Source organism: Sorghum bicolor, chromosome 6 (genome assembly GCF_000003195.3).
Source record: "Sorghum bicolor cultivar BTx623 chromosome 6, Sorghum_bicolor_NCBIv3, whole genome shotgun sequence".
NCBI classification, from domain to species: domain Eukaryota; kingdom Viridiplantae; phylum Streptophyta; class Magnoliopsida; order Poales; family Poaceae; genus Sorghum; species Sorghum bicolor.
In genome coordinates, this window is record NC_012875.2 from 52,419,362 (window position 1) to 52,560,624 (window position 141,263).

The window sequence follows — 141,263 nt, forward strand, 5'->3', positions numbered from 1 at the left end:
GAGGTGAGCCCTCGCGCGACCAAACGAGGAGCTAGCTGCCTTAAGTTTAAGAGCTAGGAGCTGCCGATCCAGGCTGTCCGTGGAGACTCCTGGGCCACCATCTGGTTTGCGAGTCCCTTTCAGGTACAAGGCCGCCGTGCAACAACGGTAGGAGCGATCGAGGCTCAGTGGGTGGCTAGACAAGGTTAATTAAATTAAATCTCTGTAGCCTGTTGTACCCTGTAGGGACTCTGGCATTACCTTTAACTTTTCCCCCGACGCTCTGCAGTTACTGGGAGCTCAAACTATTTTCCTTCTCTGCAGGCAATGCGTGTTCCATCAGTAAGAACACAACAGGAGTACAGGACGGTGTACGTGCTGGGTTGGGTGTGATTGCACTGTACTGGTTGCTTTCGGCTCTGAGTAACGTAACGGGATTTGTGCTGATTGCTCTTCACTGGACACTTTAGAAACCGAAGTGCACGCATCATGCAGAGTTTCAGATTTTCAGAAGCATAGTGATTCATCCATTCACACAAATTCTTCACCTGCGGGTTCCCTCTCTTTCAAGTATCGATCCGCAAGCAATTAATGTACATTGTTAGTACTGTTTAACAAAGAAGATACTGTGACAACAAACTAGAAATGCGACCACACCTACGTAAGTAGATCTCGACCGGCGCACCTGTACTGAAAGGTGCGGTTTTGTCTACGAAATCTGTACGTATACGCATGCATGGCTGGATGATAACTATCCCTCCCTCGTACCGAACCGATACTCGCCGCGTGTACGTACGAAATCACTGTCCACATCATCATCATCATCACAAACTGGCCCCACACACTGACCTGTAAAGATGGCTCATTTTTTTTCCTTCCCTTCCATGGGGCCTTCGCTGTCAGCTCAGGTTCACCGTTCAGTTTTAACACGCACGATCAGGAGAGAGCACGCTATATATAGCGGCGCATCGTCACTGGAGCTCTCTCACTGCACTCCACGCTGCTCAGGTCGGGAAACACAGCACAGAGCGCGGGGCAACACCGCAGCAACAGGGAGGAACGAAAGCTTCTGCGCCGATCGACCGAGAAGACAAGAGGGAGCCGGCCAGCCACCAGAAGGAGAACGAGTTCGGGAGGAGGGAGCGGACGGATGGCAATGGCTCTGCTCCCGCTACTGCTCTCGCTCCTCATCGTCTCCTGCGCCGCGCAGTCGCCGGCCTCCTCGCCGTCCGCGTCCAAGGCTCCTCCGGTCGTCAGCGCCTCGGCGCCGCGGGCCTTTCTCGCGCCACCGACAAAGGCGGTCTCGGCACCGCAGGCCTCTGTAGCACCACCGACAACGGCGGTCTCGGCGCCGCAGGCCTCGGTCGCGGCACCGACAACGGCGGCCGCGGCACCGCAGGCCTCTGTAGCACCACCGACAACGGCGGTCTCGGCGCCGCAGGCCTCGGTCGCGGCACCGACAACGGCGGCCGCGGCGCCGCAGGCCTCTGCACAGCCGCCAACAACAACAGTTGCCGCGTCACCGACACAAGCAGCCTCCGCGCCTCAGGTCTCCGCCGTGGCGCCGACAACTGCAGCCTCCGCGCCGCAGGTCTCTGCCGCGGCGCCACAGGCCTCCGCCGCACCTCCTACCTTCGCCGCCGCGCCGCAGACCACAGCCGCCTCCCCACTGCTGGCTGCCACGTTGCCTCCTGCTTCCTCCCCGCCACTAGCTGCTACGGCACCTGTCTCTGCCACCCCTCCAGCCACGCTACCTCCCGTCTCATCGCCTACCGTCGCCGTCGCCGCGCCAGCCCCGACGACTCCGGCTCCGGTCGCCGCCCCGCCCCTGGCAATGTCACCAGCGGCGCTTCCTCCGGCCACGTTCCCTCCAGCAACGGCTCCGACGCCATTTCTCGCTGCCCCGATCCTGCCTCCCACCGCGCCACCGGTGGCTGCACCCGCGCCGGCCCCCGTGTCTCCGGCTCCGGCTCCAAGCGTCGCCCCGACCCCGTCGCCGACAGAAGCCCCGACGCCGTCGCCCACCGAGGCCCCAACCCCGTCGCCCACGCTGGCGCCGGAGCTGGCGCCTACGCTCGCGCCGTTCAGCTCGGTGTCGGTGAGCCCGTCGCTGGCGCCTGGCCCCGCGCTCGCTGCGGAGGAGGAGTCGGCCGCGCCGAGCTCGCGCACCGGCGTCGCCGCCGCCGCTCTGGTGTCGTCCTTGGTGGCCGCCGGGCTCATCGTCGTCTTGTTTTAAGTAGAGCTGAGTTTACCGTTGTACGTCCGTACCGTTCCTCGCACGTTCTTGTCCTCCTGTTGTTGTTTTACATTCTTGCTGTACAACACATTGATAATTTATTTCTTTCTATTCATGTATGGATGACGGACTGCCTGCCTGCTGCTTTGTGCTATCTTTTGCATTGCGGGGAAGAAGCCTTTGCGTTGCATGAACATACTCTCATGCGTGAGCGTGACACGCATCAGTCTTTGTGCCTTGTCGCTAGTAAAAAAAAAACGCGTCTCATGCTGCGGCTTTGTAGGCTTTGCTGTCACGTAAACGGACGTGAAGAAGCCTAATATAGGTCTTGTACTTCAAAAAAATTTACAAAACTTAATAAAATTTTTCATCACATCGAATTTTATAATACGAACATTAAATATAGATAAGAAAAAATAACTAATTGTATTAACTGTAATTTGTGAAACAAATTTTTTAAACTTAGTTTATAATTAGATAGTATTTACTAAATAGAAACGTTGCAACTAAACAAAGCCATATAGGTAGATGCAGGCGAAGACGAATAAGAAGTTTCCGTGACCAGCTGTAAGTGTAACAGTACGGCACTGACGATGGTAGATCCGGGTGCTCTCTTGCCGACAGTTTTTAGGAGTCAAGACAGGAACTTGTAGCGGTACCGACAGAAGTGACAGGAAACGCGACGCACGTACTACAACGCAGCCGTGCATGCGCCAAATCGCAGAAGCATGTGAGACTCTCGGCACCACGAGGGACGAGGATCCGTAGGGACACTGCTGCCGCGTCGTCCACCGGGTGGGTGGCCAGGGGCCAGGCGCGGGCCGTGGCCGCTGCTCCCAAAAGGTGACGAAACGGAGCGAGCCCAATGATACATCCTCAAATCATTCATCCACCACCCACCGTTTTGTTCGCGTTTGACATTTGTTAGCCTGACTGACACACCGTGCAGGTGCAGCGCGTGACGGGTAAGCACTCCATGCTCCACTACGCCACCGAGAGAGAAAAAGAAAAAAGCCACTAATTCGCCGAGGGAACCGTCAGCATGACACGGCGAAGGCATGGCGTCGGTTGAGGGAGGAGGCAGAGAGAGAGAGAGAGTGGGGAAACAGAGCAATGAGGTGGTAGGCTGCCAGTGCACCATCATCTTCTTACTGGCACCGCGTGGTCGAGCTCGCTCGATCGCTGCTGGCGGTCGCAGGTAGTGCACTCGAGATCGACTTGCCCTGTGAATCCTACTGTGGTGGCTCTGTCGCGAGCGCGTGGGGCGGGGGCGCCGCGGCGAAACATGCGCCGGTCGCGCGGTCGGTCGTGTGTTGCTTGGCGCTGGCATGGTTGTGAGAGGGCATCGTCGTATCGAATGTGTATGAACCATATGAGCAGCTGCCAGCTGGGACTGGTGAGCGACGGATCCACCACGTACCGGCATGTACTGTACCGTCTCTGTACGTGTGATCGTTGGGAGATGGACCCCGAGTCACCTGCTGCCGATGACGAGGCGTACGGGGGTACTAGCGCTTCGTGTCTCGTCTGCCATGCTCGGCGGCCCCGGTCCCCGGTCCTGTTGCCGCCGTGTGCGCGGTTTGGCGTTTTACACGGTTGGTTGCCGATGCGGCCACCGGCCAGCAGCCTGCTCCTCCCAAGTGGTCATGCGGTTCATCTACGTGAACTACATACGTCCGCCGTTCGTCCGGGCGCTGACTGAAGTTCAAGGAAGTAGTAGGGATGAACCGCCAAATATTCAAAATTGAGGGTTTAGGTAATTTTGCCTACAATAAGTCTTAACTCTTAAAGCTTAATAAAAATCAAAGTCAAAACACCTCTTCCTCAACAATCTTCATACAATCAGAGCCGCTGCTAATACGAGCAGCCAGGTCACCAGCAAGGGGCCTACCGTAGCTCGGTGGGACCCGCCGAGCACGAGGTAGGGGATGCCCGCGTCGTCGTCGGTGGTAGGAGGCCCAAGGGTGGCCCCGGAGCCCGTCTGCGGCGGCGACTGCGGCGGGGCGCCCGCCGGAGCTCCTCCTCCCGCCGCCGGCTGGTTGACCAGCACGTGCAGCTTCATCCCGCCCAGGCAGTGCAGCTGGTTGCCGCAGATGAAGTACCGGTCGCCGGCCGCCGCCAGCGGCACCGTCGTGTTGCCGTCGTTCTGGGACAGGACCGCGTCCGCGGCGCTGCAGTTGTTGTACCCGGCCTCGTCGACTTCGTCCAGCGTGTGGTAGCTGGAGTACTGAAACACTGCATCATATCATATCAAGGGGAACCAACGCACTTGTAAGCAAATTAACGTGTGATCTTGTGTGTTGCATTACATATAACCAGTCAAACACGTATGGATTTATGCGTCTTGCAGCACGACCCCCGACCAGGGACGTCGTCTGCTTTTGTTCCCGGTCGATCGAACGGTGAAACAAAACCTGAACCGCGACACGTTTGGCTCTTGTGTACACGAGACAGAGCAGGGGTATGATGATGATGATGTTGCCAGCCAAGGTTCGTACGTACCTAGAACGTCGCCGACGTAGAAGGTTTTGCCGCCGGCCCACGACGGCAAGTCGGCGCTGGGATCCCACCCGGCGCTGTTGCCGACGTTGTAGGAGACCGCCTCGGCTCTCGGTGCCACGCCGGCGACGAGGAGCAGGGCGCACAACAGAGCCAGAGCGACGCGAGCTTGAGCCATGGTATGGTCTCTGTGCAGTGCAGGGATCCAAAGGTTATCCATGCGTGCCAAAAAAAGCCGGGATATATACGAGAACGGCAGTTCTTGGTGAAGATTGGTTACCTAATCAGCTAATTTTTTCAAGCGCGTTAACCAGCAGCTGCTGTGCTCGGATGCTTCATGGTTGCACGCGAGCGAAGCGGCACAAGTCAACGGCTGGCAGGGCTCCAATTGGGAAGGTGAAGCGGTCTTCTACTCGTCGTTTTTTTTTACGATGGTTTTGATGATTTGAATAGGTGATGCCGGTGAGGAAACTGGGTGTGTTTGTTGAGGTTTGGTGGTGCATTCTTGCGTGCCGTTGGGTACTAGGTATTGGCGGTTAAGCAGCCTTGCTCCCCCTCCAAACCTTTTGTGTGGAGAGGTGATGTCATTCTCATGTCATTTTGTGTTCGGTGTTCCTCGCGTGAGCACAAAGTCTCCTTCGTGCTTGTGCTCGATTGAGATTGGCTGTGAATCCAATCCGGGTTGGATCGAGCTCGGTAAAATCTTTGTTTGAGCAGCAGCGGCATGTGTAAAGAACAGAGTCTGCTTATTGTTTTCTACTCTCTGTTTTAAATTGAAATATTTTATTTTTTAATAATAATTTACGTATACATATTGTATATCTAAGTGTATATTAAAAAAAATATACTCTCTCCGTTCTAAGTTATAAGATATTTCAAGAATTTTAGAGTGTTAGTTTAGTCAAAATTATATGATAAAATAATAATATTTATTATACCAACTAAGTATTATTAGATTCTTTATGAAGTTTTATTCTCATCAGTACAAGAGACAACAGAACTGTATCACGAGTAGCCAAAAAAATCATAACAAAAATACAGATACACAAACCCAGCACTCTTTGGACGTACTACAGTATTAGCCTACTATGGTAGTAGTGGGGTAGTAGAGCATAAAGCGGATCACACATGTGCAGGTCGGAGCCCCGGGGGACGCAACGCAACGCAACGCAACGCAAGCAGAGAGAACGCACGAAACCAAATAGGAAATTCATGTCGTCAAAAAAATAAAAAAAAGAGAGGAAATTCATGAAACCGCACTGCCTTTTCCCTAGCGGATCCTGAATTCAGCCCATCATCATGAGGGCAGCGAGGCCCACGGCCGCGAACAGCAGGCCCGTCGCGAGGCGAGCCCCTGTGCCAGTGCCAGCCGCGCTCGAGTCCGAGTCCGACTCGCCCGCAGCCGCAGCGTCGTCCGTCGCCGCCGCGCCACCAGACGCCGGCGTCGTGTTCGTCGCCCGCATGGCGGGACCCGACGTCGTCGCGGCGCTGCCGCTGCTAGTGCCGCCGGAGACGGTGATGGCGAGCTTCATCCCCGAGGCGCAGTGGCCCGGGGCGCCGCAGATGAAGTAGCGGGTGCCGGCCTTGGTGAGCGGCACGGTGGTGCTCTGGCCGTCCCGGTGCGACCGCAGCGGGTTGCTCGCCGAGCACGCGCTGTGGTCCGCCTCGCTCACCTCCAGCACCGAGTGCGACGAGCTGTACTGGAACGCTGCAATGCGAAATCCGGCCAAGCCGCGCGTGGTTACTAGTGCTCGTTTCGTTCATGCGCCGGCCACGTACTGCCTACTGACATTACGAGAGAACATATATGCTGCATTGACAGTATTGGCGATCGACTACTGTATGAATCTGATGGCGAGCTTTATTTGGCACGTACAGATCGTGTCGCCGATGGCGAACGGCTTGCCCTTGGCCCAGGCAGTGTAGTCCACTCCGGGTTTCCACCCGGACGAGTCGCCGACGGTGTAGTCTTTCGCGGACGCCGGCACGACGGCGGCGGCGGCGACGAGGAGGACGATGGCCATCAGAAGCATGCCGCGCAGAGAGCCGGCCATTTCTCCTAGCGCGCGAGATCGATGCTGGCGGAGTATCGAAGCAGAGACGACGCCAAAGATTGTAGGAGAGAGTGAGGTGAGTCAGGAAAGGCGTTCGAGAAAAAAGGTGAGTCGGGAAAGTGATCAATGGACAAGGCTGTTTAGGCGTTGAGAACGGTTCTCTTATATATATAGGCCAATCGGTGATCATCAGGCGTTGTTTAATTTTTTTTTTGTCTCCGTGAGATATATGGATATTTCGTTGGTTATTAGGCCTTGTTTACATGTCTTTAAAAATCCAAAAGTTTATAAATTTTTTCATTATATTAAATTTTTAGACGCATGCTGCTACAATAACTAGATCCAAAAAAACTTTCAAATAAAAGTACAAACAAAAGTGCTACGGTATCTAAATTCAAAATTTTTAAAAATGTAAATAAGATCTTAATACGGTAGTAGTGGTGGTGGCGGAGGGTGGCCGAATTTCGTTAATTACGTACCGGCATGTCGTGTCACTTTAGTCTTCGCACAGATGCGTACGACGAAGGTATTTAGTGGCTTCCTTTGCCCCAGGGAAAAGAGAAGAAATAAGAGCCTGGAAATGATTAATGTATACACCTAATACAAAGGTGCACCACCGTATAAGTACTTATTAGTAGTAAATAGACGATGATGGCTGAACAAAGCCAATAATTTGTCTACTACCGAGTTATTATTTTTTTGGTAGAGCATCGCCATTGAATGAGTTGCTTTGCTTATTGCACAGAGAACATGGACAGCAACCTGGAACCATTACCGTGGGCATTGCAACGGTCAGGGAATGGAAAATTCACGGAAAATAGTTTTTTTTCTCTTGAATGAATATATAGTTACATGCGATGCAGTTTTTTTTGCCCTTAAGGGCATATGCTCCCACTCTCTCCACCACTGAATTCGAATTTAGAAGTGTGCAAACACACATTTCAAAGCAGATTCACATTGAGATGTGTGTTTGCACACTTCTCAATGTAAATCCAGTGGTAGAGAGAGTGGGAGCATATGCTCTTGAGGGCAAAAATAACTTTTCCTAGTTATATGCGATAAAAGGGCGATTCTTGCACCAGCACTACAACTGTTACATTTTTGCTGTGCAATTGTGCATTTGGTTAGAACGAGTTGGATGAAATTTGTCACCATTTGACATCCGTTACGTGGGACCTGCATGTCATCCTCTCTCACCTGCATGACCTTTCTAGTGCCCAAGGACCAAAGCTATAGTACCAGACTCAGGTTTGCCATCCGATTGAACAAACGTGGCAGTTCGTGTGTGTGACCATGCAAAAATATTCACCTTAACAAATGGAAAGTTAATGCAATAGCTGAGCCGAAGCACTCCGCTCTCTCGAGAGGCCCCTCATCATGCAGCTCGCTACTACCAGATGGACATCCTAGGCCACACCATGACAAAATTCGCAACAAGATTTCAACGAAGTCAAGGATCTACAGACTAAACTCCTCTATCTGAGTGGTCTCATATAGACAACGCATCGCTTTCCTTTTGCGATGATAATACTTGACGATGCAACAAAAACAATAGCCATTCCAGCAAACTGAAAAGCATAGTGCAACAAGCCCAAGACCATCCAGAAAATGCAACAAATAAAAAATAGTGCTGCAGGCGTACAAGTAGTATGCAATACACATGCAACTGAAATGATCTCGCGCCAGGCAAAGTAGATATCCCTAGCTATATTCAAATCAACAAGCAAGCAACTCCATCGTCCACCGAAACAAATCAAATCATAAAGTACAGAGGAACTCCTTATTAAAAAAGTGTAGAGAGAAAGATGATGGATGCTATGAAATCAGATCGGACCCTCCAAACATGATTTTTTTTTCAAGTAATCCACCATGCTCCGACTCTATAAAAGATGGCCAGGGCGCTAATTTACAGGTGGTGTAGTCTCTTCTGAGATATTGGATAAAACTTGCAGGTGTAAGGAAGGAGATAACTGCTTAGGTTAATAGCTCCTATTTCCTACTAACACCGTACCATTGCGTTTTGGATGTGTTGACAGTTAAAATTAGCTTGATTGAATTTTGTTGTGTGAGCGTCGAATGATCCGGACCTAGACTGCAGTCACCGAACTATGTGCCGCTAAGAATATTGTGAAAGGCCAAGGAAAAAGGTTCATGCATGGCCATTTTTTAAGAACATCATTTTTTAGGTAAGGAATAAAGTTCCAGCCTCTATATCATCCATAAATGGTACATAGCTGAGGTGAGTCAATACAAACCGGAGCCACTAGGGTCAAAATATTACATCCAAGAGTTTTTTGACAAAAACTGGAGGGGTTTGCACCCCTACAGAACTTTATTGACTGAAACACAAAAGTACAAGAAAAGCGGTAGAACAAAGAGGAAGAGTGTTGATGTTTTCTTATTTTAGATAATTTTTAGCTTAGAACCATTTCCACCAGGAGGCTAGGCTTTCAGCATAAAGCGGATGTAACGCTCTAGAGTCCAAACGGGTCAGATGTAGTCTGCATGATGAGTGAACTATATATCACCACTAAGTCATTTATCCTTTTATTCTCGCTTCACGCAAAAGAGTTAACCCAGGATGGTGCCCTGTACTTTAGAAATCTTATATATTGATGTAACCCACCTCTAACAACTAAGGTAGGATTAAACTCACATAACCCCACATTAATATACACATGGCTCGCTATGGGTCAAATCTAACTGAGACGGTGTCATACTATATTTGTCCTATTTATTTGTGGAAGTAGGGATAATCTTGTCACCACACCATACGGGGAACAAAGTTGTAAGGCCCTAATTGCTTCAAAGCTTCCACACCATTGATTGTGTTCATTACAAACTTTTTTCACGAGTTGCATCTCGTATAACTGAGTTTGTTTGCTTATCTGAAAAGTCATGACTGAAAGTACTATTTGTTAATTTATTATAAGAAAAAAACACTACTAAATGACTGACAAATTCGATAAATAAGCTTAACGAACAAGACCAGTACATTGCTAACGAACGGTTCACAAAGGAACTTCTGGATCACTGTGAAAAAAGTCACAGCTTCATAGTGGTCCGAGTCCCATCTTCACAGGCCTATATTTTTTTTTTGAAGTACAGCCACAGCACTCTTCACTGAAGAAGTGACGACGCATCATGCAACTATAGAACAGCAGCAGCAAGGCACTTCGAAATTACATGTAGTTCGGCACTGTCACGCTGATCAAGAGCTGGGCACCACCAGCAGGCATCACGACCACGAGCCCCTCGTCGGCACTCGATGAGATGGAGTAGGACACGTGCACGGGCTTGCTCCCCTCCAGCGCCAGGTCCTCGAGACCGGCCTCGCTCCACTGCGCGACCCTCGCCGCGAGTCCGTGTCCATGCCCATGGCAGGCCTCGCGATCACCGTAACCCACCGTGCCGCAGCAGGTCTGGACGTGCAGCCCTTTCGAGCTGTCGCGGGCCATGACCGTGAACCGCGGGGGCTGCTTGGCGCCGCCGAGCCTCTTGCTGGCCATGCCGACGCAGGCCGCGGCGAGCGCGCGGTGGTCGGAGGTCGTGTCGGGAGCCCCGAAGAGCACGGTCGTCGTCGTCGTCGTGCTGTCGTCGGCAGCGGTGGTCGCAATGCCCAGCGTGGAAGTGCCGGACTTGACGCGCTTGGCGGCGCCTGGGCTCTGGATGTAGTGCGTGTACTGGATCACCGGGTGGGCGACGTGCTTGCTTTGCGCTTGCATCTCCGCGTTCTTGCGAGCCCACGACTTGAGGAAGCCGATGAGGGACAGCGGGTCGGCGAGCAGCAGGCTGCAGCTGACGCCGACGGCGTAGCCGCCGTCCGAGAATCGTGTCAGCTGCAAAAGAATTAAAACAGGAAATATATTGTTACATCTAGTTGCGACTTCACTGACTTGTGAGTAGTTATTACTTGTGACCGATGACTGTGCCTGCATGAACAACGGGGCGCAGATGTCGGGCTCGTGCACGTCCACGTCGGTCCACAGCGCCAGCGCGGCCTCCTTCCGTTCCCGGTCGACGCCCCTGGCCTCCAGGAACTCCGCCATGGTGGCCTCCACCGAGGCCTGGACCAGCCGCACGCCGGTGTCCCTGAGCTTCACCTCCCAGAGGCGCCCGTCGTCGTCGTCGTCGTTGCCGCCGTCGCCACGGCGGCGCAGCCGCCCTGCCATCTCCGGGTGGTCGACCAGCGCCGCGCAGAGCGACTCCTTCACCCACGCCGCACGCTCCCTCGCCGCGGCCTCCGCCTCTGCGCCCGCGCCGCGGTAGTAGAGCACGGCGCGGAAGCGGCGCTGCAGCTCCGCGGCGGTGAGCGGCGGCCCGGACACCGCGATGGGCAGTGACTTCCCCGCCCCGGCCATGCGCATCGGGACGGCGGTCTGGAGGGACTCGACGTGGATAAGCATTGGCGCCGTTGCGGCCATTTTGGCGTGCTCCTAGCTGCCTCTGGCCGGCAGAAAGAATAGGAAGTTCTTGGCCGGAACTACAAGTATATGGTGCGTATTGGAGCCCTGGAACAGGCTCACTTTTATATACGGAGTACGTGCCAATACAATTCCCAATGCTTTTTTTTTTTGCGGGCATGCAATTTTCTTTCAAATTTGTAAAATTTCTTGGATGGATACTTCAGTACCGATTATTGTAGATAGTTGGTGTGGCTAATTCAGTGTAGATTTTGTTAGGCGCTTCATATCACTATCACTTGGGAGTTGGTAGAAAATGTAAAAGGTTCAGACACGTTCTTGCTTGTTTGGACGATGTAGCTGGGTTTTGGCTAGCTACTCTTGGCAAATTGATGGTTTATTATTAATGCCGAGGCGGTTCAGGTCACACATATGGTACGTGCTTATTTCTAGAAGTTAGTTGCAGAATTTGTTTGCCTACTTTGAGCTTTTCATGACAAAGTGCTTGCTCTTGAGACGGACATCCTTCCATTCAAAAAGGGCAAAACAAGGCAGCAAACAGGGCTACCAATCACAGAAGCAGCGAGCCTATGAAAGTGTATGAGCTAGTATGAAGTAATGAATCACGAGATAATAAATCTCAAGTAAAGTGTAAAGATAGGCTAACAGCACATAAAATTTAGAAACAGTCTCAAAAGGTCTCTTTTTCACTGGAAGCGTTAGAGAAAAATCTGACATCACAATTCACAAGAGCATTTGTAGTGCAGAATTGGAGAGAGCAAACATTATTACAGGCCGATGCCTTCCTTGCTTTGCAGAGATTGCAGAATTGTAAAAGGTGTTCTAGTGCTATGCACTATGCAGATGTGCAGCTAAACTAATCCAATGCCCAAAGCCAAAAGATTACCCACGAACTGTATTACTCTTCACTTGCTGAATCGGTTGGTGTGCTGCAGAGAAACAGAACATGGACTGTTGTCAGAATCAATGAAGTTGTCACATATAATCAATAGAACAAAACGAATTCCAAACATGTCTCAAACGTCTCCTGAACTTCTCATGCTCATCATGTCTAAACAGAGAGTATATGATGGGCGTATATACAGTTCTGAATCCTTGAGTAAAAAAATAGCCATTCTTAATGGAAACATAAACAGAAGCAAGCAGCCAAAGGAAAGATATCTAGTGAACCATTAGAGGCAGCAATTTTTTCAAGTGACCGGTAAATACTACCAACCGAGGTAACCTTCAGGTTCAAGTTTATACTACAGGACTAACAGGAGGAATAAATGTGCAAAAGAACAAGCAAGCTCTATTGTAATTTGGGGTCAGTAAGAATATGTATGTAGAACAATCTGATATACTAGCAACATGAAGGAAATAAAGATCAACATAGGCAAGCCTTGATTAAACATGCTGGTAGTCACAGTTCGTCGACTCTGCTCAACTATACCATTGTCCACTACTTCAGTGTTTGCAGTTTGCAAAACCATGAAATGACACATGTATTGTCTACTACTTCAGTGTTTACACAATGAAGATGACCACAACAACAACAACAACAACAACAACAATTCTGTGATACTGTGGAAGAAATAACTGTGCCAAAGAATACGACAGATTGCGCTCTGATCTGAGCAATAAGTACATGCAGGGTGATCTGATATAGTGGTCTGATGAATAGAAAGAAATGACGACCAATAAACCCAATTGTTTCTAGAAAGAAAAGATACAAGAGGCCAACACTCCATGTGACAACGCTTCTAGTCGAAAGTCATTAGAACAATATCAAATTGTGTGTGCACTGGATTGTACTAGCAAGTGACTGGATAAAGACAGGCAGAAATAATCAGATCAGGGCCTCAGGGGCGACCAGAGTGTGTGTGTGTGTGTGTGTGTGTGTGTGTGTGTGTGTGTTATGGTTCATTATCCTCATTCCCCAATAGTGTACAGCAATTTTCACCATATAAAATTCAGTATAACTATTAAGTTTGTCCCCACCCCCACCCAAATGGATCTGGAAGGAAATGAAGCACAATGAACAGTAATGTCTATGCTTCTAAAACTCTTCCATTTCACATGTTGCTAACCACTAACAATCGAGTAGTTAAGCTCAATTACCGCCAACTGCAACATTTATATTCACTGATTCGAAGTTTTACAGTAACTTAGTATAGGTAGACCAAATAACCATGTCATGGTGCACAGAAATACATAGCAATCTACAGAGTTCCCCTCCCCATTTTCTCCAATCTCCACGGCTCGTCCACAAATTGAAGATACCACACCAATGCGAAAGGAAACAGCTAGGAACACATTACCACTACAAATGACGGATCAACAACACAGGGCTCTAGTGACAATCCACAAATGAATCCAACTATCGAGCAAACGGAGACCCACAACAGTAATTAAACATACAGAGCATTGAGCAGGATCACAGACCTTACTGCCCTCCTACACCTCGTCCTCCCAGTCATCATCGCTGTCGAAATCACCAAATGCAGCCTCCTCACTGCAACAAAAATTCAGATAAAACAGATTGCAATGCAACATCACCAACAACGCTAGAACCCCTCGATCATGAACACAAACCAGCACAAATCGAAAGCAAGTGGTGCGCGCTCACCATTGCTGCATGTAGTCCGCGCTGCTGCTCCCGACGAGGCGGAGGGTGCGCTTCCCCTCGTTCTTCCTGTACCCGGACATCGCAAGCGAAGCACCACAGATCAAAACCATCAAAACCACCAAAATAATCCCCACAAAATTCACCGTCGCGCGTGCGTTTCAATTTCCAACCAACACGAGGAAACAAGGAGAGCAGAGCAACGAGAGAGGAACCTGTGGCGTGTGCGGCGGCCAACGAGGGGGCGGCGGTCGAAGGGGGACTTGAAGCGGGTGTAGCGGAGTTCATCGTCGTAGTAGTAGTCGTAGTCCACCGCCTTGTCCATCTTCGCGAGGTAGCGCTTGACGTTCTTCACAGCGTAGCCGCCTCCCCCTCTCGCCTCGGACCAGGGGATCCCGCGCGGGTGGAAACCCTGGGCGACCTCCAGGAAACGGGGGCTCCCGTACCCCCCTGTAGCAGCGATTGCAGGCAACAAACTGAAATGCGTGAGTAACAAATCAACCAAGCAAAATCCACGAGAAATCAAACGAAACAGTCAAACCAAATCCCCGATAAAGGAGCAAAAAAACCAAATCCGCGAGTCCGCGAGAAACGAAACAACCAAATCGAAACGAAAGCACATTATGATGATCGGAGACGATCGAGCAGCCGGCAGCGTACTTACATCTATAGTACAGCACCATGGGTGAGGGGAGGAGCGGACTAGGTGCGGAAAACCTAGCCTTCAGATGCTGGCAAGCCGAAGGCCGAGACGATGGGTGCGGAATTGGTCGGCGAGGTGGAATGGAACGGGATGCAAGGCGGCGGAGGGGGAGGGGGTTTTATAGCAGGCGCAGTGCTCTGTTCTGTGTGTGTGTTTGCGGATGCAGGGGGCAGGAGGAGGTGACGTGGCCTGTACGGAGCAAGAAGACACGGGCTCTCTTGGGGCGTTCTTTCTTCTGAAACAAGACAGAGGAATACGCGGGAACTTAAGTTGGCAAATATTTTGTTGGCTACAAAATTTAGGCCTTGTTTACTTGTTTAGTGCATGAATTTTTTAGGTGTGTAGCACTTTTCGTTTATATTTAGCAATTATTGTCCAACTATGGGCTAATTAGACTTAAAGATTCGTCTCATAAATTACAAGTAAATTATGCAATTAGTTATTTTTTATTTATATTTAATGTTCCATGCATTCATCTAAATATTCGATGTGATGAAGAATTTTGGATTTTTTTAGAACTAAAGGCCTTAACAAGATTCTATTGAGCAGTATGTCATCGAGTAAAAATGTATGGCAAGATTAATTAGTCATAGAACATTGTAATCGTGAAGCAAATGGTGTAGCCCATGAATTAGCTAGAGTTGCGCTTCAGGAGAAGCTCACATGTAATTGGGTCGATGAACCCCCTAGGTTTCTGCTAGGAGCTTTGGCGAACGATGTAACTGTCTTGCAAAATCAATAAAGTGCGCCAAATGGCTTTCTCAAAAAAAAAAAACTGTAGCTCTAAAATTTCTAACCATATCTTTTTTATGTTTTTTTGCACCAGTATTGCTAGCATCCAAACGTCCGATCTGAACGCTAGCGTCAAAGATGCCAAGCCATTGTACAAATATTGCCCCCACCTGCCCCTCACGGAGAAAGAAAAAAAGAGAAAAGAGTAGATATACTCCACCTGCCCCCACACAAAGATGAAAGAAACTGCCTCCGCTCTCCACACGTACGAGATCCGCCCGCCCCCAACCTCATCGTCCCCAGCACCTCCACCCTGCCGCAAGCTCACTCCCACAACCCACCCCAGCCCCCTCCCTCGCTTGGCGCTGCAACAATAGGATGAAACGACTGAAACAACATGAACATGTTATTGCAACAACACTGAACAAACTATTACGACAAATAAGTTAAACCAGTTGAAACACCATGAACATGTTATGCAATAACACCGAACAAAGTGCTTCAACAAATAAGTTGAACCAGTTGAAACACCACGAACATGTTATTGCAACAACACCGAACAAACTGCTGTAACAACATGGAACACCTCCTGCAACACATCTCAAAGAAGCGATACTACTACAACATTGGGATAAAGAAGTTAAAACTGTAAGAAACATATTATTGCAACAACAAAAGAACTACTACGTAGCCCCGGGATAAGGGAAAGTAGGGAGGCACATGGGTTGGGGGCGCCGTCGGAGGTGTAGATTGAGCCGCCTCCATGGATGGGATGGAGGATGGGCCGCCATCGCCTATTGGGTGGAGGAGACCACCACGCTACTAGATTTGCATCGTGCTCCATGGATCCACCATGGGAAGACCAATACTCCATGGATCCACCACGGGAAGGCCACCATGGCCGATGTTGAGGTGAGGGACGACGCGCTAGAGTGGAGGACACACACCAGACTCAAGATAGGTAGAGGACGCCGCCTCCATTGAGGAGGGAGATGGGAGGAAGGCACCACACTGAGTTGAGGTCAGATTTTCAAGAGAGAGAGAGAGGAGTAAATGAGAGAGCAAACGGAGGTGGAGTAGGCAAGGAGAGCTATGCGGTGAATTTTTTGAGATGAGTGGATGGGGAGAACCATATGCTGTCGACGAAAGCTGATCGGCAGTCTACCTTGGGGTATACCCACGGTAGTAGTTTATCAGTAGACGGTGCGCAAACTACGAACTCGATGGTGACGCAAGACACGGACAAGCTTTTTATCCAGGTTCGGCCGCCGAGTTGGCGTAATACCTACGTCCTGCGTCTGGTTGTATTGATTTGTGTTGAGAGAATCGTATGTCCTAGGGGGATCCCTTGCCTCTCCTTATATAGTCTGAAGGGCAGGGTTACAGATCTGGAAACTAATCCTAGTCGGTTACAATTGTCATAGATAGTTCGATATCAATTCCTATTCTAACCGACTAGAATCCTGCTTGATCTCCACATCTTGCTTCCTTGCGCGAAACTCCAGGCTGTCGGATCAAGCCTTGAACTCGTCTCGTAATGGGCCAAGCCTCCTGGCCCAAGTCTAGCCGTAAGGGTATAGGGGTCTATCCCCCCACAGCTAGTCCCCGAGCACCATGTATTGTGATGTAACACGCCGTCTTGAGCTTCTTCGATCAGTGAGGCTTGACGTCTTCAATAAGCAGGAAAGTCGTCCAAACAGTTGCAACAGTATTTTGACCAACTCAAAAAACAGTTGATCAACATTGACATCGAAGAAGCAGGTTGTTTGAAGAATGCATGGTGCTCTAAATTAAAAAAAATTTCTTTCCTGGTGAAGTGTGCCCACTTTACTTTTCTGAAAAGTATAGCTTTTCAAAAAGCAAGCACATTCACCGCAAGGTGAAGTGTGCCCACTTAGTCCCCGAGCCTGGTAGTAGGTGACGTGGGCACGTGGTGCCAGGGTCAAAAGAAAAGTCCTCAAAGAAATTCTGAAACTGAGATGCATCGTCAGATGCATCGTACCGATGTAGTCCCCGAGCTTGCTGGAAGGCGAAGTATGAGCCTTGTAGCAAGGTCTAAAAAATTGAATTTACCAGTCCGTCTGCAATTGAATAGACTAATCGACCAGTCCCCGGGTGTATAATAGTATGACGACCAGTCCCCAAGCACCAAGTGCGCTCCTTAGAATTCTGCGTTGCTATACTGTACGACCAGTCCCCGAGCATCGAGTGCTCGGTGGTCGGTGCAGTCTTTGAAGTTCCGAGCTGATAGACTGGGCGACCAGTCCCCGAGCGTCAAGTGCTTGGTGGTCGGTACAGTCCCCGAATTCTCAAATTGGTGGGCCGGTCGACCAGTCCCCGAGCGTATAGTGCTCGGTGGTCGGTACAGTCCCCGAGCACGGCGTAGGGACCGGTGGACAAGTCCCCGAGCGTGGTTGGGAACGTAAACGTGCTCGGTGGTCGGCACAGTCTTCGAGCACAGCATAGAGAGTAGTCGACAAGTCCCCGAGCGTGGTTGGGAACGTAAACGTGCTCGGTGGTCGGAGCAGTCCCCGGGCACAGCGTAGGGAATAGTCGACGAGTCTCCGAGCGTAGCTTGTCGACTGGGCCAAACTCCTAAAAAATAAATATAAAGAATTGGTAGTACATGATGTATAAATAACCTTTAGATAGAAAATCAGTGCTAAGATAAGTTTTAGATTTTTTGTTATAAAATTAGCACGAGTAGTTAATTCATCCTAGAGCTTGTACCAGCTCTGGTCTAGCCAACAATCAGCATGAGGTGCGGAACCTAGACACGCGTAGGATTGTCAGCCACGTCAGAGAGCTATTGCCGACCACCCGGAACGCAGAGGGCGGATCTCGTGCACGTGTAGGGAGGAGTCGGAGACAGTATCGGCTCTGGAAAGCTCGTGTAGGAGAAAAAACTAGTCGGCTAAAAAAGTTGTTTTGAAGAATAATAAAAAATATTATGCCAAAAATAAATAAGATATTAGAAGTGTACTTATCTTTGGATGAAAGTCTAGTTAGTGACGACAAAATTGTCCGGCCTTCGAGCTTTTCGACTTGTCATGGCGGTGGTCGCTGTTGTCGTAGCGTCGTTCTTCGCGGCGATTATTATTGCGACTGGTGGTCAGAGCAAGTAGGCCAAACAATTTGGTCGATGGCCCGAGCAGGTCGGTGTTGTCGATCTGCCTCCCTTTGTAGCAGGGAAGCGGGTGACGCGTTGTCGGCGTGGTCGGAGACGTTGCTGGAGTAGTCGGAGTCGTAGCCAGCGTGGTTGAAGCCGCCGCCGACGTCGATGAAGAAGTGGTTGGCGCAGATCGGATCTACACCTCCTCCGTGGTCATGGCGGTGAAGTTGTTGAGGCTGACGGTGAACGTGAAGTCGCCCGCCATGGCCGCGAAGTCGGGGATGATGGCCATCTTGTTCGTCGGGAGAGCTGTACGCACACCCCCTACCTGGCGCGCCACTGTCGACGAAAGCTGGTCGGCAGTCTACCTTGGGGTATACCCACGGTAGTAGTTTATCGGTAGACGGTGCGCAAACTACGAACTCGATGGTGACGCAAGACTCGGACAAGCTTTTTATCCAGGTTCGGCCGCCGAGTTGGCGTAATACCTACGTCCTGCGTCTGGTTGTATTGATTTGTGTTGAGAGAATCGTATATCCTAGGGGGTCCCTTGCCTCTCCTTATATAGTCTGAAGGGCAGGGTTACAGATCTGGAAACTAATCCTAGTCGGTTACAATTGTCATAGATAGTTCGATATCAATTCCTATTCTAACCGACTAGAATCCTGCTTGAGATCTCCACATCTTGCTTCCTTGCGCGAAACTCCAGGCTGTCGGATCAAGCCTTGAACTCGTCTCGTAATGGGCCAAGCCTCCTGACCCAAGTCTAGCCGTAAGGGTATAGAGGTCTATCCCCCACATATGCGGACGGAGATAAGTGGATGAGGAGAGCCGCAAGCAGACGGGAGCGGCAGGAGGCCGGGCGCCACGTCCAAAAACGGCCGAACGTCAGAGTCAAAGCAAGAGTCAAACTGTCAAAGCATTACCGAATAAATATCAAGTAAGGCGTACAGATAGGCTAACAACACACGAAATTGAGAAAGTCTCCAAAAGGTCTCTTTTTTCACTGGAAGCGTTAGAGAAAAATCTGACATCACGAAAGCATTTGCAGTGCAGAATTGGAGTGAGAAAAAATTATTACAGGCCAATGCCTTCCTTGCTTTGCAGAGATTTCAGAATTGTAAAAGGTAGTGCCATGCACTATGCAGACGTGCAACTACACTAATCCAACGCCCAGAGCCACAAGATTACCACGAACTGTATTACTCTTCACTTGCTGATTCGGTTGGTGTGCTGCAAAGAAACAGAGCACGTATTGTTGTCAGAATCATTGAAGTTGTCACGCCCACGTATAATCAATAGAACAAAGCCAATTCGAACTCAAACATCTACTGAACTTCTGATGCTCATCATGCCTAAATTAGATTAGATAGATCTAACAGATAGGAGTGGTCAATGGCAAAGGATTCAGAATTCTTTCACAGCCAACACATAGTGGAACCGTATAAGGAATTAAAACAGCCACCTCAATGGGTTAAAGATAGATGTGTATTAGGAACTAAAAAATAGCTATTCTTAATGGAAAGACAAAACAGAAGCATTCAACCAGAGGAAAGATATCTAGTGAACCATTAGAGGCAGTAGTTTTTTCATGTGATTAGGTAACCTTCAGGTTCTAGTTTATACTAGAGGACTAACAGGAGGAATAAATGTGCAAAAGAACAAACAAGCTCTGATGTATTTCGGGTCAGTAAGAATATGTATGCAGAACCATTGATATGATAGCATTATAGCAACATGAAGGAAATAAAGGTCTACAGAGGCAAAGACTTCATTTAACATGTTGGTAGTCACAGTTCGTCAACTCTGCTATGCTATATCAGCAGTGTTTGCAGTTTGCACGACCATGCAATGACACCTCCACGGCTCCACAGCCTAAGTTGTACACACACACACACAGAAATTTTCCGCAAAAAAGTTACAAATGAAGATAGCCAAAACAACAATTCTGTAATGCAGTGGAAGAAATAACCGTGCAAACAATTAGGGCAAAATGCAGTCTGATCTGAGCAAAAGTACATTGCAGGGTGATCTAATATAGTGGTATGATGAATAGAAAGGAAATGAGGACCAATACACCCATTTGTTTCTAGAAAGAACAGATACAAGAGGCCCGAGACTCCATGTCACACTGCTTCAAGTCATAAGTCGTCAGACCAATATCAAATTGTGTCAAACTCGAAAATTAATGTTCACTATTTCTATTTTTCGCACTAATTTAGCAGTCAGAGACCAAGTAACCATTATGTGCTGCACAAGAATACATAGTGATCTCAATTCGATACACTTATATGTTAGATTTGTCTGGGTATTGTCTCCAGTTCAAATTTCAAACTACCACTGAGATGCAAATGCAAAACTGTAAACACATTCTTGCTCTGATGACTGATCAAACACAAATCTGCAGTTACAGTTAAAAAATTAGACCTAACTGCTGCCAAAAGTGTATTTCCGTATTCATAGCGGAAAAAAGTCAGAAAAAAAAATCCATAAAGACCCAAAATAAACTAGACTCAAAATATGACAAATTGGTCGTCATTATTGTCTATCTCGAAGTTTGGCACTAGTATAGCATACAGACCCAAAAGCCATAATGTGTTGGACAAAAGCAATTGGCGATATGCAAATGTCCCCTGTTCAATTTCCCCATGGATCATGCACAATACAAACAACCACACAGATGGAGCAAAACTTGTAACACACTGTTACTACTGATCAAACAAGACAAAGTTGTTGAGAGAGGAAAAAAACAAGTAAAACACTCAAGGCTAAGATCAAGTTCACAACCTTATGGCCCTCGTACACGTCGTCCTCCCAGTCATTGAAATCGCCAAATACAGCCTCTTCACTGCAATGGATGGGCCGTAACATACAGCAACATGAACAACAAAAGCTAAAATCACACGATCGTCGACACAAAACCGAAACGAGCAAATCTAAGTGACGCACCATTGTCGCATGTAGTCCGGGCTGCTGCTGCCGACGAGGCGGAGGGTGCGCTTTCCCGCGTTCTTCCTGCACGCCGACGGCGCAAACACCACGAATCAAAACCATCCAAATTAGTACCAAATAAATCCCCCAAACTTTATCGCCAAGCGGGCGCTACAAAACCAACAAGCAGGAGCGCAAAGCATCCAACACAACACACCCGGGGTGCGGACGGCGGCCGATGAGGGGGCGGCGGTCGAAGGGCGACTTGAAGCGGACGTAGCGGAGGTCGTCGTCGTCGTAGAAGTCGTAATCCACCGCCCTGTCCATCTTGGCGAGATACTTCTTCACCTTCTTCACGGCGACACCAGCTCCACCCCTCGCCTCCGACTTGGGGATTCCGCGCGGGTGGAGGCCCTGCACGACCTCGAAGAACCCAGCGCTCCCGTATCCATCTGCAAACCCCCGCCCGCACACCGATCAGGGCAAGGTACAAAATCCGGAGGAACGAGCAACCAAACTAAACTAAAAAGAAAATTTCCTAAAAGGAAAACCAGATCAAAAGCACATTGGGATGATCAGAGGCGCTTATGTAGTGCAGCGTACATCTCTCGTACGAGGCCATGGGGGAAGGGGAAGTGGCCGGCTTGGTGCGGAAACCTAGCAGTCGACGCGCGCGAGGTGGGGTGGTTGCGGAAGTGGTCGGCGAGGAAAGAAGCCGCGAGGCGATCCGTTGCAAGACGGTGTTGCGGTGTTTTCTGACACTGGTGTGGAGGCGGAGGGGTTTTTAGCAGAGTCTTTTGTGGGGAATTCTTTCTTCCCAGAGAAGACAAGAGACAAGACACAGCCAAATGCGTCGGAAGCCGAACGGTTTGGGGCTTTGTGGGCTCAAATAGCCTCTGGGTAAAGGAAGGAAATGGGTAAAAACAGATACAGCTGTACAGTAGATCCCATGGGCCTAAATCGGCATGGGTTGGCCCAAATCGGGTCATGTTCAAAGCAACGCACGCGGCTGCCCTGCCTCTGCATAGGACGCATCCGCCACTTCTTCCGCATTTCCTCAAACACTTCGCGCGCCGCCGCCGCCGCCGCCACTCTCCGGCGTCGTCTACTCGGCTCCGTCCCCCCGCCAGGAAGCAGACCACCACCCCAATCCCTCTCGTCCTTCAGAGATGCAGAAGGTTCGTCTCAAATGGGTGAAGAACCGGGGCCTGGACCACCTGATCGAGCGCACCACCTCCATCCGCGCGTCCTGCCTGCTGCTCGACCACCTCTCGCGCCTCCCCGGCTCCTCCCCCGTGCCGGCGCGCTCCCTCGCTCGCCTCCAGAAGCCGCTTGGCCTCACGGTGCCTGTGCTTCGCTTCCTTCGCCGCCATCCCACGCTCTTCTCCGAGCAACCGCACCCTCGGTTCCCCACGCTGCCCTCCTTCTCCCTCACGTCCGCGTCACACACCCTCCTGGCCCGCCTCGCCGATGCCTCTGCGCACGACGCGCACCTCCGCCTCGCGCGCCTCCTCCTCCTCACCCGCTCCAGGTCGCTCCCGCTCGCCTCCGTGCTCCCGCTCCGCTTCGACCTCGGCCTGCCGTTCAACTTCGCCGCCGCGTTTCCGGCCTCCCACCCCGGTGTCTTCGCCGTCGCCAACAACCGCATCTCCCTACGGTCCGCCTCCGGCCTACCCGAAGACATCGCCGTCTCCTCCCTCCAACGCCGTCACGCCGCGGCAATCGACTCCGCGACCTACCGCGCGCTGTCCCGGCCGCCGTCCTCTTCGAGCGCTCCGCTCGCGTTCCCGATGCGATTCCCGCGGGGGTACGGCGGGATGAAGAAGGTCAAGGCCTGGATGGATGAGTTCCACCGCCTTCCCTACATCTCGCCGTACGACGACGCGTCAGGGGTCGACCCTGAGAGCGACATTTACGAGAAGAGGAACATCGGCTTGCTACATGAGCTGCTCGGGCTAACGGTGCACAAGATGGTGCGGAGGAACGCCATCCGGCTTCTTCGGGAGGAGCTGGGCCTGCCACACAGGTTCACTAGGCTGTTCACGCGGTACCCTGGGGTGTTCTACCTGTCGTTGAAGTGCAAGACAACGACTGTGGTGCTTCGTGAGGGGTACGAGAGAGGGAAGCTCGTGGAGCACCATCCCCTGGCTGCTGTGAGGGACAAGGTGCATTATGTGATGCGCACTGGAGTGCTGTACCGCGGAAAGGGTTTGTCCAAGCTTGTTCTGGATGAGGATGGCACTGAGGAAGAGGGTGCACTGAATGAGGAGGAATTTGAAGGGGAGGGAATGGACGAGGATGCTGATGTTGAGTGCTTCGGAATGGAGATTGTGGATGACGATGGGCCTGTTGGTGATGTGGATGATGAAGGTGATAGTGATGGCTGACATGGATTGACGATTCTTGCCTTCTTGATTTATGTTTTGCAATTGTGTCTTCAGTCATGAGTTACAGTGACTGTGGGTTTGATTCAACTTATTAGTGGCTCCAAATGAGAAGTTCAGCAAGTTATTGTAGATTGTATCATGCTCTGTTAATACTTTGATATATGCTACATTCATCTGCTTAAGAAGTAGCAAGCTAAATTTAATATGTAGCTCTTGGTTGGAGAGTTAGAGCATTGTTTATGGTTCTGTATATAGCATGGGGGCCCAATACTTCTATATATCAATTTTTATGAAATTTGAGGTACACACAAAATCGAATGGGAAATATCTCAGCCTTTTTTTATTAGCTAAAGTGCAGTCTCTTATAATAAGGTAATTTTCATTGCCAATTGTCTTGCTACCATTCTAGAGATTGCATTTGTTTCATAAGTTTATGCTTTACAGGATTTTTCTGATATTCCATAGGATAAAACCTTTAATTCTGTAGATGACTCTTAGTTGCCATCTAGTGCTTGAGTTACCTTCACCTTTAATCATTTATTGGGGTGTTCAGCCAGAAATAGCTGAATCCAAAATATAAGGAAGTGTAATTCTGACCTGTATCATCAAAAGATTCTCATATCACTGTACCCCTGGCTTATGGGGCTTATGTGTTGGAGTTTTTGGGAGATGCTTAACCTTCGTTACAAAGACACCATGTATCTAGGTAAATAGAAGTCTTCATGTTATTTTTCTAGCTTCACCCCTGTTTATTTAAGCATGCCGCCACAGCTTGTTCACTTCAGTGTTTAAATCAAGTCAAGCACACATTTTGGCGTTAGATGTTCTCTCCAAGGTGACAAATCGGTTGGTGAAAAGTTGGGGCAAGATTGGAGATAAACTGCTCTTTTAACTTCTAGATGTCATTTGGGAAAAAGATATTTGGATCATTTCAGGTAATTGAAAAGGCCTCACTGTCCTAACCTCTATATAGGCTCTGAGCCTCTCACAGTCTCACCAATGATGGTCATGGGTGTGGTAATTCGCAAAATTGCTGACCATTGGTCCTCACATCATTCCAGCTAACTATCATGTTGTTGACTCAGGAACCCTTGCAATCCTCATAGCGATTTTTGGAAGACAGTGGAATCAAATTTGTGATGTGCACATATTGAATTTCGTGTTCTACGGTTCTCTGATTTCATTTGTGCCCTTTCTGATTTTAAATTGCGCCGGTCACGTTCTTTTAGTAACATTAAGTATGAAATACCAACAGTTTTACTCTACGTTCGACCTAATGTTGGATGCCAGCCTCTTTTGAAAAATCCTGGAAAGTGTCTCACTGTTCAGACTTCCAAGTCACTTGCATGTGCAGCTAGAAAACCATGTGAATATGCTCTTGTGCCTCAAATCAATGCAGTTGATTTTGTTCTGCAAGCCTGTAATAGACTTAACTTTACAAACTGCAATATGTGTGATTAACCAGGAAAAACAGCTTATCAGCACCTTTTCTTCATTAAACCAAAATCTGTTGGTACTCTGTTTTAATGCATGTGTATACTTGTATATGCCTTTCTTGAGTTCATACATTTTGAAAAAAAAGCACAGACAGGGGCGGAGGGAGGGGTCAAAACCTCCCTATGCTAGGTTTACCCCTCTTACATGATATCATTCTGTTGAACCTAGTGCGGCTGTCCATGATTTATGGTATTATTTATCTTAGCAATCCATTTGTAATATACAATTTACTACTTATTTGAACCACGGTGCACAGGTGGTGATTGGTGAAGTTCATTTGATTATTAGCTGGTGCACCAGGATTTTAAACAGCAGCTACTTTTCACAAAGAACCTTCTCTATGAAGTTTCATTGTTTGTGCTACTGCTTGTCTCCTAAGATGACAGGTTATGTGGTTTGCATACCGTCTTATTCCTTCTTTTGCTCATATTTACTTATGCAGACCAACTATGTTGCAGGATTCGTTTCTGGAGGGATTACAGATTACTATCATGGTAGAAGTAGCAGCACACACCATCTTTGAGGTATTGGTTTTGCATTTAGCTAGTGATATTAAATTCATGATAGGTGCCAGTAGCCTCTCCATTTATTTCATTTTCTTTTTAGAGTTATTGGTCCCTGAGATTCGTGTGTAATTTGTTCTAGATTTATTTTGCTGCTTTCATTACTTAATTACTGACTCTGTATTCTCCAACATGCCAAATGCCATGTTTTTTATGCCCCTTATAAAACTGAAATCTCACCTTTTTCTGCAGAAAACTCTAGCCAGCCTAGTATATCAGATAAACAAGTCATTCACTAAGTTTCCTTTTGTGTGTGTTTATGTGTGATGTGTGAAGCTGCACGGCAGATCTAGAGGTTGCAACTCCTGCCTACCGGGCAAGAGCACTAGAGCAGCCATGATGAACTGTGAAGCAAATAAGGCACATTCAGGCTAAAGTTTCTCTTGGCATGTCATGGTAGCTGCGAAGGCCGCAGCTGAACCCCCTATAGCCTCACGTTCCCACAGCCTTTTTATCAGGCTAAAGTAGCTTGGCATCATAGGAGAGATGAGATGGGATGCATGCCCCAGAAGACCAGAATTGGACCCTGCGCTTTCCTGGATTCCAATGCCCAGATGGATGGAGGGCCAGGGAAGAGGGAACAACCGGAAAAGGAGGAAGCCAATTTGTTACTCGGGTAGACATACTCTATGCCAATTTGCCACGAACTTTGTCAAAAAGAATCAGCCACTGAGGGGGCCACTGGTTGTTGCTTGAGTAGGGGTAATCCCAATGCCTCATTCTAGCTTAACTAGTGGGGACAGCTGATATTAGAATGCAAAGCTAATCATTACATCATGCCTCCTCCCTGATGATGATCCTTGCCTTTTGCGCCCAGCCTTTTTCTACTGTTTCACAGCATGCATCATATTGCCTAGGGCAGAGAACATATTGGGATAGAATGAAATTATGCCGAAATGAAATATTCAGCAGTATATATATCATGAAACTCTGACCTAAACTAGTGAAGTGACTAATAAAGCTAAACCATAGTCCAGAATATGTTTATATGATCAGTTATGGATCCAGAATGATTGCTCCTCTTCTTTTTATTCGTGCATAAAAATTGTTGGGAGGGCCCTCCCAGCCCCCACGCAAGATCTACCCTGAATATGATATGATACTATTTAGCAAAAATTTCAACCATAGTTTATATTTCCGAAGCTGTACCTGAACATAGCAAATTTTTAAGCCTGCTGGCATGAACTTCGAAGGATAGAGGCATAGATCAATCTCCAATCTGATGCATTACACTGACAAAAAAAAATTCCAGCTCTGCTTTCCTGTATAGTCACATGAAAACCAGGAGCTATCATTCGCACCACGTCTGATCATGAAACTGAAGGTGCAGGTGTGCAGGGGGTGCTTGGAAACTGCCACTGGAAATCTGATTGCAGAATTGGGCAGTGTGGAGGCATGACTGCATGAGAATCCTATACGAGCATGATACCTGCTAATTGCATGCACACACAGTGGGTTGTTACCCAGGATTTCAGGTCAGTGATTTGTTTCTGGTCGTCTTGGATGTTTCTCCCTTCTTTTTCCTGCCCGTTCTTGTTTTTGACTTGTCTCCGCCGGCAGTATGTCAGATCTAGTTCAAATCAGGGCACTCGTCACCTCAGCTTACCTCTAAATGCAGTCCCAATTATATTTATGATTCTGTACTGTAAGTGGCTGCAGACTCGGCATCTCATGTCATTGTGGATGAGCTAGTGGGTTTATTGCCGTCACCTGGCTGGATTATTTGGCTTATCACAGGGGTCTGGAAGCAGTTTTCGTTGGTCCACTGACAAAAAATAGATTTCTGCAAATTGGAGCTGGCTGTTTTCTCTGCAAACAACTTGATTACGACTTTTTTGGTGGAGATGAAGGTCGGATTATTAATAATCACTTTGGTGTTTGGCACGGCTATGGCTTTGCTAAAACGGCTCCGGCTTCTTTACTTTTTATTTAAAAACGGGTTTTTCAGAAAAACATTTGGCAGGGCTCATAAGGAATCGGAGCCGAAAAGAAGCTTTGTCAAACAGGCCATTAGAAGCAACAAGTGGATTCAGTTGACGAGTTATCATGCCACTTTTCATGTGCTTTAACAGATAATCGTTTCATAATCTTGGTTAAATAAACTCTCGACTTTTCGTGGTGGTTGTTTAATTCTATCGCATTGCTCCACTCCATCCACTGTCTGTCTGTCCATCATCTCAGTCGTTACCTGATTCTCTCGAATTACTTTTGTGAAGGGGCAAGTAATACAGCGACACATGAGAGGGGTGGGTGATGGATCAAAAGGAATCCTGCGGGGAAGCCTAATTGTTGCGGTCAACAGACAAAACCCGTCTCAAAAGCAGGACGGGTACGGTGCCATATCATCATCATATGGTCCTGCAGAGGGAGGGGATGGGGTCATTAGTCTGTCTCCAATAGGAGACCCATTTGGGAACCCAAACCCAAAATAGGTTTCCAATACAATACCTATAGCCTCTAACAGAGTACCTATACAGAAGACCTATTTTGGGTATCAGGAGAGCCATAACCCAAATTTGGGTATTCTCTCTCCTCGACACCCATTTGCAGAGAGTGTTGTCTTTTAGGTCTTGTTGTTGGAGAAGACTAAAAATAGGTATGAAACCTTTTACCTGTAGCGCTACCCAAAGGACAAATGGATCTTGTATTTTGGGTGAGCATTTTGGAGATAGTCTTAGGGAGGGGCACGGGAGAAGAAAAGGATGGCAAAAGGAGTAGGACAGGACGGCCTACGCCGGGTGAGTTGACGACTTGTCTTGTTGTCGTCCTTCCTCCTCGCAACGCAACCACTAGTCCTGCGCCTGGGCATCACGGGCGCACCTTATCGTATCCAAAGCCACCTATGTGCCGTAGATCCTTTGATTATACTCTGCTAATTGCGATCGCTAAAAAGATGCCGAGGAGCATCATGCGCACTTGGTACCGCCGGCACATCCCAAACAGACGCCACTGGTTTTCACTTTTCAGGATGTGACATGTGCTATACGGTTTTCATTCTGAAGCTGTAGATACATCCATAGGAGTGTACATATGAAACCACCCTATAATTCTGCAGTAGAAGATCGTGAAAAAAAAATGCATTTGGAACCTATAGTTAATTATCTGGGGATTGAATTATCGCTCCATTTTGCTCTGCAGTCTGCCTAATAGCCTAATAATAAAGATTCAGGGACCTTTTGCTCGCTAAAGTTGCACGATAACCATAACCATGATTAAAGTGCGGGCAGGCGATTAGGCGTTATAAACGGCACCCATCACTCGGGTGTGGTCTGGTCAGGGGCACGCTCGTTTCTTTGTGTGATTGGGACATTGGGTCGCAGCGCGGCAGCGCCAACGCCAACGCCCCCAAGAACAAGAAGTGATGTTGACAGATGGGTCCCCTGTAGCCCGAAAGGGTTGCAGCGTGGTCCAGAGCCCCGGGCCCAAACGTCTTCCAATGGTCCTAATTAATTCTCTTTCGGTGAGAATTAACTTTAACTAGGTAGTGTACTCTGCTATGAGACAATTAAATTTATAGAAAAATACATAAATCACATAATAAAATAATAATACTGTAAAATTAAATATTATTATTAAAGTAATATTTAATCTAAAAAGTAAAATGTGTAAAACTAACACAGTCACATTGAACAATATAATATCATAGAAATTTTAATTGCAACATGTGCTATACAGTTACTAAAAAAATGAATCCTTGAACATGATGAGATTATCATCCCACCATCAGTGTCGTTTCACTCTTGTTGACATCGGTTGTCTTAGCTTGTCTACATGCTACACGAGAAGCTAAGCGATGCAGAGACTGTCGACCTCAGAGAGCAATGGCCAATAGGCCAACGGATGCACAGGTCAACACTATGTCCATTCAACTTCTATTTCCCCTAACAGGTTTTGTATTTTAAAAAGTATTTTTAGAGGAATTATTATCTCACAATGTTATGTAATTGGACCTTGGAGACAATAGTATGATCCCTAACATATAATGCACCTCCAACGCATAACTCAAAGCATCCAAGATACATTGAACTAGATGAATTTCCTACGTGTTTTGTTGCTAAAACAGAGATGTCAACGGGAAATTCCCCGTCGGGGAGTGCTTCCCCGTCCCTGTGGGGAAGAAACTTCCCCCATCCCCGTCTCCGCGAAATGTCACGGGGGAGATCTTCTCCCCATCCCCATCCCCGTGGGGTTCCCCGTATCCGCGTTAGTGAACCCCGACGGGGACAACTTTCGCCCCGTTTAAATCCCCATGGGGGCAAAAATCTATACCATCCCCGTCCTCTAATAGATGAATTCCCCGCGGGGAATCGGGGAACGGGGCCCCGTTGACATCCCTATGCTAGAATCTAAAAGATCACTCTGGTTCCACTTGATTCTTCGATGGTTGTCCAGCCCATTCATCATTTTTCTAGCTTCACGTATGGTATATAAAGGGGCTTCTTTACAGTCATAAATTTAGGTGGAATGGTTTGATGATCACTCATCAACCTTGACGCTATGGGAGGAAGTTCACGATCTTACGAGGCGATTTCCATCCATTGTTGCTTGGGGACAACCAACTTTTCGAGTGAGGGGCAATGTCAAGGCCACAAAGGAGAGGACAAGAAGGATCAAGAGTATCATTACACATTTGGCAACAAAGCAAATGACATCAATCAAGGTGGGGTAATATTGACAGCTAAGCCGTAATTGTGTGAGTTAGTGGTGAGTTAACAAGTGTTATGGTAAGAATTGGCCTGATATATAACATTTGAGGTCATTGTGTCTTGTAACGAAGAATTGAAACTCTAAAATTTGAAAGAAATCTATCTCTATTCTTCGTCCCCAATTTTGCTTCTTTTCCTAAATCTCCAATTCTCAAGCTATCTATCTAATATGTTGCGAAACCATAAGGCCAGTCTCAATGGGAGTTTCATGTGAGTTTTATTTGCATTAAATAGGTTGCCACATAGGCTGTTTTGATGACATGACAGTGTATTTAAGAAGAGAGAGAAGAAATAGGTTTCATCTAGATGAAACTCTCTTGGCACGATTACCAACTCTCTATGAGTTTTGGAATTAAATGCTTATGAAACTATAAAATGAAACTCTCCATTGAGAGTGGGTGTTTCATTCAAGTTTCATTTTATTTCATATGACACGACAGTCTTGAAAACAATACCATGAAACTCTTCACTGAGATTGGCCTAACAAGAGCCTAGGAAGCCTATAGACGTCGGTCGAGGTTTAGAATTAGTCTTCTAAGGAATTTAATTATAAATACATGGAATCAATAGAAGATAATAGAGCCAATGTAGATTTAAAAAATTATCTTATTTTAGTTATATATATATCGATTATATAGGTATTAATCTGTCAAAAAATATTAAAAAGAAAAAAGAAATAGAATTTGCTAAAAAAAAGAAAAGAGAAAAAGAATGGTATGTGTTTTCAAAAAAAAAGAATGGTATGCGCTTTTATTTAGGGGCCCGGTAACCCACGCACCGCCGCATAGTCTTCTGCTCGGCAGCGCCGAGATCTTCTGCTCCTTCCCCACTCCCAGGCTCGGCTGCGGCGTCGGCGGCTCCCCCTCCCGCCTCTCGCCACTCGCCTCCGTCCTCCGCGCACCTGCCGGCGACCCTGTGTACGCACCTCCCTCTTCCCTCCCGCCTCTGCTGTACCGTGGGAGCCCGGCCTGCTGCCCAGTGTGGCCGGGCCTTGGCTCCGCCGGTGCTTGGTGGCGCCCAGAATTAGCGTGGAAGCAGGTTCGATTCTTGGAACTCTTTGGATTGAAGGGAAAGTTTGGTTTTCTTCGTCTCTTTACTCCTCGTCCTTTAAAATAGACAATGAAATCCTTGCGGTTCTTGTAGGGTGGAGTGCTGTCTGGGCAGAAATCTGCTCACCGGGTGCCAGGAAACAGGCGGTTGGAGATAATTGTTTGGGGGATTCGTCAAGAAAAGACCCAGTAGGTGGTTGCGCACTTGTTATGCTGAGACTGAATGGAGGCTGTAGACAAGATTGCTGAGCCCAAAGACCCTTTCGTGCTCACTTCTCAGAAGGTTCAGAGCTTAGAGCCACCGATACCGATAAAGGCGTCATGGAAAGGGAAGTACTCCCAGGAGCAAGAAGAGAAGGATCTGCCAGCTGATGGCGAAGAGAGCTTCCGGAGCCTGGATTCCTCTGATGAAGGTGGCCGGAGCTCCTTCTCTGGAGCTAGTCACCCTCCAGAGCCAATTGATATGGATATCATGAAGACGGTCTATGTCGCAATCGACGAGGAGAAGTCTGAGCCACCGGTTTGTTTAGTGCGAGGAGTCTCGGTGAAGGGGCCTTTCATAGATGACCTCTCGATCCGTGTTGCAGGCACAAAGGCAAATCTGTTGGTAGGCGCAGGCGGTGCTGAAGGCATGGCTGAAGAGAGGAAGGTATCTGCTTCTGCAGTGGCATCAGTCGCCACAGCACGCTCATCTCAGGCTACCTCTTTGCCTCAGGACTCAGAGGAGAAGGAGTGCGTCTGGGACGCTTCACTCCCTCCCAGTGGCAATGTTAGCCCTCACAGTAGCATTGACAGCATGGGTGTGGTCACTGCCATGAGCACCCTCCACAGCTGTGCGAGCACATATAAAAGTGAAGCCATAGCTGGTGAAGCAATGCTCAATGTGGAGAGGAACTGTGAGAGTGTAAAGGGTGTTCGAGGTGACTTACTAGAAAGTGCAAAAACTAGCATGAGTCGAGCAAGTGATAGCAGTGGTGTTAGCGATGACAGCAGCTGGAGCCACATCACTGGAGGTGCCAGCAAGCCTCACAAGGGGAATGATCCTAGATGGAAGGCAATTCATGCTGTACGGACTCGTGATAGTGTTCTTGGAATGAGCCATTTTAGACTACTAAAGCGTCTTGGTTGTGGTGACATTGGCAGTGTTTACCTCTCAGAATTAAGTGGAACTCGGTGCTACTTTGCAATGAAGGTAATGGACAAGGCATCCTTGGCAAGTAGGAAGAAGTTAAATAGGGCTCAAACTGAAAGGGAGATTCTACAGCTTCTCGACCACCCATTCCTCCCAACGTTGTATACACATTTTGAAACCGACAGGTTCTCTTGTTTGGTGATGGAATTCTGTCCGGGTGGTGATCTGCATACTTTGCGACAGAGACAACCTGGAAAGCATTTCTCTGAGTATGCTGCAAGGTAATCTATATTGAACACTACTATTCTTCAGAGAAATGTAATTTGTTTGGAGTAGAGTAGATGATTTCTCAAGTTGTATTCCATATGACTGAATGCCTATTATCATATTATATTCACATTCACCTGCGGAAAGAAAATTCTATTCACATTTGGGGATATTGTTAATTTAATTTACTACTAGTTTAATTGACAAGGTGATCTAATGTTACTATCATAGTTTATTGGGCTTTTTATGGAGAATCTAAGCATCAGTTTTATTGGCCTTTTTGTGAAGAATCTAACTTTGTTCAGATATGATCTCTACAAATTCCCGAATAGAGTCTAATAGCTTTTATGAGTGATGTGTCGGAACAAAGTGCATGTGGTTAGGTATCCTAAAATGTTTCCTGCATTAGTGGAGTAAAATTTATACAGCAGGGCCCATGTGATGAGTAGCATGAAGTAAGAGAGATATTAGGCCATGATAGATTGTAGCTTTGTTTCATAATTCAACAGTAGTTAGGCAAGCAGTAACATGGATTGCCCTGATTCTGTGCAGGTTTTATGCCGCTGAAGTACTTCTAGCTCTGGAGTATCTACACATGTTGGGAGTCGTCTACAGAGATCTGAAACCAGAAAATGTTCTTGTGCGCGATGATGGGCACATAATGCTTTCAGATTTTGACCTCTCGCTGAGATGTGCAGTCTCACCTACACTCATCAGAACATCAGCTTTTGATTCTGATCCCAGAAGAGCAGGTGGTTCTTTCTGTGTACAGCCTGCTTGCATGGAACCTACTTCAGCTTGTATTCAGCCTGCGTGCTTCCTGCCCAAATTCTTCGGTCAGAAGAGCAAGAAGAAGACTAGAAAGGCAAGGTCTGAGCTGGGACAGAATGCTGGCACCCTGCCTGAGCTTGTTGCCGAGCCAACATCAGCCCGATCGATGTCATTCGTCGGGACTCATGAATACTTAGCCCCTGAAATCATCAAGGGTGAAGGGCATGGAAGCGCCGTCGACTGGTGGACCTTCGGCATCTTCCTCCACGAGCTGCTGTACGGCAAAACCCCATTCAAGGGGTCAGGGAACCGCGCCACTCTGTTCAACGTGGTCGGTCAGCAACTGAAATTTCCAGAGTCGCCGTCCACGAGCTACTCAAGCAGAGATCTCATCAGGGGGCTCCTGGTCAAGGAACCGCAGAGCCGCCTCGGCGTGAAGCGGGGAGCGACGGAGATCAAGCAGCACCCCTTCTTTGAGGGCGTGAACTGGGCTCTCATCCGGTGCAGCACCCCTCCCGAGGTCCCCAGGCCCGTCGAGGCCGAGCTGCCTGTGAAGTACGGCGTGGCGGAGGCGATCGGGAGCAACAGCAAGAGGATAGCCGGAGCAGACGTGAAGTCCGGCGGGAAATACCTCGACTTCGAGTTCTTTTAGAGTATATAGTGCCCAGTGGCAGCCTATTGTTTGCATACTGTCCGTGTATGTGGCCAGTTTGATGTTGTGTGATTCGATGTGGTGCTTTGGTGTCTCACCGTCGATGCAAAATTCTCAGATCTGAATCGACCAAAAATTAGATAGATCTGTCATCTGTTTGCCACTTGCCTGCTTTGGCGCATTTCGAGTTGTAGCAGACCTGAAAGCAGTGAGTGTGGCAAAAAAATTCTCATGATCAAACAGATGAGAAGGCGCTTTCCTACTTGTTGCAATGCACCCGTTGCCTTGGACCCTTGATGAGTCCGGGACCGTGGGTGGCCCAGGACCGACCGGCGCTGTGCGATGCGCCCGCTTCGCGTGAGCTCGCCGCCGCGACACGCTTGCTCTTGCCTTGCCCGTGTTCCATGGCTGTGTGCAGGACCAGACGACGTTTGGTGCTGTGGGAAGGAGCGGTGCGGCGTGACCGGCCGAGCTGTGCTGTTGGCGTCGCGACCAGTTGCTGTCTCGCCCACCGATGGCATTGATAGCCGATCACGCGAGATGTCATTGTCATCCACCACGGGCGGAATGCCGTTGTGCAGGCGCAGGGCAATTTAGGGTGGATTGCCGCCGGCGACAGTAACTTCGTTACCTAAACAAGTCTCTATTCTAAATCTAGAGATTTGATGTAAAAAAATCAACTTCAACCCACCTCTTACTTGGCCTCCCATTTTCCATGCCCTTCCAAATTATAGTTTTAGCCCCTCACATCTAGAACCCCTATCCAGTGGGTCCCACCCACATTTCTCTCCCCACCTATAAATCAAGACAAGAATGGTTCCACCCACATTCCTCTTCCCACTCATAGATCAAGACAAGAATTATAAATGGTGGAGTTGATGGAGGATTTGTCAATGACAGATGGGCCCCATATGAAATAAGGACTTGGTTTGTTTTTTTCATTGGAGTTGGATCTTAATTTGGGCCATTACTTTTTTTATCATAGCCTGTAAATAAAAATTTAAGGGTTTAATTTAGAGACTTGGCTGAAGTGAAAACAGACTCCACGCCATGGAAGAATCATCGGGTGCTGCCGGCGCGTGAGAATCACGTGTCGGGTCTGTTGAGGAAGAACGTCTCTATAATTCCGTATGAATCGGATCGGACGCTATCATTTGAAATTCATAGCGTGGCGAAATTCGCAACATTCATTCATCAGTAACAAAAAAAATCGTGTTTTTCTAAATACTACATACATAATACAATAACCGAAAGTCTGAGTTGTCATTTGCGCACATTTCGAGGGACTAAAGACAAAGTGCATTTGGAAATTGAAACAAACAAACTAGCAACCGAAGCGTACAGAGGGCCAAAGCCCAAAGCCAAATACGCCCGATTCGCCGCATCGCAGAAACATAGGACGCAACCTCGCAAAATCGCCGCCGCCAGCACCTACTCCTCCACCGGACGCCGATAGCTCCGCCTTCCCTTCCTCCGGCGCGCCAGTCGCCATGGTGAAGCGGTGGCTCCCCCTCGAGGCCAATCCCGACGTCATGAACCAGGTACACCCATCCCCTCGTCTGTGTTCCGAGTTCTGTACTTCAAGGCTCGTTCCGACTCGGCCCCTTGGTTGGTCTTCTTCGCTCACGGCGCCCTTTCCTGCACGATCGGTGTAGTTCATGTGGGGACTGGGGGTCCCCGAGGACGTGGGGTTCTGCGATGTGTACGGCCTCGATGACGAGTTGCTCGCCATGGTGCCCCAGCCGGTGCTCGCAGTCATACTTCTCTACCCTCAGGTGATTCTCGATTCATGGCTGGCGCCCTACATTCATTCATTGGTTTGGTCGTTGCTTGAACCGCTTTGTGGATGAGCTCACATTTTACCGCGTTTTGTTGGGCAGGACCGGATCAAGGAATCCCAAGCTTCAGCTACCTCGTCGGTGGAGACCAAGGTGAGACTGAAGTCGGGTTGCTTGCTAGTATTGTTCCAAAGCAGTCTGTTCCATTGAATAGATATACATTGTTACTTCTCATTGTAGATGCAGCGAAACTGATGCAGTAGTTTTTCAAACTTATAGATTGGATTGGAAATTGTTTGTCTAATTTTGCTAATTTTGTTTGTTGGTGAACATTGCTGCATTAGATCTAGCAAACCCTTAGTTATTTTTCAAAGTCACGTTATGAATAGGCTACTTACATTATTCTTCGAATATAAGCTCTTGAGGTTTGGTTTTATAGAGCCCACTGTCTGTTTCTTCTAGTAAACATGCTAATTTTATCTTCAAGTGATGGTTGATTCCTATCAAATGATAACTTGAAGTATTTATACATATAGTGTACGTCTCACTAGTGATGCTTTATTAGCACATAAATCAAATGTCTCAGTTATGTTGTTAATTTGTATCTTTTCATCAAGATGTAAAGCTCAATTCAATTTCATATAGCATTGAATTAAATCAAAGGTTGTTACTGGACTTATTGCTACTTTAACTGTCAAGAGTATATAGGTGTATCCTTCTTTACTCATTAGTCCTGAAACTAAATTATGCAGGAGCCCAGCAAGAATGTATATTTCACAAAACAAACTGTTGGGAACGCCTGTGGCACAGTTGGTATTATTCATGCACTGGGGAATGCTACTTCCAGAATCAAGCTAGGTACTTTCTTTTTTTTTTCTCAGTACTTTTGAACTCTTAGGCCTTGTTCAGTTGGCAAAAATTTTGGTTTTTGGCTACTGTAGCACTTTCGTTTTTATTTGACAAACATTGTCTAATCATAGAGTAGTTAGGCTCAAAAGATTCATCTCACAAATTACAGGTAAACTGTGCAATTAGTTTTTATTTTTGTTTATATTTAATGCTCCATGCATGCGACCAAAGATTCGATGTGACGGGGAATCTTGAAATTTTTTACGAACGAAACTTTTCATCTACAGTATTTTGATGCCTTTTGATTAAACTGAAAACATATGCTAATATTAATTACTCTAGGCAATCCACACTACTCTATTTCCAGTCTGCCTGCGAAAGACATAGCAAGTTTCAGCCCATTTTGTCACCAACAGTAATTTTCATTATCTAAAAACCAAAAAATAATCTGCATGATCCTCTGAGAATTTCATATGGTTCCCTAAAAAAATTAGCCTAGCTATCTTCCACTTGTGAAATCTTATTAACCTTTTTTCTTTGCAGCTGAGGGGTCATATTTCGATAGATTTTATAAACGAACTGCTGACATGGATCCTAGCCAGGTTAGTGATCGATGTTGCAATTCAAATGCTTTCATATTGTTGGCTTCCTTCATATGCTGAACTAACTTATTAAGTGGGTGATATTTTCAGCGTGCTACATTTCTTGAGGAGGACGAGGAAATGGAGAATGCTCATTCCATTACCGCTACTGCTGGTGACACAGAGGTTATTATATTTATGGATGTTATTCTTTTGATGAAATGTATGCAGGTTATTCTTTTTTTTTTTGTCAGTGCTTCACAGAATCAAAGTGATCTGCAGTTACCAGTATCTGAGAACTGACTTCTAATACTTGTTTACTCATCTAGAAAAGAACAGTTTGCTGACCAGCTAGAGTTACAGGTTCCTAGCAAGTTTGAAATCTGTCTGCTAGTAGTATATGCCCCTTTACTCTTGCCATTGCATTTTGTCTGCCTGAGTATTTGAGATTTGTGTTGGAATTTTTTGCTCACGTGTCATTGTAAGTGAGAACTGGACATCTCAATTCACAATATCAGTTGTAACAGTTGTTATTAAAGAACTGAATCAAGTCAATTAGTTGAAACTATGGTCTGGGCTTATCTTATCTTTGATTACTATCAGACACTGATGGATCCTATTTTACTATGCAGGCCAAGGATGGAGTAATTGAACATTACATTTGTTTCTCTTGCGTCGATGGTATGTAACATACGATCGTCTACTAAGACACCATAGTTGGATTTTGCTGCAAATCCTCGACAATTAGTCTATCATCATCTTCTCATAACTCTTTACATTTTTTTCCAGGAGAACTTTATGAGCTTGATGGGGGGACATCACAGCCAATACCCCATGGGCCTTCCACTCCTGATACCTTGTTGCAGGTAAATTGATGCACCCATGTTATTTCTTATTCATCTGAGTTTTAGGATTATGATATGGAAAGAATTCATGTTTGCAAATTTATACCTTATATAAGCGTGGGGACTGAGAATTTTGCTTCATTGGTGGAGGGTGCCACCCACCTGGTAAACGCAAGAGAGCTACTGACATATAGTTGGAAAAGGTTTTTTTTAGCTTGTGGCATTAACTTAAGATTTTTGGTCATGACACCGCGAGCTCCTTGTTTTTGGTATAAGGAAATGCGGATGATGCTTATGGTTTTGAACATCTTTGTGTGCAGGATGCTGCAAAAGTTATAAAAGCAAGACTTTCCATGTATTCCCAGTCAAACAACTTCAATGTCATGGCTCTTTCAGGCAAAGTGATATAGCATTATAGCACTTTCAGTCATAGGCAGTTGAGAACCCCATTTGCTTTGCAGCAGCCTCGGAGTCCAACATTGCAGTATGTAGTATCATTTTCTTGCCTTCGTTTTAGTATTTGGACAGCTAAAACAAAATAAATAAAAGTAGGTACAGAAGTGTTCCCGTTGTGTCACTTATCCTTTGGAGAAGCGCTAAGTTCGACCAGCAGCTAAGGTGGTATGCCTATCCATGAACCCATGTCCATGGTTCGTTCTGCGCCCAGATCGACGAGGTGCGGTCTGCGTTCTGGCTAGAAAGAGTGTCCGTGTGTCTGGCTAATTCGGCACTCCGCAGTTGCTTGTGTCGCGATCTCATGTCGAATGCATGGTTCGCTAGTGTTAACGCGGCACTGCCACTGCGCTAATTGGCTTAGCCCAGGCGCCTAAAGCGGCGAGGCATGCTAACAATCTCATGCCGTTTGCGATAACGAAATTTCACAGATGGACGAGACGGTAGCAAGTTCGAAACACACACAAGAGCATGCTGAACACAATGCTGAAGGTTTACGAATTTCGGAATCACTGAGCCTAGCCTAGACGTGTTCAGTGTTCCCACAGAGTAACAGCGAGGTACTCTCTGGCTGAAAAACGTCGGACTAGTCCATTCGGGATGAATCGAGTCTCCAAACCAATCCAAACGTCGGACGAGTCCAGATGCCCGTGATGAGGCCGTTCGTTTGCTTTGGATGCATCCTCTTGCGAGTCGAGATGCATCCAAATTCCCAATCAGGCAGTCGTCGTGGTCGTCCGGTCCGACCTCTGCAAAGCCTGCGCCACTGGTTGTCTGGTTCACCGCTCACGCCTCACCGGCACGGCGTGAGATCGTCAGCGACTTGTCAGTTATCACTCAGGGTCGTCGCTCCTGTCCCAAGATAATAACATTTCAATTCCCGGAAAATTAGTTTTCCCCTCTGCACGATTTGTCGTTTGGGTTGGTCTGTCTGCAAGCCTGCTTGCATCCGGACACGTCGATCACAAGAGGATCCGCCTGCAATGACTATGATTCTGGTGGCTCAAGTAGTCAAGTCCCCAATCAATGAGTATACGTCAGTTTACTGTAATTTTGTTGCGCTAGGCAGGATAGTTCACTAGTTCAGCTCTAGGTTATACAAAAAGGATCGGATCCCCATTTCTTACAGAGCAAAGTCACCTAGCTACAACTTTGAACTTTCCAAGGTCTCAACCAGCAAACTGCCAGTGTCCAAAACAGTTCATGGTACTATCTATGGCCGTCGCATGTGAGCAAAAAGACATCATACATCAGGGGACATCATATATCAGGCCCCGGTGTGCTTTTCAACTAGCCAAAAGGGCAGCGTATATTGCTACTTCGGAGGAAATGTCCTTGCTGATACTTTCTTTGAGTTCCAGGTCATAAATTCAAGATGATGATAGGGAGCTGGAGCTAGGTTCAGCGGCGACCTCAATCTAAGAAGTTAGCTGCAAAAGAAAATCATATTTAGTAAAGGATCTCATTATTGTTAGTGTTGTATTCAGGAACAGGTTAAAACAATCCAGACTTTTTCGAAGACATTTTCTGCATCGGTTCTTCAGTCAACAATACCTGTGTATCCACCAAAAGTTTGTTTGAAAATAATATTATGCCTCCCTATGCTCTGATCATCATTGACTCGTCAAGGAGGACCAGAAAACAAATTCTTTTATTAGAACCTTCACATGTTCTGTTCATGTGTGCTCTAATTGCCAATCCTTAATTACATATATGCTAAATTAAGCAATGTGCAACTGCAATTAAGATAATAAGTTACATTAGATGATTTTGACTTCACTTTTTTTATTTATTCCAGAAAATTCCTAAAGCAGCTAGTAGTCCTGTGGGTACTAATTGAAGTTTATTTTGCGTCAATTCTCTGTCTCCTAGACATCCAAGAAAGGCAATAAAACATTGTATCATTGTCCAAATATGTACTCAAATTATGGTTATCATCTACCATTGTAATATTAAGAGAGAAGGTATCCATATAAAAGTGATAAAATGACTAGCAGCCTTTGTGTTTAACAACATCAAAGTATCGCAATTGCAGAGGCATTTGGAACAAACTGGTAGTGTAGACACTGATGAAGATCTTAACAATGTACCTGTGCATGCACTAAGTGTGGTTTAAAATGTGTGTTGACGATGAATGGTCATTTTCTTCAGCAATGTCATACAGGCAATGTTCTCAACAGCTGAATAGCACTATTCCATTGTGGGCCTTCTGCAAGAACAATCCGCTTCAACAGGGGCACTGCTCCAGCAGCAATTATTGCTGGGTGATTCTCTGGATCCATGCTCAGATTATACAAGATAGCTAAGGTAGCTTCGAGTGCATCTCCATCCCCCTCTTCAAGCATTTTGACCAGTGGAAATATGCCTCCACCATCAGCCAATGCTCTTGTATATTCCAGCACACCACCAGATATTATCTTATTGAGCTCTATTACAGCACTTCTCTTATTTTCAAGAGAATGTGAGGTCATCATTTGCTCAACTAGCCGTGGAATAGTCTGATAGATAATTATCTCCATATCTATATTACTGACACCATGATCTCCTGATAAGCCAGCTCTGGATTCTAGCTTAATGAGGCATGCTGCAAGACAATCCTTTGACTGAAGGGGGAAACTTGACTTGAGCATTCTTCTTAGCAGAGAAGTGATTTTTTCACTGTTTATGCTGCGGATGAAAAGATCAAAGTTCAATAATTTCGTGAGTAACCTCACAGCTGCAGACACAGCCTCACTGAGTTCTTCGATGACTGCACTAGGAGTTTCATCAAAGTTTTCAGAGTCACTTCTGGTCCCTATTATGAAGAGAAACATAAAGAAATTTTAGAGATGAAGATTATATCAATATAGCAGCATTTCAAGGCTTCTGAGATGGAAAACTAGCAGAAAATGACAGCAAATTGTGATATCTCAGAATGCTACTAAATCATAATATTTTGTTGAAGGAAATTCCACAAAAACTGATTCATTAGCACCATTCTTGGCTAACACTATACATGACAAGCATATTTGCATCATTATTTGTAATGTCATGTTATATTGTTACCTATAATACAACCTTATAAGCACCAAAAGGCACCATCATTCCAGGAAAATTTATGCAGGGATGACAACGATATAGAATTGACTGAAAGATCTTACTAAATTATGGCAGTGAAACAAAGAACTATGGAACAGAAAATATATTTCCATTAGGGTAGAAATGATATAGCTACCAAAATTCAGAACTTGATTAACGTTAAAAGTTGATGTGCATGGATAAAAAATGAACCTAATGTAATATGGTTGATATGAAAACAAAGTTTATGTTCATTATTCCATTTTTTGCTACAGACCAATAGACCCCAACAAATCTTGATGTTTTCTGGTTGATCAATTACTTTTTTGGCGATTAATACATTATTAATAGGCTATTTTTACACTTCAAACAAATACATTAATTTAATACTCTAACATACTCAACATCTTAACGATATGTATAGTAATTCATGTCAAGTCAGGGCACTACTATAAAGCTTTTTAGTGCATAAAAACTCTTGTCGAAGGTTACTACCATAACTATTTTCTGATATACATAAATGATACAAGGAAAAGAAATAATGTAGACATTTGTAGATCCAACAAAAAAGTCAACTAAAAATTTACCATGAATAACCCCTATTTCAAGAATAGCTTCGATTACTGAACCAGTGCAAGCAGCAGTCATTGCCGTGGCATGTTGCTCTGAAGCTGCTACATGGTCTAGTACACAACAGACTCTTGCTTGCAACCTTGGCGATGCTTCCTTCAGAACTTTCGTTAAGCATGAGATAGCATCAAAATCGAAGATCAACTCGCTACAAACATTGAAAGAATCACATCACTACAATATTCCAACAGACACTACACCTCATGAATGATAAAGTGTCAGGCTTGTGTGCCCAAAAGAGAAGCAAGAAGCCAAAGATGATAGTGCAGAACCATGGACCACATAAGTTGTGTCTAAGGATCTGTGCGCCCCAAAGAGGGATGTTGCCAAAACTGTAGTATGTAGAACCACAGCGTAGTAGATATGTTCGCCAGCAATCATACTCTCATTGATAAGTGCAGTGACAGAGAGCAGCAGTAGAAGAGAAATTGGTGTTACCATGTTAGCGAAAGACGTGGTTGTGGCGGCATATTCAAATGCTAGTAAGGAACAGAGGTGACAGATCAATGTGGCTAAGAAACAAAAATAAGATAGGATTTTTTTTGGGGGGTGGGGGGTGGGGGGAGTAATAAAACATTGGCCACGACACTACTAAGGTATTGGTAAATAAAAGAGCAAACCCATTTACAACTCCGGCGTAAAAGATAACAGTGCAAGATAACTGGTGGAAACACAAACAAAATCAAGAGGGACGTCAACATGCTATCCACATGTGCTAGCAGCTTGTTAAGGAGACACCGCAAATTTTAACTTTTAGAATGCAATCAAATTGGTCAATGTGCAAGTGGCTGGCACTCTCAAGTGATGGCAAGCATGCAAGCCTACCATGCTCATGGCAGTGTTAACAAGGCAGGGACTAGGGCGAATCTAGATCCAGAGTAATCACTGCTGAATGGTTGATGTCATGGTGCCCATGGATGAGAAGGGAAGAGAAAGACTAGAGGTCAATGGTAATGTGGCAAAGCATGTTGATTTGGCATGTTTCTTGCCACCGTGGGCATGTTTAAAGACAGTCAACGGCCAGCAGTGCATAAAAAAGCCCATGAAAACACCATCAGAGGGCTCTTTGATATGGTTTTGAGAGTTAAGAGTGTAAATTTGACAGTTAATAGTTAAGGGTGAATCTAGATTTTGGGTTCGGCAATAGTTGATATGGGTAAAATGGATTACTCCTTCTGGAAAATACTGACTCTAAAGAGGATTAGGTGATCCACTGATAAGTGTGAGATTAAAACTCAACTCACAAAATTTGTACTCCCACTGTTCCAAATTATAAGTCGCTTTGACTTTTTTGGTACATCCATTTTGCTATGCATCTAGATAAATTATATGTCTAGATACATAGCAAAATGGATGAACCAAAAAGTCAAAGCGACTTATAATTTGGAACAGATGAAAATAAGTTATTTCATTGAACTGGTTGGTCCCTATAAGCAGCTTGTTATGAAATAAATTCATGCTTTTCCCACTACTGAAAATAACTTATTCACCACTGGAAAGTGCTTCCTTTATCCCTAAAACTCATGTCCCTACATAATTGTTATTTTAGAAAGAAAAATATTCATATATTAAGTGTCTCTATAATCACATATATATCTATATCTATACCATATATTAATTGTGAGTGTTTTGAAGGGCTAAAGACAAAATAGTTTTATTAAATAATTAACTAGTTTGACATCTGTCTCGACACTTGAGATTAATTGAAGTATTACAGACACTAACATAGAAGGATGATACAGTAAGTCAGTAACTGAAGACCCAATTGGTAATATGCATGCATAAAACTTAAACATTACTAATAGATTGTGCAAGGTCTCACGCATTTATATAAACAATATAAAGTGAATAAACAGTCAGACATTTAATGTGGTATAATCTTATACCATTTTGTCATATGTGTGCATAAAGCTAAAACAACACTTTGTCATGTTATAAGGGAATGAGAACTCAAGATTTCCCATGAAACTATTGAGTAAATAAAGTCACATGTGTAGCCACAAGGCCCAAACTAACCTGGCCATCTCTTGGTTAACAGATGTCTCGGGAATTGCATTGTTTCCACTATCCTTATCACCTTCAGTATCCGGCTGACAAATCGAGAGCATTAGAGTACAGCGTTTCAACATAAAACAAATGAAAACCAGTGATGTGCAAAATAAGCCAGACTCACTGCAGCAACCATGCAAATCCCCATGTCAAACATTCCAGAAAGTATATAAATTATCTGCACAGAAACTGCTAAGTTAGAACCCTAGCCATGACAATGTTATTCTTACGTGTAAAAAGGTCATGTTGAAGGCCAATACCTTCTCTAGTAGTTCTACTGGGGTATCTCGATCCTTGACTATATTTACAAACAATTCTAATCCACCTTCTGTTTTGATATTCCGACAGACTGTGGCACTACAAAGGATTGTGAAGAAAGAAATAGTCAAACGAGGAGGAACATATGATAGTAAAAAATGAATCCAGGCATCCAGCAACAAACAGAAGAACATACTAAATATGGTCGAGTAGCGCCCCAATATATATTATATGATATTAAAGCAATTCATGGCTTATCAAATAGAGAACACTTCAACAGTATCCACATCTTGAACAGTTCATGCACAATGCACAATTACTTGTTAGTCTAGAGCCAACATTACAGACAACTAGAGTACTAGATTTCATTATCTGTATCTTCTGCTAGCCTAAACAAGGAGTAGCGCAAGTGCATTTGAATAAATCTGATATGGTGGACTATTGATAAAAAAAAATGGACTGAATAGGTGCGCGCGCGCACACACACACACAAAAAGGTTCTCAATATGTTCCAAAACATGAAGTGCTTTTCTTCTCAAATATGCAGGTGAGCTGCATACCTTTTATTAAAGTAGAAGAAAGACTGTACAGAACCGGTCACTTGCGCAATTGCTTTAGTCATAGTAACATATGCGCCCACATAGGAAAATAAACTACTCAACCAAGGAAAAAAGAAACAAACTGGGTAAAAAAAACAATGTTCTATAGCCAAACAAATAGATACACCTAGACATAAATGTAGGTCCATGGTGCATGTTTTAAAAGGAGATACATCAATACATTGTGAAACCTTTGTTTAAAACAGCAACACTTAAACGGCGCAGCAGCACCTCACCTAGCACCTAGGCATTTTTCTACCTAGAATATTTTTATGGTTGTTTTATATATATGAAAGTGGGAGAATTAGAGATGGAAAAAGATGAATTATGGTCATAGAGATCATGGGTTTATTAATATGCCAAATTCCTCTATTTAACATGACATTACTCTAGGCATCAAGAAAAAAATATGATCTCCTAGAAACGCCTTACTGTGTTATAAGTAGGGATGAAAACAGATCGGATACGAACGGATATCACCGATATCATATTTGTTTTCATATTTCTGGTCGGATTCGGTTTCGAATACGGATAATGTCAATCATGTCGGATAAGATACAATTAGATGTCGACATCATAAATATACGATTTAAGTATTCGGATACGGATACAGTATCGAATATTGAATATTCGGACTCGGATACGGACAAATTTAAACTCCTCTAAACGAATTCGGTCTCGAATACGGTCGGAAAATATCCGTACCGTTTTCATCCCTAGTTATAAGTGACAGCACCCAAACAGAGTTAACTACCTGCAAAGTGATATTAAGTTTTGTTCTAAACAACATTAAGTGGTATGATCGCCTTGATTAAAGACTTTGAATAAGGAAAGATAAAGTACCTGACACTTAATTTTTCCAACGCATAAGCACCAGCTTCTCTAACATGTACATCTTTGTGCTTGAGCAACTGAAGTAGAGGTTTAACAGCCCCAGCTTCCTTGAATGAGGTACGCATATGTTCATTTATTGATGCATCACCCAATGCTCTAGCAGCCTTTTTTATTGCAGAGACATCTTCCAGTCCAAGGATTAAAACTAACCGTGCAACACCATCGACCCATGGCAAAATGGTATACATGTCATTCTTTTCAGATCCAGATTCCTCTTTTCCTTGATCATCCAACTCAATAGCTCCAACACGCGCAAGGAATTGCTGATTAGAACGTCCTATCATAGCATTAATTTTAGCCTCATCTGGTTTTGTATCATTCTCATTGATACTCAAGCCAAGGAGCAGTTCAGTAGCACCGTATTTTGAGGGACGAGAACTCCGCTGAATCTCAGAGCCATCAGGAAAAGAGGGCCATGAATGAGGGAGAGGTTTAAAAGCTTTATATGCAGCTGAGCCAACCAAAGGAACCCGGACTAGACCCTCCTCTATTATAAGGCTGTAGTAACGATCATCACCAGCCAGCTGTATTAGTGAACTTTTAGCTTCCTTTCTAATAATCTTATAGTCATCTTCTTTCGTTTGCAAAAGATGAACCTAAAAAAAACAACCCAGATTATTAGATTATTATTTGGAACAAATTTCAGGAAATATATAATGACAAGTGGCAAAAGCACTTTGCATTCCAACAAAATATTAGCATGACATAAGATTTAAGCATATATCAAATATAGACCTATATATTGAGACTTTGCTAAAGTTTCTGAGTAACAGGTCACCAAAAGTTTAAAAGCATCTCATAGTATTGCAATTGCAATGGCTTTTAGGACCTCATTTGAGGAAAAAAAAAAGTTAAATGATGCATGTACCAAGTGTATATCCTTAGCATGGCTAATACAACATTTCATGTTTTCAACATTTAAGCAATGCGTATAAGTGTGCGATTATTTGCACCGGTATCTTGTTACATTGAAATTACCAATTTTGGGATGACGCCTGCTTCAACCAAAGCTCCATGATTAGAGGGACTCAAAGCTAAATTTGATATGATACCACCAGCAGCCTCTTTGACTTTTATGTCTTCTTCATCTAGGTAGCTAACAATCTTCATTAGGACATCGCTCCTCAGAATCTTGTACCTCCAATTTTCATCAATAGAAAAGTTCCAAATGGTACACAAACACTGCTCTAGAATCTGCAAGAGGAAAACATCATGTTTGCAATTTCATGATGCATTAGGTAATTCAACATTGTTTTTATATGTATCCTGGTTATCAACCATTACCACGCATGCCAAACATGGTAATAGCCAGTTATATCACTTTACAGCCAACCTGGAATGGAGAAAAAGATCTTGGAGTGGTAGTGATTAAATTTGCAGGTACCTCAGGGGTTATTGTAGATTTACAGAGAAGACTAATGATTTCTTCCATTGCTCCACTCTCACCAGCCACCTTCCTATATATGTGAACTGATGTAATGTTACGCAGAAGACCTGCAGCTGCTTCACAGGCAGGAATGGACTCTGATTTCAGGAGGCTAATGATGAGAACAATGCAGCCAGGGAATTGCATTATCTCATCGACGCTCTTCCTTCCACCAAGGGAGTACTGATAGAGCGTGCAAACAGCATGTTCCCTATCACGTGAGTCATTGTCCAAGCCAAGCAATCGAACGAAGAGACCAAGATATGCAGACCCAGAATTTGTGACGCCAGCAGAGTAATCGACATCCTAACAAAATCAACCGATGTATTGAGACGATAGCAACTCTGAAAGAAATTGCACTTCAAGAAAGTCCATTCTGAATTTCAAAAGTTCAAAGCAACTGAAGTGAGCTATAAATAGTGTGGTACAAACATTATCTTTTAGTAGAAAGCGAAACGCCCACATGTAAAACTAATTTCAGAATTTTGTCAGTTGCATTCCAAAACATCCTGAAAATTGCTGGAATACCGCAATTTCTTGCTAAAATGGAGCAATTAAAGCATTATATGGACATTAAGGTTCAGAGTACACAAACATTTCAGAGTTTTTTTTTTCTAAAAAAAATATTTATCTATTTTTGCAAATTCCTGAGGACTGAATTTGAGCAAACACCACGATGGCGTGTCAGGAGGGCTGCCAGGAGCTTACCTGTCCTGAAGGACCCTCCCCGGAGGCGAACGCGCCGGCAAGGAGAAGACGGCGGGCGCGGGTAGTGCCACACGAGGGCCTGGCCGGAGTAGCAGATAGAAGTAGGTGGCGGCGGAGGTGAAAGCGACGGCCAAGGTGGTGGTAGCGCGGCAGATGGGAGATGGTGGGGGATGTGGCGGCGACCGCCGGCAGCATGGCGACAGAGAGAGCTCGGCAAAGAGTGCTTAGTTCCGCGGGCGCGTGGGTCGCGATAGGATTCCCAGGGTGTGTTCTAGAAGAGCATCAAACATTTCTCCAGGCTTCTAGAGTAGAACGCCCAAAATCGTACTACGTACAATGTGGCCCAGGAATCCTATCTAGCGGCCCAAGTACGCTCATCACCTTGTTTTGTACACGTACGACCATTTCTCACAATTCTAATAAAACAATCTATGCTAATCTAAAATATGAAAAAGGAACCACACAACTGGTTTATGTTTTATGCAAAATGTAAAGTGGTCTTGAGACCACACCCCAAACTTTAGCTGCGCGTGCGGCAAACCTTGGTTGGGCCTTGTTTAGTTATAAAAAAATTTGTAAATTTTTTTAGATTTTCTGTCACATCGAATCTTGCAACACATACATGGAGCATTAAATATAGATAAACAAAAATGTTACTGTGTTTATTTTATAAAAAAAATTGGAACTAAACAAGCCCTTAACGTAGGAGACGTCACCAACTAATGTACCAAGCGAGTAAAAAGAAAAACTAATGTACCCCGGCCTCTCCCAACTAAACATTTGACTTGAAACTGGTATCTTTGCATTGTGGGTTATCCGTGACATGGTGGCCTATTGACTGAGGCATGAATAGGATCGAAGGTTTGTGATCTAGGCTTCAGTTTGGGCCCTCGGGGAATTTCTACAGTCGGGATTCTTTAAAAAAAAAAGGATTTTGCTTACTGTTTTATGCAAGGGCAGTGGAGTTCGGATTCCTATAGAAAAATTAGGAATTTTGCCTACTATTTTATATAACAATACCGGATGCCGGGTCCTAAACCCTAATGTGCTTTGTGGGACCCATTTCAGCGGGACACGTATGTCGAGGTTAAGAGAAAAATGACAAACGAAAGAGTAAAGAGGGGTTTGGTTGAGAGTGTTAAAATTTAACAACATTTTTATTTTATTTGGTAATTAGTATCCAATCATAGACTAATTAGACTCAAGAGATTCATCTCACAAATTATTCTCTAGTCGTGTTTTTAGTTTTTTAAATAGTATATATTTAGTAATCTATATATGTCTATATATGTGTCCAAACATTCGATGAGTAAAATAGACTAATTTGGATTTTGGATGACCATTTAGCTCTTTCCTCAGATAAGTCTGCTCTGCATTTGGCCCCTTGCACAACTGCAGCCCATTTGGATCATGAGATGGTTTGCTAATTTCTTAACTAGGCTATAGCTAAAATGACTACTTTGTAAATTCTGCAATACATAATATTGATAAAGGAACCATAAAAGCTACTATGACTGTCGGAGAAACACTCAAGTTGAGCCTATTCGCTTGGTAGAAAAGTCATGGCTAAAAGTACTGTTCGTTGATTTATTATAAGAAAAAAAACATTACTGAATAGACAAATTCAACAAATAAACTCAAACGAACAAGCTGTGAATCTCGTAGTGGAGGGACCTCAGTACTAACCTAAAGGATCTAATCAAGTGAATAAACTTGTAGTTAGAAGACTTAAGTACTTTACAAATGTGAGGCGCTACCCTATCTGTACATTTAGGTATAGATTAACTAGGCATAAAATGTACATGTTGATGTTACATCACTGAGTAAACTTTATAAATCCAAGTTTATAGTAGCAGTCTGCACGTATGAAGTAGCAGGGTATGTATTGTATCCAAGGGGACCATGAACTATCAGAAACCATCCGAAAAGCCATGCCCATTTTTCGCACAATAATAAAAAAAAGAAACAAAAAGGCCCATGGTAACCCAACCCCATAACCTAGTCATTTTAGCATCATCAAAATGAAATTACGATTCTAAGAACTATTGAAAAAGTTATTGTATAGTTCGAACAAACTATGACATCATTTTAGCTTACCAGATAATACACTGAGAAAATAAACATAACAGGCACCAACTTACAAGATGATTATCCTTGATAACATAACTCGTTTTTACGTGTCAGTAATATCTTTGCCATCTGCCGGAAAGGATGTAACTGGATATATTAATCATCGATTAGGCTATGCTCCAGGAGTATCTTTCCATACTGCTTACAGGAAGTTCCTCTGAACAGAACCAGATGCGAAACGGGAAGTTAATCCTTGTGACATGTTCTCTGGGTCTAAAGCTACCTTTTGGCGCCCAGCAGTCAGATCCTTCTCCCGGTCCCATGGCTTCCATGGGTGGTTTCCCTCCCATTCTTCTTTCTCGTGCTGTTTTTGTTTCTTTTTCTCCTTTTTACTCTCTCGGTGCTTCTGCACAAGAGACACTGATCTTTTGGAGGTATTGTACTTATCTACAATTGAAGCATCCGGGTTTTTGCTCTTTACATCCTCGCCTTCTGCAATCGCCTTTGTCTTATTGTAGGCTTCTAGATAGCTGCAAGAGAGTCTAATCCATTAGCCCATGTACATTGGTATTGGTATTATTTAAAGATGCAATGGGGACAACGCGTAAGCAAACTGATGCCTCCATTACAATGTTGTTTGCCTGCTGACTCAAACAACGATGGCAGATTCCATGAGTTTAATTAGTTGGCAACGAAAACAGTTTACAATCAGCTGGTTTATATTAAGTTTGTGACATCCAATCCATGCACTTACGCTTCCATTGTCATACGAGCAAAAGGCATTATGTACTACTGCCATTATATTTCTACCGTTCGACCATTGAAATACTATAGCATGGTATACATAAGTGACAATACATGGAAACACTAACTTCAATCCTGCTTAACTATCTTACAATGATCAACAAAAGCTTGTTTTACAAAAGGATGATTTAATTTTCATGATTTGTTATTAGTAGTGGGCATATTGACGCAATAATGTGCAAGTCTATAATATTTAAGTGAAACAACTACATATGCAAACCAATGTTCTACAAAACTTGTAACATTCATGCCTTTAACTAGTTTTAACCTGGAACTTCCCGCTCCTGGTGTTAGCCTACTGCTGGAAATTCTTCAAAGTTCAAAATTTCAACTAGGTTTTATCTAGTTTCAAGGAGGAACCAGTCATTAGTCATTAAAATAGTAGCAGCCTTCAGGTTGTTCAGGGACGGCAACCACATGATACAGAAATGCCATTATTTTTGCCTCAGTGCGCAGTTGCTGCAAGTTTGTGTGATATTTTGCATTTTTTGTCATTGCTAAAAGCAAAGTTGATTTCGACAACTTCTATATGGAAGTGGAATTTGAATATTGCTTAGTGTGATGGCTCTGCATGTAGATTGCAATGCACTATTGCCAACTCAGCTGCTATGTGGCCTTTTTGTCCTGTGTACTGAATTACTGATGCCAAATAATTCTCTTTACCAGTATTGCCACTGCACTAGCAGGCATGAAAAATAACAAACTATCATAAAAAGAACTAAACTGCTTCATAAGTGTTACACAGCTAGAGAGGGACTTAGTTCGGTTGGCCCTTTAGGCATTGCGCCCATGCATGATCTGTAAGGTTGATTGATGATTTGTTGTAGGCAAGGATGCCCCTCGTTGGCCCAGATTCTATTAGCCAAAAAAGAAGAAGAAAACCCTAGGACAATACTTGCCTATATATCATTGTATTATTGCCTCCTCATAATCAATCTACTATTCCTGCGCAATTCCGTTGCTTTCTGGATTTGGTGGGCGGTGTGGTTTTTGCAACTGAGTGTCCCTCATCAGCACCATTGGAAGCCTACAAAATCTGGATCCTACTCTAGCAAGTCAGCCTACACTGCCTTTTTCTTGGGAACTATCAAGTTTGGTCCCTGGAAAATTTTGGAAAAGCTGGGCCCCTCTCAAATGCAAGTTCTTCCTTTGGTTAGCCATCAATAACTGGTGTTGGACGGCCAATCGCCTCGCCAAGCGCAGGCAGCCCCACCAGCCTGCTTGCCCCTTTTGTGATCAGGCTGAGGAGACAATCCAGCACATCCTAATCTCTTGTGTGTTTACCCAGCAGGTTTGGACTTTGGTGTTTCAGAAACTTCCAATGGCGACTTTGGCACCTCCAGCTGATGCAACTCGTTTCTTCAGATGGTGGGACCGTGGGAGAACACCATCAGAAACTCCCTCAAAGAGATTTGCAAGGGGCTTAATTCCCTTATTATTTTGGTGACCTGGGAATTATGGAAATTTAAGAATGCTTGTGTTTGAGGGAGCTCCCACTAATATTCAGAATCTTCTGCACAAGGTCGATGATGAATGTAGCACTTGGTGACTTTTCTGGTTGGCAGTATGATCCCCTTGGTCGTGTTCTTTAGTCAGTAGCATGTGGCGTGTAGACAACCAGGTTTGTGTGGCGTTTTTGGGGGGGCTGTTTTCACCTTGCTCTTTTACTCTTTTTCCTCTAGTAGTGAAATGACACAGAACTCTCCTGCGTAATTCGAGGAAAAAAACAGTAAGCATACCTTTGTTGTGCTTTTTGTGCTCTATCAAGAGGGGTATCAGTCCAGACACTTGTGTCTCCACGTCCTTCTTTACCATTCATACTAAATGATTTAGTTGAATGCATCGGCACTCCTGCCTGTGACAAGAAAAAAAATACATATATATATATAAGATATCACAATAAAGTAAGCATACTTTGGTGGATTGTAGATAAAAGAAAATTACATAAGTAAATATTTCTATCATTTACTTTTCTCTCTGGTGGCAATGTGGTCATCCATTCATCTCTCTTAGGTGCCTGTGACTCTTTTGGACCTGCTAAAAGTTCATCATCACCTGCAAGTGATACACCTGCAAGCAAAAAGAGGATGACATCATATTTATCCTTGACATCCAATATCTTCACAATTACCAGCTATGACAAACTTTGAACAAAAATATAATGATCAATGAAATCACGTACATCAAATCTGGGCGCACAAGCAGACAAAAAAATTGAAAAAGAGGTTACAACATCTTATGGTGGTAAGTGTATTGTGCACAGGGCTAAAGTACACATAACTATTATAGTCAACACAATCACCAGCATGTGCATGGAGCGTAGTATGTGAAATTTACTTTATCTTATAATTCAAGCTTTATGGAGAAGCCAGAGGTCCATTCAACAGTGTTTGATTTGGAAGCTAGTATGTAATTAGAGACAAAAAATCATTTTTGTTATTATGATAGTTAATTTGATAATGTTGTGTTGTTTGCCTAAGTGATATTCTGCATAGGAATTCATAGCAGCCAGTAAGATCTTCTCATATAAAGAACAACTGTAGATTGAAATTTGTACCCCAAAAAGAATGTTGCTACATGCTACAGTACATAGCATCAAATTATATCTAAATTTATTTTGGAATATTGATATTGGTATTGCAATAGTTTACCTTGTAACCGTCTCCATTCCGCAGCCTCACGCATTGCTTTAAGCTCAATCTAAAAAGTAAAGAAATGGGATAAACAGAATAAAATACTTATCTGTTTCATTCTGACCAATCAGTAAGCAACAGATATTCTACAGAAGTAAGAAGTTTACCTCAAATTGTTCCATCTCCTCTTTCTTTTTTATTTTCTCATCTATTGCACCTCTCTGCAAATCAAGAAAATGCCAGAAATAAAAAATGTAAGCTACATTGAGGGAGGGGGGGCATTGATTTTTTACTAATCAATGAAAAGAGAGACAAACTAAGCTGGAAACTTCATCAAAATTTTTATCTCTTCAATAGTATCTTTTTTAATGGCCACAATATATATATATATATATATATATATATATATTATTTTCTCCAAATAAGACAAATGTAATAGTGGTTCTGTACTTGGCAAAATTCTGCAAGTGAACTTCGATAGAAAGATGAACCTAGTTTCAGTGTGTGGAAAACTCATGTACCTTATCAGGGTCTTGTAAGTCTTTGAAGGCATTATTTAATTTCACGAATGCCTCTTGTGCTAAAGGATGAGGACATTTGTCCGGGTGCACTAAAAGGGACAACTTCCAATACCTACAGTATAAAATAGGAGGATTAGTCACTTAAGCAGAAAATAGAAAAGCAAAACATAACTAATGTAGCATGATGTGATAGGTTTATGACATAGATAACAAAATGGAGCCACTTTCTTCATGGGCACTTGTAGCAAGACCTGTAAAAGCCTAAAAGGTACTGCTATGAATTTTCACTATTTGTGTCAACAATAGTCCCAACTCCCAACAACCTACAGAACAAATACTACATGAACCATTCTATTATCTTTGCAGTAAGATTTGAGGTAACATTTTTATTATTAAAACAAATTAGCTGTGAAAATGAAGAGCATACAAACACCTTTTCTTCATGTTATCAGTTGACATCTTCCAATTTACCCCCAGAACATCATAAGGTGAATTTGTGTCAGCTGCCAATATTCGAGTAACCTACCAAAAACATCCAAAAGAAAGGTCAACAAATTGCTGGAACGTATTAAAGCAAAACTAGATATTTAATTGAAAAAGGAAATTAGAATTCAGAAAATAATCATGTTGTTCATTAGATGTTTATTGAAAGTGACAGAAACAAACTACAAGAAAGAACTTCGCCTTCTAATCAATCAAAAGGAGAACTCGCAAAATCCTTTAGATCCTAATCCCAAAGTATCACAACAGGACCTGAAAGTTGTTTATAATGTCGATTACAGTTATACAAGCAAAGTGGCACATATTAACCACAATTTGTGCTAGGATCAAATATTAAAATATATGTGTTATCATCCAGAATAACAAATTGACCCCATAGGCAGCAGAGACTAGCTGATTGCAAGGTAAATAGGAAAAGCACATAGCAAGGATCAATGAGGACACATTATACTAACTGCTGTGAAAATTGCAAACAGCAAAGATAACTCGAGAAAGTGCACAGCAAAAGAATGGATGAACTTTAAAATAACATAGGTACTTGGCACTGCATTGCTCCAAAACTATTAATGGTGGAATATCATTACTGACAATGTACCTCTTCAAATCGCTCAGCTTCATTTGCAGATGCAGCTTCAGCGACTACAGCTGGCGGTGGGGGGCCTATGAGCAAATCATCATCGGCTTCCAGTTCAGCATCCCTGGTTAGGACATTAAATGAATGAAATTTTGCCTAACCATTGTTTGACACATGAATCTAAGCTAAACATATCAGACTAAAAACAAGAACATATCAGACTCAAAACAAGAATAGATCATTACCGGCACCTAAGAGCCTCTGTCATTTCAGCTGCTGCAGCCAGTAATTCACGAGATGGCATTGCAGGACCGATTACCCTGCACAGAGCAAAACATTACATTGGGTAACAAGTTGGGCAGTAATCAGACAAGAAAAGAATCATGTTGTGTCGGGTAACAAATTTAAGAAGGAAATGGGCATTCCATAAACACACAGCCACACTAGACAGCATAACGCCAAACCTACTACATTAGAACCTAAAACAGTTATGTCAAGAGAAAACACAGCAGCAATATACTTCAACTACACCGCATGTGCAGAACTCATCAAAGAACTCACAGCAACTCACTACTCACAAGAGCTCAACCTCAATCAAGCAACCAAAAAACGCAACTTGAATCAATCATGGGAGCATAAAGACCTCGTCGATCACTATGCAGGTTTGATATGGCTATGGCTGCCACGGTTATCGAAGCATGAAGCGCATGGGCCATGAAGACTGCTCTTCGTGGGCAGGCTCGGTCCTGATGTAGCCTACAGTAGCTTAATGGCGCGACCACACGAGACGAGGGACGTCAAGGCTTGGTGGCACTTGGTCCTAGCAGGGGACGAGACGAAGGACATCGAAGCCTGGCAGCGCTTGGCCCTGGCGTGGAACATGGAGAAGCAGAGAAAGGGGGAGGTGGAGTGCTGCCACAAGGGAGAGGTCGAGCGCGGGACAAGTTCATGGGATGGCTGGGGATGGGGGTCTATGGCAATGGCCAGAGGCAGCCAACAGATGGTGATGGGGTCTGTCCTGGAGGTTTTCGTGCGATTCCCCCCCCCCCCCCCTCCCACCCGATTTTCAAGTTTTAGGAAGCTAACTATTGGGGGGGGGGGGGGGGAGGGGGGGAAGGCAATTCCTATTTGGTATCCACAAACTCGCTAGATGGGGACGGACAGGAGGGCCATGATGCACGGTGGCAAGGTTCATCATAGCCCCTCATGGGAGGGGCAAGTGGTGACGAATCCTCGCAACCCAGTTGACACCCACCTGTCTCGCTAGGTTTCGTTCAGTGGGGATATGATCATGTCCTTGCTCCTGCACACCAGCATCAAGAATATATGCTAATAGTGGGAATGTGGGATACTCTGGCATTATAGTGAAGCAGACATTAACATGCAGTAATTGAAAAACTCATGTATTGTTGTTACCTAAAGTAACTGAAAGAAGAACACATCTGATGCAACTATCTAACCAAATAAGTATATGGCCAAGAATACTTCTATCATATTTACATGTATGCAATGAAATTTATCAGGAATACTGCAGCAGAATAAATTGTGACACCCAATGTTACCTTCTTTTAGGAGGTTCCTCTTCCACACCAATAATTTTCGGCTCTTCGGAAATAGAGTCATCTTTATCTTTATTTTGCACATCAAAGTTAGCCTGTGGTAGTTCTTCTCTATATGGTGATACTGACTTTTCACTTTTGTTGTCTGAAAGTTTGGAACCTGCTAATAGTAATGATCCAACAATATCAAGTGTAGGAACATTTTTTGGAGGCAGCAAGTAAGCCCCACTTGCACTTTCTTTCAGTCTCAGAGATCGGAAAAGTTTCTTCAAGCGCTTCACCAATGGCTTGTCAGAAATTCCAGAAATATCAATGCCTTCACCACTGTCTATCATTTGGAGAAGCTGAAAGTTCGCATCATGAGTTATCTTAAGGACAGAACATAAAAATTACACTAAAAAAGCATGTGGTACAAATATACACATTAAATATATTCAGGAAAAATAATATTACAGCACAAATAGATTGCAGACTTCACATTTTATTTTCAGTGGCATATTAAAAATTGAAGAGAGTTAATGTAACCAATACTTTTGGACAAATGAAGCCACCATAGTCAATAGAAAACAGTAAGTATGAAGCTAATAGCTAGAATAATGTTTCATACTGTTAGATGTCTTATAAATATTTGTATTTCCCCATTGTATAAGGGGTTTGGTGTATATTTGCTAATAACTGTACCTGTATATATTTGGGCCTAGAGCTCTAATAATGAATATAAGTGCTATTCAGAACACATACAGCCACTTCTATACATATCTAATACATAAATATATCATGTTATTAAGTATTAAGTAACGTCAATACTATTATGCCATTTAGAAGCCTAAAAAGGCAGTATAAATATAAAATTTTATTTAACTTTCAAAGACTCAATGTATAAAAAAATGCACCCAGAAAGAAGCTCAAATTTTCGTCATGCAAATTGATCACAAAGATAAAGGGTAACTCTGCCAGTCACAGTTGCTGATTTTCAGCATGACAACTGCTGGTTGAAATGGCAGAGTTGAACTAACTCGACAATGGAAGTTAGTAAGAAATTATACATCCACATTAATTTCAGGAGACACGAGTTGAAATAACTCAGCCTACATACATGATTCAAAAGTAACAGTTGTAACTGCCAATATATTCATTATCATTATATCTTTCAGATTGAACATTATGCCATGCGTTTTGGTTCTTGATTATAAGCACATCAACCAAGCATCAAGAATACAAAACAAAAAATATAGTTTATATTAGGATGATTTCCAGGAAGTGAACTAGGAGGCTAGGAGCTGAAAAAATTAGCTTCCCCTGATTCACTACTAGCCAAGAATCACTTTTAGTCTATAGTTTATCTCAGAGAATCCAAGAGAATCGCTTCTCTCAGAAAATAAGAAGCAGAGCAGGAGCTCTATTTTGGAATCAAGAAAAAGTTAGGATGATTGCATGACATATCATGAAGCTTCTATTCTATGTCACTTAGTATGGAAGGAGGAATCATTTCAGACTCTGCTGCATTTCCGTAGGAATCTTATAGCTACTGCAGGCTTGTACGTAAAAAGTACCAGAGAGTGAACACAATCACAAATCATCGCCCTCACATGTAGTATATGTGGGTTATCTATGGATGCAGAGTTATTGCATTCGTATAAAGTAACTGTGTTTTACAGATTTTCTAGCACTGTAATTGTGGAAGCCCAGACATGGCCCGTTGTTCAACTTTCCGAAACTACAACTCTAGGCTAAAAATAAATAAAAAATATAAGAAACCCTACCTGGCGAAGCTCTCCGGCTACGGCCGGCAATTCCCTGAGGATATCTCGGACGATCTCCCGCGCCTCCTCCGCCCTATCCTCCTCCGACGATTGGGAGTCGGAGGACCCGCCACCATCCCCACCGTGCCGCTTTCTCTCCTGGTCCCGTCTTCTCCGATGCCGGCGGCGGCGGTCCTCGTCGCGGGAGCTCCGCGACCGGCCGCTGTCCTTGCGGCTGTGGCGGTGGCGGTGGCGGTGCGATGAGGATGATCTACTCCGCTTGCTGCTGCGGCTCCGTCGCTCAGGGCTGCTGCTTGGGGAGGACGCCGAGGAAGGGGAGTCGGAATCCGAGGAGGGGGAGAGGGAGGCGTCGCGGGATCTCTTGCGGCTCCGGCGCCTAGTCTCCTTCCCGTCTCTTGCCATCTCCTGTTTCCTCAACTTGGGATGCTGGGGGAGGAGAGGGGAACGACAGCACGAGTTTGAGCTTGAATTTTCTGAGTTTGAGGGCAAAACGCAAAATGGTGGGAGCAACGAGCAGGACGCCCCGCGGCGGTGGCTAATGGGTATACTCGCTCTTTCCCAAATTAAGTGTCATTTTTTTTCTGGTGTAATTTTGACTTGATTTATAAAAATAAGTATAATATTTATATCTTCAAATAAATTTGTTAAAAAACTAGATTTAAAGATCTTTCCAATAATACTAATTATGTAAATATTAATATTTTTTAATATATATTTAATCAAAGTTATTTCTTGTAAAGCGAGAATGATAGTTATTTTGTGACAGAGGAAGTAAGCTATAAGGACTTGTTTAGTGGACGAGGTGAAAAGTTTTTAGGTATTGTAGCATTTTTGTTTTTATTTAGCAATTATTATCTAATCATGGACTAACTAGATTTAAAAGATGTATCTCGTAAATTATAACAATTAGTTATATTTTTATTTATATTTAATATTTTATACATGTGATTCGATGTGACGGGAAATTTTGAAATTTTTTTGACTTTTGGAGAAAACTAAACAAGGCCTAAGATTTTCTCAGAGCACATTTGTCTTGACAGTTCCAGGGTTGGGGCTCATTCATCTTCACGGCTGATCTATGGAGCCCATCCGATCCTAGAGATTCGCGGTATGTCTAGCTGCCTCTGACGATTTGCCATCCGATCCGCTGATCTATGGAGCCCATCCGATCCTAAGATTGCTCGTTTTGCCGGCCGTATTTTTTTTATTTATTAGTAGTAGTTTTTTTATAATAAATCAGACAACAATAATTTCAACAATAATTTCAGCTATGATTCAGATCAGCAAACAGAGCCTAAGTGTTCTGGGTGTCATCGTATTCCCTCACTGGTCCCGGGTGTCCTGGCACAAACGGTGGCGGAGGGATTCTCGAAAGTCTTAAGTTTTTTTAAAAGAATTGAAGTTCTTATATGCTGTTACATCGATAGATACCAAGTATTGACATCTGACCCATGGTGTACGTTATAGTGTATAGTTTCTTTTGTTGCTTGACAATTTGTTCATTTAGGCATGCTGTGCTTTTCCAAGAACCTCATTAATTATTTCACTCGAAAAATATATACTTTTTTTAGAGTTTATGTTTTTTTCTTTTCTGATACTCTAATTGACATAAGGAATATAATTAGTACTACTTGTGTTCAGCCCTGGTCCACGTTTATTTTTTGGGCTTTAGCTGAAGATGGAATGATAGGGTGTCTTTAGTTTCTGTCAACTTCTAGGTCTTGTTTAGTTCACGAGAAATTTTGTAAAATTATTTAGATTTCTTGTCATATCAAATATGGTGGCACATATATATAGTATTAAATATATATTAAAAAATAACTAATTATATAGTTTATTACATAATTTATCTGTAATTTACGAGACAAATCTTTTGAGTCTAATTAATCTATGATTAGACAATATTTATCCAACGAACAAAAGTGCTACGTGTCTATTTTGTAAAAAAAAATGCAACTAAACAAGGCCCTAGTATGACTAGAATTTTAGCGTGGGTAGCTTTAGTCTACTCCCACCAAACTAATGTCTATATTATGGAAGCCTAGCTAGCCTCACGTTCGTGTTTGGTTGCCTCTTCGAATTGATAAGCTTACCCCCTGGAGAGATTTCGTCGAACATGTGATGAACATCCTAGGCGAGCAGCAGCACACGGCAGCGGCGAGCAACGGGCAACACACGGCAAAGATTGCACGACGAGCACGGTGGCACCAATTGCTAGCACGACGAGCACCTCAGCGAGCATGGATTGCCTGACACGGCCTCCTAGAAAGCACCTCGGCAAGGCCATCGCTCCTGCCGCCCACGAAGAAGAGAAGCTCGGCCACCACTGACCACTCCTGAAGAGGAGCTCCCATCACGGCGGCATGCTCGAAAAGATGGTCGCCATGCTACGGCTGCCGATTTGCCAGATTCGCTAGAGGAAGACCAGATGCGCCAGATTCGTTCTCGAGCTCCTGGCGAAAGGAGGAACAGAGGACTATTTCAGCGGTAGTACCACATGTGGACTCCAGCGGGAGGAGGACGAGCTCCTGGCTACTGGGTGACCACCGCCGCGCCACGAGACGTCCACTGCACCACCACGTGATTGGTATCACGAGCCAGGTTATTGTTGCAAAGAGCCAAAGAAATTATAAATTGACAGGTGGTTTATGGAGAGACCATCTAGCCACCATTGAGGTCTTGCCATGGCCATTGCGGCACTGACCAAAGAATTATAAACTGGTAATGAAGAAAACTTCAAGATTAATGCAAGAATGGAAAAGGCCTCCTGGTCCTGGGAGTAAGGTTATGGTGAATGTTAATGTAGCTTTTGAAGAAAATGAAGGTGGTGGAAGTGTTGGCTCGATCATGAGAGAGTTCTGGAGCTGTGCTAACAGCACTCACAATCAATGAATAAAGTTTGCTGTATTGTTTTTTTTTTAAAAAAAAGCGCGAAGAAATCTCCAAATCGCATGATGGTCCGGGAAACCGTAGCATCTCGATCGCTTGAACACTGCATTTTATTCCTCCATCATCATAAACATGACATCCAACCTAGACATCGAGCATGCAGTACATCCTTCACTCCGATCAAGAAAGACGCATACAGTACAGCATACTACACTGCATGTACCAACAAGACGACACACATGCACATACAAATAAAGCACAACACATATAACGACTAGCTAGAGCTAGCACGGCGACCAAGACTCTACGGCAGCGTATAGTACGTACGTAGCAGCAGCGGCAGCCGTAGGGCCATGCCGCGCCGGCGGTGGTCGCGCGCCGCCGCCGTACGTACGCCACCCCGCGCGCGCGGTATCCAGGAGCAGGATGACACGCGGTCCGCTCTCGCGCGTGTGCATCTCAAGACCCCTGCGCCTGGTCGATGCGGTGCTGCGCTGCGTCCTTGATGTCGCGGGCCTTGGACGCCAGCCTCGCCTTGGCGTGGTCCAGCTGGTCGGCGCCCGGCGGGTGCTTGCCCGTCAGGTACTTGTACATCCAGGAGAAGACGGACAGCGCGGCGACGCCGAGGCCGCCGGAGGTGACGAACCCGGCGGCCATGAGCGCCAGCGCGATGGCGGCCGGCACCAGCACCGGGCTGAAGATCACCAGCACCGGGGTGGCGACCGTGAGCGCGATCACGGTGCCCGCCAGGATCAGCCCGGACAGCACCAGCATCGACCCGCCGAAGGTCGCGGCCGTCGCCGCCTTGATCGCCGTCATCATGGCGCCCTGCTTCTGCTGCTGCTGCTGCGACTCGCCGTACATGCCGGCGCCGCCCCCACGGTTGTAGTCGCCGTAGCCACCCGCGCCACCTCCCGTCCCGCCCCGGTGGTGATCCGCCATGGCAAGCTGCTTAGCTTAGCTTAGCAGAGCGAGCTAGGTAGTACCACCACGTGCGCACACTGCCCAGAGCGCCTGCTGCAGCTGATGCTACGGCTACGAGTGAGGTGGACGAGGGCCAGGGAGAGCGGGGCGTTTATAGAGGGCGTGGGGATGCGCGGAGGCGGGACCTGGCGCCGCCGCGTGGGACGCATGCGAGACTCGTGTCCGGAGCCGCGCGACACCTGTGTAGGGGGGGTGTCGACGAGACGACAAGGCGTGCGTTGCGCGATCGCGCCGCTTCCGCGCGGCGATACGTACGAGGTTGTGGACGGACGCTCACTTGGATCGGCCGCTGGTTGCCGGAGGACGGAGGTGAAGGTGACGGGGCCGAATCTCATGTGGGCCGTAGTCTGGGCTTTTTTTCTCTCTTGCCTTGCGTGTCTCTGAAGTCCAGTTCCGTGTCTCGCTATTAGCAGGCTTGCAATAGTCTGGGTCCATGCAATAATTTGTGTGCCCGTTGGCCCATTCGTTCACCTCACACCATATGCTCCATTTTTCTTCTTTTTTTTATTAATTAAAAAAAGAAGTGTTTGGTACAGTATGGACTTCGCCTGATTCCGATGCTGGCGTGTAAAGTCAGGAGGCCTTGGAAACTGAAAAGCTCTGACGAGGATACTAGGCGAAAGGGAGACAGGAATCAACGTTTTGGAGCCGTTCAAACCGCTGCTAGCAGCTAGCATGCCTTGCTTTTCGAGATGAACCACTGAAGCTAAGCTACTACTAGCATCAAGCTGGGCACCTAATTTCGACATTATTGTGTCCCTCCCCGTTCTTATTGGACTAGGTGGAGCGGTGACACATAAGATCAGTTTCTTCTACCGGTCAAAATCGATCTTCCAGATTTTGGCTGCAAATTTGCTTCGCTTCAAGTGTGTTCGTGGTAAAGGGCATGTTTGGTGAAGCTCTATCTAATTCTGATTCTTGGTGAAAAGTGATTATGTGACTTACAGTGATTCTCTTCGATTCTTTAATATAAACTCTTAAAATCACAGTAGAGAATGACTACACAGAATCAATAGAAACTACTTTTTACAGCCTCTTAGTTCATTTCAAAAAATTATTCAACACAGAAAATCAATTCTCTCTAAAAAAAACTCTGTTTAGCAGAGTTCTTATTGGATTTAGTCCACAATAAGCTTGGGAGCTTTGCTAATCGGGACCTAAAATTCTCATTGCGTAGGACAATGCCTTCCACGTCAAACCTATGTGGCTGGTGCCCTGCCACTCCTTTGGCAGCTTGCCCTGTGCACAGCTGCATTTGCTTGGTGCTATACCGTAGTACTTCGATGGGAACAGTTCCGCTCCAATTAAGGGCTTGTTTACTTCCAATTTTTTTTGCAAAATAGGAATAGTATCACTTTCGTTTGTATTTGACAAATATTGTCCAATTATAGACTAACTAGGCTCAAAAGATTCGTCTCGTCAATTTCGACCAAACTGTGCAATTAGTTTTTATTTTTATTTATATTTAATACTCAATGCATACGTCTAAAGATTCGATGTGACGGAGAATGTGAAAAATTTTGCAAAATTTTTGGGGAACTAAACAAGGCCTAAACCAAATACGCCTTTTTGCAAGGAAAAAAAAATCGAAGTACAGCCCTTTCCACTCCAAAATGCCAAACTAAGCGTGCCTTTGTATCGCTAGCTCTCTTCTCCTTTCCGTACCTTTTTCATTTCATCATGCTAATAAAAACACATTATGAGTTCATGACCCACTCCACTATTCATGAAACAGTGGCCTGCTTTTGCCCCCATGACCTGTACTCAGTCAGGTGCCATACTGATCGACCGGCAAGTAGGCGGATCATATACACCTTTTTCTCTTTTTGAATTTTGATGCCCCCCTTTCCACCCAGAACCAGAATACCCAACAAGTTGGAAAAAGAAAAAGAAAAATAAACATCTCATATATACTACTCCCTCGGCCCGTGGCCCAAGTCCAGCTGTTGCGCAACACGACAACGCTGTGGTGGATACTGCCTAGCTGGGATCAGTCATCAGTGAGGGTAATCCTCCGCCTCCTCCTCCTCCTGTAATCCACTGTGACGAGTGACGGACGCATGCTTATCCCTCTTTAGATTACACAAGTCGAGGATAAGCACGTACTTACGTGGGTGGGGCTCTGATTTTTATCTCGTTTCGTTAGGAGTAAAGACGAGCGCTCCAGCTTCTTTCATCGCTTGCTTGTGTTGTGCTGCGTCTTTCTCCCTTTCGTCTCTCTCCAGTACCACCGCAAAGCAGCAGCAAGATGGCGACGCTGACGCCTTCGCGCCACTTGCTCCACCGAGCTATCCTTCGGCAGTCGGCACTCTGACAGATTTGTTTCCTATTTCAAATGAGCGAACACGCATATGAGCCTTGTTTACTTCCACCCAAAACGAAACTAATTACACAGTTTGATCAGAATTTACGAGACAAAACTTTTGAAGCTAGTTAGTCTATAGTTAGATAATGATTACTACAAACAAATCAAAGTGCTACAATATCATAAAATTTTTCAATGCAGGAACTAAACACGGCCATGGTTAAACCCTTTCGTTTTGTTTTTTATCTTTACACTCCAAATCCAATGTACTCGTACATCTTCAAGCTGGAGCTGTGCTACCACCTCTCGATATATCGCTGCCGTGGGCAACCCACCTTCCTACTACGTCAGCGTTTGGTTACTGCTGGGCTCTTAACAATTTTGGTTTTAGACTTTCAGGGGGCTGATTTACGATTTCGGCATGGGATTTCGATTTCGTGTCATGAGTTCAGGTCGCTGTTCTGTTGACTTGCGCGCCTGTTTTTAGCCGCTGGATATTTATCAGATGATGATGGCGCACTCATTGGTGGTACCAACGAACAAAGCAGATTGTTCTTGATCTCATCGTCTCCCTACGTTTTTTCTTTTGTCTGTACAGTTTTTATCAGCAGCACATCACAACCACACCCCACCCTGACAAGTGACAACGACGCATATACCGAAAAATTCGTTCGCAGACAAGACACTTGATTACACACAGACAGCTTCTTCCGTTCCACTTGCGCGAGTTGCACGGAGGAGCAACAGCGGCATCCGGAGCGGAGCTCGTCCGGATCCCAATCCAATTGCTCCCGAGCTTATCGCATTCCATCCGCTGGAGCTGTCACCGGGATGCGCGCGCGCGCGCGCCCCCGTCGCATTCGTGCACCGCGCAAGTGCCGCGCAGCTCCTTGTCCCGTAGGAGCCTTGGCTGGCGCATCATCCGTCGCGGCACGCCTCATTGCCTCGCCGCGGTGCCCGGTGGCTGGCTGGCTGGCTCTGACCGATCGGCGCAGGGCTAGATGACGAGCTGCTCCACGCGCGGCGCCATCGCCGCCTGCTCGACCGGCGCGGCAGGGAACCAAGGCTGGGCCGGCCGGTTCAGCTGGGAAGGCGGGGGCACCAGCGCCATGGCCATGTTGGCGGCGGCGGCCTCGCCTCGCTTCCGCCTCTTGGGCGAGCCGCTGGTCGAAGACGAGGAGGTGGTGGAGGAGCAGGACGAGAAGGACGAGTCCGAGGAGGAGGTGGCGGGCTCGGGCGACGGCCGCTTGTCCCCGGCGGTGGCCGCGGCGGCGATCTCGGAGCCGATGCGGAGCGGGAAGTTGAGGAGCGCGCGGGAGCCGCGCATGCGGTAGGCGGCGCGGTCGTAGGCGAGCGCGGCGTCCTCGGCGGTGTCGTAGGTCCCGAGCCAGACGCGCGCGCCGTTCTTGGCGGGGTCCCTGATCTCCGCCGCGAACTTGCCCCACGGCCGCTGCCTGACCCCTCGGTAGTGCTTGCCCCTGGCCACGGCCGCCGCGGCCGCCTCCCGCCTGGGCGTGGCGGCCGCCTCGCTGCTGGGCGTCAGCGGCTCCGCCGGGTCCAGGAGGAGGCCGCCGAAGCAGCAGGAGGAGCCGTCGTAGGAGTAGGAGTAGGAGTGGGAGTCCGGGGACAGCGCCGGCTCGGGCTTGACGTGCGCGAAGGAGCCGTCGGGCAGCCAGCCGTAGGCGAAGGCGTCCTGCAGCGCCCCGAACACCACCATGTCGTCGGCGTCGTCGGTGCGGAACGGGAGCGAGCCGCTCCACTGGTCCGCCACCAGGCTCCCGAAGCTCTCGTCCCCCGCCGCCGCCGCCGCTGGCTCCTCCAGCAGGTGCTGCCGGATGGTGTCCAGCACCAACGCCTCCGACGCCGGGTTCAGCAGCATCCTTTCCTTCCTGGAATCGAGCTCTCTTTCTGTTTGGTTTATGAGCTGACGAAGCTAGGAGGGAGTGAGCTGTTTGTCGAATGGGGAAATGGGAATGGAAGAAGTGATGGAGTTGAACGGCGAGGGCTGGGCCGGGGGCCCGGTTTATATAGCCGGACGAGGGTTCACACCGGCGTCGCGGTTCGTTGAACTTTCCTACCCTGGAGCCACGTGACGGAATGGGTTTTTTTTTTTTCGGGGTAAAAATTAAAATAAGCAGGGGTCGCGGCCCAGTTAGGCGACGCTAATGCTAACACTAGTGCTGCTGACTGCAATCTAGTAGTCGAGCAGTTTGCGGGGAGGGCCCGCTCGCTTTCCGCGCCCGGCCGTTGGTTAGATTAGATTAGAAGGATCGGATTAGCAAGCGGTCCGGTGGCGTGCGTCAGCGATGAGGTCGGCGTCAGCTGGAGGTGGATCGCGGGCGGGCGGGCGGGCTCATCCCGTCCCGTCCCGTCGTGGCGTGGGGGCACGAAGGCGCAGGGGCTCGGGGTCGTCGTGCCTCGTGCTCGTGCTCGTGCGTGCCGCGGCGCTGCTGTTGGCCCGTGCCGTGCCACCGCTCGGTGCTTTCTAGATGGTCCGACGCCTGCCCTTCCTGCCCTGGTCTTGCCCGTGCCCGGGGCGCATATGCGCCTCGGGGCATCGGGCTAATTCACACGGCGATCCCGTGATGATCAAGAAGGGACGACACTTCTTTTCGTCCAAAATAAAAGAAAGGCAAGCGAGGCCTTTTCCCCATGTCTTTTGGTGATTATTATTATTATTATTACGAAAAGCTCTTCGAATCGGGTCTCTTCAGAAGCTGACTTTTGTAGATAATCTAGATAATCTCGTGACACCAAGCCCTGAGCTCCTGACCTGCATGCATTTCTCTCGTGTTCTTGTAGACGAGAGGCATTTTGTTCCAATTGAAAATTCCACCGCCGTAAGCAGATCAAAGAGCGCGGAATCGACAGCCGGGGAGCCGTGACAAGACCAAGACCTGTCTGTATTCAATGCGGTGGCCCTGTCGTAGGAAGAAATGGCGTGGAAGTCATGTGGTGCATTGCTTCTAGACCACCGTCTCGTGGTTGCACTAGAACACGAGAGGATAGAGACGGCCACCGCTTTTGTGTTGGGGACCGCCATATGAGGAGACGAGAACAGTAGTAGCGCTTGAAAGCATCAACAGCTACTGTCCTCTGGACTTCTGAAAATCTGAACGAAGAGGTACGCTGTAGGCTGCAGGCTGCAGCGTGCCTTGTTTCCTTCCCGCTGAGCTTCTAGTTCTAGATATGTACTACTACTCGTATCAACGTAGCGTGATCGTCCAAAGGCGGATGATCTGATCCACTCATCCTGGTATCCACGCACGTTCGTAATAATACCCTCATTGCCGGTGTAGTTTGTAGTGTACCATTGGGACTTGGGAGTATCCAGAAAACGTTGGCAGTTTTCGTTACGACCGATATGGTGCAATGGCAGGAACTGAGTGTGGACTGAAAGATTTCGGCCGTGTTTACTTCCCGAACCAAAAAATTTCGTGACACTGTAGCATTTTCGTTTGTTTATGATAATTATTGTCCAATTATAGACTAACTAGGCTCAAAAGATTTGTCTTGTAAATTTCGACCAAACTGTACAATTAGTTTTTATTTTTGTCTATATTTAATACTCTATGCAAGCGTCTAAAGATTCGATGTGACGAAAAATCTTGAAAATTTTAGATTTTTGGGTGGAAGTAAACAAGGCCTTCAGGGCCGTAACGTCCTTTGCCAGCTAGCTAGGGTGAATGGGTGATCCTCGACTGCTAAGCTTTCTCTGTGACAGATCTGAGACGAGCACAGACATGCTGTTGTCCGAGAATTGTTTTAACAGCGGGGCACGTGATTTTCTCCGGATCACGACTCCGGAGGACACATTAGCTGTGTGGAAGTCTTGGAAAAGCTATATATATATATATATATATATATATATATGGTCTCGAGAAGTTTTGTTCCAGCAATCGATTGCGACGCGCCTACTATTTGCATAACATAGTGGAGTGTGGCCAGGGGGCTAGGGGCGTTTCGTCACTTTCTTCAGGAGATGTGCGAATTGGTAAAATTTCAGGGTGCATTGCCAGAATCAGTTTATAGCATCAGTTTATTACGAAACGACACTTGCACGAACGCTAGTTTCTTAATCTCACGGCGATGTCCATTTAGAAAAATTTCTGAGTTGCTTGTTGGATAGTGATCAGGTCCATAGAAAATTTTGCCCATTGTTGGACAGTAGTGATTCTTCGGAGAGCTGCTTATAAGGTCTGAATCGGAACAAAACCCGGCAGCTCAGACTTCTTATCAAGGCTGATGACGACGGTTTTAGGGTTTCATTCGTTAATGTCATCGCTAGCTCGACACTGCCCCTGATCCGGCCACAGGCTGCTGGTTTCCGGTGCCAACCACCATCCGAATATCCGTCACTGAAAGCCAAACAAAGCAGCTAGCTCTATCTATGGGTGGGGGGCAGTACGCCACGCCACGCCACGCCAGGAACAGAGAGTTAAGACTAGTCAAAGGTCAAGACGGACTTTGACCGTGGACTAGTCCGGAGCTGCAGGCCCCAGCCCCCACGTCTGGGCTCCAGTCTACAGAAGAGGAGGCCGTGCCACTACCATCGGGTCGGGATGGAGGTCACGGGCGCAGCGAAGACTTGCCTTGTCGTGCGTGCAGGAGACGTCATGATCCACGGCCTCAACGGCAGCGGCAGCTTCTCGGCTCCTTCCTTCCTGCCTGCCGTCATGCTTCTGCTGCCTGCTCGTACAGGCACAACGCTTCCTTCGTGTACCGTCACTGCCGTCCGATCTGGAACGGACGCCCCCGTATTGACTTCCACCCCATACAGGATCGATCGACATGTACATGCCGATGTGTATTGTGGCGCAGTATATATAGTCATGGGACTAGGGCCTTGTTTAGTTCACCCTGAAAACTAAAAAGTTTTCAAGATTCTCCGTCACATCGAATCTTGTGTCACATGCATGAAACATTAAATATAAACGAAAACAAAAACTAACTACACAGTTTAGCTGTAAATCACAAGACGAATTTTTTGATCCTAGTTAGTCCATGATTGGATAATATTTATCACAAACAAACGAAAATGCTACAGTTCCGAAAAGTTTTCACTTTTCGGAACTAAACAAGGCCTAGCTACGAAGAAATCAAAGGACCCTGTTGACTCCACTGCCCAATCTGTTTAAGGGCCTGTTTAGTTTCCCACCCAAAAAATTTTTCATCCATCCCATCGAATCTTTAGACACATGCATAGAACATTAAATGTAGATAAAAAAATAAACTAATTACACAGTTAAGTTGAGAATCGCGAGACGAATCTTTTAAGCCTAGTTACTCCATGATTAGCCTTAAATGCTACAGTAACCCACATATGCTAATGACAGATTAATTATGCTTAATAAATTTGTCTTGCAGTTTCTTGACGAGTTATGTAATTTGTTTTTTTATTAGTTTCTAAAAAACCCTCCCGACATCCTTCCGACACATTCGATGTGACACCTAAAAAAATTTTCATCCCCAATCTAAACCGGCCCTAAGCTTGAGGCGACAGCAACGGCAGGCGACAGTCGGAACTTCCGAAGACCTTTATCTGGTCTTCAACGTGCTGAAGACTTCACTCCCGCCTACCTGTAGCTTTTCTCACTGCCTGCCTGCGGCTGCACTCCAAAGCATCGGATGTGGTTTTACCTGAGAGGAGTAGTCCATCTTGTCCACGGTCTCCCCAAGGACTCTGACCGCACGTTTCATCAGTTAAGTCGATGGCATCATCAAATGCTAAAAACTTTGCGGCGAGAATCGTCAAGGGGCGCTTGAAAACGACGGTGTTTTCTATTCGGTGTACGTGCGAATCGACCTTTCCACGAAGCACGAATTAGTCCAAGTTGGAAGAGGGCACTACCTTCTCGTCTTCTCCGCAAGGCCACGACGCGGCTTTGTTTAGTTCACTCCGAAATCTAAAAAATTTTCAAAATTCTCTGTCATATCGAATCTTGCGACACATGCATGAAGCATTAAATATAGACGAAAACAAAAACTAATCACACAGTTTAACTGTAAATCACGAGACAAATCTTTTGACTCTAGTTAGTATATGATTTGATAATATTTACTACAAACAAACGAAAGTGCTACCGTTCCGAAAACTTTTCATTTTCGGAACTAAACAAGGAGTGCGCGCGGCACACAGCCACATGCCGTGGCACTTCTATGTCTCGGGAAAGCTTCGATGACTGAGGCCCTTGTTTATTTTCAAAAAATTTTGCAAAATTTTTCAGATTCCTCTTCACATCAAATCTTTAGACGTATGTATGAAATATTAAATATAGACAAAAATAAAAACTAATTGCACAGTTTGGTCGGAATTGACGAGACGAATCTTTTGAGTCTAGTTAGTCCATGATTGGATAATATTTGTCAAATACAAACGAAAGTGATACTATTCCTATTTTGCAAAATTTTTTGAACTAAACAAGACCTAAAGCTGCTCGGCTCTTTCTGCTCTGCCTGCGCCCATGTACACGAGTAGGATCGACGTCTTGACGTGCACAATCGAAGCTCCTCAATCTCGGTCGTACGTGATTACTGTTTGCTTAATTAAGCTGTATGCATGTTTATTAGTGTACAGCAGAAGCTACCTCGATAGATTAATATCCAAAGTGCCTATCAGATGATGCATGCTGAATTCTTTGTTATTTAGCAATTAACAATTTGACTTTTATCGTTCTATTCCCAAATGCATTGCTCAACGTATCGGGTATAAACCTAGCGAACCGAGTGTCAACGAAGTATGCAGTACCTAACAGTGATGCCTGTACAAGAGACAAACGAGTTCGCGCGATGAGCATGCAAGTGTCACCGATGGAGCCGTACCCGATGACCATGAGAGTATGAGACCTCTGCCTGATCCAATCCAAATCCAATCCACGACTAGCTATCCCTGAGCAAAGCAAACGGAAGATCTCCTTTCTGCAAAGCCCTTTTCACACACCTATCGTCAAAAACCGTTTCCTTGTCCCGTTGTCCCGAGTCCTCCTGAACTCCTGATGTGACATGCATGGCCGATGGAGTGAACAGTGATGGCTCATGGCTCTCCGCGCGCAAAGAGGATCGATCGATCCATCGGCGAAAGGTTCCCTTCATCGACGTCAAGTCCAGCGACCAATGCAAAGAAGCCCAGCGCGCGCGACTCGCACGATTCGTCGTACTCTTATAGAGAAATGATAGGGCGCGCTTATACCATAAAATTTTGGCAAACCAATGGCAATATAAGCCAACAAATTTCATAAGTTGCTTTGGCAACATAATAATTTGACCAATATTAAAGCTTTTAGCATATATTTTCCACACCAAAATTAGAGAAGTTTGTTTTTTAAATTAAGAGAAGCCATACATACTAATACTAATAGTTCTAAACTGACTTCACCAAATCATTCGATGATTCATCCTTAATCAATTTTTAAACAATTAACTATGTGAAAAGGGCAAATAAAAAATGAAGATACCTGCAACCCGGCGCAGGTTATTAGGTTCCGCAAGTTTGTGAATTAGCGAGAAAGAAGACCAGAAAGTCAGAAGTCGAGAATAGCGAGAAACATAAGAAAGGTCAATCGTATTCTTATTGCAACCACACATGATAGTCCAAGACGTCTAAGTTTGTCTTCAAAACCTCCGTCAGATACTCGAGGAGCCTATTTTTATTTTGCACTAATCTCTAAAATTTCCATAGAATTCAGATCAATCCTAAGAGGACCTAGGGCGGCCGCCCTGGCTCGCCCTGGTGGTGGATCCGCTATGCTCTTATCAGCGTGACAGCGAGGGTGTGTGTGGGAAGCGGTGGAGTTGTGGCAGTCTCCTCCTCCGCTAATATGTTCGCGTTTGCGTGCGAAACCAAACAAACGCCTCGAAGCGGAAATATGCATATATAGCGCAATAATTTATGCGGGGTAAACTCAAGCCATGGACGTCTCCAGCGATGTGCCGCGATCGTATATTACGTTAATATAAATATCTGCAATTTATATGTGCTCCGATCCTTCTACGCTGTTTCGGCCGTTGTTAGAGTCTCCGATAATCTGGCGGATCCATTTTTCCACGCTTGATGGAACTGGGTCGAGTGGAAAAAAAAAAATTAAAGGCTCTGTTGCGTGGGTGAGGATGAGACTCTGGAACGGCTAATGGCATGCTGACACACAGGCCGTCATCGCACGATCGTCTCACGTGCAGCCGCGAGTACACTGTACGCAGTACACGCGTACGGGAGGGCGATACGTGCCAAGCCAAAGACTTTTCCGCATTAGCGAGGTGCTAGCTTAGCTCCATGTCCATCCATCAGGTTTCTTATTTTAGATTAGATCCGAGCTTTTGCACCAAATTAAACAATCCCACGAATCAACTGGGGACGGAGACGGGTTTGGCTACGTAGTACTGGCCCCAGTGGTGGCAGCATACACTGAATCTGGCTCCACGAATCATCAGGTTTCTTATATATCACCACACATGCTTCAGTGCTGCTCAGACTTTTCAGACTTCCTTTTTAATTCAGGCTCCAGAAATTCGTGTTTTCTGTTGTATTACGGCCTTCAATTTCTATATATATATACAAGTACTGAAGTACGACAAGCGTTATACGACGTATGTGCTCCGTGGATTATTGAGGCGCTAGTCCCCGTGAGTTTCAGACTTTGTGTTCGTGGGGATAAGAATGAGATTTTCCGTGATAAATCCACATCTATATCAGGCATCAGTGTCTTGTAGGCCTGGCATCATTTGCGGAATCGCCGACGTGGACGTGTGGCGCCAAGTTGGCTGCCCCGTATGGCCGTATTGGGTTCATCGCATCCAGGCCGGAAAACGAAAGTCCCCACCTGAACGGAAAGTTTTTTTTTTTTCTTTTGAGCTCAAAATGGCCCTCATGGCCTCGAACGAAATCCGCATGGAGGCATCATGGATAAAATATGAGCCTCGCGTGCAGCACCATACACTGCACATGTACAAGAGAGACTTAATTATGGATGCAACGGACCGGCAAAGACGCGAAGTGACAGCCACTCGCCCCTTGGAAGCTCGCTTGATCACCTCTCGCATCCATGCAGTCTGGTTTATTTTGGTTTACCATAGCTAGTTCACTACTTTCTCCTTTCAAAAAATAGCAGTCGTTCTCTTTTTTTTTAAAGAAATTATTTTTTTAATTTTAATAAAGTGTATATAAAAATATTGATATCTATAATACATAATTAATATCATTCGTTGAATATATTTTTATAATAAATTTATTTAAAGTTATACATATTTTATGTAAATCTAGTTAAAATTGAGAAAGTTGATAACGGTTGAAGTACACCCCAGTCCCTGAGGCAAAGCCGTTTAGATTTCACATAAAGGTCCCGTTTGATTTCCCTTGCTAAATTTTAGCTAGCTAAAATTATTTTAGCTACACTTGATGACTATTGAAACTAAACTATTTTAGCTACTTTTAGTCAATGTGTTTGGAACTTTAGCTACTAAAGTAACTAAAATTTAGCAAGTGGACCAAACAGGGCCAAAGTCTCCATGCATTCGATTGAATGGAGTTATAAATAATCATTTAAAAATGTCCTCTGATCGAGCAGTATATGTATGATGGAAATAAGTTATAATCATATATGGATTAATTTATTATTTTTTATGCGACCTGTGTGGGTGATGTGCCGTTGCATCGTATCATAGGAGAAAGCAAGTCCAACAATTACAGGACAAATTGCTAAACCAAAAGGACCGAAAAAAGAACAGGCAGCTTTTGCCGCCGCGATGCTAATAAGGCCAGGCCCAACGCACCAGCGTGGCTTGTAGCCTCGGCTTCCACGTCCGCACCAGACTGCCACCTCAACTCGATTGATGGCCTCGCAGTTGGTGATGGGATCTTGCAGAAGCAGCGTATGCTTCGTCAGGTAAAAGCTGCAGGCAGCTAGCAAGTTTTGCGTTGGATGAACGAGGCACCCAAATACATACTATGAGGAAGTCTGCAACCGAGTAAAAAGCAAAAGCAACTTCTGTGTAGGTGATGAAAGCAGTGGGTCTTCGTTGTATTGCTTTGGATGGGAGTTTTGAAGCCTAGAAATTTCATGTCTACATGGACGGTACCTTTTTGCTGAGGCTAATAAACTTGTTAGCCTCGGTTGGGGAAGCCCTAATGGTACCTGAGACTGTAGGATATTCCTGCAGTCCTGCTGCTATAGATTGCACACATGGCTGTTATGCGAGATACTAAGGCCTTGTTTAGTTTCCAAAAAATTTTGCAAAATTTTTCAGATTTCCTGTCACATCAAATTTTTAGATGTATGCATGGAGTATTAAATATAGACGAAAATAAAAACTAATTACACAGTTTTGTCGAAATTGACGAGACGAATCTTTTGAGTCTAGTTAGTTCATGATTGGACAATATTTGTCAAATACAAACGAAATTGGTACTATTCACATTTTGCAAAATATTTTACAAGTAAACGAGGCCTAATAACAAAGCGCACTGTGACGGCCACTTGGCCAATATATATAGTTCCATGCTCCAGCTGGCCACTGGCCCAGTGCGTGCATGGCTGCGTCGAGCGACACATCTCTCCATGCAACGCACAACAGAGAAAAAGACATCCATGGCACTTTCAGGAAACCAAACCAGGCTTTAAAATTTCGACCCGTCTAGATGCCATGAACCCCCCTTAGGCCTTGTTTAGTTCACCCAAAAAGTAAAAAGTTTTCAAGATTCCCCGCCACATCGAATCTTGCGGCACATGCATGAAGCATTAAATATAGATAAAAGCAAAAACTAATTACATAGTTTAGCTGGAAATCGCGAGACGAATATTTTGATCCTAGTTAGTCTATAATTGGATAATATTTGTCACAAACAAATAAAAGTCTTACAGTACCGAAATCCGAAATCTTTTCGGAACTAAACAAGGCCTTAGATCGTTGGTCACTGATCAGCGTCCAGATCACGCCTACGCGGCCTACCTCGTCAGGGTCGGAGCACCCAAAAGTTGCGTCGCCTTGCGATTATCTGTCCTCCAGCTACCATTGCTCACAGAGTCACAGTAGCATCCACCAAGTGGTTCCTGCAAGGTGTTCCTTCCTTCCTTTCTGGGCTCTGTCTGAACCGTCCCTGGTAATCCTGCAGGCAGTAGTTTGCTCTGTTTGGTTTTTGCCACCTGAAAAAAGCGTCTTCACTCTTCAGGTTCAGTAGTGCGTCATGTTCATGGACATCAAATTTTATAGCTAGGAGTAGTAGCTAGTACTAGCAGAGAGGTGCTTGAGCTGCCACTATAGATAGATTGGGCAATATGCAATGATCTGTGCGGGCGCACCTCTGGGCACTGCAATACGCTGCGCCGCCGTTTTGTAAAGAGAAAACCGCTCGCGCTTAGGAGTACACGTGTCGCCTTAGAATTCATGGAAATATTTAGTTATGCGGCTAGCTTTACCTGCAACTTTGGCAGCATTGCAATTGCAACAAGCACTGCAGTATCAGGTGATCTTTTGGCTCTTAACTTTATTTACCTTTTCTTAATTTTTCTAAGGAAGCTTTATAGGACATGTGAAGGCCGAGAAAGGCCCAGAAATACCGTAGCTCGCGTACGATTCCAGAAGGTCCACTGACAGCCCACTATCCATGCAGAAGCATTCGGCCCATCAACAAACTGTTTTCACTCTGCTGGCCCACAATTCTCTTTCGGCCTCTCCACGTTCGCAGTTTATCTATATTTATTTTCTGTTCCTTTTTTCTACTTCAGAACAAACGGTATATGTTTGTTGCTCCATTTCAAATTATAGTATATGTCAGTTGTTTTAAGTCAAACTCTGATCAAATTTATAAAAACTGGTATATGTTTGTTGTACTAGTATTGGGTATCAGAGAAATATTGGGTACTAGTATTGGGTATTAAATTTGGAAACATGATTCACTTGATCCGAAATTTTTCAGATAATCTGAATCTCCACCCCTAGCCCTAAGGAGATTTTAGCGTCTCTGCCGGAATCTGAAACATCACGAGTGTAGACATACTATATATTTGGAGGCTTTGCAGACTTCCTTTTCAGTTTATCTTGGGTCACCTGACGCATTCAATTCTGTGCCCATCTCTTGAATTTTCTCAGCGCAGAACCGCTCAGACGCTCACACTTGTAGGATGCCCCGTTTCTAATACACTGTTCCTCCTCTAGTCTCATTCATAGTGATAGTGAGTATACAGGCTACAGTGGGCTCATTCGTAGTACTGTACTACTGCGAGACGGCACCTGTTCAAACTTGTCATCCGGAAAAAAGGAAAACACACGCCATTTCCTTGACAAGCTTGGGACCTGGATCCGGCGTGGATGAGGCGACCGATCGATGATCCAGTCCTCCCGACTCCACGCCGTCTCTGTCAGCAAGAGCCCGCGAGCGAGGTCCTCGAGTCGACACGCATTGAAGCAGGTGGCAGAAACCCAGACGTCACGTACACCGGCCGGCCCGCTGCCCCCCTACTCGATCGTGTTCCATCCATCCGGCCAGCCCAGACATGCATGCATGGCATCCGGCGCAACGAGACGCTCGCTCAGCTCAGCCGTCGTCGCATTGACAAAAACTCAGCCCGGCCCAGCGCCCCGAAGCTTCCCCCACAGTCACCACACATCAGGGCGTGCCGCTGCGCTCGCGGTTTTGCATGTTCCCCCTGTTGTGTTGCCGCACGAATGAAAATCAGTGTGGGTGACCTTGCGATGGATAAAACTGATCTTATCTCTCTTTTTAAATACATATTTATATGATAAACAACCTATTTAATACAAATAAAACTCCGACGAAACTCCCACGAGGCCTTGTTCAGTTCTCAAAATTTTGGATTTTTGGACACCGTAGCAATTTTATTTTTATTTGACAAATATTATCCAATTATGGACTAACTAAGTTCAAAAGATTCATCTCGTGATTTACAGATAAACTGTGTAATTAATTTTTTATTTTCATCTATATTTAACGCTTCATACATGTGCCATAAGATTCGATAGGATAGAGAATCTTGAATTTTTTTTTTTAAGCTAAACAAGCCTTTAAGTTCGGCCCATTGAGCGTGCTGTCGACTGGCCTGGTCGAGCGATCGCTTTCCCCCCAGGCCGAGGTCATTCGGTCCGGTGAGCTTCCGAGTGAGTTTCCCTGATGAGAATCCCGTACGCGCACTCTCAACTTCGAGAGTCCTCACTCCTCTGGAACTGGAAATCATGTGCACACCGTTCTGATCCACCTCTGAAGAAAAGCCGTGGATGCAGAGTGTGGTGACACGACACGACACGCGATCGATCGATCCATGCATATACCGCATACGTTCAAATCTATGCTTCAGTTTTAAATTCCTGCGTCAATATGTATACGCAAACGCAGTTGTAACATCGCGCTGGTTTTGGTTGGTTGGAGCTTAGCGGTGACGGTGAATTACTTTATTCGTTTACTCGTTATTACCCAAGGACGATCCGGGTCAAATAGACCAGTATCCCGCAACGGAACTGATCATGTGCCATATACTGTATTTTTTTCTAGTAGGATAGTGAACGCTTTGGCATGTACTCAATACATTTGTTAGTCAAAATCTCCCAATTCTTTTTAACCATCTTCGCATGTCTTTTAGTGTTTGAGTCCATGCATGCATGCCTAGTGTGTATAACTGTAATACCCGATTTTAAGGACAAAACCAGATATACACTATATATGAGTTTTAGAAGTCAATTCTCATATATAGCTACAAATAAGGGGTAATATCAAAAGACAATGCATAAATATATAACGTACTTAGTATAAAAGAGATAACCTTTGATAACAAACAGCGGATAGACAACTCCAAACTTCGGGTATTAACTTCTCTCTACAGGATCCAACTGACTGGTTGATCACAAGCCTAAACTTCTCCTGAGGTTTGGGGAAATAGCAAGAGTGAGTCCATGTCGAACTCCACAAGTATAGCAACTAGATTGTATAGCTCCCACAAGCTTATGATCAATGTGACATAAATTATGTAAAGCATTAAACAATAAATAATGAGCATATTTAACACATAGGAATCATTATCGTCGCAGCAAGAATCCCCAAGGCCGCTCCTGACCGTGAGCTCGGCTAGTATACTAGTTTTTAACCCTCTGCAGAGGTTGCACATCTTTACCCATGAGTCATGATTTACCCTTTCGCCCGAGGTAGCTAATCTCTTAACCCCCTTCCTAGGGAGGTCGGCAGGGATCACTATGAAGTCTTTCAAAGGTTCGTCTAACAAGTTAGGGCCGCTTGGTTTCATTAGTCAGTCCGTGTGATTCACCCGCAGGAATCCACGGTCTGCTATTCCCCAATTGCGCCACAACGGGTAACCGCTAACGAGCTAGAAAAGTTACTCATACTTAACTAAAGCCAGAGCCATTATAGCCCTCATGGTTGCACTGTTGTCCCGGTTATCACTTACAGATAAATCATCAAGTTGCTAAAAAGTCATTTTTATCGTTTATTACTTAACATTAATCTAGCCACAGGATCATGGTCACAGAAATAAAACCTAAATGCTATACTTGCCTTAATCCAAATGCTCTTGCTTATCCTTTTGGTTCTGCTGGTCTCACTTGTTGCCAAAGCTTTGATCTTGATCACCGAAACTGCTCTCCGTCTAAACTCGATCATCGATCACACAAACAATCGGAGAAAACATACACGAAGCAAACAAGGCTATAATTAGAACAGTACACCAAGCATATAAAAACAGTATGAAAAGTTTATAAAATAATTCTACGCATCGCTATGATCTCACAAACGTAAAGATCACGAAAATCGGAGCTAAAACGGAGGAGATATGATTTTTCTAAGATTTTATATAGAAAAGTAATTAATTAATTAAAGTCACAAAATTGCAAAGTTTCAAACTGGTGAATTAAGTTTACTAACATGTAGAGCTCATTATTACTAATCCAACGCAATTTGAATGGTCAAAAACGGAGTTAAAACAAATATTTTATGAGCGAAATACTGTGAATGGCAAACTTGTAATTATCTAAAAGCGTATTTTTTTCTTAAGCCGGCAGAGAATACGTTTTCCAAATTTGGAAAGCGTAAACCTGCTCGGGCGCCAGGGACTGCGGGTTTATTTCTAAATAACTCCGGGGACTCTTTAGCAAAAGTGGCGGCCGAAACGGTAACTTCTGTTCTCGGACGCAGGATCACGATCCGACGGTGGGGATTCAATCTGGGCGCTGAACTGGCCGACGGTGGCCGGAACAGTGGCACCCGCGGCGACGCCATGGCCAGGACATTGCCGGAGCTCGGGAAATCACGCTACGGTGCGTCAAACTCAAAACCGCGACCATGGAAACGGAAAGGAGATCGATGCGAGCTCACCTAGGGCGAAACCGAGCGTAGGAAGGACGCGGACACGGCTGACGTCGAAGAATGGCGGCCGGACCCCCTTCCTGCAAGTTCGACGCCGGTTAGGGAGTCGCTGGAAACACTAGAAGCTTTAGGGAACGGACCTGCGGCTTCGCAAGGGCTTCTCCAACATCGGCAACTACTCACCCGAGCACAAACGCGACGAACACGAAATTCGCTGAGGCGGATTGACCCCGGGTCCGCCGAGATCCGAAAATCGGTGATGGCAAGGGCTAGGGTGGCTCCATGAGCGCGTAGATTGGAAAGGAGGGTCGAGAAGGAGATCACGAGGCTTAAAAAGGCTCGGCTTTGGCGGATTTGGCAGAAAATCCCGTGCGAATCGGGATTTAGCTCCCGATCGGGAGTCCTGCACGGCTCCGACTAAAGGTTGAAGAAGACCGGCTGACAGGTGGGGTCACAGTGTCAGAGAGAATAAAGAATAGGGCCCAGTTGACAGAGGGGAGGTGCGGCTTGGATGGCCGAGTGGGCCGCTGCGATGCAATGGGCCGGGGTGCGATCGGAGCTGGGCGTTGGGCCTCGCGAAGAAAGGAAAAAGGGGGAGGGAAGCTGGGCCGCGCGCGCTGGTTAGGGAGTAGGCCGGAAGGGGGAGGAAAGGAGGAGTGGGCCTTCGGGCCAGAATCAGGTGGGGAGAGTTTTGGTTTGTTTTTTTTTTTTCCTTTTTCTTTTATTCCAAAGCCATTTGAAACTCTATTTGAATTTTGAGTTCAAAAACACTCAGCACAGTAAACAAAATGCAGAAGCATGAGTGCACAAAATTGTCGCTACACTCTATGATAGATTTTATTTTGATAAAAATATTATTTCTCTATTTTTCATGAACACAAAAATACAAAACTAAATCATTTTCCACCTATTTCAAAAGTTTTAAAATTTTGGGTGTTACAAATCTACCCCCCTTAAAATGAATCTCGTCCTCGAGATTCGAAAGAGGCACGGGTTCCAAAAAGAGAGATAGGAAAAAGATCTTGATCATTATTTCAACTTGACAACTTGTATTCCAAATGCAAGCACTTATGTTTCGAGATTACAACTTGTGAACAAAACTTCCATAAGATGTCTATTATTCGTAATTGCTCACTGTCCATCTTGACTACCAACTTTTTGACTTATACAACTCAAAGGCATGATAACTTAGCATGGGTATGCCTCCTCAGGTAGGAGTGGACCACCTTGATACTCAATTCTTTTCCCTGATGGTGCGGTTAAGAAAATTTTCCACTGGGTAGCATAGATCACTGCCTTGTGTGCACATAACCATCCATTGCCAAGAACCAAAGGAATATTGAGTGACTCTAGCACAATGAGGTTTACAGTGAAGTTTTCCTTCTTTATGACAAGATTGATATTTGAGCAAACCTGATCTGCCTGTATTTCTTCCATTGGGGTTTGAACTAACAAAGGCTTTCTTGTCGGACACTTCACCCGTTCGATTGTCTTTACCAAGTCAGCGGAAATAAAAGAATGCGAAGCACTTCGGTCAAACAGAGCAAAAACTAGTACTGAGTCCACTTGAATATAGCCTCCCACCACTTTGGTGGCTCCTTGAATGTTATGCCTATCCACATTGTTCAGTCTTCCATTGATATAATTTGGCTGTACTTTATTTCCAGGAGCGGGCTTCTTACGAGCTTTCCTTTTACGCTTCCGTCGTTGTGGATTTTGATTTGATTCGTTGTCAACTTGCTCTTCCCTATTATTATTTTGATAACACTCAGCTTTGTCATACTCATAGCATCTTTCTTCAAAATCAAGATGATCATATTCTTCCCACCTATCCATGAGAGGTGTCATATTGTGCTCCGGATTCATGGGACACTACACTCCCTGTCATCAAGTGACCAACGTCAGTAACACGGCAAGGATAGATGATCATAACCATAGAATATCTTAGAAGACAATTATCACTCCAAGCTAGTCTTAAAATGCATCACTCGTGATATCAAGGTACTACCCCTCTTAAAATGAGATTGATTGGGGAACACTAGGGACTACTTCTCCTATCCTTTTTAGACGCTACACATCATATAGTCTTTTAAAATTCGCTGTACTGAGTCTCTTGTTCCAACATTATCCAATTCTTCTCCATGTAACCCCTTTATTTAGGCTACCCCCCTTAATAAAGGTCATCTAGGGGACACAAGAAAGGTAGCTAGCATGTTTTCCAGACAAGTTAACTAACATTGAGAACTTATGACATCCCAAAGAGCTTCTGTGCAAGAGAACAAACATGTATCCTGAAATTTTTCCGCGATATGAAAAACACCAGCATAGAAAAACAGGTATAACTCCCATTCAGTTAATCCAATAGAGTTGTAGCTTATACCGTTAGAAAGATTATGAAATTCCCTACAACTTTCCTGTAGAAGACGTCCTTAGGTTCTGTCTTTAAGCTCAGGTAAAACAGCCAAACATAATATCCTTCCTGATAATATCTCAGCAAAGATGCAGTAAATTCCAGAAATTATACCTCGAGCTACGTAACTCATATGGAGATGATCTTTATATTGTTGAAAAGCTTATGAAATCCTTTACAACTTTTGTATACAACTTTTCCCCAGATTCTGTCTTTAAGCTTGGCTGAGAATAGGAATTGCCAGATCTATCCAGATTTTGAAACAGAACAGAAACATCCAATTGTAAATATCATATCTCAGGTTCTACTTATCCAAATAAGTTCCAGCTTATACCGTTGGAAAGAATAGAAAATTGTCTACAACTTTTCTATAGAATACTCTTCCAAATTCTATAGTTATATATGTCTAAAACAGTAAGCAACCGAAACTGGTCCAGGTTCTTGACAGCACAGTTGTATCATGTTGTGATTTTTGTAACTTCCAAACCATAACAGCCATGAGGGTGATTCTTGTGGTCAGAGAAAGATCTTGGAGTCTAGTTGTTTCCAGAAAAATTTAGTAAACTTTGCACGACCAGATCTTGATATACACTATGATTATTGCAGACTGCTCCAGAAATCAGCAAAAGACAGAAACAGGATATAACCAAACCCAACTACTTATGTCATTACTCCGTATGCCTTAGTTCTATAAACTAAATGAAATTGTGAAGAACTTCACAAAATCATTACACTCATTACAAAGATCCAAATCAAACATAAACATAATAACAAGCAATTAAGCATTAAAGGTTCACAAGGCACACAAACTCAACTTTCGCTACTAGCGTTTTTATTACACCAGGGGACACGGACACCTATATCTTAGACTTAGTGTGGTTATCTTCACGATGCATCTGTTGCTTCTTTTGTGGACAAGAGCTTATATAATGTCCTTCTTGTTGGCAGTGATAACACCTTCTCTTAGCTGGTTCCTCTGTGATGTTATTTTCCACTGAAGTGTTGTTCGGTGTGTTATCAACTTGCATACTCTGATGGTTTATCTTTGCCTGGTTAGATTTCTTTCTACATTGCTTGATCCTCCGAGGTTGAAACTCTCTATAAGTAATTGTCCACCCATCTATGCATACCTCATGAGCAGTGGGATTAGCTTGGGGAATTTGTTCATCTCCAAGGTTTGAGTTTTCCTGACGAGAATTTGAAGCTACATGTGACATCTTGGGATTTGGGTGTTGATCACTTCCCAATCTCGGCTCTAGTGCTTTTGCCTTCCTCTTCTTATCCTCATTAGTCACACAGGTTGGTTTTGTCTTAACTTCCTTCTTAGATGACATATTCCGAAGACAAGGAAGACCATAATGCTCACAACAGTGGCATTGATTCTGATATCCTGATGTATTACTCCCAACGCTTCCATGATTTCTCATATTTTTCCAAGCTTCTGCTACTTGTCTCCTCACGGGTCCTGAGATACGTTGTTGAGAGTTCTTATTCTGAGTTATTCCTTCCACTACTTGTGTTTGCATGGCTAGAAGCTTCTCCATGTCGAATGCTTTTACGGTTGGAAAATCTGGTTGCTTTCGTTCCTTCTTGTCAAAGGTCTCCTCGTTATGATCCATCTAAAGAGACAAAGAGAGAGGATTTAGAATAGAGACAAGATTTTATAAAAGAACTAGGCAAGAGGTAAGCATAACTTTTAGCAACTATCAAGGTCAAGGCGAAAAGCAAGAAGTAAGCAAAGATGGAAGCATGCCAAAACGTCCAGTTCTAACTAGGCTTGCGTCCTACAGTCAGCATTGCTTTGATACCACTTTGTAATACCCGATTTTAAGGACAAAACCAGATATACACTATATATGAGTTTTAGAAGTCAATTCTCATATATAGCTACAAATAAGGGGTAATATCAAAAGACAATGCATAAATATATAACGTACTTAGTATAAAAGAGATAACCTTTGATAACAAACAGCGGATAGACAACTCCAAACTTCGGGTATTAACTTCTCTCTACAGGATCCAACTGACTGGTTGATCACAAGCCTAAACTTCTCCTGAGGTTTGGGGAAATAGCAAGAGTGAGTCCATGTCGAACTCCACAAGTATAGCAACTAGATTGTATAGCTCCCACAAGCTTATGATCAATGTGACATAAATTATGTAAAGCATTAAACAATAAATAATGAGCATATTTAACACATAGGAATCATTATCGTCGCAGCAAGAATCCCCAAGGCCGCTCCTGACCGTGAGCTCGGCTAGTATACTAGTTTTTAACCCTCTGCAGAGGTTGCACATCTTTACCCATGAGTCATGATTTACCCTTTCGCCCGAGGTAGCTAATCTCTTAACCCCCTTCCTAGGGAGGTCGGCAGGGATCACTATGAAGTCTTTCAAAGGTTCGTCTAACAAGTTAGGGCCGCTTGGTTTCATTAGTCAGTCCGTGTGATTCACCCGCAGGAATCCACGGTCTGCTATTCCCCAATTGCGCCACAACGGGTAACCGCTAACGAGCTAGAAAAGTTACTCATACTTAACTAAAGCCAGAGCCATTATAGCCCTCATGGTTGCACTGTTGTCCCGGTTATCACTTACAGATAAATCATCAAGTTGCTAAAAAGTCATTTTTATCGTTTATTACTTAACATTAATCTAGCCACAGGATCATGGTCACAGAAATAAAACCTAAATGCTATACTTGCCTTAATCCAAATGCTCTTGCTTATCCTTTTGGTTCTGCTGGTCTCACTTGTTGCCAAAGCTTTGATCTTGATCACCGAAACTGCTCTCCGTCTAAACTCGATCATCGATCACACAAACAATCGGAGAAAACATACACGAAGCAAACAAGGCTATAATTAGAACAGTACACCAAGCATATAAAAACAGTATGAAAAGTTTATAAAATAATTCTACGCATCGCTATGATCTCACAAACGTAAAGATCACGAAAATCGGAGCTAAAACGGAGGAGATATGATTTTTCTAAGATTTTATATAGAAAAGTAATTAATTAATTAAAGTCACAAAATTGCAAAGTTTCAAACTGGTGAATTAAGTTTACTAACATGTAGAGCTCATTATTACTAATCCAACGCAATTTGAATGGTCAAAAACGGAGTTAAAACAAATATTTTATGAGCGAAATACTGTGAATGGCAAACTTGTAATTATCTAAAAGCGTATTTTTTTCTTAAGCCGGCAGAGAATACGTTTTCCAAATTTGGAAAGCGTAAACCTGCTCGGGCGCCAGGGACTGCGGGTTTATTTCTAAATAACTCCGGGGACTCTTTAGCAAAAGTGGCGGCCGAAACGGTAACTTCTGTTCTCGGACGCAGGATCACGATCCGACGGTGGGGATTCAATCTGGGCGCTGAACTGGCCGACGGTGGCCGGAACAGTGGCACCCGCGGCGACGCCATGGCCAGGACATTGCCGGAGCTCGGGAAATCACGCTACGGTGCGTCAAACTCAAAACCGCGACCATGGAAACGGAAAGGAGATCGATGCGAGCTCACCTAGGGCGAAACCGAGCGTAGGAAGGACGCGGACACGGCTGACGTCGAAGAATGGCGGCCGGACCCCCTTCCTGCAAGTTCGACGCCGGTTAGGGAGTCGCTGGAAACACTAGAAGCTTTAGGGAACGGACCTGCGGCTTCGCAAGGGCTTCTCCAACATCGGCAACTACTCACCCGAGCACAAACGCGACGAACACGAAATTCGCTGAGGCGGATTGACCCCGGGTCCGCCGAGATCCGAAAATCGGTGATGGCAAGGGCTAGGGTGGCTCCATGAGCGCGTAGATTGGAAAGGAGGGTCGAGAAGGAGATCACGAGGCTTAAAAAGGCTCGGCTTTGGCGGATTTGGCAGAAAATCCCGTGCGAATCGGGATTTAGCTCCCGATCGGGAGTCCTGCACGGCTCCGACTAAAGGTTGAAGAAGACCGGCTGACAGGTGGGGTCACAGTGTCAGAGAGAATAAAGAATAGGGCCCAGTTGACAGAGGGGAGGTGCGGCTTGGATGGCCGAGTGGGCCGCTGCGATGCAATGGGCCGGGGTGCGATCGGAGCTGGGCGTTGGGCCTCGCGAAGAAAGGAAAAAGGGGGAGGGAAGCTGGGCCGCGCGCGCTGGTTAGGGAGTAGGCCGGAAGGGGGAGGAAAGGAGGAGTGGGCCTTCGGGCCAGAATCAGGTGGGGAGAGTTTTGGTTTGTTTTTTTTTTTTTTTTTTTCCTTTTTCTTTTATTCCAAAGCCATTTGAAACTCTATTTGAATTTTGAGTTCAAAAACACTCAGCACAGTAAACAAAATGCAGAAGCATGAGTGCACAAAATTGTCGCTACACTCTATGATAGATTTTATTTTGATAAAAATATTATTTCTCTATTTTTCATGAACACAAAAATACAAAACTAAATCATTTTCCACCTATTTCAAAAGTTTTAAAATTTTGGGTGTTACAATAACCACAGGTAGTAGTAACTTTCATGGTACCTATATGCTGCAAGGGACCTGGGCTCGCTTTGCAATAAACAAGGACAGTCCTTGCTGGAAGACTGCTGCAGCAGTACAAATATTCAACTACTACAAATGTATTGTATAAGTAGATACAGGTAAAGAAATCTACGAAATAACACTAGACAACAGAGCAGAGAGAGACAGCGAACGTTGGTCTCATCAATCTGGCCGATGGATAAGGCCTAATCGAGTGTTGGTGGCACGATGGGTCGACTCTCTACAGGAGCGAATTCAAGACAGAATTACAAATAATCTCACGTTAGTCATTTTCATAGGTTATGGTGCCATTATATGTGTGGGTCAGTGGTTTTATGCAATTGAGTGTCTAATTTTTTTAATGAATAACAACAAGAACGAGGCAATCAAGATGTCCATATAGAGGAGGAACAACACACGACAAAACCCTTATTTGACGCGTGTGCATCGGCATCTATTAGCAACTCACAAACACGTGTCAAGAGGTGAGTTGTGAAATAACCTCCTAGTCATTGTCGATGCCATGGAATTGACAGAACCGGCAGCGGCTGTGTATGGAGACTAGTATTCGTGTTTAGACTCCAATGTCCTCCGGGCTTAGAAGGTTGTCTAGGGGATGGCTGCCAACGGTGGTAGAGTTGTGGATGACAAGGCAATTTGGTGCCACCGTACGTTGACCGGGCAATGGAGAACAACCAGTGGGCGGGGTTGACAACAGGGGTGATCGAGCGCAAGATTAGGTCAATTTTAGGCGGAAATTTCACGTGCATTTAATAGACTGTCACATACTAAATTTTATGACATGCTGATAGCAAGAGCGCAGGGAAGGAAGAAAACTTGGGGAGGAAGAAGAACAGTAGGGGAGGAATCTCATATGAGTGCTGGTAAAAGTTTAGAGTTTACAAATTTCATGTTCCCCTCTTTCTCTCTCACTCGTTACATATAAGCCACGCACACACGCCACTCTTGGCTAAGCACCGCCAGGTTGGGTTTCCTGACCCTCTTGGGCCGCACTTTGACAGGCTGGCCTTGGGAGCCTTGCTCACTTGAGTCTGCAGCGGACCATCCTGCCGATGTGGAAGGAGAGGGGTGACTTAGGCTGCTGACACATGCCAACGTTTTTAAGAAGATGGAAGAAGTAAACTTCATCTAAATAAAATTCTCTTAGCACGGTTACCAACTCACTATGAGTCATTAGATGAAATGTCTACGAGAACTAGAATGAAACTTTTTATCGAGTGTGTGTTTTATCCATATTTATTTCATTCTATAGTTTTGGAAATTAAATAATGCAAAATTGATCACTTTGATGTCACGGTTTCCTTGCTTCCTAGACTGTTTTATGTTTTGGAAAACTGTGTAGACAAGTTTCATTCCAGTAAAACTCATTTTATCTCATGAAACATTTTACCATATCTCTCTTCATCAATATTATACCACATCTATTTTTAATACCCATAAAACCCTACTAAAACTGGTCTTAGAGAATAATGCATGGGTGGTCGATGGTGAGTATTATACCAAAGCAAAGTTACCATACTAATTGTAAAACAGTGTAAATTTAATTAAAATCAAAATGATTTAACTTGGTAAAATACTAATCGTGTTTTTTTATTATATATAGGGAGAACGAATAACATAGATCCCGTGATGACATTGTAAGGCCTTGTTTAGTTGGAGAGGAATTTTTTTATGTCACATTAGATGTTTTGTAGGATGTTGGAAGGGGTGTTCGAATACTAATAAAAAAATTAATTACATATGAATTTATTAAGCCTAATTAATCTATCACTAGCACATATATTGTAGCAAGGCTAATCATATACTAACTAGTCTTAAAAGATTAGTCTCGTGTTGTCCAACTAAACTATATAATTAATTTATTTTTATCTATATTTAATACTCTATGTATAATGTTCAAACATTTGATGTGATTGATGAAAACTTTTTAGATTGGAAACTAAACAAGGCCTGAGAGGCACGCCGTACGTTGTGCAGCAAAAGTTGGAGTGCCAACAACACATGCACCTAGACTACACTGTAGAAACCAACCTACGTAAACTCTGCATGTGGAGGACCTCAGCGTTATCCCTCATGTAGTCACGTGATGCCAGAGACGATCATGAGATCGATCCGGAGATGGAAAAATCTTTGCTTTTGGCAGCGTCCGCAAGGCCGGCAGCGGCGCTCGTGCATCAAAAGTTCTTTGACTTCCTGTACTTTCGCGTCGTCAGACTCAGACTCGGACAAGATCACGGGCTCCGCGCTAGCTAGGACTAGGACACGGTCCGCGGCCGGGAGTCGCGCGTAGTAGGATAGGGTCGGCCTCGCGGCGATGAGCCGACCGCCGGCCGGCTGGCTGGCCGAAGCGGCCCGTGGTCAAGGTGAGTCCGGCCGTTTGGAGCGACGTGCATCTCTACGTGTTGAACTGGCCAGCTTAGGGTTTTAGTAACTCGATCGAAATTCTAGCCTTGTTTAGTTCCAAAATAGTTTACAAAATATATACTATAGCACTTTCGTTTGTATTTTACAAATATTATTGTCCAATGATGGACTATGCTCAAAAGATTCGTCTCGCAAATTACAGGTAAAATTGTATAATTAGTTATTATTTTTATCTATATTTAATGCTTTATGCATGTGCCGTAAGATTTGATATGATGGAGAATCTAAATTTTTTTTGCAAAATTTGTTGGGAACTAAACAATGCCTAAACTTTTTTTTTGAATTTTAACACTGTAGCACTCTTAAATTATAGTTAACTGTATAATTAATTATTATTTTTATTTATATTTAATGCTCCATGTATATACCGTAAGATTCGTTGTAATGGAGAATCTTGAAAAAAAAAAATAGATTTTGGAAACAATGCCTCTGTTGTCTTTTTATATGTCAACTGTTGAAGATACCAGACATTGCATAGAGGTTGTGGACGTAAGTGGGGTGCACGTGCTCAAGTGCACCGTTATGTATACAAATCGAGCCTATATCAGTTGGTTACATGTTTTAGGTGAAAATTTTCTATTTGAATTCAGGTCTTCAACTTCATATGGACAAACCATTTTTTGTATTTTTCTGAGTTTATTTTAGGATTTAATTAACAACACAATCTTTTAGTGGCGAGCAATAAGACATTTGCTACGATTTTGTTAATCTCAAACTTTGAAATAAACCTCAAGATTAATATCATGTTTGTTTAAGAGCAACTCCAGCAGAGTCCTTACTTAAAGCTCCATAGCTAAATATAGGTGTCTAGACAAAAAAAGAGCTCCAGCACAACCCCGATTTAGGGGTGGACACCCAAATCTTTCCCTTAGCCTCGATTCATATTGGCCCAACAACCTAGTTCCCATCCGTTGGTTTCCTCTCCATGCATCTACAGACCACGACTGCCCGCCCAGAGTTCCCCCCTGTCCGGCCATGGAGCGCGAGCCCAAGCCATTGCCTCTGCCACGACTGCCCCGAGCTCATCCGGAGACCTTTTAGCGGCGAGGACGACACGAGCTCCGGTGGTGCAGCGGCCAGAACTGCACGGGCGTCTTGCCCCGCCATGCGAGCGACCTCGGGCGCCCTCCTCCGACCACCGCATGGGTACGGTGCAGTGCCTCGCCGCGCAAGCAACGTTGGCCCTCCAGTGCACGACCGTGATGTTCTTTTTTTTTGAAAGGACATCGAGAGATTTGCCGTATTTTACTAAAAGAGAAAAGGATAAATACAATAGACCACAGAGTGATCCCAACTCCCACCACTTACAAACAGTGAGCACAACCACTTACAACTCGTAAAAACAATCCATTGTGAAGCTCCAAAGAAACCTAGACAACCAAGGCAACAAACCTGAAGGAGATGAAAACAACCAAAGGATTAAGCATCATTGCCTATGGTTGACTTAGCAATGCGGTTTGTTCAACGGACTCTTTGGTCATCATTGCCACCTCTTTCGAGGTCCTTCCTTTTCTTTTGCCAAAAATAGATTACCAAACCGTCAAAGTCTTTACGAACCGGTTTGTCCACTTTAGCCTTAGACCAAGAGTAAATGGAGTCACCAGAAGTAATAGTGTGTAGGGCATGGAAGCCTCTCCAGTTCACAATCTTATCCCAGACTTGCTTAGTGAAGGAGCAACCTGAGAGAAAAACACTACCATGGTTGATAAGTTGTGCTGATAAATTGAAGCAAATTGGGCAGATCTTTAACTTGTTTAGGCTCTGTTTCTGCTATCCAAATTGGGTTGATCTTTAGCTTGTTTGTATCGGTGACAATTAAATAAGTTATAAGCGCTCTTAGTTGTATATTTTCTGTCCGAGGGTCCAGTGCCAAATGATTTCATCTCTCTCTCATTCTCTCTCTGATATTATTAATTGCACAAAATAATCTGATAAATTCTTGTACCTCTGTCTAGATATTCTTAAGTTCTCATATCAATTGAAAAAAAATATCATTAAACATTCTTTATTACGGTCCAAACTCTAAACTGTTGTCTTAACATTTTTATTGCAGTCTAACAACGACAATAAAAATAGCAAACAGTAATAATAACCTACAGTGGGTCAGCTAAATTTCAAGACTCAGGCCCTGTTTAGTTCCCCATCCAAAAAATTTTCATCCATCCCATCGAATTTTTGGACACATGCATTGAACATTAAATGTAGATAAAAAAATAAACTAATTACACAGTTTAGTTGAGAATCGCGAGACGAATCTTTTAAGCCTAGTTACTCCATGATTAGCCTTAAGTGCTACAGTAACCCACATATGCTAATGACAGATTAGTTATGCTTAATAAATTTGTCTTGCAGTTTCCTGACGAGCTATGCAATTTGTTTTTTTATTAGTTTCTAAAAACCCCTCCCGATATCCTTCCGACACATCCGATGTGACACTCAAAAAATTTTCGTTCCCAATCTAAACAGGCCCTCAGTACCTGGCCGCCGGTATTACCGGCGCTATCAAAGTCAATAGATGGATGACTTTGCATGCCATATGTAATCGCTAACCCAATCATGATGAGTCTACCCCCATTGTTATCCGCAATCCGTCCCAGGTGTCCTTTTGCAACCGCCGGAATCAGCTGGTGCCATCTCGTCGCATGCACGAGCTAGAACGAGTAAAAGTGAATTAATAAGCCGCCGGAATCTTTCCGGGAGTAGTACTTTTCTGCGTAGTTTGTTCGAGAGTCAACGACGGCGACTTCCGGGCGATGGAGCCGCTCAAACAGAGACCACAAGCGGCACAGCGAGAGGCTTCGTGGGACCTGCATGGTTGACATGTGGGTGTGCTGCCGCAAGCTCGAGTCAGATCTTGTAGCTGCATGTCTAAACTACAATGCACATGTGTCCTTTGGCATGCATGCATGCATGCACCTGTGTGCACTCCGACTCCTAATCATTTTAACTAGACTATTGCCAAACAAGAAACGAGGCCTAGTGTACCGCTCGTTAAGGACTTGTTTAGTTCCAAAAATTTTTGGGAAATCCACACCGTAGCATTTTCGTTTGTATTTGGCAAATATTGTCTAATCACAAGCTAACTAGGTTCCAAAGATTCATCTTATCAATTCCGAACAAACTGTGCAATTAGTTTTTATTTTCGTCTATATTTAATACTCCATATACGTGTCTAAAGATTCGATGTGACAGAGAATCTAAAAATTTTTGCAAAATTTTTAGGAAACTAAACAAGGCTTAAAAGAAAAAGGTACAAAGTAGTGGAGTACAGTATTTTGTAGGAGTACATGTGTGTTGCTTCAAAAAAAAAGTATTTTGTACATGTGTTTATCCGGGGGCCTCCGGGGTGGTGCGGTGCGGTGGCCACACTTGAGTGCATATGCATCTTAATCGCAAGCTGCCGGTTGCTACACTAGCTTGAGTGCATGCATATATGCATCACCAAGTCAAGAATCATCATCAATAATGCCACCTACGAGCCAGTAGTATTAGCGGCCGGTGGACCCGGTCCTTACATCACTATGAATTGACTAAGCAAATGGAAACACTCCACGTGATGAGATCGATCGATGCAGATGGCTAACGGTATCACTATGCAACAGCTAGCTAGCTAGCTAGCTAGCTTAGCTACGACGTAGTACGTGGGATACATCAGTACGGTTCGTAGCGGCGTCTTCAATCCCAGCCGTCCAAGACGAGGTCCATGATGGGCAGCCAAACGTACGTATGTAAGTACGTCCAGATCAAAGCCCGGAGAATAAAGATCGTTCACTGCGAGTACTAACTTTTTCCAAGCGCCGTCGCTTTTACGATCCATGAACGAGCCGGCGATCGATGCATGCATCTCTCTAGACTAGCGGCAACCAGCATGCATGTCACTATACGCGCATGCAGTTAGGAGACCCAGTCCACAACTGCATGGGCAGTTGGTCGCACGAGGAGCCAAACGAGCTCGCCTCACCAGTCACCGCCTTACCTTTTTTAAGTTTTGTTTGGACGTAATCGGATTTATATCAATCTACATATGTTGAGGTAGGTTGAAGTGGAATTTAAACTAAATTCTACATCAATCCACTCCAACACATATGGATTGAACTGAATTCGATTACATCTAAACAAGGCCTTACCTGTGATCCGATGCGTTGAGATCGCGATCGTGATCAGGTTCCTGCTTATCGTGCAGGAAGCGTACGTAAGATGAGCGCGCGCTCATCGCTAAACGTACAGCCGGCTGCTACTAGGTGCAAGCGAGCTCACGCGGCAAAAGTGTCGAAACAATGTTTGTGATAAAATAAAACCGTAACTTCGTGACTCCTTAGCTTGCTACTCATGAATGCAAAGGAATTACGACTTTCATATCTCCGCGCTATACTAGAATTAACCACTTGGAAGTGTTCTAAAGACAGTTTTTTTTTGGAGGGGAGGGGGGGGGGGGTGACATATACGGATTCTAATTCACTAGGAAGTTCTCAAAGAATTTTGATAAAATTTATACTAACTCTTTGAAATTAATTAGCTTTCAAAAATGAAAAATTACTCCACCCAAAAAATTGATTGTTCTGTTCCTCGTATGTTTTTAATAGGTAAATTCCATTCCACTTTAAGAGGATATATTTTCTTCTTAGATGATCTTACTTTACTAGAAGTTACACTCATCGTTCTAATATAAATTGCATATTACTTTTATCCTAAGTCAAACTTCTCAATTTTTCACTGCTCTATAGCAAAATATATAAACATTTGTACCATCAAAATTTATTTTTATTGAGTTCTCCATCATATATTTTGCATTCATTTGTACATGTACACACGCTAATATTTATCTCCAAAACCTCGATAAAAAAATGTCGGATAAACCTCGATTAAAATACTCCAGCGAGCCACATGTTCTCTGTTGACACGCCTCCCGCAAAATGCCAATTTAGATACGCTTTACACAGAGCGTACGTGTTGGAGATCCGTTCATTCATCAGCGTCAGACTCTACAATCGCCCTGCCCATCCAAACCTGCCTCCGTCGTTAATCATTCTTGTCGTAGTATATCCAGACACGCGTTTCTTAATTAGGGAAATTCACAAAGTCTTTCAAGCCACTACGCGTTTTTGCTGTAGCCAGCTTTGTAGTACTTAGCTTGGTCTCTCCTTTAATGATCTTACTAGATTCAGGTTTCAGAAATACTATGCTTTTCCCTTTATTATTATGTTTTGGATCGGCTCCAGCTGTACATAATTTCCCATCCTTTTTTTTTGAGCGAACATTTTCTATCCTTTCTTGTTTCTTCAACAGCACAAAAACTCAAGAAAGTTCACAGTGACTGCTCCCTCTCTCTCTCAAAAAAACGAAAGAAAAAATCGCAACAACTGATCAAGTGGACAGTATGTAATGTAAGCTAGCAGTGAATAAGTCATCCCAAATCAGTAGTAAAATCTGAAAGCGTCAAGGAGCAGAATGCCACTTGGGCAAATAATTGCACGTCATGTCGTGAAATGCATCGCCGGCTTAGCTCACGTGATCTGATCAACAGCCAAGCAGACTCAAGATTAAGTTATAAAAAATATTTTTATATAATAAATTTATTTAGAGATATAAACAGTAATACAATGTACTATAAATGTAATCAAATTTCAACTAATTTGACCAGCACAGATCTCGTAATTACATTTTGGGGACTGGGGGACTACGATCGAAATGGCAGTGTAAAGACTAGAGCGAGTCCACTTAATCAAGAGTGGTCAAAGAAATTCACCGGGCCGGGGGAAAGCCCTAGGATTTCAGGAGTACTTTACTACTCTTCTGTCTTCTCGGTACCCCTAACTGAATTCTCGCCTATAAATACAGGGCACCGCCCCGTAGGCCGTAGTCTTGTCCACGGAGAGCATCAGCCACTCGACGAGCACAGAAAAAACCAGATAGACACGGGACAACCTCGGCCGCTGAGAGTTCTTGTGCCATCCTCTCGTACGTACAGCTGTGCAGCTCCGATCCATCGAGAGACGGACATGAACATGGACTTCACCGGAGACGCCGACGGCTTCGCCCTCGACTTCATCGGCGACCTCATGTTCGGCGTCGACGGCGGCAGCGTCCCCGTGGCCAGCCCTGTCGTAGTTTCCGACGACCTCACCTTCCCCGTCCTGCTGCCACCTCATCAGCCGGAGTTCCAGCCCGTGTCGTTCTTACCACAGCAGCAGCAGCATCAAGGATACATAGACGTGGGAGCTGCTCCGACCGCCGCTTCGGTCGTTGGCGAGGCGCCGGCGGCGTTCCGGGCGCAGGAGCCGGCGCGACCGGTGATGATAAAGTTCGGGAGCGAGCCGTCGTCGCCCGTGGCCACCACCATGAGGCAGCCGCTCACCATCTCCGTGCCGCCGAGCTCATACGCCTGGGCCGCCGCGCCGGCCGTCGAGGACTTCCGCAAGTACCGCGGCGTCCGGCAGCGGCCCTGGGGCAAGTACGCGGCGGAGATCCGCGACCCGAAGCGGCGCGGCTCGCGCGTGTGGCTCGGCACGTACGACACGCCCGTGGAGGCCGCGCGCGCCTACGACCGCGCCGCGTTCCGCATGCGCGGCGCCAAGGCCATCCTCAATTTCCCGAACGAGGTTGGCACCCGCGGCGCTGATGACCTCTGGGCGGCGCCGCCGGCCCCTCCCGCGACGGCGAACAAGCGGAAGCGGCAGCAGATGGTGGAGGGTGAGGACCCCGACGTCGAGGTGGCCGCGGTGGTGGGCAAGGCAGTGAAGATGGAGGCGCCGTCGTCGTCGTCGTTGACCCAGGCGTCCTCCGCCTCGCCGTCATCGACGGTGACGTCGTCGACTACGACAGGGAAGGGCGGAGGTGCTGAGTGGCTGCCCGTGACACCGTCGAGCGGGAGCTCGGAGCAGTACTGGGAGGCGCTGCTCCGAGGTCTACCGCCGCTGTCGCCGCTGTCACCGCACCCAGCGTTGGGGTTTCCGCTGCTTAGCGTAAACTAAACTAAGCCGCCTGAGACTGTGCCTGCTAGTGTTACCACAGACTGACGGCATGTTGCGTTCGGGTGTTCACGAGATTGTAAATTTGCAAGGGGTTGGACTTGGACCATCTACAGTAGGAATATAAATTGCACAAATAAGTTTATATAAGCAGAGTACTAGGAGTAGATCACCACCTACAGTAGACATATAAGTTGCACAAATAGTTCACTTTTAACAGAGGGATCTAAGGGTTTTTTGCATTCAGTTTATAATTTATTACAATTTGATTTGTTTAAAGAGCTGTGTTCATGATTTGTTTAAATATATATCTCTGAAATATATCAGTGGACAATTTTCACTATTCCCAATTTTCCCTTGTTATCGTCAGGCGCCTTCTACACCACCATATTCTGAATATTTTTTGGTATAATTATTTTGGTGGTGTTTTGAAAGTTGGAAGCAGGTGCACACAATGTTTATCATCAGAAAAACGCTGCCGCTTTGCAGCACCCAAATCTCTGTGTTCAATTTGTGTTGTTCGTGTGTCATCCTCCTATCGGAGTTCTGTCAGTTGGCCATATGGCGTTGGCGTGGGAAGAGGTCGGCGCCACGATTCACGGGGTCGAGCTCTGAATTTAATCCTAGCCCTAATTTCTCATGACTAGGCCATCGTAAAAAAATTAGCATGAGAGATGGTGATATAAAATTTGGTTCCATTTTATATATTCATCTCATAGTAAAAAATGGAACGAAATTTGATATTATCTAAAATTTTAGTGTCTCCAAGTAATGATAATTTGTGGTTAGGGTTGAATTTAGAGGTCGACAGCATGATTCACGCCACCTAGATCATAGCCGTCCTCTAGCCACGTCGCCAGCAACGCCAACCCAGACCTTATACCTTGGTGCCATGACCTATATCGCCGAGACATGTTACCTTGGCCCTGTAGGTTACGGCATCAAGCTAAGAGTCTAAAGATGGGGTTTTGATGCCTAAGGGTATAAATATGAAATTTTAACAAAAGAAAAAAAAAAGCTAAAGTGCAAAAACATCGAAAAAAACTGAAAGGTGAAGACAGACAGGCTGCAGCAGGTTTGTCCTCAGAATTGGGATCCTGTGTTTTTAGTGTGTCCGGGTTACACTTGAACCTCTTTGGGAGTTGCGATCACGTACGTAAGTGTGGACATCTTGTAGGCTTTCGGACTAGTTTTACTTTTGTCTCACCTCAGCTGAATTGATGTATTCAGTACTGTTTCAATCGCTCAGAGACGGTCCAACCTACTATCCGATCCATTTGCACGATCGGTTCAGGAGTCAGTTCAGCTATCTGAACATTCTCAGTTCAGCAGTCAGCCCCAAATCAGGCCCGCAAAGAGTCAGCGATCTATGGTCGCCTCAACAGTTTCCTTGTTTGCACCAGTCAGCGATCTATACGTACTGCTGATTCCACCAAGTCACCATGCGTTTCGGTCAAGGAGAGTTGCAAGATTTATCCCCTGGAACTGGAGGTTGGGTGCATTGAAAGGATGGTACAAACTAGGGGCGAAAGCCCCTCCACTTCTGTCAAAAAAATAAGGATGGTAGAAACCTAACAACCGTGATCTACAGACTAGAGGGCGTGTTAAAACTTGCGTGCCAGCTGAGTCGCTACACGTACGTAGAACCACCGTACCTCTGACAAATCCGGCGTTGAATTCATCGGCTCGATCATAGTCTCCCTTTTCTGCACCCTGATCTGTTCTGTTTCTCAACGCCTGCCTGAAACTGAAACAGTCCATGTCCATCCAGCTCCAGCCGCTGTTCAAGGCAAAGCTAGCTAGCTTACGGCCCTGGCACTGCGTTTTCGCTTCGGTCTCGTCTTCGATCATCTCGGCCTATGGGAATAACAAGAGCCAACTATATGACCGGCCGGGTCAAGCGATTCAGCTGGTTTCAGCTCGCAGTTCGTTATGCCGTTCCCAAGCCACCATGACCTGACAACGACATCGAACCAACCAACTCGCGCGGTTAAGACACACATGGAATGCAAAGATCAAAAAAAAAAAAATAATGTACAGAGCTTGACCTGCAGTAAGTGTTTTCATCGGCTGATCGCTTCAGGTTCCATTCGGAGGGAGGTTGGTCAGCTTGGACTCGTAGTAGTCAGAGCTCGTTGCTCGGTCAGGTCGCGACCCGATCGCTGGAGGCCGCCGACGCTCGGCGTAGACAAGAGCTAGCTGGAAACGCATCTTGTTTGCATTGGTAGGTTTCTTGCATAACCTGGTTGTACACTCTCCTCGCAGCATCAGAGAGTCCTCATTCCTCTGGCTCTATGGCATCGGTGTATATATATGCCCATGGATCGACCTGAACGAACTCTGTCTGAAGAAGAGCTTGATGTTGAGTGGTGACAGAGGTGATCGGTCTACAAATACGTTCTAAGCAGTGCTGAAGTTTTTAAATTGGCTAGCAGTGCATTGCAACGGGGCATACAAAACCTGTCATTGAGCTTCACATAACCTGAAGAATGGATAGGGTCGGGCTCGCCGCTCGCGCCGATCCGCCGGCCGGCCAGGGTTAAGGTCAGTCCGGCAGTTTGGAGCGACGTGCATCTACGTGTTTGACCTGGACGGCTGAAATGCTCCTCTGCCCCGTTAGGACATTTTGGACCGTACCAAAGGTGCCGACGGGTTTAGTGATTCCATCGATTTTTTTTTTGTCTTGTCCGTTTGATCCGTAAACTGTTGAAGATAGTACCATACAATTGCATAGAAGTTGTGGACCTAGGTGGGGGTGAACGTGCGAAGTTAGGACTTAGGAATAGCAACAGAGTCCACCTGCATGGGCCTGGGGCAGGGCGAGAGTGGCAGCCGTCCCAGGCCCACGTAGTAGATGGATCCCTCCCCAGGTATGCATGTATTTCCTCTCAAAAAAAAAAAAACTATGCATGTATTAGTACTAGTATTCAGCATTTTAGTAGCCCGAGTATATATACGGCAGATGACTCCGCGATCACGAGACTGGTTCCTTGGACTTCTCGGCTTCCCCTCGAGTCACGGCAAGCAGGCACCACTGCCGCCAGGCAGCGACCGGGGTATGTCTGCGCGGCAACGACGTATTCCAGGCAGGCGACAGCAACCAAACGAACCTGGTACGAATCTCTGTCATCCCTAATCATGTATTGCCACAATATTCAATCTGTTAGTGTTAGGCATTTGACACCATAAGATGGAGTATTCGAATATTCAATCTTTGTGATTTTTTTTTGTCTATAGCACTCATGTTATTTGAAAATTACGTTTACTGTTTTTTTAAATAAAATTATTGAAGAACTATTTCATATCTACAATGTAACAAGAGAGGTTTTAGTTTATAGAAACAAGAGAGGTTCAATGAGTTGAGAAGCATCTCTTACAGGTCTTCCCTGCTGTATTTTTAGGTAAAAAAATGCATTGAGAAGTGATTATTGGATGAGATCAATATTGACACCGTCATTGATGACTTCACATCGAGGAATATTAGAAGAATTTTTAGGTATTTGAATATGTATACAATTATTTTATATGAATATTAGGGGGTGTTTGGTTGAGGGTGATAAAATCAAACACGCACTGTAGCATTTTTATTTTATTTGACAACTAGTGTTTAATTATGGACTAATTAGGCTTAAAAGATTCGTTTCACAAATTATCCTCTAGCTGTTGTTTTAGCTTTGCAAATAGTATATTTAATACTTTTTGCATGTGTCTAAACATTCGATGTGATGAGTAATAAAAAAATAAAGGGAACCAAACAGGGCTTTAGTAATATTCCACTTAGGCCTTGTTTGGATGTAGTCGTATTCACATCAATCCACATGTGTTGAGGTGGATTGGAGTGGAACTTGAACTAAATTCCACCCCAACCCACACCAATACACATGGATTGAAGTGGATCCGACAACATCCAAACAAAGCCTTATGTGTGTATATATATACTAGCAATAAGTAGTACTAGTAGGATTATTATCATGATTATATAAAAAAGCCAAAAATTTTAGTTTCATTTTATGTTTGAAAACTCAGGACTGGCCCTTTATGGTAATCCAATAAAATAGTAAGGAATTTTGAAAACACATAGATGATATATATTATATATTTACATGTATAAACAAGACGCAACAAATAACACAAAATTTTATGACTCGACTTAAAATAAAAAAACAATTTATATTAATAAAAGCCGTCGGTTTTTGTTCAGAATAATCTATTTTGGGTCTGTAATGGACATCCACAGGTGAAAACCAAAATCTGAAACCGCCCCTATAAGTTTTTGGTCTCCAAACCCGAAAACCATAGGGTTGCACCTGCACCAGCTAGACCCGAAACCCGCAGGGCTCTGACCTGAAATTGCTTCACTGCCATCCCTACTCCTAGTGCATCATCATGTACATATATATGGCAGTTGCTATATTTTAGGTACTTGAATTTTTGGAAAGTTTCACACAACAACTCACAAGAGACAACTAGTACAAGTAAAAAGACAACTCACAAGAGACAATGAATTTTTTCTATAGCCAAACAATGACAAAAGTTATATGTTGTTTGAGTAACAAACAAAATCAAACACCTGAGATATAGGAGAAGTGCATAGATATAGGATACACTGAGCCTATATTAGTTTAATTTTGTTGGAATTTATATCTCCGAATTGAACCCATTCCTCAACTTGACAGTATCTTCTAGAATTTGTTTTAAAATTTAACAACACTATTTTCTTATTGGCTAACAGTGATGTTTACGATGACTTTGTTGATGTCAAGATCTAATAGTTCAGTTATTTGAGCTTCTCATAGGGTGTGTATATATTTGTTCGTAAGGATAAATGTGCGCTTGTCTTATGAGTGTATAGATTTTTATTGCAAGTGTCTATAGTGAAAACTTGATTATAATTACTGTTTTTTTTGGTAATAAAGCCACTCTATAGTCTACATGGATCTGCCCTCGCTAGCAATAGCTAGCGTTCGCTAAATTTCAAAGCGGTAGAAGTAGCGGGCGACGACTGGTCGACTGCTAGAGTGGCTGCTATTACCGGCGCTACCAACTCAATCATCGGTATTGTATACCGCTGACTCATTGTCGACAAGTCTGCCTCCGTCGTTATCCAGCGCAGGTGTCTCTTTTGCACAAGCCATTTAGTCTAGAAGCCCCATCACTGTTCCTCCACGATCGACGACGAAGGCCTTGTTTAGTTCATAAAAAAATTTACAAAATTTTTTAATTTCTCGTCACATCGAATATTACGACACATGCATAAAATATTAAATATAAATAAAAAAATCAATTACACAGTTTATCTGTAATTTACGAAACGAATCTTTTGAGCCTAATTAGTTTATGATTGAACAATATTTAACAAATACAAACGAAAGTACTATATTGTCTATTTTACAATTTTTTTTAAAAACTAAATAAGGCCGAAATAAAACCAGCGACACGACGGCCAAGGCTCTGGCCCTTGGCTCTTGGCGAGGTCTCGAGGAGGACATCAGCTTGTGTGAACTCTGGAGTAGTGTGAATGTTTTTCTTTGACAAAAGAATAGTTATATTAAATAATAGCTAGGTGTATATGAACACGTTACAAACACTCTAAATTATACAAATATTTAGAAAATGAATTTTATCTAAATTGTACCTATATTGTGAACAACTTCATATCTTAAAATCCAACTTGTATGACACTTTGCAGTATGGATGACCGTACAAGCAAATATTCGGCAAAAGGCCTAAGAACACATGCCTAACAAACGATGGCCAATGTAGGCGGTTTCTATTCGATGGTGGCAGCACCTTCTCCACTTTGATATCGCCTCCGGAAATAAAAGTCTATATATCGTCAAACCGGCGGGGATACCAACGCTGTAGTTGTTACTCATATCTTCAGTGAGCCGTCATGGAGAAAACGATTCTAGCCTGCTTTCTCGCTATCGCCGAAGAGGAAGATAAGGAAATAAATCTTTAAAATCAAAAAACTTGAGATGGAGAGACTAGCCCTAAAAACTCAATCTACTAGAAAAAAACTTACCGATGGAGAGAGGGAGGGAGACCATTGGTATGGAGACAAGAGCGACGGCGGCGCCGCCGAATAGGAGACCCTAGCGGCGGCTGCTACTGCGTTGTGTTCCGTGGATAATATTAATACGACTATTATGCGGTGGCAGCCGGATTAGATTCAAAAAGTATTTGAATTTTGATATTATAGTATTTTTGTTTTTATTTAATAAATATTATCCAATTATAGAATAATTAAGCTTGAAAAATTCGTCTCGCGATTTCTAGACAAACTATGTAATTAGTTTTTATTTTTATATATATTTAATGCTTCATGTATTTGCCGCAAAATTTAACGTGACTGAAAATTTTAAAAAGTTTTTATTTTTTTGTTGAATGCGTGATGAGTCACAGTCACCTAGCGCTCAATCACGGGAAGAACTTCGTTCGCTAGTCAATCAGCTCGGCACATGCATGCACAAGATGACGAGAACGAGTAAAAGCGAATTAAGACGCCGGAATTGTCGCTGGGAGTAACGACTTTTAACTTTCCTGCGTGTACACTAGTACCAATACATGTCCTCGTATTCTCGACCCCGCGGTTAGAGACTCGACGACGACGTACTTCCGATGGAGACACCTCAAACAGAGAGACCAGAGCAGTATAGCAGCTTCGTGGGACCTGCGGGGTGTGCACAGTAAGGATTAATAAACTACTCAAAATTAAAAAACTTTTCAAGACTTCGTATTAATTTTGCGGCAAATATTAAATATAAATAAAAACTAATTAATTTTACAGTTTGTTTATAATTTACTAGACGAATATTTTGAACTTAGTTAGTCCATATTTGAATAACAATTATTAAATAAAAATAAAAAAAAATCTACGTTAGCTAAAAACTTTTTACCACCCCCAACTTAAATCGGCCCTAGGCCTTGTTTAGTTCTCCAAAAATTTTGCAAAATTTTTCAGATTCCCCGTCACATCGAATCTTTAGACGTATGCATGAAGTATTAAATATAGATAAAAATAAAAACTAATTGCACAGTTTGGTCGAAATTGACGAGACGGATCTTTTAAGCCTAGTTAGTCTATGATTGAACAATATTTGTCAAATACAAACATAAATTGCTACAGTGCTCATTTTGCCAAAAATTTTGGAACTAAACAAGGCCCTAATATGCTGCATAGGTCTCTTAGCATGCAATCATGCACGCATGCCGCATCGTGCGGGCTTGTTCAACTCTATTTTTTTTTAAAAAATAGGCACGGTAGTATTTTTATTTATATTTAGCAATATTGTCCAATTATAAACTAATTAGACTCAAAATAATCGTCTTACAAATTACAGATAAACTATATAATTAGTGATTTTTTAATATATATTTAATGCTCTATGTATGTACTGAAAGATTCGATGTGATGAAAAATTCGAAAAAATTTTGAAAATTTTTTAAAACTAAACAAGGCCCTAATTGTTGTACCGCTCGTTCGTAGAGCTATGCAGAAAAGTACAAAGTACTCGATCGATTAATTGTTGTACTTTGTAGAAGGGTTGCTTCGAAATAAAATTGTATTTTGTACACGTGTTTAGCTTCACTGCTTCAGGGGTGGGGGTGATGCAACTTATTTTTATCATCTATCACATCGAATGTTTAGACAAATACATAAAATACTAAATATATATTATTTGCAAAACTAAAGCAACAACTAGAGGATAATTTACGAGACAAATCTTTTGAGCCTAATTAGTCTATAATTAGACAGTAATTATTAAATAAAATGAAAATACTACAGTATCTATCAAATTTTATCACCTCCAACCAAATACCCCATTTCCTGAAGCAACCCGTCACCAAGTCAAGAATCATTGAATGTCACCAACGATGAGCGAGTATTAAGAGCAAGTATTATAGTGGGCTGTAAGCTGGCTAAATGCTGAGGTGGAGGAGAGAAGAGAGGAGAGAGAAGAAACAGGCTGTAAGCACAGGAACCAAGAAACCTTGTGAGAGAGATAAGTGGACCATGTATTAATAGTGAATAGCTAACTATTGTATAGGTGGGCTGGGATAAGGCTCTAAGAAACCTTACGGCCAGCAAGTGGGCTATATTATTAAACTTGCTCTAATTAGCGGCCGGTGGACCCGGTCCTTACATCATTGTGAGTTAACGACTAAGCAAATGGAAACATTCAGCATGTGATGAGACACAGAAGCCTAACGGTATCGACCATCAGCACGGTGCTACAACTAGCTACATACGACGTCGGATACATCAATATAGTTCGTACAGCCTCATCTTCAGCGATCCTAGCCACCCAAAGACGAGGTCGACGTGGGACCGGCCATCAAGCAAGGGTGTGCAAGCGTGGTCCCTTGTCGGCGTGCAAACGAGGCCCTTCGCCGATATGCAAGCCTTCATCCTCGGTGGCACATCGCCCTAACCAGAGTGCCTCTGAGGAACATCGTCCTGCTAGTCCATGGCAACCTAATTTGTCGTCGAAATACCGTGTCGTGCCAGGTCAGATGTCGATAACGTCATCGCCTTGTCATGTGCAGAGTCGACTACGTTGTTATTGTCACCGCAGTAGCACCACAACAACAAGCCTGCCGGTATCAACAACTTTGGGTGTCGTTGATAATCATCTGAAGGTCGAGGTCTTCGTTGTCCAGGGGAACGTGAAGCTCGCTGCATCTAGAGCGGACCTTTCTCTTGTTCTCATTGCACTTGTTGGTGGAGACCAGTTAGCTGTCACGCCAAAGGCGTTCCAAGCATATCTTTCCTTGAGGTTTTGTGTGTCTTTGAGCATGGCTAGGTGTGTGCTTGGCTCTAGGGCATTCGCACACGTGTGTCACTAGGACGGCCACTCTAGCATTGCTATGCAGGGATGCGAAATGCAAATACAAGCAGTGCACCCTAAGCCTAAGCTCGTAGTGGACTATTGCTAAGAGGTTCAGCGTTGGGACTTCAATCCCAGGCTAGTTCAGGTGGAGACATGTTTGGCTAAAATGCCACCTCAAGTAGGTCTCCTCATTACCAAGGCCCTCACTCTTGGTGCCAAAGCAAGCTAGGGGAACCCCACCCTCGGTCCAGGTTGACTTTCTCGCCAACTAGAAAGGTGCAGACGAAGGCGGCCTTGCCACACTGGTTGTTGATGGTAGTGCGCCTGACGTGATGACCGCAACATCGAGCGAGAGGACTTTATTGCTGCATTCAAGAAGTCATTCATGATGCCTGTCTTGTCGTCGCCTCCTCGACTATGGCTAACCCAGGCGACTAGAGAACTAGATGACTCGGAGCTCATCCCTAAGACAAGTGCTAGGCTTGCTGCCAAGAGCAAGCACATGGGACAAAAACGAGAGGCTCAAGTGCGGAAGGTGTTGATGAAACGCCTAGGACTTACAAAGCATCCTTTGAGTAATTTCAGACCGTCTTCAAACTCCCCCTATTAACTTCGATGCGGAAGCCATGCAGGTCCTCTTCCTAGGCAGGAACTAGTGGGCCTAGTTGCTCGCTTTTGTCTTGCTTATTTAGTCGCAAAATACCTTTCCTATGTAATTTTTTTTGTGTATCCAATAGTTAGGTGCTAAAGTGTGTATTGTGTCACGAAGGCTCCTCTCTCGCATGATTGTGCATGGGTGTAGTGTTAACTATTTTCTTTATGAATGAATAATGGCCTGATTTCGAAAAAAAAAGATAAGACTGACTAACATGTGCTGAGAAATTTAATCGAACATGGCCAAACAAAGGACGCAGAGAGTAGACAGACTGAAAAAAAATGCTAATAAGTTCAAACGAACGTCGCTTGCGACGGAGTGGACGAACGTGCCGCATAATCCATCTCGATCTCTAGCAAGCGCGCGGCAACAAAGCATGCATATGTCACTGTACGCGCAGTTAAGAAAGCAAGAGAAAGGAGACCCATCCCGGCCGGCCCAGTTCACACCTGCAATGACTGCATGGGCACGAGCGCGAGCGAGCCAAACGTGCTCGCCTCACCACCTTCCGGTGTTTCCATCCCTCTAGCGACCAGCGGCGTGTGTGTCGACACCGACACGTACGTACTAGGTACTACGTATATAGCAGTAAGAGTAAACGTCTCGCATTAACAGCGACTCAGTCGCCGTCACTCTAGCACCCAGCAGGAAGCAGCAAACAGGCAAGTTGCAACTAACTCTGCATGTGCGCTAGCTAGATGCTGTTCGATCGGTCTAACTCCCTGCGAAACGTCGTTCCGTAGAGGTCTATCGCGATTGCGATTTGCGAACAGATACCCTGAAACGCACGTAACATGAGCACACGCTCATCGCTAAACAGCCGGCTATAGCTGGCTCACGCGGATACTTTGATGAAATAAAACCATAAGATAAGATGTAATAGATATCTAAATTCACACGAAGAAAAGGCAGATCAGAGGGCCACGCCGCAGTGGCAAAGAAATTACTATCTAGAAGCACTTGGGGGTTCTCAACGACAGATTTTGTTACATTTTTGGTTTGAATTAAAAACCTTTCAGTGAATAGTGGTCCATGGTCAAAGGAAACATATGTCACAGTTAATTACTGGCTTTCAAAAATAAAAGAAGTCCCACCTCCACCTGAAAAAAAAAACGTTTTGTTCCGTTCGTCATCCCTTTTAGGTAATTTTCGTTCCAATTTCAAGAAAAAACTAGCATGCGTATATATATAGTGGTGTATGACTAAAGGCAATAGATTTTTCTTTGTGATGATCTTATTTTTTATTAGTACTAAAGTTATTACTCTTTCTGTTCTAGATTATATACTACTTTAGTTTTGTTCTGCTGACTCAAACTGCTTAAATCTTGATCAAGTTTATAGAAAACACAATAACATTTACAACACCAAATTACTTTTATTAAGTTTTAAACAAATATTTTGTATTTATTTCAACTTATACATGTTAATATTTTCTCTCTAAAGTGAACTGATATAGCTCAATTGCTTGTGTTTCTTGTGGTGGAACATGTTCATCTGAATTTATGTCATCGACTTGACACATAAGTTCGTATTTTTCTTAATTTATTCTAGGATTTAACAGCTCTCTAACAATAAAAACTTATCAACCTTGAAAAAAATGATCTAGAATAAAGCTACAGTTTTGGAACGAAGAAGGTTGGGCCCTGGCCAAATACTCCAGCTACCTGTTCTTTGTTGACAAGCCTCCCGGCAACATGCCAATTTAGGTATGTTGCTTTACATACCGTGTCGGATATCCCGTTCATTCATCAATGTCTGATTCTACAATTGCCCTGCGCATCCAAACGTTCCTCCACTAATCACTGTTGTCGTATATCAACACGCCTTCTCATAATTAGGGAAACCTCACAAAGTCTTTCAAGCTATAACGCGTTTTCGTTTTGTAGCCAGCTTTTGTTTTACTTAGCTTGGTCGGTCCTTTAATCTTACTAGATTCAGGTTTGAGAAATGTGTTTTTTTTTGTTATTATGTTCTGGATCGGCTCCAACAGTACAAAATTTCATATTCTTTCCTCCACACAGCTCAAGAACTCAAGAAATAAAGTTCACAGAGGCTTCTCTCTCTCTCTCTCTCCTTTTCTTTTCTTTTTCTTTTTTTAAAAACATACACAAAAATTAGATAAACTAGATAGTTATTATGCAACACTAGTAATGATCGAATGTGTTATCACAAGATTGTAGCAAAATCTGAAAGCGTCAAATATCTATAGGAGGAGAATGCCACTTGGGCAAATTGCACGCCACGTTGTCAACCCCATCGCCGTCTGATTAGCTCATTGTGATTCGATCAACAGCAAAACAAACTCAGTACACTGTGAGGTGAAGTTTAATACCTTAATTACGAAGAGATGACGATGTAAAGAGTAGAGCGAGTCCACTAATCAAAGGGTGGTCAAAAAAATCCACCTGACCGTAGAAAAATCCTCCTCTTCGATCTGTCTTCTCGGCGCCCCCTACTTTCCTGCGCTTATTTCTTGCCTATAAATACAGGGCACCGCCCCGTAGGCCGTAGGTACGTAGTCTTGTCCACGGAGCATCAGCTACTCGACGCTGACACAAAAACAGATAGACACGGGACAACTACCTCAGCCGCTCAGAGTTCTTGTGTTCTTGTGCCATCCTCCTCCGCTACCGGCTCCATCGAGAGCCGAACATGAACATGGACTTCACCGGAGACGCCGACGGCTTCGCCCTCGACTTCATCCGCGACCTCATGCTCGGCGGCGACGGCAGCGTCCCCGTGGACAGCCCTGTCGTCGTAGTTTCCGACGACGTCACCTTCCCCGTCCTGCCGCCTCAACCGGAGTTCCAGCCCGTGTCGTTGTTACCGCAGCAGCAGCAACATCAAGGCTACATAGATATAGACCTGACGACGGCCGAGTGCGTGGGAGCTGCTCCGACCGCGGCTGCTGTCGTTGGCGAGGCGGCGGCGTTCCGGGCGCACGAGCCGGCGCCACCGGTGATGATAAAGTTCGGGAGCGAGCCGTCGTCGCCCACGGCCATGAGGCAGCCGCCGCTCACCATCTCCGTGCCCCCGAGCTCGTACGCCTGGGTGTCGTCGGCCGGCATGCCGGCCGCGGCCGTTGAGGAGGACTTCCGCAAGTACCGCGGCGTCCGGCAGCGGCCCTGGGGAAAGTACGCGGCGGAGATCCGCGATCCGAAGCGGCGTGGCTCGCGCGTGTGGCTCGGCACCTACGACACGCCCGTCGAGGCCGCGCGCGCCTACGACCGCGCCGCCTTCCGCATGCGCGGCGCCAAGGCCATCCTCAACTTCCCCAACGAGGTCGGCACCCGCGGCGCTGACCTCTGGGCCGCGCCAGCGACGGCGAGCAAACGGAGGCGGCAGCAGATGGAGGGTGGTCAGGACGACCCCGAGGTCGAGGTGGTCGCGGTGGTGAACAAGGTGGTGAAGATCGAGGCGCCGCCGCCGCCGTCGACCCAGGTGTCCTCAACCTCGCCGTCGCCTGTGTCTACACCCGAGACCACCGCCTCATCGACGGTGACGTCAGCTACGACAGAGACGGGTGGAGGTGCTGAGTGGCTCCCCGTGACACCATCGAGCGGGAGCTCGGAGCAGTACTGGGAGGCGTTGCTCCGCGATCTGCCGCCGCTGTCGCCGCACCCAGCGTTGGGGTTTCCGCTGCTCAGCGTAAATTGACGGCATGTGCGTGTGGGTGTTCTCGAAATTGTATTTGCAAGGGTTTAGACCACCAAGTTTAAGCAGAGTAGGAATTGATCACCACCTACAGTAGAGAGTAGAGTAGGCAACATAAGTTGGACATAGCATTTTTGCCCTAAAGGACATTTGCTCCTACTCCCTCCACCGCTCAATGCAGATTCGTATCGATTTCTCAATACGAATTCAGCGGTAAAGAGAGTGAGAGCATATGCCCTCAAAGACAAAAATAACTTTACCGATATAAGTTGCACAAATAGTTCTCAGAGATTTGATGGTTTTTCTGAATTCATATATATGTATACATGAATTCAGAAACCCTCAGATCCCTCTTCTAAGAGTGAACTATTTACATGAAATGCGATTTGGTTTGTTTATTAAAAAGTTTTTTTAGAGATTGTTTATTGTAGTTCATTTGCTGGATAATTCGACATTTTTAAGTAGAAGCTTTTTTCTAAAGAAATGGACTACTATAAAAGTTCATCTATTTGCATGTTTACCGAAGTATAGAAATCTGTCACCCAAGTATAGTGGGCTATGGGGTTCAATCTCCAGAACAACTTCCAAACCGTCGTAAAAATTATATCAAAATTTACCACGCTGCAAACTTTCTACATTAGCGTCTCTGAAACTTATAAGATATGTCATATATATCGATGAACTTTAAAAAATATATTTATAGGTCTTTAAACTTGTTAAGTCATACAGTGCATGTCTATGCCAGCAATGTGGATACTTTCTGCAGATGGCATGCCAACATGGCATGTATATATTTTTACTTTTAACCCCTCAAGTTTATTTTTTCCTTTAAGAATAGACCCTCTCTTCTCCTTGCTCGCTTTCCTGCTCGTTCCTTCCTAACTACTTCAGAAGGTCACGTGGTTACTGGAGTTGCATCGTCACCACTAAGGCTTTGTTTGGATGTAGTCGGATTCACATCAATCCACATGTGTTGGGGTGGGTTGGAGTGGAACTTGAACTAAATTCCACCCCAATCCACTCCACACATGTGGATTGAGGTGAATCCGACAACATCCAAACAAAGCCTAATGGTCTATTTTCAAGGGAAAAAAGTTTAAAGGGTTAGATGTAAAATACATGGCACGCTAGCATGCCAAGTTAGCAAGAAATGTCCACATGGCTCACGTGGACATGCGGTGCACCACTTAACAAATTTAGGAGCCCAGAAATACACTTTCAAAAGTTCGTGAACCTATTTGACACACACTTACAAGTTCGAGGGTTGTTGGTGCATTTAACTACAAGCAGAAACCAAAAAAAGGTAGAGAAAGTTATCCTCATTAATAAATATGGCACCTTCCACACCACCAATATGGTGAATAAGTTTTCATAATTAATGTTTTGAACGTTTGGAAATGATGCATACAGTGTTAATGTGTTCTTTTAGAAATTTCCCAATTAAAGGGGAAAGATAAAGCCACAAGCTTATAAATTTATCTAACAATAGTATATTGCTCGTGCTAATGCTACGGGTCATATATTTAAGTCCAAAGTTAAATGTATCAATCCTATGCAAACTAGCTATCCGAGACAAGAAAATTTTGCTTTGTTGCATGACATGTGGAACTTTAGTTTATTATAAATTTATAGTAGCGACTTGACAAAGTATTTATATTGAAGTCAAAATGCATATAAATCAAAATATTTGTATTCAACTCAACTTCATGTTTCCTACACATGTCAATTGCATGCACAATCAATACTAATCAATTAAGGTACAAAGATGGGTGAACTACTAAACTTAATCAATAAGTGACCTTCACATGACAAAGAAGGAAATGACATACTGATATATATGAATTGGCAGAGTTTGTCCTCGTATCACAGACAATATCAACTAGTGAAGGGTTTATGATACCTATGTTCGGAAGGATAAGCTCCATGAAAAGAAAATGACTACAATAATATCATCAATAATAATTAACTACATCGAGGTTTTATCGTCCATCCGTAATTCAACACTTCAACTCGACACACAACCCTAAGAGAGCGGGCATAAGCACCTACCTTGGCACCATAGACCCGGCCACCGTGGAGCTGGCTCGGCCAGCCCTCGCCCCGGCTGGTGGGGGAGCCAATGCTAGCAACAGGGGCAGATCCATGCCACCCTGACCTTCTGGCCGCCATGGCAGGCCGGCTGGCTGCCGCTGCCCCGGCTACCCGTGGGCCAACGAGCAAGCGCATGAAGAGCCCGGCGTTGCCTGCTTGGCCGCCGCCGCCGCTCTAGCTAGCCACGAGGGCCGATCTGACCAGTCGTCGCTGCTACCACCACTGCATGGACGGGCCAGGGGCAGCATTGGTGACAGCGAGGGAGGGCCTGGGAGGCACCGCGGGCAGGAGTGTGGTGGCGGCGCGATGGAGCAGATGAGGGGCGAGCGTCTCCAGCACTGCATGGGAATTTGGGTCTTAGGAGAGGAGTCACACAAGCGTTTGTGAGGCGCGGGATGGGATGAGTGGGGGAGGCATTGTGGTATGATCCAAAGAATATCATCCGTTGGATTTGAGTGTTGCTTTTAGTTTCTTTTATGCATGAAGGAAAGGTCATGACTGTGGGACACACTTGCTAGGGTATAGCTTTAGATAAATTTAGAACTAATGCCTTTTAGGGATCGTTTGGATCAATCATTCCACTAGACACTAGTGGATTGGAGGGGATTGAGGGTTGAATCCAAAGGAGCATTTAATAAGATTGGAGGATGTAGCTAGGCTAAAAATTTGGTCATTGGAGGAGCAGCAGGCGGTCCAAGCCACTCGTCTCACTCACTTGAGCATCATGCGATTCATGTGCAGCGTATGTGTGTTCGTAGATGTGAGAGCATATGCTTTTATAAACATTATTTCTTAAATAAATGAATAAAAAACTAGCAAGGTTCACTACAAGTTCTGAAAATGTGATAACTGAAAGGTGAAGACAGACAAGGCTGCTGGTTTGTCCTCAGGATTATTAGGATCCAATATATGTGTTTTCAGTGTCTCCGGGCTGTACACTTGAAGCTCTTGCAAACTGCAACCACGCAACTCTGGACATCTTGTAGGCTTGCGGACTTTTCTTTTTGTGTCACCTCAGCTGAATTGATGTAGCTAGTATGCAGACATGCAGTTCTCTGTCAATCGCTCAGACGGTCCAGTATTATCATTATTTGCACGATCGTTGTCGAGTCTGAATGTTCTCAGTTCAGCAGTCGTCAGCCCCAAATAAGACCCGGTGAATGTTTGCACTAGACGAACTACTGATTTATTCCCTTGTTTGCACTATACGAGGATGTGCGGTCACCTCGACCGTTCCCTTGTTTGCACTATACGAACTGCAGAAACTCCGCATCCTCACTTATGGCCGGTCTCTGTCAGGGAGAGTTCGCTGCAATATACTACCTTGTATGGATGCATTAAAAGATGGTAGAAACCTAGCTAGCCGTGATCCACAGGGCGTGTTAAACTTGCTGTGCGCGTGCCAGCTGAATTCAGCCCGGTGCGCGCGCGCGTGCGTGCGTAGAACCACCGGTGACAAATCAGGCGTTGAATTCAGCCCTAGTCCAGTCCCGTCGACCCCATATATATGCATCCAGCCGCTGCTCCAAGCAAAGCTAGCTTGGCGCTGCGTTTTCGCTGATGACTTGATCATCTCGGCCGCTGTGGTAATAAGAGCGTGTTAGGACCGGACGGATCAAGCGGTTCCTGGTTTCAGCTCGCGGTTTGTTTGGCCGTTCCCGGCTTCCCGCACGGTTCGTCAGCTTAATTGGACTCGAAGTAGTCAGAGTTCGTTACTCAGTGAGGTCGACGCGATCGCTGGAGGCCAGCTGAAACGCATCTTGCTGGCAAGTTTCTTGCATAACCAACCTAGTGTACGGTCTCGTCGCAGGAGTCCTCACTCCTCTGGCATCGGTGCGACAGGTGATCGGTCTACACATACGTTCAGAGCACACAAACAAAGGCATAACAAAGAGATTTTTTGGCCATCAGGTATCGACGAAGCGTGTCATGACCGGATCGTCAGTTTTGCTTTTGCAGTTAGGCTCGCTCGATCGGTTTCGTTGGCTGTTGCCGCACGATGCAGATCACTGTGACTTGTAAGCTCCGGTGTCTCAGACATAGAATGAACGTCGTCTGCTGCCGCTGCCGTGTATTCCTTTTGATGAGTTTTGACTATATAGCGAACACACACTGGTCGCTTCGGCTTCCTCCATCTGGACGAGGTCAGCATCGGTTAGTTACGGTACCGGCTTTCTGCCGCGTCGCTGATATCGTTCAGTGCAGCAAGCTAACTGAAACGCATCGTCTTGGTAAGTTTCTTGGATAACTTGGAGTATAATCTCAGAATCCTTGCTAAGTGACACTTTTTTTTTTACTGAACTCTGAAGAAGACCAGATATCGTGTGCAGTGACAGGTGCTTTCAAAGCTACGATGCAGTTTTCACCCAAAGTGTAGCGTGTAGGCTAGTTTTGTTTCCGTGGGAACCCGGCAGTTATGGCTAGTCAATTACTATACCTAAAAGCAGAGTCCAATGTACCACTGTATCTAATGCGTAGATACTGTATTTTTCTACGATATATATGTGACCGGGTAGGTGTGTGTACTATGCTGCTGTTGTTTTGTTATTAACCTATGACTCAAACCCTTCTACATCATATCTGTCTTCTCAGCACAAACCTAGTGAGTAGTATAACTATAACCATGTAATAAATCATAGTAATACCCTACAAAAGATTAGTGGATGAGATGCTTCTTGGCGTCTGTGCTACTTGAGGTGTGCGGCAGATTTTTTTTGTCAGCGGACTCACATCGCCCACAAGCAAGCTAGTGATGACAGGGACGAAATTTGGTTTTTACCGTTTCACTTTTTTTCCCTGAGACGGACGGAGTAGATTAGACGATAGTTTCAGCAGAGTCTGTGTTTCTAGCTAGAGCATTAGAGTACATTACAGCGGCATATGGCTGATGTGTAATCGTTACCAGTATGTTTGCTTGGCTGAAAAATCATAACTCTGTTTACCGATTTATCATAAGAGAAAACTAAAAACTCTGTTTACCGATTTATCATAAAAGAAAACTAAACAGCTGATAGATTCGACGAATAATCTCACATTTGGAGATCTTGCTTTGGAAGTGTCTGGGGTGGTCGGCCTCGGCCAGGCCGCCGGCACGAGCGGCGTGCGCCACACCACAATTCTTCCACTGTCGCCTCGTCGGACAGGCACAGGCCGCGGCATGTACTTTTACGCGAAACCACCACGGACCGGCGGCCCGGCGCAGCTAGCCCAGCGGCCCAGCGCAGTAGCGCACCATCCGCGGACGCCGGGCGCGCGGGAGCCGCGCCCGCGCAGGATCGGTTCGACGTAGCACGTCCGTAGTCCTTGCGAGCAAAGTGCTGGTCCGCCCAGGCCCAGCAGGCCGAAGCGGCTCGGGTCAAGGGTCAGTACATACGTAGTACGTGTAGCTAGCTGTTAGGGCGACGGACGGATGTACATACGTACGTGTTGACCTGTCCGTGTGGGTCGACGTCGATCGATGCTTGAGATGTTCCGTCGGGATATACTGTTTATATACAGATACAGTATCTTGGACAATACCATAGATGGCGAGCGATTTGAAATACAGGATATATATATATATATATATATATATATATATATATATATATATATATATATGGGAACTTGGAATAGTCGTCTCGCGAGACCTCCAAAGGTTTTAAAATAACTCCCGATTGTTTCCTTCGTTTGATCGATCGATAATATCAGCTGTTTGAGATACCAAGTGCCAGACTTAAATTAATAATACTACTGTAGTAGACATAACGTGTGGCAGCATGACCTGGTCGTCGTATACCCGTATATTAAGGCCCTCCATCATCCTCCTTTCAAAACGGAACTTCTCCTATAACAACCCATAATATATTTGTGGATCGGTCTTTCTAAGGGGGGGGTCTTCGATCAACAGGGATATGTATAGCGCTCTCGCTAACATTATTTTTTTGAAAATAATTAATTAAATAATTGCATGTGCGTTTGGGTTTCCTCACAGAAAAGATATATATGTATACCTTGTTGAGCAGGTTCACAAAAGTTAGCCACACGTTCTAAGAAACACCTCGTTTTATTCATTTGTTTTGATCGTACTCCCTAGTATCCAGAATTGTTAGACATATATATTCGACCATCATCTCGCACTTTCAGAACTATATATACCACCTCCGTTCTCAAATAAATCAATTCATAGAATCAGTGCAAGTTAAATTATCTTAAACTTAACTAATTTTACAGAAAAGAGTAACATCTATGATATAAAATAAGCATATTATAAAAATATATTTCATGGTATATCTAATGTTGCTGATTTGATATCAAAATCTTTATGGTTTTTTTCTAAAAACTTTGTCGAAGTTTAAAAGGCTTAACTTACAATCGAAAAATCTATTTATTCAGGACAAAAAGAGTACGTGTACGTACCGTGATGTGTGAGCGCATGGTACGTGTACCGTGAACATGTGTGCGCGCATGCTAGTACACGTATACGTTTCCACTCTCAACAGATGGTGTGCATGTACACCACCCTGTCGTGCCCCTAGTGGCCAGGTGTCTAATGTGAGGTACCTATCTCATTAATAATTAGACCTTCATCAGGGATATTAATATGTATATACTAGCAGGGACCCCGTGCTTCGCACGGGGCAGTAAGCCAGGAGGATAACATATGAAAATACCCTGAACATAGAGATTGCAAGAACTGACTACTGACAGAGATTATTAGGGCAAGTCTTTTAGGCCATGTACAAAGTAGACTACAACAAATAATGGAGTGGATGTGATCATTGGTAGCAAATCTGGTACGTGGATATGTCATCAGAATTCGTACAGAATTGCTGGCTAAAGAATTACAAAAGGAATACGTAGTATTAGACACATTTGATTGGCTGTATAATCGAAGATATAGCCCGCGTAGAAGGCGACACCATTATCTTTTGGAGTTGCTCAAAGACCATGAAACCAATACCCGATACGTGGATGTCCATATAAGATTAGCAGTTATATATGTGCAAAATATTTCGAGCAACTGCATACGATTAAATTGCAAGTTCGAACAGCTCTGAATAAAATATAAGCTATGGGAAATATGACGCAGCATTGCCTCAACGTGGAAGCAATGTTTAATCGGGAGCTAAAACAACCTCTGCGATGAGGCCATCCACCAAGCAGGCACTGAAATGAGGCGAAGGGGGAAAAATATAGCACAAATGAGAAAAGGGAAGGGGATGAGGGAAGAAAAAGTCCTCAGATCGTAAGCTCCGTTACTTCCGTTGCCGAAGAACGGCAGACGTCCCGTGGTACTGGAGAGGCGGCGTGCGGCGGCGGCATGGCGCGCAGGGTGCGAGCGTGAGAACCTGTGGCCGCACGCGGGGTGTAGGCCAGTGAGGGCAAGAGATGGAGCAGCGGCAGAGCTGGTGCGGCGAGTCGCAGGGTGTACGCGGCCGGTGATGGAGTTGCGGCGGAGGGCCCAGGAAGAGCGGCGGCAGAGGCCCTAGCCGGCGGCGTCGGGTGTACGTAGCTGCGAGGCCGAGGCCCGAGGATGCGTTGGAAGAGATATGGATGGTGGCTTTTTTCTTTGGCGAGGCTGAGGATGTGTTGAGGGAGCTGTGGATATTGTTTTTTTTTTTTACTTCCGTCAACGTTATCAACCGTGAAACGTGTCGTGGGGCAGTAAGCTGGAGTTGGGAAGCGCGATGCGGGGCGGTGGGCGTTTACTGTGCTGGGAACAGTGAACTGTGAGGAGAGGCGGAGTTGTGCGTGTCTACGACTGAACGCGGTGTGGTTCTAGAGCAGAGGCTTCGTTCGGCAAGGACAGGATGGTTCCAGAGGTTGCAGGAGGAGCAGGAGAGAGTGAGGCAGGAAGGATGCATACGTGGACGGTATTGGAGAGGGGAGGAAGGATCGGAGGGCCCTGGTGGATTCACTGTTGTAGGAACAGGGATATGAGTCTGGGCACTGTTCATCTACAGGAGACTGTGAGAGGGAGAGCGGTCTACAACTTTAAGAGTAAAGGATAGATATGCTGCGGCCAATGCATGTCTCGTCCAAACACAAAATAGTAATTGAGTTTAATTTACAGAAGCTAATCTGGCTTAGCCGCCATTTTTTTTCTTGTTAGTTGATGGGGCTTAGCTGCCGATTAGCTAGCTCTGCACAAGCATCACCAAAAATGAGTAGATTATTAATTAAAGAGAAGCCGCCAGAATTTTCAATTCTCTGCTCCATCTCGGTCTATACTTAATTTGCAACTATATTTAGGGTCAACAACAACTAGTAAAATTATGAGCACGTTCTACAGTTCTATGTTACATAAGTATTAAAAAAACATGAATAACTTATCACTTACAACTAATCAAAATTTATTATCTTTTGCTCTTTCTGTCGTCTCTTCATGTTCTAACACAATATCCATTTAGATTTAGATACTCTATAATCTCTATATGATTGTGATAAATTTACCATTTACTTTATGTGTTCTTTCACCATTTGCATTGCGCCTTTGTGGATTTTAAAAACCTTATTTAAATTTACATTAGCTTTTGATGTATTCCTTTTTACGACATCACAAATCTATATTTTAGCTTTCAACTTTTGATCTTATCAATTATTTCAATTTTTTATCCATGTGTTAAGTTCAAACTATGGTGTTTATTGCATATTTTTCTTCAAAAATTTTCTTTTCTCTTTTATTAAAAATGGATTACAGGTCTGATCAACTTTGCTCTTAGTTATTACAATAGCATAAACAATCTACACCACAGTACTCAAGATGTTAAATTGTATGTGTAGTAGTATTTTTTATGAAAAATGGTAGAGTACTCACAATTAAACTAGTATTGATATGACATTCTTATCAAAGAGTTTTAGTATAATTTAAAATTAATGAATAGGTTGTCTTTGGTACGAAGTGTAATAAGAAAATATTTTTATGGTCGATAAAATACAAAAATATGTATGTATCTCTATTGCTTGCATGGTATACATGGTAAGACATAGCCAACATTATTGTGAGAATTTCTGGAATTTACATTTTTTTTCTAGCACGTCTTAATGTGGAGACGCCTTTGGAGACTTTTGGTTAGTAAAACATTAAGATTAAGATGTTTGGTAAAAAGAAATGTATTTATAGACTCATGTAATAATATAATTTTCATTTTATATCAGGTAGCAGCAGTTGATCGCATATTGTAAGAGAAATCTAGTGATTATTGTAAGATTATAAGAATATTTATTTAAAAGATATGTATAAATTATTGCATATCATTGATTCAGAGGCGACTTCCGATTGGGGGGTTGAAAACGGACACAGGAGCGAGCTTCGTGGGACCTGCATGGCAACCGGGTGGAAGTACACAGCTGGTAGCTAGGTAACGTTTACGGTCATATATGCGGCTTCGAGTCTACTAATTAAGCTGCACCTCTACTCGATCGCATCAGATCTAGTCTTAATAACTAATTCAAGGCGTCAAAGAACGACCGAACGACCCCTGACTAAAGATTAGTCACCGCCGGGTTCGTGAGTACTCCTACTCCCGTTCCCGTACTACCCGTACCTGCCCGCAAATTCACTCTTAGCGTACTTTAAATTAGGCCCTTGGCAATTTAAAATCCAAGCAAAAGCCCAACAAATTGCTTGGTATAAATATTGAACCCTAAATTAGATGTCTATTGTAACACAGAAATCTTGCTTGTTCAATTTATTTGATTTGAAACTATGAGTCTGTAGTTGTTTTATTTTGTAATAGAAATGAGTTGTCCACGAGAATAAACTGTTCGTGTGAAGATGGAGATAGAAGGAAATAAACCTTCCATGCGAGGGTTTGTGGGAACGGGAAATTTATATTATTATCTTAGTGGGGGTAAAGATGCAAAGCTATATTACATCATTGATATCTCTACTCTAACCTTCACTGATCATCTCTCCATATAAGTGGGCAACTATATTCTACAGTTATAACTAATTTGCCACTAGGGAATGTAAGGAGCCAACAAAACCTCCTTATGTCCTGTGCTGATCATCCTCAGCGGCAGGTCACTAACTCGCTGCACAAGTCTACAACTACAAAAAAAAAACTACTATATAAGAGCAAGGTTAATAATAGAGCCAAGTGCTTGGCTATAAACCAAGTGATTATTAGGTCAGTCTCAATGGGGGTTTCATTAGAGTTTCATGCACATTTAATATGCTGATGTGGCGCTATATTAATGAAGAGAGAGATGATAAGAGTTTCATGGGAGTAGAGAGAGTTTCATCCCCATGAAACTCATATGCATTGTTTCCAAAATATTGATGTGTTGGAAACTGTGTCATGAAACTCCCATTGAGGATGGCCTTATAGCCATGTTATACAATAAGTTGTCTCATACTTGTCTGTTGTCTCTAAAATATCTTCTCTTTCATATTCTTTCTCACAACACTTGCTATTTGGGTCCACTACTACCTATACATTCGTGCCCATCTTGGTGCTTACATGAGAGCCAAGCTATCATCTCTCTTATCTTTTCTCTCATCCACATCAGCATTAGCTTGGCTATAAACCCATTATTGTACCTGCTCTAAGAGAAGGTTCTCACGGGGGCTGGGGCCCGACAGTTCGCGATCTCCTATGAAACATACGTCGACCCATCCAAGGCCTTGTTTAGTTGGTGGTCAAAAAAAATTTGGATGTCACATCGAATGTTTGAATACTAATAAAAAAACTAATTACATAATAAAAAAACTAATTACATAGCTCGCCTAGAAACTGCGGCTGCGAGACGAATTGCCTAATTAATTTATCATTAGCACATGTAGGTTACTGTAGCACTTAAGGCTAATAATAGACTTACTAGGCTTAAAAAATTCGTCTCGTGATTTCTAACCAAACTGTGTAATTAGTTTATTTTTTAACTATATTTAATACTCTATGCATGTGTCTAAACATTCGATATGATGGTTGAAAATTTTTTGGATGGGAAACTAAACAAGGCCCAAAGATCCAACGACCGTTAACGTAGCTAGGTCATGGTCTGACAGCAGCTAGCAGGCGGCTATAAGCTGGACACAGTACCAAGGACGAATGCTAAGAGAATCTGAATAACCGTGAGAAGCGAGGAATAACCACTTCTCTATCTCTCCACCAGGACACATGTATATGTATTGAAATCATTTGTTGGAAATTTCCCTGCGTCCAAAAGATACATGCATGTTTTGTCCCGTTCATGTTTAATTTTAAACTAGCTATTAGCAGCATAGTGCGCATGCATAGTGATTAATAGTATAGGGCAAGCTGGTACGGACGTGTACGATTACACACATATGCAACTATAACCAATGAGAATATATAGATTTTGTTTCTTCTGATCCAACAAATGGCCTTTGTTTTTCTGATAGTAGACTGGTCGAAGCACGACTAGACAAATCGTATTTATCTTGCTGTTCATTGTTGACGCGCTCCCCGCGAAATGACACAATTCATGTAACACTAAAATTAAAGAAAGCGTGTGTTGGATTCGTCAGTATCATCGGCTTCAAAAATAGCCCATTTGCCCTACGGCATGCACATCCAACTTTAAGGCCGAGGCACTACTAGAAAACTGAGTATCTTTGAGGGCCAGCAATTTTCTTGAGGGGCGAAACTAAACACACACGTGATAGGAAAAGTTACAAGCCTAGCTATATACGCGTCATTTCGTTCGTGGTCGCCACCTATCTCGCTAGCTTTGCAAACTTAAGCCATTTTGTTTTATATGTACTTGCATGTTGTGAGAATGTTACTTTCAGATAATTGCAATCTTAATTTGTAATAATGTACGCAAGCTATAACGAAGATGACCTGCTTAATTAGTTTGGTTGTCTAAATTTCTTTCCACACTCAATTGAAGAAAGTATGTTTTCTGTGATTTTTTCATAGTCTTATTATTACATGATTTATCGAAGCACCCACATTAATATTAATTATTCTTACCAACCATGCTAGAAGACTTAGAGAAATTTCTAGGAATTCCCACCCAAAAGGTAAAACATCCATGGCCATCAAGTTTGTAGACTTGATAGAGAGCCTTCTCATCTCATCACTACTACTAATTAATGAACAATTCAAAGTTTCTAAGTTAATCGCCATAAGGCATATGAATTAATTCTAGAATTTCTCATAAAAATCAAAAGCGTCTGCCCACCAAATCAGTATATTCCAATCATCATCCATAAATGTCAGTGAAATTGTTAGTTTTCCAAAAAAAAGCTCACATTTGTCAATATGAAATTTAAACCAAAATTAACCCCCTAAGTTTATATCTAATTTATCCATCCTCGCTATTATAAAGTAATCTCATAAATTCCTGTCTAAATTATCAACCTATGCTATTGAAACAACTAATGTACCTCTAAATTTGCATCTATATTATCTATATCTGACATTGTTAACAAAAATCTAAAGTAACCCCAAATATCTTCATCTAAATTAACTAACTCTGTCATAATACAAAAACTATCCCAAAATAGTATACATGTGCTTCTAACTCATGCAAAAAAACGCTCTGTAGGATTTGAACCTACGACATCGGGTTTTGGAGACCCGCGTTCTACCAAACTGAACTAAGAGCGCTTTCAAAACAAAAAAAAGAAAATCCTTTTCTATTCCTAACGTGTCTCACATCCGTAAGCTTCTAAATTATGAACTTCTGCCAATATTAACATAAAAACTACTAAAACTAAGCCTCACTTCTAGTCACAATATCATTACTAGAGGGGTAATATTAAGCCATGTAATCTTGTTGACATAGATCAATCTTAACTTGTTTTGTCGATCTGATTGGCTAGTAACAGTAAACCACGTCATAGAGTGGGTACTTTCCCCTATGCTCATAAATTCTAATCTCAAGAAATTGACTCAAGTTTTGTATGGATGGTTTGTGTCACTTCGTGAAAAAAGTGCATATAGACTCTCTAAGTGGGTTTTAGTGAAGTGAGAAGCAATTAAACCATAACCAACAAAATTTACAAGCGTATTTGTAGGTCATAAATCCCAAGAGAAAAATTTGCTGCTTGCCGTTAATAAGGTTTACTCAACTTCATTTCTATTTTTAAGTTGAGTTTATGTATAGCATACCATATTAACGAGATGGGAAACTAGATAGCCTGCATTAGATTTATGCTTGAGTAAACCTAACATACCCATGAGACATGCAAAAGCACAAAACAAAATATGTGGGTTTTTTCTTTTCTATTTGTGTTGTGGTGGAAGTGCAAAAGTTCCATAGTTTTTTGTAAAGTTTATGCACATCCTAAGAAATTAGGTTATGACATGGTGGCATGGAAGTTCAGTAAATGGATGATTCAACGCATAACTTTTTGTGGTATATGAGATTTATACACATCTCACTAGTCTTTTGAAGCTGACCAAAACTTTGGAAAACTGACCCCAAGCATTTAGGGCTCCTCTCATGAGCATTATATTCGTTGTGAGATTTGAGAGTGATTGAGAAAGAACAAGAGGGAGCACAAGTAAGCTTCAACTTCAACTCTTGAGCACTCAATATATTTGCCACCAATGGCTTTCACTCGTTACACGTGGTGGTTCATCATGACTAGGTATTGCCTGTTAGGCTCCTAGTATTGTGGTAAGCCTCAAGAAGTTTGAGTAACACATCCTTGATCTATGTGGTGGTTGGATGATAGTGTTTCAAGAGACTGTGCTCTTTGTAAGACCCTCAACTAAAGTGTAGGTTCCTTTGTGAAACTAACCTTCTGTAAAAGAAATTATCAAGTCTCTTGATTTGTTGCCTCTTCTTTTACCCATTGAATTTGGGGATTTATCTTGGTCTACTTAATGGAAACTCATTTGGTGAAATAGCTTGGATATACATACCGCATGAACTGAGGAAAGTTTGTGGATCTAATCCACATAGTTCTTGCATAGTTCTATTCTGTCAAAAAAACATATACTCATTTACGTGCAACTCTATTGACCATATATACTTCTCAGAACAATGAAGTTACTTGAACAACATGATGTATAAATAATTGGCAAACATATATAAACATTTATATGCACATAATGTCTCAATAGATTGCTTATTACAAGCATCATTATAGCTAATTATTGATTAACATCCTATTTTATTAACTATGCTTTATTTTCATGTAGAAAAAAGGAGGCCAGTGGGTATAGATAGAAGACTATCCTTTTTTGGGATTCAATTAGTTTTGTATTGCAGTTGAGTGCTCAAATAAAATGGGGAAGGAAGGTGGTAATGTTAAAGAACCTAGTTAATCATCAACTTCAGTAAATTTGGAAAGGCAGCCTAGCGGCTCCTTTACTTCCACCATGGTTGAAAACATCAAGAAGTTCACTAATGCACTCTTTCACGATGATACACCAAAAGGCCCAACTTCAAAAGAAATTCTCGAAGCACTCAATGAGATTGAAGGCTTGGATGATAACATTGAATTAGAGTCGTTTGACATCCTCACTACGGATGCTTGCAAGTTTGAGAGCTTGTTGGTACTCCCTATGGAGAGAAGGAAGAAGTGGCTCTGGAAGCAACTTAAAAAGTGATTGAACTTTAACTCAAAGCTATCAATTATGGTGACAATGTGTAGTACATAATTAGTGGTTTGATGTTTGTTGTGTGGCTTATGAAAGCTTGCTGAGACTTGGGAGATAATCATTTCCATTTGTGTTGCAACAATGGTTAGCAAATATTGTATAACCTGATTTTGAGGGATAATGGTTGCATATTATTATGAATGCCTAGAGATAATATTCTGTTCTTGTTATTTCTTTTTCATGTTCTGTAATTTCGTGTGTTGCAATGCAGTGTGTGAAGAGATTGGTTCGTTATATGGAGAGTGATGGGTGGGCATGTCCATTGGAGAGAGAGAGAGAGAGAGAGATCTAGGAGCTAATGTATACATATGCCGATTATTCTTTGCTTCACAAACTATTTGAATTTGTTTCCAAGAAACATATTCGATAGTTAGCCATATACAAGATTTTGTATCAGGAGGGGCAGATCTAGACCTTAGGCTAGGGGGCTGCAGCCCGGAGTATGGTCCAAAATTGCTAAGAACACCTCTTCATCTCCAGCCCAAAATAGTTTAGAGTCTAGGTATTCAGCCTTACCCAGCACTGATCTGTCGTAGGATTGCTAGCCTTCTCTTACTATTTTCTCCCTCCTATGTCGTTTCTGGATCCGCCACCGTGTATCAGCATGCTCAAAAAAAATTGTATCACTTTCTAGCCATTTCAATTCATTTCGGAATATGAATTGGAACCAATTCCACGGAACCAAACATGGGCCGTTACATTTCAGTTACATTTTTTATTCCTGCAGAGAGTCACACATCTTCGAAACTGTGGCGAAAACGGAAAGAGACAGCTAACGAGAGACATACGCTCAGTCGCGCGAAGCTACCTCCTCAGTTGATCTGAATTCTGATCAACAGGTCCAGACGAACTCGTTAGACCGGCAGAATCAAAGCTTATAATAATACATAGATTACCCAACAGAGTAGAACCAGTCTACTAATCAAAGGGATCTCAAATAATTCACCGCATCAAAAACAATCCTTTGTTTTCTCTGCCTCTCCTATAAATACGAACGAGCACCGGCCCATCTTTTGTCCTCACACAGCACCAGAAACACACTCGCACAACACAACACGCGCGGGTCACCTGTAGCTGGAGCTACAACTAGAAGTGGGACATGGCCTTCACCGGAGACGCCGACGGTTTCGCCCTCGACTTCATCCGCGAGCACCTGCTCGGCGGCGGCGGCGGCCCTGTGGATAGCACCGTAGACCCCGACGACCTCACCTTCCCGGTTCCGCCACCTCAACCAGAATTCGAGCCCACCATGCCGTTCTTGCCGCCGCCGCTGCCGCCGCAGCAGCATGGGTACATCGACATGGACCCGACCAACGAGTACATGGGCGAGGCGGCGGTCGCGTTCCCGGATCCGGAGCCGCCAGCGCCACCGGTGGTAATAGCGTTTGGAAGCCAGCCCTCGTCCCCCGTCAGACAGCCTCTGACCATCGCCGTGCCCCCGAGGCCGTACGCTTCGGCGGCAGCAACGGCGCCGCCCGCCGCCGCGGCCGAGGCCGTGGAGGACTTCCGCAAGTACCGCGGCGTCCGGCAGCGGCCCTGGGGCAAGTACGCGGCGGAGATCCGCGACCCGAAGCGGCGGGGCTCGCGCGTGTGGCTCGGCACCTACGACACGCCCATCGAGGCCGCGCGCGCCTACGACCGCGCCGCCTTCCGCATGCGCGGCGCCAAGGCCATCCTCAACTTTCCCAACGACGTCGGCACCCGCGGCGCCGACTTCTGGGCACCGCCGCCGCCCGCTCCGGCGAAGTCGAAGAACGCAGCCACGGCGACCACCGCGACGAACAAGAGGAAGCGGCAGCAGCTGCTGGTGGTGGAGGACCCCGACGACGACGACGTCGAGGTGATCGCCGTGGTGAAAAAAGAAGCGTACGACCATGGCCAGGTGGTCCCTGCTTACTCGTCGTCGACGTCCCAGGGCCAGGTGTACTCCTCCGCCTCTCAGTCGTCGTCCATGTCGACGCGCGAGACCACCGCGACCGCCTCGTCGACGGTGACGTCGTCTCCTACGGAAGAGACGGGACCGGGTGCTGTGGGGATCCCCATGACGCCGTCGAGCGGGAACTGGGAGCAGTACTGGGAGGCATTGCTCGGCACCCTGCCGCTGCTCTCGCCGCAGTCGCCCCATCCGGCGTTGGGCTTTCCCCAGCTTACCGTTACCTGATTAATTACAGCCGTGTTTGGATAAGCCAGGATTTCACCCAAACCTTTTGGATCGCCATGGAAATAGTCGGTTCATTTTCCATTCCAATCCAAGGGGATCGGGCCTACCATCATCAACATCCGAAACAAGCCAAATGTGAATGCCCAGCGTCATACTGGTGCAGAGCGTAAACGAAGAAACTACTAGCTAGATTTAATTTATTTACGGAGAGGTGCATACGTGTACATAGTTCGATGCTTGTTAAGAGTATGAGCAAAGGATTTGGCATTTTTAATAGGTTCGACATTGTAAGTTAATTCGAGTTAATTTGCATTGTTTAATGTAGTTCTTGGATTCTGCTACTCTGTAGTCATTTGTATTGTCTCGTTTCTCTAAACATTTTACTATTGCAAAGCTCATTTTACGTCACATGTAGCTGTGCAAATGCAGCAGAAAGAGACCTTGGTAGGCCTTGTTTAGTTCAAAAAAATTTATAAAATTTTTCAGATTTTCCATCACATCAAATCTTTAGACGCATGCATAGAGTATTAAATATAGACGAAAATAAAAACTAATTACACAGTTTGGTCGGAATTGACGAAACGAATTTTTTGAGCCTAGTTAGTTCATGATTGGACAATATTTATCAAATACAAACGAAAGTGCTGCTATTCCTATTTTGCAAAATTTTTTGGAACTAAACAAGGCCGTAGTCTCAATATATAGTTTCATATCACAGTCACCAAGACTATAAACTAGGTAACCAAGCCACATAAGTTTCATGGAGATGAAACTCCTCTCTCATTTAATGAAACTCCTTCATCTAATGACCCTGCCAAGTCAGCAAGTTTGCTTATGTGGCACCCTATTTAATATGCATGACACTCTCATGAAACATGCATTGAGATTGGCCTTATAAAATCATGCACTTTTAATTTTTTTAATAAGGCCTTGTTTAGTTCCCACCCAAAAAAATTTCATCCATCCCATCGACTGTTTGGACGCATGCATAGAATATTAAATATAGATTAAAAAATAAACTAATTACACAGTTTGGTTGAAAATAGCGAGACGAATCTTTTAAGCCTAGTTAGTCTATGATTAGCCTTAGGTGATACAGTAACCTACACGTGCTAATGACAGATTAATTATGCTTAATAGATTTGTCTTACAGTTTCCAAACGAGCTATGTAATTTGTTTTTTTATTAGTTTCTAAAAACCTCGTCCGACATCCTTCCGACACATCTGATGTGACATTCAAAAAAAATTTCATCCAAAATGTAAACAGAGCCTAACATAAAATGGTATCTATAGATTTATTGGGCAGTGTGCATTATCATCAAGACCTTATCTATATATAAGCTAGCGTAGGAGTGTAAGTTGAGCATGGGAAGCTTTGAACTATTCCCCTGCAGATGCGGCGAGCATCTCGGTTTTAGATATAGATATCTACACAAGTAGAGGACAGGTGTTGCGCTATTAGAAATAGCAACTATACTGCTACTTAACTGATAAACTTAATTAAAATAATGCCAAACTTAACTAAACTAGTGCTTGATATAGTAATCGCAGACATCAGTATATGACTCAGTGTAAAACTCTATCTGGTCAACGCTGGTAACCTTGATCTAGTTCGTGCTAGAGTGCTATAGGCATGTCAAGCACAATAACGTCATCAGTAGTCAAAAAACAGAATTGCTGGACCGGTCATGGAATTTGTTACCTGCCTAATTGTTTATTAATTAATCGATGGCCTTGTTTACTTCGCGAAAAGGAAAGTTCTTTTGATACTGTAGCATGTGTGTAATTGTAGTGATTAGTGTCTAATTATAGACTAATTAGGTTTAAAAGATTCATCTCGCAAAATACATACAAACTATGCAATTAGTTATTTTTAAATTTATATTTAATACTTAATGCATGTGTCCAAACATTTGATGCGATGGAGTGAAAAGTTTGCCTAACAAGCAAGACTCAAGCATCGACTGAGATTCCTTAGTATTTCAAATATGCGTACATGACATGGCAGGCATTTCAAGACATTAGTTAGTTAACGTTAGTTTTTGCTTTGGGAGGGCATAAGTTATTTCTACCGTCAGTTACACGTAATTATATACTATTGGCTGTCGATATAGCTGAGTAGTTCTAACTGTACCTAGTTCTTATTTTCGCCAACAGTACAAATGTAGTTTGGACTGTCGGTTTTGGATTGAACCGATCTTACAATAATAATAAAAAGAAAACAGAGCCGATCGACTGACGATCGAACCGATTTCTGCTGTTGGTTCTGATTTATTTTTAGGAAATTGGCAAAACAGACCATTTGAAACATGGCTACATATGCTAGCTGCATGATACACAGCTAGTAAGAAAAGTCGAGGCACACCTAATAATCATATGAGTTTGATTTCAACGGTTGCGTTCAAAGCTAAATCGTTTCAACCAAGGAAAAAAAAAATCGTCTAGACCGAGATCGCGACGTCAGTATCAGTGCTTGCATGGAGAAACTAGGCCAGCTTTGTTCTGCCGATGCCAATGGATTAGATTCCAGGTTAAAGATTACCACACGACTAAAGGCAGCTAGGCTTGATGCACTGAAAATTCAACTGGTAGCTTTGTGTGTTTATCCCATCGATCCGGCTACAACAACTCTATCAGATTGAACATCCCTTTTCAAGAAGATTGAAAAAAAAAATTAAAAGAGAAAGGGAATGCTTGCTATAGCAGATTGAGGAAAACTTCATCCCTTTCTCTACAGGCACATGGGACCCACACATAAGTCACTTAGCAAAATTTTATATATCTCCTTCTATCCTCTCGATTCCCCTGGACGTCTGGGATTCGATCACTATTATAATATTTTTAATGGAGACACATAAGTCACTTTAGATTAATGGAGGCAGGTATTGCAACCGCCGTCTATCAAAGGTCATTGTTAATGTCAGATTAATGGAGGCAGTTGTTTTTTTGCCTACCTTCGTAAATCAAATAGGAAAAAAAGAAAAAAAACCATGGATAAGCCCTCCAGGCCCATCCATAGGCCCGCTAAGCCCACTCACGGACAGCCGCCATAGCCGCTCACCGGCGCTTGGACCACGCACACGTACTGCTAGGATCTGGCCGCATGCCACCAGATCAGGGCGCAACCGTCGCATGTGCTATCTCCCGCCACATCCGGAGGTGGTGGAGGGGGAGCAAGCCACCGCCACCACGAAGAGGAGGAGCGTGCCAAATCCGCGCCTTGGGAGGGAGAGGGAGCCCGCCATGGTGGAGAGGATTGTGCATTGGATCCACCTCCTTATTGCACTGCCATTGGCCGGATCTAGCCTCCCTGCGCCACCACCGAACGTATGTGGACTCCCTGCACTTCAATCGGCCGGATCAGGCCTCCTTGCACCACCACCAGTCGGTTCCGGCCTCCCCGTGTTGCTATCGGTCGCTAGGGGAGAAGGGTGTCGTCGGGCTGTGAGAAAGAGGGAGAGGGGCTCGGGAGGGAGATGGTGCGCTATCGTGCTCGAGAAAGAGAACGTGTGCCGTCAGGCTTCAAAGGGAGATGGGGTGCCGTCGGACTAAAGGGAGAGTGTTTCATGAAGGAGATAAATGAACTAACAAGAGGAGGAAAATCCAACTCTAGCTTATAGGTGAATCCGGTAGATATGGGCTTTGCGATATGGGCCAGTCTTAATGGAGATGGGCCTTATAGTTGCCCGCCTCGGAAAATGGATTTGGGAAGGCGGTTGCCTTAAGACAACTGCCTCCGGAATTAGAGGATTTTTGGATGTGATTGTCTTAAGGCGTCCGTCTTCATAAATCAATTTTAGGAGACGGTTATGTTTTGACTGCCTCCGTAAATCGATTTTACGAGGTGGGCAAATGTGACCGTCTCGGTAAATTAAAATGAACGCCTCTGTTAATAGCCCAACATTTTAGGAGGTGGGTGGATTTTATGTCTACCTCCATTAATGTTTGGGCACTGCCTTCTAAAATCATTTGTGTAGTAGTGAGAAGAGCTCTCTCAGTAGCATGGGTGTTGTAAGGACCATTACTCCTAATAGGGGGTGAATTAGGCAACTTAAAATCTACTTCTAAATTATGGTCTCTAATTTTCACCTTAGAAAAACCTATGCAATACGTTAAGGTCCTTTCGAACCCCGGCCAGGCACCCTCCCGGTAGTGCCAGGGGACAAAAAAATAAACTATCTAAACGTGCAAGTATGGTTTTGCTAGTGTGTTATTATCACTACCGGAAAAGAGTTATGCAATCTAGGTTTCAATCCTATCAATTAGGAAAGGTAAAACACACCACCAATGTAGCAATATAAATGTGGAATCTTAAGATTAGGTAGAGATGCAAACTTCCATCGATGACTCTAGTATTTTTATCGAGGTATTGAGAAGCATGCAAGCTTCTGCTAGTTCTCGTTGGAGCACCTCACAAGGGCCAAGCTCCTGGTTGACTAACTCATGGATAGCACCGGGCCTTCTTCACCCGCAAGTGGGTCTCTGGTGTGCCTCATAGCAAGCCTTTCTAGAACCGCTTCCTGCCGTCTTTACTATCAAACTTCTGGCCGAAACGCCGTGGGCCTTGTTCCCTTCATACATGGTGGTTGGTGTGGTTACAAGCACAGCGCGCACACGCACCTTATAGAGCCATAAATGTAAATACTATTCACTAGAAACTTGATAAAAAATGAACTATTTTTATTGGCGACCAACTCATAGCTGCATTGTTTCGTCCAGAGGGAATATATAGCTAGAAAATAAATAAAGAGCGAGGCGTGACCATTTCGTTGTTTGTTCATATAGTTAGGACAAGTTTAGTTCCCTTTATTAAAATTTAGCTACTAAAATTATGTTAGCTACTTTTAAGTAATTAGTGGGACTAAACTATTTTAGCTTATTTTTAGTCAGTGTATTTGGAGAACCACACCTGCCCTTAGATCGATCTCCCAGAGTCAGAGTCGTTGCCGGAAACTGGAGCTCTTTTTTATGTGTATACACAACATGATGTATCGAAAGTCTCAAGCTAAGCTTAGGGCTTGTTTAGTTCCGAAAAGTGAAAAGTTTTCGGTACTGTAGTATTTTCGTTTGTTTGTGATAAATATTATTCAATCATGAACTAACTAGGATTAAAAGATTCGTCTCGTGATTTACAGCTAAACTGTGTAATTAGTTTTTGTTTTCGTTTATATTTAATGTTTTATGCATGTGCCACAAGATTCGATGTGACGAGGAATCTTGAAAACTTTTTGGTTTTCCAGGTGAACTAAGGCCTTGTTTAGTTCACCCTGAAAACCAAGGCCTTGTTTAGTTTCAAAAAAATTTTGCAAAATTTTTCAGATTCTCCGTCACATCGAATCTTTAGACGCATGCATGGAATATTAAATATAGATAAAAATAAAAACTAATTGCACAGTTTGGTCGAAAATGACGAGACGAATCTTTTGAGCCTAGTTAGTCTATGATTGGATAATTTTTGTCAAATACAAACGAAAGTGCTACAGTGCCGATTTTGCAAAATTTTTTGGAACTAAACAAGGCCCAAAAAGTTTTCAAGATTCCCCGTCACATCGAATCTTGTGGCAAATGCATGAAACATTAAATATAGACGAAAACAAAAAACTAATTACACAGTTTAGCTGTAAATCACGAGACAAATCTTTTAATCCTAGTTAGTCTATGATTGGATAATATTTATCACAAACAAACAAAAATGCTACAGTACCGAAATCTTTTCATTTTTCGGAACTAAACAAGGCCTAAACAAAACTTTCCAGTTAGAGTACACGCTTCGCTTCTTTTAACAGAATGTGACTGCAATTAAGAGGGGCGTCGATCAGCCGAAACAGAGCCACACATGCAAGTTATCCCAGGACAGGCAAGAAACCTCCGTGAGTTGTGACTGGGGAGTAGTACTGTAATAATCAGTGGCAGCATCTTTTTGACGAAACACAGTAGCAGCATCTGCATTCTTCAGTTTCAAAGGTTGACCATCTCTCTCTCTCTCTCTCCCCTTTGATGTCAATAGCTCGACCGGACGACTTCAAAGCAAAAACACCGGAGACGACCGTAACAGGAGCACGCATTAGTAGAAGCTATCTATAGGATCGCACTGTAGCTAGCGACCGACAGAAGCTCTTGCGTTGCTGCGACAACGCGATAGGGGAGTACGACCCGACGCCACATGCTCCATGCTCTCCCGTCTCTATCGCGCGCAGCAGATAAATTGCAAAAAAAAAACAGGAGTAGAAAAAACCGCCGCGATTTGGACCATGAATTAGTACTATGGCCTTGTTTAGTTTCCAGAAAATTTTACAAAATTTTTCACATTCTCTGTCACATCAAATCTTTAGACGCATGCATGGAGTATTAAATATAGACGAAAATAAAAACTAATTACACAATATGGTCGGAATTGACGAGACGAATCTTTTGAGCCTAGTTATTTTATAATTGGATAATATTTGTCAAATACAAACGAAAGTGCTACAGTGTCGATTTCACATATTTTTTGGGAACTACACAAGGCCTATATATATATCGGTTTTCTTCAGTTTCAAAGGCTGATCCGTCGATCAAACAAAGCGGCGCGCGCGTAGACCGGCCGTTATATAGTTTGTACGTCGTGGTGGCCGACCGGTTCATGGCGTCGTCCGGTCACGATCAGGCACGGCATATTAAGAGACTAGGCACATGCATTCTGTTACAAGAATGTATGGGCTGAGCATGTGGCCTTGTTTGCTTCCACCGGCAGCTCATCACACACACAGCGGCCAGGCAGCAGAGACTAGAGATCGATGACCAGGAGCTGCTTGGTCATGCATCATCCGACGATCGATCCATCCGTTGTTGGACTCAACACCATACTCGTGCTTGTCGCTCTGAGTTTGACGATGCTGCTCGCTCGTAGAGAGTCGCAAGCCAGACTTGGCAGATTCAGAGTCAGAGGCAGAATGACAAGCAATGCAAGAAGCGGTCCGATGGCTGCTGGGCATGGACTATACTCTTGAGTCTCTTGACACACACAAAAAATGATGAACATATTCGGAACTCCAGGCTCTTGCTGCTTGTACGTACTCGTAAATAAATGATTAGTAACACAGATCGAGTTGACATGCTGTGTGCTCTCGCAGGTGTTGCATGCATGGTACGGTCGTCGGTCGACGACGTTGCTACCATCTTCTTAAGGATTGACCGGGCTTGCACGTACGTACTGCATTGTCGAATGAGCTTCGTTTTCGGCACGAGCGGTCCATTTGTAGGGGCTCAAAGTTAATATAATATGCTTAATTATTTGCTCCCGACATGCATGAACTCTTCCAGGTTTAGTGATAATATCATTTGGAGGTTTGGTCTCTCATGGAGATTTAGTGTTAAATCAGTATATAATGCTATGACTCAGAATGATAGTGGACCTTACTATAAAAAAATCTAGAAAGGTAAAATTCCTAATAAATTCAAAATTTTCTTATGGTTAATGATGAATAATGCAGTGTTGACCAAAGACAATTTGCTGAGAAGGAAATGGTCTGATAGCCCCTCATGCTTTTTTTTTTTGATAAAGATGAAACCATATCACATCTTTTCTTTCAATGTAGTACTGCTAGGACTGTTTGGGCCATTGTGGCCAAGAGCATTGGAGCTAATAATGTGCCTAGATCTCTAAAGCAATGTTGGGATTGGTGTGAGCACTGGATCCCAGATGGTAAATAGTTTCATACAATTGGAATTGCTGTAATACCCGATTTTAAGAACAAAACCAGATATGCACCATATGTGAGTCTTAGAAGTCAAATCTCACATATAGCTACAAATAAGGGGTAATATCAAAGGACAATGCATAAATATATAACGTACTTAGTATAAAAGAGATAACCTTTAATAGCAAACAACGGATAGACAACTCCAACTTCGGGTATTAACTTCTCTCTACAGGATCCAACTGACTGGTTGATCACAAGCCTAAACTTCTCCTGAGGTTTGGGGGAAATAGCAAGAGTGAGTCCATGTCGAACTCCACAAGTATAGCAACTAGATTGTATAGCTCCTACAATCTCATGATCAATGTGACATAAATTATGTAAAGCATTAAACAATAAACGATGCGCATATTTAACACATAGGAATCATCATCGTCGCAGCAAGAATCCCCAAGGCCGCTCCTGACCATGAGCTCGGCTAGTATACTAGTTTTTAACCCTCTGCAGAGGTTGTACATCTTTACCCATGAGTCATGATTTACCCTTTCGCCCGAGGTGATCAGCCTCTTAACCCACTTCCAAGGAAGGTCGGCAGGGATCACTATGAAGCCTTTCAAAAGTTCGTCTAACATGTTAGGGCCGCAAGGTTTTCTTTGCGCGCAGATATAGATACCCCCTTCCAAATGGCACAATGACGCGCAGCCTATACACATAAGGACAGGGGCTCGCACTATACCCAAAACGGTTCAGCCCCTCCGCCCTTTCGGGTAACCTCTAACAAGCTAGAAAAGGTCTTCATACTGAGCTAAAGCCAGAGCCATTATAGCCCTCATGGTTGCACTGTTGTCCCGGTTATCACTTACAGATAAATCATCAAGTGGCTAAAAAGTCATTTTTATCATTTATTACTTAACATCAATCTAGTCACACGATCATGGTCACAGAAATAAAATCCAAATGCTATACTTGCCTTAATCCAATTACTCTTGCTGATCTTGCTAGTTGTCCAAGTACTGATCTTGATCACTGAAGCACTCTTGTTCACCACGAATTGCTCATCGTCTAATCTCGATCATCGATCACACAAACAATCGAAGAAAACATACACGAAGCAAACAAAGCTACAATTAGAACAGTACACCAAACATGTAAAAATAGTATGAAAAGTTTATAAAATGATCCTACGCATCGCTACGATTTTATAGACGTAAAGATCACGAAAATCGGAGTTAAAACGTAGAAGTTATGAATTTTCTAGAGAAATATCATGTTAAGTCAATTTGTATTTTAAATTAGAAAAATCAAGGTAAACTAATTATATTTTATTTATAATCCAATTGCATAATTATTATTCAAGTTAGGATTTAAACCATGAAATTAAATAGACAGTCTACGTAATTATTAAGAATATCTTCATGATATATAAAGGATGGATTTTCTTGAATTGAGAAATAATAGAAAATAGTGATTTATTATGCATGAATGATATATATATGACACGAGTATTATCTGTAATCACTAAAGTATTGCACACCTTTAATCAAACATGCATGCGTGGGTGACGCTCTTTACTGGTGCAATGAAAGAATTTACATGTTCGACGAACTGGGTAACCACAACTTGTATTTGCTTGACACGAAGCCTCTCGGTGACCAAATCTCCAATCACAGGATACACGCTCAACACTTGCAGACCTCCATTCATGTCCACCTGTTGGCAGTTCTGATCAACAGTACAACAGTGTGAAGGATTCTTTTTCTTCGCTTAGGAATCAGACAGCACAGCAGTGATTTTAATACCTGGATCCATCGATTTTGCTTTGAACAGCGGCGTGACACGCAACAGCTTTTTTTTTCTTTCTAGATGAATAACGCCGATCTGGCTTCAACTCGACAAGAACACGACCGTGCACCACCTTGGACTCGACGTGTATGAGAGTCGCGGATTGGAAATCACCCATCAAATCGCCGAGTGCAGAAAATTGACCGCGGCGGCAGCGCAATGAAGAGAGATAAAACCCTAGATTTTCTTTTCTTATCTCGTGTCTAGCTTTTTAGTATTTATAAGAATTATTAGTACATATATATAGGGAGAGAAACTCCCCACCTCCACGTCAACTAGCGATATGGTACTAATTGATTTGCAACCTTCATCTTTACTAATAGGACTAATTAATTATTAAAGCCCATTAGTAAATAAAGACATTGACCATTGAGATCATGGGCTTGAGCGTGGGATAAAATGAAAGATTTTATTATTTTCGTAATTAACTAATTTAGTGAATAAAATAATTCTAGAAAAGTCCAGAATTATTATTTAAGCCATGAAAAATACTCCAAATGCTCCAAAAATTCAAGGAAAATTCTCAGAGACATTATGGAACATGAGGAATCCAAATAAAGTATTTGGAGCTCATGATGAGATAATTTGGAGCATCTAAAAAAATTAGATTATGCTCACAGTCAAATGGGAACAAGTTCCAGAAAAGTGCTGAAATAATTCCTGGTAAGTTTTTAGAGATTGATTGATGGACGAGGAACTAAAAGAAGTGCTTTGAGTGACAAAGAAAATATTTTAGGAAGGTCCTAATAAAAATTTGAGCTTAGAAACAAGGAATTTGTTTGTAGATAAAAGATAAATATGTGCCGAATAAGGAAGATCGATCTACTAAACGTATTTTAAATATTTTTCTTACTATCAACACATAAAGGAGCAACAAGCATCACATCAAAACATATGCACCAGCATGTATGCATAATAATATTGCTAAGCCTTATGATAATTTTTAATTTAATGAAAAATATTATTTTTCCTATATTTTCATGAGCACAAAAATACAAATTAAATAATTTTATCTATATTTCAAAAGGAGTAAATTTTAGGGTGTTACAATTGCAGCAATTTGCTCGGCTATTTGGAAAACACGGAACAAAACCTGTTTTGAAGGCAAAATGTTGAATGATCCTATTTCCATTGTTGTATGTTATGCTTATGCGCTTATTGAGTTCTGGGCAGGGCTTTTTGCTGAAGGCGACAAGGAAGCTTTGGTTGCTGGTGCAAATACCATGTTGGCTATTGCACTCAAGATTTTGAGCAAAAGGAAGCGGGCTGGAGATCAGAAACTGCTTAAAGATGGAGCCACAGATGATGCTACGGAATGAAGTCTTTGTATGCTCGCTGCCTTTGGTCTGGATACGCTGGTGGAAGATATGTCTGACGTTCTAGCATTTGTTTCTGTGATGTATAAACCCTGTGTGTTGGCCGCCTGCTGGTATATCTGTGCGGGTTCTAGAGTGTTTTGGTTTGGTGGCGTCTCCTTTTTAATTTGGAGGAAGTAGTAAGTTGGACGATCTATTGGGTCTTTTTCTGCTTAAACAGTCTAAATTCTCTGTATTTCCATTGGACATCTACTGGAAATGGCTATGTCCCGATTTATAAAAAAATGAACTCTTCCAGGTTCGTCGTCAATATTGGTAGTCACAACCACAATTTACTACTTCTTCTAGTAAGGTGGACTTCTCCTAGTATTTTAGCATTCAAAATTTAGTATGAACTTTCCCTACTAAATATCTCCTAGTGGGATTCCCTAATGCTTTGACTATTTGTAGTATTTTATAACTACTTAAAAACACTAGGAGAATTCTACTATTTTAGTAGTGAGTACTCCGTAGAAAATCCGACGGTCCAGTACGTTATGAAATTTAAGTGACATAGATTCTAGAAGTTGGCTTCACGGACAGAGGAGTACGTCAGATTAAAATCCGACGGTTCAAAATTCGTGTGTTGGAAGGTGTCGAAACACTCGATTCATGTTATCCCTGCCGTCAGTTGTTTCATGTTGTTGGTAGACGATTAAACATGGAAAGTTACAAACGGGGAAACACATTATTACGCGCCGACCGCAAAAACGTCTGTTTTTAGTTTCCACCGTGTCTCCATCGTCAAGGACGAAGATCCGTGGTACAAAGGCAAGCAAATGCTGTACGACGTGAGGTTTACAAGTTGCAGGTGCATCAGTGCAGGGCGTAGCGGCCTCAAACCCACAATCAATGCAAGCCTGAAGCCTACATATACAACAGAGAGCTGCTCACGTCGTCCCCGACCCTGAGGACCGAGCGAGGCATCGTCCGTGCATGGATTAGATAGCACTAGCACCGTAGACCCCCACAACCTCGCCTTCCCGGTTCCGCCACCTCAACCAGAATTCGAGCACATGCCGTTCTTGCCGCCGCCGTGGACGCAGCAGCAAGGGTACATCGGCATGGACCCGAGCCCGACCAACGAGTACATGGGCGAGGCAGCGGCGGCGCCACCGCCCGTCAGGCAGCCTCTGACCGTACCCCTGAGGCCGTACGCTTCGGCGGCGGCAACGGCCGCGTCCGCCGTCGAACAGCTGGCTGCAGCGGCCACGCCCGAGGCCGTGGAGGACTTGCGCAAGTACCGCGGCGTCCGGCAGCGGCCCTGGGGCAAGTACGCGGCGGAGATCCGCGACCCGAAGCGGCGGGGCTCGCGCGTGTGGCTCGGCACCTACGACACGCCCATCGAGGCCGCGCGCGCCTACGACCGCGCCGCCTTCCGCATGCATGCGCGGCGCCAAGGCCATCCTCAACTTTCCCAACGACGTCGGCACCCGCGGCGCCGACTTCTGGGCACCGCCGCCGCCCGCTCCGGCGAAGTCGAAGAACGCAGCCACGGCGCCGGCCACCGCGACGAACAAGAGGAAGCGGCAGCAGCTGCTGGTGGTGGAGGACCCCGACGACGACGACGTCGAGGTGATCGCCGTGGTGAAAAAGGAAGTGAAGATTGTCGTTGAGGTCCCTGCTTATTCGTCGTCGTCCCAGGTCCAGGTGTACTCCGCCTCTCGGTCGTCGTCCATGTCGACGCGCGAGACCACAGCGACCGCCTCGTCGACGGTGACGTCGTCTCCTGCGGAAGAGACGGGATCGGGTGCTGTGGAGTTCCCCATGACGCCGTCGAGCGGAAACTGGGAGCAGTACTGGGAGGCATTGCTCGGCACCCTGCCGCTGCTGTCGCCGCAGTCGCCCCACCCGGCGTTGGGCTTTCCCCAGCTTACCGTTACTTGATTAATTACAGCCGTGTTTGGATTGGCAAGGATTTCACCGAATCCTTTTGGATCGCCAATAAGGAAAGTCTCGCTTCATTTTCCATTCCAATCCAAGGGGATCCAGAGCCTAACCTTCATCCTCCTAAACAAGCCAACTGCGAATGCCCAGTGTAACTTACTTCGAGTTAATTTTCATTGTTTAATGTAGTTCTTGGATTCTCTACTCTGTAGTCATTTGCATTATTCGTTCTCTAAACATTTACTATTGCAAAGCTCATTTTACGTCACATATAGTTGTGCAAAGGCAGCAGAAGAGACCTTGCTATATATTTTTTTTTTTTTGACTGAACTGGAGGGGCCGAGGCCCCTACAGGAAATGCATTAAAGAAAACAAAGAACAAACAAAGATTGTTTTAAGGTACAAATACAAAAAAGAAGAGGAGCAAAAGAATAAAATCATGCACTTCTATTTTTGGCCTAATAACACAACATGGTATTTATAGATTTATTCAGTGAAATGCACCAGTATGAATTGTCTAAAACTAGGATTAGTATCAGGAACACTTAAGACCACATTCAGTTCCCACGGAATCAGGTCCGGAACCGTTCCTGCCAGGAATGTTAGTGTAATGACTATAGACTGCCATGAGCAACAACTATTCCTAGCAGAATTAATTTCTAACCTGAACGAGTCCTAAAATTAATTCAATGCTACCAAAAAAAAATTCAAATAAATTAATAGAAATGACTTAGGTCTTGTTTAGATCCAAATTTTTTTTAGATTTTGATACTGTAGCACTTTCGTTTTTATTTGACAAACATTGTCCAATTATGTAGTAACTAGGCTTAAAAAATTCGTATCGTGATTTACAGATAAACTGTGTAGTTATTTATTTTTTATCTATATTTAATGTTCCATGCAAGTGCCGCAAGATTCGATAGGATGGGGAATCTTGTAAAGTTTTGGGTTGTTGGATGTATCTAAACAAGACCTTAGTAGTTAGTGCCATGCTCGAGCTTAGAGTCCTGTATAAAAGCTTTTATTTTTATAGGTCTTGTTTAGATCCAAAAAATTTTGTCATTTTGACACTGGAGCATTTTCGTTTTTATTTGACAAACATTGTCCAATCATAGAATAACTAGGCTTAAAAGATTTGTCTTATGATTTACAGACAAACTATATAATTAGTTTTTGTTTTTATCTATATTTAATGCTCCATGCATGTGTCGCAAGATTCGATGTGACGGAGAATCTTAAAAAGGTTTTGGTTTTGGGGTGAACTAAACAAGACCTAATTCTTTCAATGATAAAGTTTACTTTTGAATAGTTAAATTCCCCACAAATAATAAGTCATTATAAATATTAAAATCTTTTTCCTCTGTAATTTCCCAAGTATGTCTTTAATATACTCTTTAATATATTAAGACTCGGCACTCCTTTTTTTCCCTTTTTGTCAAGAGTGGACGTTTGCCAATAATACACATTTTAGGTATCATGGATCCCACATCTATTTTCACCGCTTTTTCTGAGTAAAAACAATTTCAACAAACGCTTCTTTGGTTGCATGGGCGGCGCCAGGGTATGCCCCGAATACCCGTGATTTTGTGACAAACACAAATATATATGTATATATACACGTATAATCAGCATATATGTTAGTTTGTTATAAATATTGCAAGTATGTAGCCCATAAGAGCAACTCAAATAGTCTGGCTAAAATTAATTGTCACATTCTATTGTTTAGCTATCTTGTTATTTTACAAAGTCTTACGGTTAGCGTCCTATATATAGCCACCGAAAATCAAGGAAAAGTCAACTTTCTATTTTAAAAAATTAGATAGCATATTAGTTGGAGTATACCTTTTGCTATACAAATTTTAAAATAGTATAAATAAC

At 44.1% G+C, this 141,263-nt stretch overlaps 16 protein-coding genes, 1 non-coding gene and 1 pseudogene across 23 annotated transcripts; 8 read left to right on the top strand and 10 right to left on the bottom strand.

The window, feature by feature from the left end:
* Positions 949–2,341, top strand: LOC110436298 (vegetative cell wall protein gp1-like). Its single transcript, XM_021462989.1, has one exon. It carries the CDS (start codon positions 1,130–1,132, stop codon positions 2,213–2,215), a length of 1,086 nt encoding a protein of 361 aa, XP_021318664.1. The 5' UTR covers positions 949–1,129; the 3' UTR covers positions 2,216–2,341.
* On the bottom strand, positions 2,598–4,995 carry LOC8055948 (blue copper protein). The gene is made up of 2 exons (XM_002448227.2): positions 4,718–4,995; positions 2,598–4,450 (listed from the first exon to the last, which is right to left on the bottom strand). Exons 1-2 carry the CDS (start codon positions 4,932–4,934, stop codon positions 4,050–4,052), a joined length of 618 nt encoding a protein of 205 aa, XP_002448272.1. The 5' UTR covers positions 4,935–4,995; the 3' UTR covers positions 2,598–4,049.
* Positions 5,716–6,905, bottom strand: LOC8055949 (mavicyanin). Its single transcript, XM_002448228.2, has 2 exons — positions 6,591–6,905; positions 5,716–6,422 (listed from the first exon to the last, which is right to left on the bottom strand). Exons 1-2 carry the CDS (start codon positions 6,766–6,768, stop codon positions 6,001–6,003), a joined length of 600 nt encoding a protein of 199 aa, XP_002448273.1. The 5' UTR covers positions 6,769–6,905; the 3' UTR covers positions 5,716–6,000.
* LOC8055950 lies at positions 9,672–11,398 on the bottom strand. 2 transcript variants are annotated; one of them, XM_021463893.1, is made up of 2 exons: positions 10,682–11,398; positions 9,672–10,607 (listed from the first exon to the last, which is right to left on the bottom strand). In XM_021463893.1, the coding sequence occupies exons 1-2, from the start codon at positions 11,190–11,192 to the stop codon at positions 10,162–10,164; spliced, it is 957 nt and encodes a 318-aa protein (XP_021319568.1). In that variant the 5' UTR covers positions 11,193–11,398; the 3' UTR covers positions 9,672–10,161. The 2 variants fall into 2 exon arrangements, with proteins under 2 accessions (XP_021319568.1, XP_002448274.1); XM_002448229.2 differs by having other exon boundaries at positions 10,701–11,388.
* Positions 11,830–14,593, bottom strand: LOC8055951. Its single transcript, XM_021463468.1, has 5 exons — positions 14,462–14,593; positions 14,013–14,247; positions 13,801–13,866; positions 13,617–13,686; positions 11,830–12,121 (listed from the first exon to the last, which is right to left on the bottom strand). Exons 1-4 carry the CDS (start codon positions 14,478–14,480, stop codon positions 13,629–13,631), a joined length of 378 nt encoding a protein of 125 aa, XP_021319143.1. The 5' UTR covers positions 14,481–14,593; the 3' UTR covers positions 11,830–12,121; positions 13,617–13,628.
* On the bottom strand, positions 19,319–22,374 carry LOC110436399. Its single transcript, XM_021463467.1, has 5 exons — positions 21,879–22,374; positions 21,493–21,727; positions 21,294–21,359; positions 21,132–21,192; positions 19,319–19,577 (listed from the first exon to the last, which is right to left on the bottom strand). The coding sequence occupies exons 1-5, from the start codon at positions 21,895–21,897 to the stop codon at positions 19,554–19,556; spliced, it is 405 nt and encodes a 134-aa protein (XP_021319142.1). The 5' UTR covers positions 21,898–22,374; the 3' UTR covers positions 19,319–19,553.
* Positions 22,295–27,824, top strand: LOC8055952 (protein ROOT PRIMORDIUM DEFECTIVE 1). Of its 5 annotated transcripts, none has more exons than XM_021463465.1 (3): positions 22,295–25,683; positions 27,053–27,197; positions 27,283–27,824. In XM_021463465.1, the coding sequence occupies exon 1, from the start codon at positions 22,445–22,447 to the stop codon at positions 23,660–23,662; it is 1,218 nt and encodes a 405-aa protein (XP_021319140.1). In that variant the 5' UTR covers positions 22,295–22,444; the 3' UTR covers positions 23,663–25,683; positions 27,053–27,197; positions 27,283–27,824. The 5 variants fall into 5 exon arrangements, with proteins under 5 accessions (XP_021319140.1, XP_021319139.1, XP_021319138.1 ...); XM_021463464.1 differs by having other exon boundaries at positions 22,295–25,545; positions 25,618–25,683; positions 27,047–27,824; XM_021463463.1 differs by having other exon boundaries at positions 22,295–25,545; positions 25,618–25,683; positions 27,053–27,824.
* Positions 31,211–34,541, top strand: LOC8083346 (serine/threonine-protein kinase D6PKL1). Its single transcript, XM_002446836.2, has 3 exons — positions 31,211–31,466; positions 31,572–32,890; positions 33,429–34,541. The coding sequence occupies exons 2-3, from the start codon at positions 31,701–31,703 to the stop codon at positions 34,297–34,299; spliced, it is 2,061 nt and encodes a 686-aa protein (XP_002446881.1). The 5' UTR covers positions 31,211–31,466; positions 31,572–31,700; the 3' UTR covers positions 34,300–34,541.
* Positions 35,630–38,961, top strand: LOC8083347 (ubiquitin carboxyl-terminal hydrolase 3). The gene is made up of 9 exons (XM_002446837.2): positions 35,630–35,840; positions 35,955–36,074; positions 36,180–36,230; positions 36,830–36,935; positions 37,470–37,528; positions 37,619–37,693; positions 38,140–38,188; positions 38,297–38,373; positions 38,673–38,961. Exons 1-9 carry the CDS (start codon positions 35,790–35,792, stop codon positions 38,760–38,762), a joined length of 678 nt encoding a protein of 225 aa, XP_002446882.1. The 5' UTR covers positions 35,630–35,789; the 3' UTR covers positions 38,763–38,961.
* On the bottom strand, positions 39,814–48,714 carry LOC8055953. Of its 2 annotated transcripts, XM_021463151.1 has the most exons (11): positions 48,427–48,714; positions 47,677–48,024; positions 47,271–47,486; positions 46,242–46,888; positions 44,802–44,898; positions 44,666–44,719; positions 44,509–44,582; positions 42,450–42,640; positions 40,896–41,599; positions 40,316–40,359; positions 39,814–40,235 (listed from the first exon to the last, which is right to left on the bottom strand). In XM_021463151.1, exons 1-9 carry the CDS (start codon positions 48,619–48,621, stop codon positions 40,962–40,964), a joined length of 2,460 nt encoding a protein of 819 aa, XP_021318826.1. In that variant the 5' UTR covers positions 48,622–48,714; the 3' UTR covers positions 39,814–40,235; positions 40,316–40,359; positions 40,896–40,961. The 2 variants fall into 2 exon arrangements, with proteins under 2 accessions (XP_021318826.1, XP_021318824.1); XM_021463149.1 differs by lacking the exon at positions 40,316–40,359 and having other exon boundaries at positions 48,427–48,713.
* LOC8055954 lies at positions 50,408–59,366 on the bottom strand. Its single transcript, XM_002448233.2, has 11 exons — positions 58,852–59,366; positions 57,092–57,432; positions 55,775–55,849; positions 55,551–55,653; positions 54,888–54,976; positions 54,455–54,566; positions 54,101–54,154; positions 53,952–54,000; positions 53,270–53,370; positions 53,040–53,155; positions 50,408–51,026 (listed from the first exon to the last, which is right to left on the bottom strand). The coding sequence occupies exons 1-11, from the start codon at positions 59,251–59,253 to the stop codon at positions 50,699–50,701; spliced, it is 1,770 nt and encodes a 589-aa protein (XP_002448278.1). The 5' UTR covers positions 59,254–59,366; the 3' UTR covers positions 50,408–50,698.
* LOC8055955 (oleosin Zm-I) lies at positions 61,925–62,796 on the bottom strand. The gene has a single exon (XM_002448234.2). The coding sequence runs from the start codon at positions 62,680–62,682 to the stop codon at positions 62,200–62,202; it is 483 nt and encodes a 160-aa protein (XP_002448279.1). The 5' UTR covers positions 62,683–62,796; the 3' UTR covers positions 61,925–62,199.
* On the bottom strand, positions 65,557–67,051 carry LOC8055956 (ethylene-responsive transcription factor 2). Its single transcript, XM_002448235.2, has one exon. The coding sequence runs from the start codon at positions 66,906–66,908 to the stop codon at positions 66,027–66,029; it is 882 nt and encodes a 293-aa protein (XP_002448280.1). The 5' UTR covers positions 66,909–67,051; the 3' UTR covers positions 65,557–66,026.
* On the top strand, positions 95,393–96,902 carry LOC8055957 (ethylene-responsive transcription factor 6). The gene has a single exon (XM_002446838.2). It carries the CDS (start codon positions 95,692–95,694, stop codon positions 96,661–96,663), a length of 972 nt encoding a protein of 323 aa, XP_002446883.1. The 5' UTR covers positions 95,393–95,691; the 3' UTR covers positions 96,664–96,902.
* On the top strand, positions 108,665–110,233 carry LOC8083349 (ethylene-responsive transcription factor ERF105). The gene has a single exon (XM_021463683.1). The coding sequence runs from the start codon at positions 108,802–108,804 to the stop codon at positions 109,804–109,806; it is 1,005 nt and encodes a 334-aa protein (XP_021319358.1). The 5' UTR covers positions 108,665–108,801; the 3' UTR covers positions 109,807–110,233.
* On the bottom strand, positions 122,383–122,456 carry TRNAW-CCA. The gene has a single exon. It is a non-coding gene; the product is annotated as a tRNA-Trp (tRNA).
* On the top strand, positions 125,491–126,979 carry LOC8083350 (ethylene-responsive transcription factor ERF104). The gene has a single exon (XM_021464016.1). The coding sequence runs from the start codon at positions 125,560–125,562 to the stop codon at positions 126,619–126,621; it is 1,062 nt and encodes a 353-aa protein (XP_021319691.1). The 5' UTR covers positions 125,491–125,559; the 3' UTR covers positions 126,622–126,979.
* LOC8083351 lies at positions 138,417–139,638 on the top strand (annotated as a pseudogene).

Coding starts and splice junctions, on each gene's coding strand:
- LOC8083346 (XM_002446836.2), top strand. CDS start 31,701: ATGGAGGCTGTAGACAAGATTGCTGAGCCCAAAGACCCTTTCGTGCTC. Junction 32,891..33,428: donor TTCTCTGAGTATGCTGCAAG/GTAATCTATATT, acceptor GATTCTGTGCAG/GTTTTATGCCGCTGAAGTAC.
- LOC8055953 (XM_021463151.1), bottom strand. CDS start 48,621: ATGCTGCCGGCGGTCGCCGCCACATCCCCCACCATCTCCCATCTGCCG. Junction 48,025..48,426: donor GGGAGGGTCCTTCAGGACAG/GTAAGCTCCTGG, acceptor TGATTTTGTTAG/GATGTCGATTACTCTGCTGG. Junction 47,487..47,676: donor AATCTACAATAACCCCTGAG/GTACCTGCAAAT, acceptor TTCCTCTTGCAG/ATTCTAGAGCAGTGTTTGTG.
- LOC110436298 (XM_021462989.1), top strand. CDS start 1,130: ATGGCAATGGCTCTGCTCCCGCTACTGCTCTCGCTCCTCATCGTCTCC.
- LOC8083350 (XM_021464016.1), top strand. CDS start 125,560: ATGGCCTTCACCGGAGACGCCGACGGTTTCGCCCTCGACTTCATCCGC.
- LOC8083347 (XM_002446837.2), top strand. CDS start 35,790: ATGGTGAAGCGGTGGCTCCCCCTCGAGGCCAATCCCGACGTCATGAAC. Junction 37,529..37,618: donor CTGACATGGATCCTAGCCAG/GTTAGTGATCGA, acceptor TGATATTTTCAG/CGTGCTACATTTCTTGAGGA. Junction 38,189..38,296: donor TTGTTTCTCTTGCGTCGATG/GTATGTAACATA, acceptor ATTTTTTTCCAG/GAGAACTTTATGAGCTTGAT.
- LOC8055954 (XM_002448233.2), bottom strand. CDS start 59,253: ATGGCAAGAGACGGGAAGGAGACTAGGCGCCGGAGCCGCAAGAGATCC. Junction 55,654..55,774: donor ACAGAGGCTCTTAGGTGCCG/GTAATGATCTAT, acceptor TGTCCTAACCAG/GGATGCTGAACTGGAAGCCG. Junction 54,977..55,550: donor AAGCTGAGCGATTTGAAGAG/GTACATTGTCAG, acceptor TGTTTTTGGTAG/GTTACTCGAATATTGGCAGC.
- LOC8083349 (XM_021463683.1), top strand. CDS start 108,802: ATGAACATGGACTTCACCGGAGACGCCGACGGCTTCGCCCTCGACTTC.
- LOC8055957 (XM_002446838.2), top strand. CDS start 95,692: ATGAACATGGACTTCACCGGAGACGCCGACGGCTTCGCCCTCGACTTC.
- LOC8055948 (XM_002448227.2), bottom strand. CDS start 4,934: ATGGATAACCTTTGGATCCCTGCACTGCACAGAGACCATACCATGGCT. Junction 4,451..4,717: donor CTACGTCGGCGACGTTCTAG/GTACGTACGAAC, acceptor GATATGATGCAG/TGTTTCAGTACTCCAGCTAC.
- LOC8055951 (XM_021463468.1), bottom strand. Junction 13,867..14,012: donor GGCCGCCGCACACGCCACAG/GTTCCTCTCTCG, acceptor GTCCGGGTACAG/GAAGAACGAGGGGAAGCGCA. Junction 13,687..13,800: donor GCGGACTACATGCAGCAATG/GTGAGCGCGCAC, acceptor TTTTTGTTGCAG/TGAGGAGGCTGCATTTGGTG.
- LOC8055949 (XM_002448228.2), bottom strand. CDS start 6,768: ATGGCCGGCTCTCTGCGCGGCATGCTTCTGATGGCCATCGTCCTCCTC. Junction 6,423..6,590: donor CGCCATCGGCGACACGATCT/GTACGTGCCAAA, acceptor TTCGCATTGCAG/CGTTCCAGTACAGCTCGTCG.
- LOC8055950 (XM_002448229.2), bottom strand. CDS start 11,192: ATGGCCGCAACGGCGCCAATGCTTATCCACGTCGAGTCCCTCCAGACC. Junction 10,608..10,700: donor GCGCCCCGTTGTTCATGCAG/GCACAGTCATCG, acceptor ATTCTTTTGCAG/CTGACACGATTCTCGGACGG.
- LOC110436399 (XM_021463467.1), bottom strand. Junction 21,193..21,293: donor CCGGACTACATGCGACAATG/GTGCGTCACTTA, acceptor CATCCATTGCAG/TGAAGAGGCTGTATTTGGCG. Junction 19,578..21,131: donor ACGTGTACGAGGGCCATAAG/GTTGTGAACTTG, acceptor GTTTCTTTGCAG/CACACCAACCGAATCAGCAA.
- LOC8055956 (XM_002448235.2), bottom strand. CDS start 66,908: ATGCTGCTGAACCCGGCGTCGGAGGCGTTGGTGCTGGACACCATCCGG.
- LOC8055952 (XM_021463462.1), top strand. CDS start 22,445: ATGCAGAAGGTTCGTCTCAAATGGGTGAAGAACCGGGGCCTGGACCAC.
- LOC8055955 (XM_002448234.2), bottom strand. CDS start 62,682: ATGGCGGATCACCACCGGGGCGGGACGGGAGGTGGCGCGGGTGGCTAC.